The sequence below is a fragment of the Myxocyprinus asiaticus genome, chromosome 37 (assembly GCF_019703515.2).
Source record: "Myxocyprinus asiaticus isolate MX2 ecotype Aquarium Trade chromosome 37, UBuf_Myxa_2, whole genome shotgun sequence".
Taxonomy (NCBI): domain Eukaryota; kingdom Metazoa; phylum Chordata; class Actinopteri; order Cypriniformes; family Catostomidae; genus Myxocyprinus; species Myxocyprinus asiaticus.
Window position 1 is genome coordinate 18625631 of NC_059380.1, and position 144179 is coordinate 18769809.

Here is a 144179-nt window from a genome sequence, read left to right on the forward strand (position 1 = left end):
GTGTTTAAATGAATTCATTAAAACTTTAGTCGTAATAAAATATAACAATTAATTTTCAACATAATATTGTATTAACTATTTAAATAAGTACACCGATCAGCCATAATATTAAAACCACCTGCCTAATATTGTGTAGGTCCCCCTCGTGCCACCAAAAACAGCACCAACCCGCATCTTAGAATAGCATTCTGAGATGATATTCTTCTCACCACAATTGTACAGAGCGGTTATCTGAATTACCATAGACTTTTTCAGAGTTTGTCTGTCAAACCAGTCTGGCCATTCTCTGTTGAACTCTCTCATCAACAAGGCATTTCCATCTGCTCACTGAATGTTTTTTGTTTTTGGCACCATTCTGAGTAATTCTAGAGACTGTTGTGTGTGAAAATCTCAGGAGATCAGCAGTTACAGAAATACATAAACCAGCCAGTCTGGCACCAACAATCATGCCACAGTCGAAATCACTGAGATCACATTTTTTCCCCATTATGATGGTTGATGTAAACATTAACTGAAGCTCCTGACCATATCTGTATGATTTTATGCACTGCACTGCCACACGATTGGCTGATTAGATAATCGCATGGATGATTGTATGTACTTCACGCTACAATGTGAATTTGCATTCTGTTTACTGTCATTTGCTACAAACTGAGCGCACGATGCTCATGAAGGTGTTTTCCCTGTATGAGCCAAGGATCTCTAAAAAGTATGAGCAGCCGGCATCAGCACTATGCAACACTGTCTCCACACATTCACAAGCGCTTACATTTGAATTACATGTAATCTATATATCTATTTAATTAAATCACACCTTTTGAGGTTAAATAATCTCACAAGGACATAACTTGATTTTAATTTGCGGGCTGAATGTTTATGTAATGACATTCGTACGTCAGATGGTATAGTTTTTTGGTATCGGAGCATTTTTACGAGTACCAAAACATGAGCGTGGTATCGGACCCGATATCGATACCAATATAGATACCAGTACCAGTAACGGTATCGGGACATCCCTACTAAATATGCATAACACATACACATTTGGGGTAAAATAGTCAGTTTATAATTTTAAACATTTCTGACCTATACTTTTCGGTATCAAGTGGATTATGAGTATATTTATAATAAAAATGTATCTCGCTTCTTCCACCATCTTGGATACATACGATGCTACCTTATTTGAGACAGGGGTCTCTGCACCCCAGAGTAGTAGGAGTGTTGAACGGTGGGGGCATGTCGACAGGTTATTGATCCAGTTGGCCGAGAGTTCTGTAGGTTACACTAACAGGCAGGCAGTATGAAAATTAAAGCGCCATGCTATTGGTCTACAACTTAAGTAACAAATTAAGCTGAGGTTTGAGTATTACTTTGGAGAATTTTGGTACTTACTTTATTTATACAAACATATTTTTCAGTTTTAGTTTGTGTATCAAAATAATTGAGCAGTGTATTATCGTGGCAGTTTGTTAACAGAGGAATCCAACTCTGTCCTCAGTTCCCAATGTGCCAGCAGTGGATTTGGAATGTTTTTGCAGTTGAGATTTGCATCTCATCATATCATTCAATAACAAGTTGTTTATGACACCAAGGAATACAATGGTAGTGTTGCACTAGCTGTTCTTACAGTCAATAAAACAACAAATGTTTTTTTATTTAAATGCCAATTACCATGGTACTGTCTAAACTTTTAGACCAACAACTTAAGAGATGCTGTTGTTGCATGTACTGTATGACTCTTCTCTTACAAAAATTAACCAACATTTTAATATAGAAATATTGTGGAAACCATGACTGTAATCATTATTATTATTATTATTATTTTTTATTTATTTATTTTTTATTTTTTTGTGGAAACCATGGTTTTACTATGGTAATACAGTAGTATCCATAAGGTAAACATGGTTGCACTATAGTAATATTGTAGTAAATATGACTATAGTAAGCAATGGTCAAATTTGTGGCTACTATGGTTTTACTACAAATACCATGGTTAAATTGTCGTTACTGTAGTAAAACCATGGTTTATTTTCACCCACGCGATAGGGATTTTACCACTGAAGTCATATGGATCACTTTTATGCTCCCTTTATGTGCTTTTTGGACCTTCAGAGTTCTGGTCAGCATTTACTTGCATTGTATGGACCTACAGAGCTGAGATATTCTTTTAAAAATCTTTCTTTGTATTTAGCAGAAGACAGACAGTCATACACATCTGGGATGGCATGAGGGTGAGTAAATGATGAGAGAATTGTTATTCTTGGGTGTACTATTCCTTTAAGATACCTACCTTTTGGAACAGCCTTTGAATCTAGAGCATGTCTATGAAGCCTTAGAGTGCTGCCTCTGGAGACATCTCACTAGGTTTTGGAACAGACCCTCATTCTGCCCAACATACTGAACCTGAGAAAAATGGCTTCAAAGTCTTCTTGATTGTCCAGCCAAATGTGGATTATAAAATAGTCTCACTCCGTTTCCTCAGAATCTAATCATTGTTGAGCCAAACCCACAGGACAGATAAGATAATAAAAGAGCCCCGATTTCAGTCATAACTCAATTTTTACAAAATGTGGGCTAGTGACAGCATTTTGCCTGTGAATGGTTGCATTGATTAAAGTCATTAGTGAAGTTTGCATACACAATATACATTTTATGGCAAAAGAAGGATTGTTTAGAAATATTTAGTTGTTCTTTCAAAGTTATTTGAGACTCCACACATGGTTTCTTACCACAGTCTCCCTTTGTTTCTCTTGATCCATTAAATGTCAGTTCTTTTCAACGGGTATGTATTTTCTCGTTGAAAAGGTCTTGTTTTGCCTGTCTGGATTCTTTGTCTTTTGATGGTGACTGTACAGTTCCACTAAAGTCACACACATTTTCACACTGTCCTCTCACAACTACCTGCCTGCCCTCTGAATGCCAGACGAGACAGAACTTACAGTTCATAAATAGTAAATTAACAGGCGGTAAACTGTCGAAAGTGGTTGTCGAAAAAGGTCAATAACAACCCTAAACCTTCTTGTGATCCACAAATCTGATCAGTTCCAGCTGTGCAGTGACAGACACAAACACATGGCAGCATGCATGATGTCATAAATTTCCATGATCCTGCTGGATATCTTGCTAGTACCTGCCTGTTCTGAGTATTAAGTATATGTGTATTTACGTATATGTGTCCACACACTAGAGGTTGAATTCGGAGATAGTGGAGGGTTCAAATCAATTGGACTGGCTGCAGTAAACCTTGATGTCTCCATTGTGACCAAAGAGAGTTCGTAAACAACTTCACAGAAATGTCCTGAAAGGATTAGTGTGAAAAACCACAAGGAGACGACAAAATGTATTTGTAACCCTGAGCAGAATACTGTTTGGATTATTACTTTTCACAGCTACTGAATAGTAGAGTGTCAGTATGATTAATGTTTCCAATTTACAGTTGCATCCTTTTCTTGCAAGACATTTTCTTAACAAAAAAAGAAGCTTATAATCCATCTATTGTGTTTTGACAAATAAATCTATGACACCAATATGAGCAGGTTAATACAACTTCATAAAACCAAACTATTGATTTATTACCATGAAATATATTCTTAATTTGATATATGGTTAGTTGACATGACATTTCAAGCTGTGGCAGCAGTGTCCTGTGGTGCGAAATGCTATAATTCATCTAAAACTATTTGAAACAACATTTTTCTAATTCTTTTATAATTATCAATTAGCATACATTCCGTTTTTATGACCTCATCTTATTTGATAGTCTACTTGTTTTTACTTTAAAAAAATCATTTGTCACACTGCAGGACTATTTAAGTGAATAAAAATACCCACTTTTCCTTATACATAAAAAAAAAAAATTTAAACTAAAATCTAAAAGAAAAACAAAATTAATAATAAATAAAACAATTAAAATAAAAGCCCTTAACAAAAGTTTATGTGCTCAATATATATATATATATATATATATATTTAAGATATAAACATATGAGCATTTCAATATCATAGTAAAATTCCATCAAATTCAGTTGAGTAATCTTTAATAAAACCAAATAAAAAAAAACTATATTTTAAGTTGTATTAATTTAATTTTGTTAAACATATTTCTTATTCTTATTGTTATGAAATCGAAATGTGTAAATCTTAAAAAGTAGAATTCTTTTTTTATATATGTGTGAGGAGGGATCCAATTTTTTTGTAAGAGATAACTTGCCATATTTGCATGATTTTCATTATTTATATTTGTGGATGGTAAAGTGTTGGATTCAAATCTGGCTCTGGCCTCTGTAACTGTTTTTCCTGACTCTGTGTTGCCAAAACTATTAGTGAAGTTCTGGCCTGTAGTGAGCCTCTAGGGGCCAAGAAAATGAGATTCAGGAGCTGTCAAAAAATACCAAGAGGCCCTCAAAGAAAGCTGTGTTTGCAGTTATATGTGTCCTCACTGAATTAGTATTCCAGACATGGGTGGTGATAATATTCTCCTACCCAAATGATGATAGCCAACTTTTCAATATAGTAAGATTATATTTTATTGTTTCATCCATCTGTGCCTGCTTTCTTGTTTTTGCCTTTGGGATGAACTATAATTAGTTTTGATACACATCTGAATATTTCTTGATGAACAGAAGATGCATAAAGGATGCTTTGCAAAAGAAAAGAAAAAAAATCACTTTCTCTTGGGATTTATTTTTAAATGAAGCACTATATATGGTATAAACTTAATCTCTTTCTATGTCAAACTGTTCCAGTACAAGCAATTTTGCACACAAAGTGATTTATTAACTGTCACTTGTCATTTAGAAAACACTTTTATCCAAAGTGGCATATCACAAGAAGTAAAATCTATGTTACAATGTTATGTTTTGTGTATAGTCAAATGTGTCTAACACCTGTACGCCAGCTGTCTGTATGACAGACCTACAGTATGATCTCCACATGAACACATAGGCAGAGGAATTTATACAATCATTTCCCATAGAGTGTCTCACTGCTACTCTAATTTTAGGACACAGCAATTATGAAACCCTTTTAAGCGCAGCCAAGCACCCTGGCTATTTGAAATGTACTCTTATTTGTTGAAGGTTTGTGGTTCATTGGAAAACAGATGTTGTAGGAACCACATGGTTAATACTAATGGTTCCAGATGAAAAATAGTCTAAATAAATTAATACATAGAACAAAATAATCTCTTAGACATCTTATTATTTAAGTCCGTTATCCCAGGAAAAGTTCAAAGTAGTAATCCAGAAATCACTTTCTTTTCTGCATAGACACCCAGTACAGATGCGATGAAAACTCAAACTGTGTCTCCCGTTGAAGTCACGCAACAACTCCGCTCACCCCTCGAACAATCATAATATGTTAAAAAAGAAAAGAAAAGAAAAAGGTGATACTCTTTGGATACTTTGTTGATTTTATGTTATTCCTGTTAAGGGAACTGAAAAATGTGCGCAATTCTCTGAGTAACAAGCTAGCAGCTTCAAGCTTGTTTCCTCTTCTCCCAAAGAAGTACCTACCCTGAAGTAGGAGCTAAAAAGTCCCTCTAAAGTCCTTCTAAACGGCTAAGAGTTCCTCATGTATGAAAACGACGAAAAATACTAGTTCAGGGGAAAAGTAACTAAAATGGGATTTAGCTCTTGCAGTGGGAAATGGCCTCTTGTTTTAGGTACATATTTGTACACTTAAGGAGACAAGAAGGAACTTTATTTTTTTAAAACATATAAACATATAAATGTACCTTTAAAAGTACACAATAGGTCCATAGGTTACAATTATGTACCCAAAAAAATGTAAACATTTTAACTAGAGGTACAAAAAAAATGTCCCCTTGAGGGTACCACCCCAGTGATGGCTCTTTACGATACCTGACGGTTCATTTTTTTCTGAGTATCTATCACAACAAGAACACCTACTCTGAACACACAATCCAGGGAGCCGTGTGAGTGCTGGGTGGGTGTTTTCATATTCAGGATATGCACTGATAGCACATCCATATTAGTGTCCAAATGAAAATCAAAATGTGTTGTGTGATTTTGATGGTGAAACTATATAAATGCAAATGGGCGCTGGGCCTGATGGGTGTTTCCCTCTCCCTCAACATCACCATTCAGTGTGTCTGCCTGTCGCACTGTGATTCGTAAACAATTTGAATGGCCAAATTGATTCTTTTATTATTTCATTTCCTATTTCTTTTTAAAATCATTTGAATTGGAGTGAACTACTTTTTCAGAACAAGAAAAGTCTGATGTTTCAAGTTTCCAGAAATGACAGAATTCGGATGCTAGTTATTAGGTAAAAGTACAGAACATCTATCCAGATTTGATGCTTCTATTGAACGCTTGACATTTCAAACATCTGCCTCTTGAGGGCAGACTTCAACCTGTTTGACAACCAATAGAAGAGCCTCCTATAAGCTAACCAAAGTCTCTCTGGTTCAAATTAAGTGGAATAAATGTAGCAATAAATATAATATAAATATAGCTGTAAGTATAAGGAAAACCATATATATATATATACACACACACACACACACACACACACACACACACCTGTTCTATGCATCTGTAGGTGCATTCACTGAAAAGTGTAATAGTTATATATCAACGGACTTGACAATGAAATACAACCCCTTAAATGTGTCTTGGTGGTAGGAAATGACAATGTATTTCTATTACAGCCTGAGCGTCTGATTGCAGTCAACCTCAGGTGCCTGTGTTTACAGTTTTTCTGAATTGCTAAAACACTAAACCCCGTTCTCTGAACCAAATTCTCAGTGGCCTAAACCCATTTGTCGAATCAATCACTCTTTTTGCAAAACTCTAAACACATTCTCACTCACTAAAATACATTTCACACTGTGATGCACTTGTGTTGCAAAACAGTACACATGGGCAGCACAAGTTAAACACAACTACAACAAAGTTGTCATCGTTTACACACAATGAATCAAAATTGTTCACACTTGTTTCAAATGATGTGAAAACGCGATGTTGAGGCAGAATTAATCTCTCATTGACTTTGATTTTGCAGTTGCACAACACGTGTACTGTAATGTGTTTTTCATTTAGAGTGTTCTTTGTTCTTTGGGGTTTTGCAGTTGAACTATATTTTTACAGTATGCAAGCGCTGAATATACAGACATTCAATACTGTATTACTTGCAGTACTTATTTTATACAGTATATTCACTGTGCTTCTGTAATTTGTGATTACTTTTTTGACAGTTATTGCAAAATGCACTTACTATATACAATAAAAAAACTTTAAAAAAAACTGTAACTACATGCCCTGGATGCTGTGTTCTCCATTTTCTGATGTACTGTCTAATGAATGCTCTGTAGTGTTTATATATTGACTTGATGTGTGTATGATCTGAAAGCATTGTTTGATTTTGAGCACAGACAAAATGGTTTAGAGATGATTGTTTGATTTTGCCAGAAGAGTCAGGGGTTATGCAAATGTAGTTTGAAGATTTGGTTTTGTGTTTAAAGTTGTGAGAAATTGGGTAAAGGTTTCAAGAAATGTGTTTTAGCTATTCAGTAAATCTGAAATTTAGTTTACCACTCTGTATCTTTTTATTCTGCTCCCATAGCTGGAAGATTGATTTCCTTGCTTTGCACTGTTCATTATTCACCAGCCAATGAGTCTAAATGTGCTGAAATAAAACATGAATCACTTGTGGAGTTTACAGTAATTAGCAATCTTTGTCACTTGCACTCCTGTAGTGAGAGGAGAAGAGAGGAGAGGTCTCAGTGGCATGGTTGAAGTGTAATGTATGAAAATTAGTTCATAGCCCACAATCAAGGTTCAGTTTGTGAAATTAAGAGGATTTCTGTTGTATCACAAATGTCTATGAGAAGATTATACAAATTAAATGAAATATATATATATAAAGCATGCAAACATGGGCATTTGTAATTTGTGCATAGATTGTTTTAAAACTTTTGCAAACCTTTTTTAAACCTAAATTGCATTACATTGCATAGTATGTGTATAATATGCAGTTACACAGTAGCCCCAAAAAGTACTTGGATGCTTTAGCCACACTTAAAAATGTATGGATACCTTTGCATTAGAAAACAAAATATCAAACCAACCGGACCTCCACAGGAACATATAGCAAGAAAGTCCTAAGATTAAAATCAGTGTGACTCCCATACACAGCTGTGGTGAATCCCTTTAAATGTTTTCTAACAGGAGCAGTCATGTGGCATTGTTTTAGCTACAGTATTATGGTATGTACATTTAAAACCTTCTGGTGTGCATCCAGAAAAATGCACACAAATAAAAAATGTATTTAAATAGTAAATCTTGTAAACTGATACATTATTTTATAAAAATCCCCCTTTTGTAAGCAAAAGCTTATTGTGCATAACTATCAACAGGAGTATCGTGTGTTCTGTTTAAACATAGACTTCATCCATTCCAGTTCCATCAAAGCAAATAGACCGACATCAAAACAGCACCGCTTTAAAAGCTCAGAAAATAGCTACAGCTCTCCTCAAAGCACACATGAATCGCCTCTAATGGACCTCACACTCATTTACAAAGCTTGTAAAACCTCTGGGGGGATTTTCTGCATCAAATTAGCCCGCGCAATTTGAGGCACTTACAGTGGCCTGAAAATGTGGTCATTTACTTTGCCGAATCTCAAACAGATGAATTACCATGGGTTATAGGCCTTTAAAGGCAGTGAACTTACAGTGGATAATGTCTTTAATAACATACTGCAGCCATTTAAAGATCTTAGTATTTCCAGTCTGTCTTCAGGAAGCAGAAATCCTGTTAAGCAAAATATATTTGTAGGTGAAGGAGGAGTCTGTCGTAATTAAGACCAGGTCTCGCTCTCTCCTGGTCTGTGAGCAACAGTTTACTAGCAAAGTCCTCAACAGCTGCCAGTTAATGGATGGATTTTATAGACTTCCGTCTGTACCAAATGTAGTTGTTTATATTTTGGTTTTCAACTGTGAGAGGGTCAGTGGTTTGGTTAATTCAAAAGATTGTGTAACTTGGGGCATTTTTGCTTTATGATTTATTATGGTAGCTCATAAACACAGAAAATCTCCTGCATGTGGCTTCATGCAAACATGAGCATTTCATACAGCCCTCCAGAGTCTGAAATCAAAAAGCTTGCAATGTTTTTCCTTGTCTTAGTGTTTGCTTCCATCTAGTGGTTGATGTTCAATAATTTTCCATGAGGAATTTACTTTATAGAGGTCCAACTGTGTTTAGAGTCGTGCTGTGATTATGTAATAACATTTTTGCTTATAATTTTTCTATTTTCATGTATTGGATATCTGGGAGAGAAAAACTGAGATATTGCATTCTGGTTCATAATTATTTTTTATATTATAATTCACAATTCTAAAAGTTAAAAAGTTGACTTTTGCTGGATGACTTTTCAGCCACTGATACATTAATTTGCAAAATGTGATTGTTGTTTCAAGAAAATATGTCTATGCATTAAAAATTATGTGGACTTTAAATACATCTTATAATAATATTTAGAGTTAGACCTGACATTGCATGCTTTTTACAAATTAGAAGTTTGATTTGAAGGGTGATGTGTAAATGGAGCTGGTGAATAAGCACCTTGTTTGTTGATGACTGGAGGCAGATGAGGCTGTACATAATTGAACACACATTACTGACATAAGTCTGTTACCTGTAAACCATGTTGAGTTCAGACACAATTTGTGTAGACAGGAGAAGGAATAAGCACTGTTGGGTGTAATCTAATTACAAAGTAATGAATTACTGTAATATAATTACTTTTATAGTACAAAAAGTAGTGTTGCGCATGACATTTCAAATGCTTGTAATCAGATTACAGTTACTGACTTTTGATTGAGTTAATTACTTTTAAGTTACTTTACTTGGGTTACACACTTCAAAAAGTAATATTATAATGGGAATAAATCACATTCAGCGCTAGAGATCAATATTTCTCTCTAGAGCAGGAATAAAGCATGTCCAGAGCTTCCCTGGTTTTGAACGTGCTTTATTCCAGCTCCACGCGTTGCCTCTCTCCCCGCATTAGACATGAGGAGCTGCATAAAGCCTGATTTACTGTAGGTATGAGTTGCAGGTGAGATTATTTTAACAACAGTAGCGGAGACACTGCTACAAATATGGAGTGGTGGTGGTGTAGTGGACTAAAGCACTGAACTGGTAAGTGGAAGGTTGTTGGTTCAATCCCCACAGCCACAACCATTGTGTCCTTGAGCAAGGCACTTAACTCTGGGTTGCTCCAGGGGGATTGTCCCTGTAATCAGGGCACTGTAAATCACTTTGGATAAAAGCATCAGCCAAATGCATAAACATACAAATACTGGCATCTTTCACTTAAACATACTATATTTTCTAAATGTACCTTTATTAATCAGCATGTTATGATCCTTTCATTATAAACAAACAGATTTTTGTTCAAATTTTGTGAAAATTAATCAGAGATGTCATCATGGCATGATGGCAAGGAAAACCTATTTATACTTAAACTAAGCAAACAGCTATTTAATGCTTCACTGTTGTTATGCAGATTGTTTATTTATTGTTAGTAGATTCTCACTTTACGGAAACTATAAAAATGGTCCATCCAGACTTTTACATTTTTATAAATTCTCTCTCAGGGGACACCCCTGAACCACCATACAGTATTTTTATCTGCCAAAAGGCCTCCTATGTCCCATACATACTGTAGGTATAGATTCTGAACGTAAAAATATTATAACACAAAAACTGGACTGCTGTCATTCGCTTTAAAACAAACTGTTTATCTTATCTTTTCATATTCATATCCAAGTGCCCTCGACTGATGAAGTCTTTATGAATTATTTTAATCTTTTGGTAGAAAAGATCTCTCAGACCCCACTACTTTAGCTGTCTCTGAGCCTCCAATGGCATCCTGCCCAGTTTTGAAGAGACTATTTTGACTGTATTTTTTATTTTATTTTATTTTATATTTTATTTTATTTTTACAAAGTAGCCTACTATTGCTGCCAATGTGGCAAATTATTGTAGGGGGGGGGGCAATTGTGTTATACCATAAATGCCCCCTGTCAGATATAAAACATCATTTTTAATATTTGCAGACATGCCATTTTTTAAAGACAACCAAAGATTCACAAAATTTTTGTAAAAATTGTAAATTTAAAATATATAAACAAACAGGCATATGACAAATGTTTCAATTTGTCAATACACCCTAACATTTTGGTTTTACCCACAAACTTTAAGCCATGTTGCCATGCTGTTCTTTAGAATGACTAATGCAGTAAAATTCTTGGGTAAAATGAATGATAGATTTTAGGTTAGAATTTAATCAGTAGGCTATCATCAGCATGTACAGGTCTTGTAAATGGTCACCATTTCCTTTCAAATTCTTTTAAGAATTTTTAAGCATATTCTTTAACTCACTCTAGATCATTTTAAATGGTCCAGTGTAACAAGTGAATTTTTAAATGTACTGTATGTATCTATCTCAAATACTATGAGTTTTGTTTAAATATGTGTTTGGTCTATTTATTATGATGTGGGGTCACTGAACTCTCAGTATGATGGAAAATGAGAATACCACTCTTACCATTCTACCACTTCAGTCGACCACCCCATGCAGGGTGACACTTTTAAAGAAAAGGAGGGGTAAGTCAAAATACGTTTTTGTGGTAATCAGTATTATGCCACAAATGCTGTCGATTGAGCTTAACTTGTATTGAGCCCAGAATATTCCTTTAATAGGCAGGGCTGGCACTGGTAAATAGTAGGATAATGTGATTACTTTTTGGTTGAAGTTATCAGTAAAGTCAGTAATCTGATTACATTTTGAGAAGTAATTAGAAATTAGAAAGTATTTGTCATAAGCAAGTAATGTCATGCAACACTGATTAAATGTGCATTTGTTGCCATCTGCTTGACTTTTAAACAAAATAAAAAAATTATAAAATGATGCACACTAGCATGAGATGAAGATTAGTCATATCAGCCTCAGAGAATGTGCTGGGTGCACATTCATGAGCGCTGCCATGTTGAGATCACATGACCAGCCAAATTTTACCCGCTTTATCTCGATAATTCCCTGTAAATTTGATGCTTTCGGTCGCAAAATAAATGTATCATGGCGGACTGCAAATAGTGCATTTATAAAATGTCATTGGTAACTAAAATGTTTGCTGAAACCCAATGTTCTTGAGTGATAGTGAATCTAAGCTGCTAGGTGTCAGCGCAACTAAACAAATATATTAGGGGAAGACCAATAATAGACTAAGATGTCTGTTTGTTAATGGAGGATCATTGATGCCCCCCTTTGAAATGGGGCAGAAGGATCCTAATGGTGTGCTGTTGCTGGTGTTGTTATTATATAATTCAAGAATTATTCAAATGTATAGGGTTATTGTTTAATTATTCCATGTGTTAGATGTACTGTACATTTCAAAGTGGAATCATTCAATTTGAATTCATAGTACTGCTATTATGGCATCCCTTCAAGTAAATGATTGGGCATCTAAATACACTCAGTGACCACTTTATTAGATACATCTGTACACCTACTTATTCATGCGATTATCTAATCAGCCCGTCATTTGGCAACAGTGCAATGCATAAAATCATGCAGATACAGGCCATTTTCACACACAACAGTCTCTAGAGTTTACTCAGAATGGTGCCAAAAACAAAAAAACATTCAGTGAGTGGCAGTTCTGCAGACGGAAATGCCTTGTCGATGAGAGAGGTCAACAGAGAATGGCCAGACATTCTCATGTAGTGAGCAGAATCAGAATGCACAACATGTCATACCTTGAGGCGAATGAGCTATAACAGCAGAAGACCACGTCGAGTTCCACTTCTGTCAGCAAAGAACAGAAAGCTGAGGCTGTAGTGGGTCTACCATCTGTGTACCTCAGCAGAAATCGAGATTCATCAGACCAGGCTTTGTTTATCCAGTCTTTAACTGTCCAGTTTTGGTGAGCCTGTGCCCACTGCAGCCTCAACTTTCTGTTCTTGGCTGACAGAATTGGAACCCGACGTGGTCTTCTGCTGTTGTAGCCCATCCGCCTCAAGATTCGACATGTTGTGCATTCTGAGATGCTATTCTGCTCGCTACAATTGTACAAAGGGGTTATCTGAGTTACCATAGCCTTTCTGTCAACTCTAACCAGTCTGGTTACTAACCAGTCGTTTCCATCTGCAGAACTGCTGCTCACTGGATGTCTTTTGTTTTTGGCACCATTCTGAGTAAACTCTAGAGACTGTTGTGCATGAAAATCCCAGGAGATCAGCAGTTACAGAAATACTCAAACCAGCCCATCTGGCACCAAATATCATGCCACGGTCGAAAACACTGTGATCACATTTCCCCATTATGATAGTTGATGTGAACATTAACTGAAGCTCCTGACTCCTGCACTGCTGCCACCTGACTGGCTGATTAGATAATCGCATGAATTAAATAACATTTATACAACATTATATAACATTAAATAAAGAAAATATAAAAAAAAATTACATAAAGAGTTGTGTTAAAAATATATATACTTAAGAATTATATCAGATGTATTTTATACTTTCTGTAACAATCAAACGACACCTGGGATAAGTTTTTACCCTGGAGGGCTTCTTGCACCAGGATAGGGGTCATCTTAGACCAATATGGGCCCCTTCCAACAGAGTTATTATTATATGCTCTCTCGTTTTTTTTTTTTTCTTCTTCTTAACTGTATGCTCAGATGCAATAAATGTATGTCAATGAGATGGTGATCCGCACACAAATAATACTCTTCGATCTCTTTATTACATTGTTTAGGGAAACCACAGAAGTTTGGGCATTTGGGAGTTCCTCAGCATGTACAACAATCAACATCCCCACCCTCTTTTTATAAAGACAGCATCCCCACGATGTCATCGCGTATCTCTGCATTCGCGTAAGATGGCTTCTTTTCATAATTTTTCAGTTGTGTGCTATGACAACAAAACTAGCAAGTTGCTAAATTAGTTTCTAATTTTTCCCAATATATAGGATGATCCTTTATTAACCTGTACATGCTAAACTTATATTGAAATATGTTACAATTAAAAAGAAAATGCACATTGTTCTTAAGAAGGGGTATCTTCCCCATCTTCCCCAACTAAGTAGCCAGTTATTACTGTTTCTAAACAGGTTTCCCCCATTGTTCAGGAAAACAGGAAGACCCAGCCCAAATGCACACCATTGCTAGAACCAATATTGCTATGTCGGGCTAGACGGGTGTTGGAAATCCGAGTAGTTATGCTTTGATAGTGCCACAGATTCATTGTGTTTACACGATTTGGAGAAATAAACCAACAAATGGCTTACTTATAGCTGTCTTTGCATAAACTGGGATTGGAGAAAGTACATAAACATAGAAATAGACAGAGCAATAACTGGAAGCAACATAAGAGGGCAACAGAGAGAGAGAGAGTAGCACTGATTTGCCTGTCTGGTTGCACTATAAATCTTTGTTTTGCTATGCAAAATGGCATCAATGAATGGATTGAGCATTTTTTTAACAATCACCTGATGGGTAATCAGCATCTTTACAAGACAACCAAAATAGCAAAGTTGTGATATTCGACTCATGTTTATGTAACACCTGTTTTACCAGCCTCTCTTTCATCCTGATTTCACCACATGTGCTGACATGCGTTGACATGTATTGCTGAAAGTGTGTGCTAGGTTAATTTTTTTAATTGCTTTTTTCATAGTCGACTGAGATTTCACCCAACCAATACGGCGCATCACGTGCCTTCTGTCTCTGAAAACAACAGCAGTATCTCGTGACGCGCCTTCTGCCGCGTGTAAGCTGTCTATTCTATGGCTTCATGGATTTGGTTTATTTTAATCCTGGTATGATCACATCTGCGCACCTTACTTTACAGCTTTAGGTTTAGAAGTACGTCCAACACATGCAAATTCAAACATGGACATTTAAGCTGTATATAAAATTAAGCACAAGAGTTGTTGTTTTTAAGGTTGTTTTGAGATATGTTTACTGTACCAGCAAACTGAAATTTTGCAATGACGAAAAAAAACCTCTTCTTTCAAGAGAAATTATTATTTTCGACACAAATAGAGCTGTCCGAGGTGCTGAAACGAACCTCCGGCTGCGGGGCACTTAAACGCGATCAGCCATGCACCGGTTTACAACTACTGACTGGGAGATAACTTGCTGATATTCGATTATGTGTGAAGATTTCTTTTTAACGGTGAGATGTATAATGATTAAAACCTGCTACCATAAGCCCATTTTTTATTTTGATTGAACATTCCGGTTGCCAATTGCAGCCCGCTGTGACAACCAGGGATTGGGGGAGAAGCTGAGAGGGCGTGTATTTGTGTGTGGGTTGGTGTGTGACAGACCCTCCCTTTCTCCACCCTTCCACAGCAGTGTTATTTACATTTGAAACGACATTTACTTCATCTGTAACCTGCTAATTCAAAAACTGCTTTGAGAGGGATCTGAGATATTAAGAAGCAGATCTGTTGTTTTTCAGTTTGCCGAGGACCTGACAAGCAGGGAATCGTTCATTGTTGTCATTCTGTCGCTTGTGATTTCGGGATCTCTGGTTGTATTCGCAAAATTATATTTTCTTGAATGTTGTGTATCGTGGGAGGTTTTGGGATGGGGTCTGTCCTGACTCACCCCACGAGGCCCTTTGGAAGCTGAAGATCCACTTTGAAAACAGCTTTTTGATTATGGATTTGATCAATATTATTCTAGCAAAACGAGTGAATATCATATATACGATATATCTTCTGGTTAACGTAAGCTATAGGGAGATCAGTTGGGGAAAAAACACTTAGGTTTGGAGATCAACTCCAATCCGCAGTGATGCTTCAGTGGACTGACGTTTAATACGCGCACTCAGACGGAAATGGAAACCTGGACATTTTAAATCAGTGGCGATCACTTGGAACAGATTCATAAACATCAACACTCGCGAGCACATCACAGCTCAAGCTGATACCCAGATGTGAAAGTTGTCGTCTCTACTGGCTTTCCCTGACCTAAGGGATTAGTTGCATTTATTAAAACAACAGAACAGTTTTCGGAGGGTCCATCATGCCCACCTCTCGATCCGGCGCGTGCTCGGTGGAATACTGGGTCGATGGCTCGCGCCGAGAGGAGACAGTGGAGGATTTCTATAATATGGGCCCAGAATTAGGCAGGTACGTACATAATGTTGAGCGGTGATGCTGTCACCTGATATCAGTCTTGTCATCATGACTGTGTGGTGTGAAATTCGGCACTGGGAAGGAGGACACTCGTGTGATCGAGAGTCTGTTCATTTTCACAAACTTAAATGTATTTAACTAACTCAGACATTGCTGTTTGCATATACCTGCATATTATGTTGTGAGTGCTTTTAAGTCTATCCCTGATTATGTTAAAGACTGTATTTATTCAAGTGTTAAAGTTGGACAACAAGGTAGCAGATGGAGAGATGATGGCCTTCTCTTTGAGTGTTCGTGTCTGATTGAGTCATTCACTGACCATGGAAAACAAAGACCGGTTCTGAGAAACAGCACTAGGGGGACCATACAACGCACAACTACTGTATAACATAAAGTATCCGTAAAACACGCTTTTCTGCTAGAGACGTTTTTAATATTTTGGTGCTTAGGCGCTACAAATGTTGGTTCTATCTGTGGGTTATATGTTGTTTGCAGGTAGTCTTTCAAAAATGAATTATCAGTCGAGGCCTATTTTATTTGTGATCTTTATTATGGGGAAATAGGACTTCCTTTTAATCAGGTCGAAGTTTAATTTCATATGGCATCATGAGAGGTGTGTTTCCTTCTTCTGTAAGGTTTATGTGCCCTTATGGAAACTGATATCCTTAGACTTTTTGTTTAGACTCAGTTAACATGGAGTGGTGATGGGTAGAGTATAAGAAATAACTCCATGAATATGTCAATGATGGAGGTTACAGTCGTGAAATGCCAGCACTTTTCTTTGATCACATTGTAGGTTTCTTCAGTGCCTTTCAATATGTTAAGATGTTTACAAACTCAGGACTGTGTGTTTGTGTTTTGTGTTCCTATATGATCCAGGGTTTCCTATTTTATGGCACAAGACCCTTTTTTAATTGTGTGAGTTGTGGACAGTGTTAAATGAATATTCCAGGTTAATTACAAGTTAAGCTCAATCAACAGCATTCGTGGCATCATTTTAATTTACACAAAAATTTATTTTGACATGTCCCTCATTTTCTTTAATAAAAGCAAAATCTGGGGGGCCTGGGTAGCTCAGCGCATATTAACGCTGACTACCACTTTGAATTCAGGGCATGCTGAGTAACTCCAGCCAGGTCTCCTAAGCAACCAAATTGGCCTGGTTGCTAGGGAGAGTAGATTCACATGGGGTAACCTCGTCGTGGTTGCAATTAGGGGTTCTCGCTCTCAATGGGGCGTGTGGTAAGTTGTGCGTGGATCACGGAGAGTAGCATGATCCTCCACATGCTGTGAGTCTCCGCGGTGTCATGCACAATGAGCCACGTGATAAGATGCACGGATTGATGGTCTCAGATGAGGAGGCAACTGAGACTTGTCCTCCGCCACCCAGATTGAGGTGAGTAACCACGCCACCATGAGGACATACTAAGTGGTGGGAATTGGGCATTCCAAATTGGAAGAAAAAGGGGATCAAATTAAAAAATAAAATTAAAAATAAAAGCAAAATCTGGGTTACAGTGAGGCACTTACAATGGAAGTGAATGGGGCCAATGTGTAAATGTTAAAGTCCTCACTGTTTCAAAACTATAGACACCAGATGTGAACAAAATGCCTGTTAACATGATTTAAGTTGCTTAATAACCCTTATAACCTTTTAAACCCTAAAACAACCATAAAATGTTCATTTCAAAAACTTTAAAATTCAAATAATACACAAGTTTTAACAGAAGAATTAATGTAAGTGCTCTAGTAAAATTATAAACTTCACATTTCTGCCTTTAAACCCTCCAAAAATTGGCCACATTCACTTCTATTGTAAGTGCCTCACTGTAAACTGTAAAAAAATAAATAAATAAATAAAAAAGATTAGCTTTTTAAAAGAAAAGGAGGGATGAGTCAAAATATATATTTTTTTTTTGTTTGTTTGTTTGTTTTCATCAACATTATGCCTCAAATGCTGTCGATTGAACTTAACTTGTTATGGACCCGAAATATTCCTTTAAGTTTTTGTTTTTTATGTTTATTGCCAGGGGTGCCACGTCTGTTGTGTTTCGCTGTGAAGAGAAGCAAACAGAGAAACCTTATGCTGTCAAGGTGCTAAAGAAAACTGTGAGTCACTTGACTGTTTTATGGGATCAGATTTATACTCCCATTTCATGAAATCCCAGAATGATTATTTGATCTCATGTATCGTTGTCATCAACTCAGATTGACAAGAAAATAGTGAGGACAGAGATCGGAGTCCTGCTGCGTCTATCTCATCCAAATATTGTAAGATACTTATGTTCTTTGCAATGCAATGTAAACTGGCTTTCACACTGTTATAAAATGTTTCATGTTAACATTGTTTTCTGTGTAATCTGAAGCAGAAAATACGGACAGCGTTGCTCTGTTGGGACTGTTCTCACTCTCTTTTGTTTCAGATTCGTTTGAAGGAAATTTTTGAGACTGAAACAGAGATCTTTCTCCTTCTAGAGCTGGTCACAGGTGGAGAACTCTTTGACAGGTATGATATGCCTCATAAATGAGAGGTGACTGCAGGCAATTTATTTGTGACATTCATCTGTAGCTCAAGCTATGGTCTCATTGCAGTCTATTGCTTTAAGACCATCACAAGATGATCTACTGAATCTGAATCTGGAATCTGGAACACTAAATGAGAAGTTAGGCATGAATGTTAGGGACTGACAGGCTCAGTCACCATTTACTTTACTAATTTAATTACATAGAAAAAAGGATGCAATGAAAGTGGATGTTAACTGATGCTGAAATTCTGCATATCATTTCCTTTTGTGTTCCATGAAAATAAGAAAATCATAGTGGTTTGGAACAACAGGAGGTTGAGTACATAATGATAGAATTTTCATTTTTTGGTGAACTATCCCTTTAAACTTGTCTACTTAGATCCAAGTTAGTATTCAACACAAAAATCTCATTCTTTTTCATCAACATCTCACAGCTCAAGTTCTTAGAGCTTATTGGGCTCTACAGTATACAGGTATGTGTTCTTCTGCCCAGCAGTGAGACATAATTGAATAAAACAAGTTCCTGATAATTGGTTTAAATGGGTTTGGTGCAGGGCTGGAGCAGGAAGTGTTTGCTTACACACTGCTAAACAGAGTACTGAATGCTGCCAGGTCCACACACACACACCTAAACATCAGCTGTTCATGTTTAAAAACATACGATAGTCAATGTATGTGCTATGTTGTGTTTGAATGTGTGAAAATGTTTTGCCTAATTTGGCCCTGTCAATTTGGCCCCACATGTGATTTGTGTTGTTTCAGGATTGTTGAGAGGGGCTACTACAGCGAGAGAGATGCAGCTCATGTTTTCAAACAGATCCTGGAGGCTGTGGCGGTAAGTTAAAATACACATTTGGGGTTTGGAATGAAAACATTGGGGTTTGGAACGAGATGATGGAAGCATATTACAGGTTATTGCCCTACATCAGTAATTTATGTTGTAAATAAATATGGAATGAATAATCAAATTTGTTAACAAATTTTCTCTTTCTTAAAATAAAGTGTTGGATAGGAGGCTATCTAAAAATGTAGACCGTATATTAATTTGAAATTCTGTTTGTTGATTGGTTGGTCTCTGGGAATAAAAGTCACACAAATCTACGATTTTGCCATCTGGTACAAATTATTATGAGTTAACATGAGACTATGTTGGATATTTATATATACAGTATAAAAGCATTTTCTGTGATACACAGACTTACTATAATGTAAAGTAAAACTCCCTTCCCAGTTCACCTATATCATTTTTGAAAACTAAACTGTAAAAATGGGTCCTTTAGAATCCTGGTATTGACATCACAAGTATGCTAGGGATAATGTATGGCCAGCTGGTTGTTATCGCAAAAGAATCCCCGACAGGATGATCAGGACTTGTATCAGCCTGAAGGGGGTTATTTTGCAATAAAAACCAGCTGTACATTATCCTGATTATTACACAGCTACTAACCAAATAAATAAATACATGGACATAAAATATTGATTTGCATTGAAATTTTGTAATTACATTCTGTTGGCATTTATTCTGTCCAAATGACCATCTGACAGCTCATTATCCAGCCTGTTACAAGACCACTTGCCAAATAAATAAGCAAATGGACATAAAACATTGATTTACATTGAAATTATGCAATTATGTGAGAAGAAAGAAATCACTGAACAGCTAAAGTTCATCTCCAGTTTACATTGGAGTTCTGTTTGTAATTAATGAATGATCTTTATCCAGCTCATTAAAAGACTACTTGCCAAATGAATAAATAAATGCACATGAAACATTGAATTGAGTTGAAATTTTATTATCTTACTTGTTGAGATCGCACAGTAATCCGAGACGTAGTAAAGATGGCTTGCAATACCCAGATGTGGGGTCTGATATGTGGATGTGCAGTTGTTACTCAGAAATATCAGACTGCTAGATGGCGCCATTGACCAATCAGAATTGAGTATTCCGGAGAGCCGTATAATAAGAGCACATTAACGTATGACCACCCAGATTTACAGACCGACGCATATTTAGTATTTAGCTACTTTTCCACCTTGATGAACAACAGTGTAAACTATGCTGGTACGCAGAGGTTAGCCAATCATGACAGAGATCATTTACATTCAGAAGTGTTGGGCCTCATGTATTCAGATAGAAGACAAAGGCAGGCCTAACACAGTCGTAAAAACATAACTTAAGCCCCCACCTTCTAAGTCGTAAATCTTACTGATAAAAATCGCGCCAAAATCAAACAAAGGGAGTCCAAAACAGACTACAGAGCCATGAAGCCTTGCCCTCTAAAGGATCGAGCTCTCAACTCCTATTGGATGAGGCACACAACAGAACGTCCCTCAAACATGACATCATCAGGACTTCAAATAATTCTGAAATGCTTCCAAAGAAGCTTCCGGCGACTTCGTTCACCGAATACGGACGTAGCTTTTTGCTGCTCTCCGGTGTAACCTCGTGGCATAAGGAAGTAATGTCCGACTTGAAACTGTAGCCATACAATCTCCATCTCGCTGGACGAGTTGAGATTACTCTGTGTTCAACCGAACACTCTAATGGATCCGAAGGAGACCGCCGAGCAATTCGCATCTTCATCCGTTGGCCTACAGAAGTGAAGAGATTAAAGATTTCTCTTCAATCTTCAATCAAGTCGACATTTCTGAGTTCTCCGCCAGCCCGCCGAGAATCAACAGCCGTACCGCCCTCTGAGAATCAACAGCCGTACCGGCCGCCGACAGCGCAAGGAAACGACCTCTCGTCATCACACGAGCCTCAAGGAACAAGGTCAAAGTTAAAGGACGGAGGAAAACACATTCTACCTGTGTCCTCATGCGATTCAAGTAAGAGGTTTACGTCTGGGCAGAGATAGAATATTATAGCGTGTTATTCTTGTGTTTCAAGGTTTTTGCTTGTACAGTTTACGGATCGCCATGTCCGCTAATTATTAATACTCAGGGTATTAATTATCACAAATTTGTTTTGCTGTATTGTGGTCCAACCAAATTGGACTGTTGTGCATTTTCGCCATCGCGGGTGAGACAGCAACTGAGTTCATCCATTAAAGAGTCAAATAACAAGGGACTTTTATGAGCCCCGCTCGTAAAACCGCGTCTCTGAGTGATGAATGCGGCTGCTTTATCTCCAGCTATTGCGAAATCAGCTTTCGGGCTGTCACTGAATAATCTCTCTCTCTCTCTCTCTCTCACTAACCACACTGACACACACACACCTTATGTGTTATAGGATTATTTTATTTCCATATCTAATCATATCACTGTTTAGTCTGTAGTTGTAAGTCGGAAGTTTATTGACTGCATTGTATTAATTATTAATTGATATTACTGCATAAATAAACTTCGTTTATATTACAAAGAGAAGTGTTTTGGTTTGTTTTGCATACGCCTGTGTCATGCTGACGGGATGCCAGTGCTCGGATTCAAACCTTCATTCATTGTTTTTTTCCCCGAAAATCGATATTCTTCGGATGTCGATTTTCCTAAGAAAACAATCTAATATTGAGACTGTTTTAATATTCGGTTATTAGTCCCTGATTTCAGGGTGGTGCCCCGTCAATGTTAATCCTTATTAATATTCTATAGATTTTTGATAATTGATAATTATCTTTGATTGAATTAGATTGATCAATAAGCTAGTGTTAATTTTAATGTTTCATTGATGTTAACAATTGATAAGTGTTGATTTTAAAGGATTAAAAAAAAAAGCTAACATTGATTCTCATCAATGTTCTATTGATTTTAATAATTAATAATTATCTTTGATAATTATTAATTATTGCTAATAACCAAACTTGCTCCTAAACGTAGCACACTACATTTACTGGAGTCCTATATGAGGTTTTAATGAGTTAGATCCAATTAATTTAAATATTGATTAATAACTACAGAAATAATTATTAATTATTTCTGATAGTAACCCTGATCTAAACAACCAGTAAAGCCCTACAGAAGTCTTAAAGGTAGATTAGCAAACACAGCTACTCTTCATGAACAGAAAACAAACATATCCATGTAAAACTAACTTATGACTGTTTGTGGTCCTAAAAACTTCAAGAATTGTTTTTTTAACTAAAAGTGTTGTATGTCCCATTTAATATGATCAAATAGTAGGATGCGATGATACGTGTCATGGTGGACAGCGGTTGTTTTAATGCATTTTCAGCCGAAGGATTATTGTGTGTGCTGGTGTGGCTCTACACATGTCCAGTGCTGGGCTGACAGTGGAGGGTTTTGGAGATGTGGGTCAGTCTTGTCGTCACTCAAAAATGAACAGTAGAGTGGGGAGAGCTACTAGTGAAAAATAATCTTCTCAGGGAAAAAAAAAACTGAATTTTTTTCCCGACTTTTAATCTCCTTGAACAGGAGGAATGTGGGCTGGCGTTACATAACAGCTCAGCAACTGTGTGTCTATCTGACAATAAAGCAACAATGCGGAGGCCACATGTACTGATTAATGTTTAGAATATTTGTTTGTGTGTGTGTGTATGTGTGTGTGTGTGTATGTGTGTGTGTTTGTGAATTGTATCTGTTTAATCCATGTTTTATATGACATAATCTCAAATGCTTGTTTGTGTCATAGGGTTTAAGTATGTGCATGTGCATATGGCGTTAAAATTTAGAAAGTGTTTAAATTTGTCTCTTACCCATGCCGAACAGGACCATCCTGTTTTCCGGTAGCTTAGCTTTAACCTTCAGTGAAGCATTACTATATTTAGTGGTGTTTGCTAAGGCTCCATTACTCATTCCGTACTGTGCAATGGACATACGTGATACCTCAAATCGTGCTGCTTCTTGAGGAGCGGTATGATGTCTGACTTAAGATTTCCAGGCGGACAACAAAACAGGTGACAAAATCACATAAACTTACTCTAAAGACTAAGGCCTCATTTCCCAAAAGCATCGTAAGCTAAAGTAGATGTTAAATAAATCGTAAGATTTGTCTTAGTTTTGCAGACCATTTACCAAAGACATCGTAGCTTAAGTAGTACTTGAAAATCGTCGTAGATTTACAAGTGATTTGGAGTTATCGTAAAGTGCTAAGAGCATTGTTGATGGAATAGTTCACCCAAATATGTCCTTTTTGGAGCTTGGTCCCCATTGACTTGCATTGTATGGGTATATTCACATCATATCTCAATCAAAATATCTTGGTTTGTCTTTCGCAGAAGACAGAAAGTCATATGAGTTTGAGAAGGCATAATGGTGAGAAAAATGTAAGTAGATAAAACAGTGAGTAGAAGAAAGAGAATTATTATTTTTGGGTGAACTATTCCTTTAAGGAACAGACTTTTGCAGTTATCTGCTGGCCAATCGTGAAATTAAACATAATGCAATTTAAATACTACTGGTTGTGTTGTGATGCATAGCTACACTTTTTGCAGAGATTTTAATATCAGGATATGTATTTTTTATTTCTTTTTTTATTAATCGACAATGCTAAAAATAACAATAAGTAAATGCATAAAATATATACAGTACATAAATGGAAGGATAGATAAATGAATCAGTTAGCAAATAAAGTAAACTGATTTTTATGGATGGCCACGAAGTTGGTAACAACAAAGTGGTGGCATGATTGTTGCAGACAACCACCAAGCAACCTCCCAGAAAACCCTAACAACTGCCTACTTACACCTAGAAACCACCCAGAATACCATAACAACTGCTGCAACACCTTGGTAACCATCCACAACACCCTAGCATTGTGGTGTGCAAGTTGTGCACGGGAGCTATTTTCATTTTTTTAATTTCCCAAATATTTTTGACCTATTATTTTACAGTACGTTCACACACATTACTGAAACAGCAAATGAAAACAACACCAATTCGTCTTAACCTACTTACAAAGTATGTGTTATTAATTATTTACATCGTAATCAACTCTGGAACCTCAGCTTTTCTTTGTTAGGGCTCTGAGTGTTCATTTAAACCCCCAGACCTCACACTAGGTATGTGCTAAAACACAAGAGTGATTCCTACCGCCTTCAGTTAACACCATGTCATCTGCCAAACACTTCCTGTACTTCATTAGATTCATAACACACTACTTGGTTCGCATTTAAAAATAAACCTTTGTTTCCTCACCCGACATGATTCACTTTTATATTTTTGGAATTGTGTTAGAGGAACAACATCTGTCTTGTGCCAATGAACACAAAATTAATTAACACTGCATGAGTCATCTCACCGCACTTTAGCAGACTGTAGCTCACAGACGCCTGTGCCCCGATAATAGAGAACGACCCCATGATCTCAATAGAGTGCTAGAAAAACCTCTTCAGGCCAGACAGGAGGTTTAAAAGGTTCAGGCAAGGCCATCGATCCTCCCATCCCAGAGACAGTTGATAATATGCAGCACTGAAAACTCTGTCTGCAGACCAGAGATGATTTCTTAATTCGGGAACACAGCCAAAGTGAGAAGACAGTGAATACTGAGTCTGTCTTGGCATTCATGATGGCTGTTTTAGGTGGTTGAATACAGAGAACTGCAGCAGAACTGAATATGCAGTGTTTGGCACCAGTGCTTCAGTGAATCGTATCTATCTACACTCCATCAGGACTTCAGAGGACCGAGGCTGATATACAATCACACAAACAAACACACTCCTAGAGCAGTGTATTAAAGGGATAGTTCACCCAAAAATTATAATTCTCTCATCATTTTCTCACCCTCATGCCATCCCAGGTGTGTATGACTTTCTTCAGCAGAACACATTTGAAGAAAAATCGAAAATATCTCAGCTCAATGGTCCTAAAAATGCAAGTGATCAGACCTTTGAAGCTCCAAAAATCACAGACAGTCAGCATGAACTTCATCCATACTCCAGCATTTAAATTAATGTCTTCTAAAGTGATATGCTCACTTTTGGTGTGAAAAAGATCAATATTTAAGTATTTTTTAACTATAAAGCATTGCTTCCGATCAGCAACAGCATGCGTGTGTGATGTAATCGCATTGGCATTTGAAACACGCAAGAACTGACGCACGTGCGACACACCTGGAAGAGCAGTGCTGTTTGCAACTGAGTAGGAGGTATGCTGTACAGAAGCTTCTTTGGTTTTGGTTTAGATCTGTATTTGTATCTGTTTGTTTACTCACAATGGTGCATTTGTGTGCTTATCCTGGATGTCTCAACCGAGAGGAGAATGTGAGATTACGTCCGTAACATGCCAATGCAAATTCATCACACGAGAGACCGCGTGAAATCCACCCTCTCGTAGTATCTATTTAGAAGCCATTAATTTAACCGCTGGAGTTGTATGGATGACGTTTGTGCTGACTGTCTGTGATTTTTGGAGCTTCAAAGGTCTAATCACTATCCACTTGCATTTTTAGGACCTACTGAGCTGAGATATTTTTCTATTTTTCTTCAAATGTGTTCTGCTGAAGAAAGAAAGTAAAACATACAGTACCTGTGATGGCATGAGGGTGAACTATCCCTTTAAGGGCACTATTATAAGAGTGCTAGCACTTATTGCAGCGCTATGCTTTAGGTCATAAGCACAAAGTCAGAAGGCTTGGCCATGACGTTTTGGTGTGAAAGTCTAGGCACAAGTGGGTTTGGCGAAACTGGCTGGGTCAAGTGCAATTTAATTCATACACTGTTAAAGATTTTCTCGTCAAAAAACAGTAAATAACTGGCAGCAGGGTTGCCAGCATGTTACTGTAAAATTAACGGTGTCTTGCTGTTACTGAAATTAACTGCTAGATACTGTTTTTACAGCTACTGTATACAACTGTAATTTAGCAGCATATAGCTGTCAAATTGCATACTATCTACTGTTGTTGAAATTAACATCTATGTTCCCAGCATGCACTGCGGCATGAAGAAATTACTTCGATGTTTTACTATTTACTGGTTTATTTTGACTTTGTTTTTGTTGTAGTCTAAGTTACTTGTATTTTAATGTTCAGCTTTTACTTTTTTATGTAAAAGTATGTTTGTTAATTGTCACCATTGTTGCGTTTTGTATGCCGAGAGTTGATTTCTATGTGTGTCTTGATAACAACTCGAGTTATGCTGTAAGTTCATCAAAATATATGTTTCAAAATGTCACTATAGCTTTCACCAAGATGATATCATGATTTTAAATGTTCATTTTCCCCTAATGCCTTGCATAGAACAGCTATTTACCATAAAACTAGTCACTTCACAGTGAGACCGCTCTTGAGCTCCCAGAATGCAACATTATAACAGCAAACTACTCTATTTAAGAATCACAGTAGATTGCTGTAAGAATTTGGCCGTAAATTTACAGCAATTTTTTACAGTGTAGGTTCATATCACACCAGTGATATAAACAAAGACAGCACATTCATAAGAAATTGGTAGTGTAAATGGATTGTATGCAATTAGTTAGAAGAATGGAAATATTTATATGACAGTGACACGATCCTTGTACAACCTCAATTCCGAAAAAGTTGGGACAATATGAAAATCACTAATAAAAACAAAAATGAGTGATTTGTAAATTATATTCACCCTTTGCTATATTGAAAGCTCTACAACTACACATTATATAATGTTTTACCTTGTGAATTTAATTTTATTTTTTTTTATTTTTTTTTTTTATGTACAGTCATTTCAACTCAGATGATTGCAACATGCTCAAAAAGTTGGGGCAGTTGAATGTTTTCCACTGTGAAACATAACCATTTGTTCTAATAACACTTATTAAGCATTTGGGCACTGAAGACACAAGTTTGTTAAGTTTATAAAGTGGAATTTTCCCCATTCATGCATTATTTAGGTCTTTAGCTGCACAATTGTACAGGGTCTTCGTTGCCATATGGTGTACTTCATAATGCGCCACACATTCTCAATTGGAGATTGTCAGGACTGCTGGCAGGCCAATCTAGCACCCGCACTCTCTGCTCACACAGCAATGCACTTGTAACCAGGCAGTATGGGGTTTGAAGTTGTCCTGCTGGAAAATGCCGGGACATCCCTGGAAAAGATGGTGCTGGATGGCAGTATATGTTGCTCCAAAATTTTTACATATATGTCTGCATTCATGGTGTTCTCACAGATGTGTGAATTATGCCATGGGCACTGACACACCCCTGGCCCATACAGACACTGGCTTATGGATCTGATGCTAATAACAGCTTAGATGATCCTATTCCTCTTTGGCCCCGGAAAACACGACAGCTGTGTTTTTCAAAAGCTTTATGAAATGTGGACTCTTCGGACCAAAAAACACAGTTACACTGTTCTACTTTCCATCTAAGATGAGTCAGAGCCCAAAGAAGTTGGCAGTGCTTCTGGACAGTGTTAATGTAGGGCTTCTGCTTTGCATAGTAAAGTCTTAACTTGCATCTGTGGATGCAGTGGTGAGTGGTGTTGACTAACAAAGGTTTACTAAAGTTATCCCAAGCCCATGTTCATGATATTTATTACAGATGAATGTCATTTTTTAAGTCAGTGATGTCTGAGGGATCAGAGATCATGCACATTCAGAAGTGGTTTTTGTCTCGCCTTTTACGCACAGAGATTTGACCAGATTCCTTGAATCTTTTAACTATATTGTGCACTGTAGAGGACGAAATGGCCAAAATCCTTCCAATTTGTCTTTGGTGAGCATTGTTCTCAAAGCGCTGGATTATTTGCTGAAGCATCTCTTGGCAAATTGACAAGTCTTGAATGATCCTTGCTCTTGAAGGAGTAGGCTATTTTTGGAGGCTCCTTATACAGTATACAGTACTATGACACAATTGCCTCACCTATTTAACATCTGTTTCACATCGCCTTGTTGTTTCAACTTGTCAAATTGTTATTAGTCTTAAACTGCCCCTGTCTCAACTTTTTTGGAGCGTGTTGCAATCAATTGATTTGAAATTACTGTACATTTTCAAAAAAACAATGAAATTCACAAGGTAAAACATCATATAATGTGTAGTTGTAGTGCTTTCAATATATCAAAGGCTGAATATAATTTACAAATCACTCCTTTTTGTTTTTATTTGCATTTTTCATACTATCCTAACATTTTTGGAATTGGGGTTGTATAAGAATTGAAACTGTGATTCTTGTCTGGTTTTGGATGGACGTTCCTTTAAATTATAGAGAAGTATTACTCATAATTACTAAGTATTACTGATAATCTACTGACACAAATTATGGCTGGTATTAACAGTGATTGTATCGGCATGCACTTCACCTCACTTCTACCGCTCGATTTAGACGTTTGAAACACGAAAAAATTAATCCAAAAATATTTCTAAATTCAAATTACACTTAAAATTAAACGAAAATATAATCAAAATAACAAAGTGGGGAAAAAAAATCTAAACATTTACCCTTTCCAACTTCTTCCTTTTGCAGTGACTTAAAAATCACTCTAAGACAACAAGAGGAAAAATATCAATACAAATTTAATAATAAATACAATTTTAAAGAAACATAATAATAATAATAATAATAATTCAAAATTAAACCATGACCTATAGATAGTTTAACACAAATCTCATACATTTTTGTTTCATAAACGGCCATTGTCAAGGACATCATTTGATGTTCCACAATTTTTTTAGAGTTTGGACTTGAACTTTATTACCACCTGCTGGTGGAATCTCCAAACTGCAAATATAGGAGACTTTGTGCTGAAAACAGACCTGCTTTTAAAATGTCATAATGCAATTACCTATTTAGCCAGCAGCCATATCACCCTATAGCTCTAGACCAGTTAACCACTGAAGCCGAGCAGGGTTGAGCCTGGTCAGTACCTTGATGGGAGACCTCCTGGGGAAAACAAAGGTTGCTGCTGGAAGAGATGTTAGTGAGGCCAGCAAGGGGTGCTCACTCTGCGGTCTGTGTGGGTCCTAACACACCAGTATACTGATGGAGACACTATACTGTAAAAAGGTGCCATCCTCCTGAGATGTTAAACCGAGGTCCTGACTCTCAGTGGTCATTAAAATCCCAGGGCACTTCTCGTAATGAGTAGGGGTGTAACCCTGGTGTCCTGGCCAAATTCCCCCCATTGGCCCTTATCATGATGGCCTCCTAACAATCCCCTTCCTTGAATAGGCTGTATCACTCCACTTTCTCCTCTCCACCAACAGCTGGTGTGTGGTGAGCGTACTGGCGCACTATGGCTGCCGTCGCATTATCCAGGTGGATGCTGCACACTGGTGGTGGTAGAGGAGAATCCCCTGTTCACTATGTACAGTGCTTTGAGTGTAGTGCCAGAAAAGTATAAATGTTACGTTCATCCATTCATTCATTCATATTTCTCAAGAAAATAGCAAATTGCGCTTTGCGCCACTTCATTAACATACAATACACCCACGGTTTAGGTGCATACACCCACAGATAGCACAAACACTCCCACCCACGGCTACTCGCTCTTTGCGCTGGCAAAAAATTGCGCTTTTGAATTTGAATGCTCACAATAATTGGATAAGAAGTTGTGCACGGCCGTTGCGCGTAGCGCTGCGCTTTGCTCACTCATGAAAATAGAGCCTTAAGTCTTAATAAGAAATTAATCAACTAATGAATTAAATGAACATAGCGAATTGCCTAGATGGGAGACCTCCTGGGGCAAAAATGGGAGAAGGGGGAGAGGGATGCTGTCTTTGCGATGCAAAAAAAAAAAATAAATACTGTATCAATTAATTTATGATGCTGTTTCCTTGGATTAATTACTACAGGTTCAAAAACTCATCAATAAAAAAGAAAATAGGAGGCATCAGAGGCGTAGCAGCCATGTCCAACTAAATTAAAAAAATATTTTCTTGACAACCCCCTTGATTTGCTCTATAAAGTCGTTTATACTCCCCTGGGCATAATAGTGGTCCTAGTAAAGGCAGGTCAACAACAAGATTTTAAGTTAAAATCAATTTCTTTTAAGCTGTTTAACCATTTAAACTACCTTTTAGGAATTTTTTTTTTTTTTTTTTTTTTTTGCAATTCACTAAAAAAGTCACGAGGTGCGACGCAGCAAGAAATAAATGGTTTTGATGAAATATAGCATGTATTTCATGTCAACTCATATTTTTGCTGTCTCTGTTCTAGTATTTACATGAGAATGGAGTTGTTCACAGGGACCTCAAACCAGAAAATCTCCTCTATGCTGACTTGTCAATAGATGCACCTCTGAAGATAGGTAACAAAATGAATACTCAGATGTTTAATCAGTTTTCATCTTTTTAACACAGGACAAATTGACACTGAACAGTGAAATAAATGTATTTTCAGTTACAATGGCCAAAATTCTTTTAGTAATGAATGAGATTTATTGATTCTATTCTGCAATGTCCACAGCGGACTTCGGCCTCTCAAAAATAATTGATGAGCAAGTGACGATGAAGACAGTGTGTGGGACCCCTGGCTACTGCGGTGAGTCTGAATTACAGACCATTTGTGTGTTGATTTAAACACCCCATTATTGTTTTAATGTTGTTGTTATTATTATTTTTAGATTCCCAACCTACCTCCCAGTATACCTCTAAAATAAAACTAATTAAAACCTTTGCAAGCAAGCAAATTTTCGCAAGTTCTCAATGAATAATAAAGTTTCATCAGTCATCATTTTTGCATTAATTCGCCTGTATACCATATACACTTAGCTCCTGAGATCCTCAGAGGAAATGCTTATGGCCCAGAGGTTGACATGTGGTCGGTGGGAGTCATCCTTTACATTCTGTGAGTAATACGTTTATATTGGTGTTTATTCATTCAGCAGATGTTTTAGCCGACTTATAAATTAGAAGAAAAGCAAAAACACAAGCAATTAATCACAAAGGGCCAACAATATTAGCATTGCAGTATAATAATATATTAATTTATATTTGCAATATAAATTCCCAAATGTGGTGAGAATAAAGCCAGTCGTTATCGCAAAATAAACACGACAGGATGATCAGATCCTTGACACAAAGCAGAGAGATCTTGTTTCATCCTGAAGGGGTTTATGACAGGCTGACTGTACATTATCACGCTTGTTACGTGACTACTAATAAAGTCTATATAAAGTAAAACTGTATATAGACTTTAAATATATTCATTGATTTGAAATAATTTTAGCACAGTGTAAGTGATCGGTTGGCAGGGAGAATGGTCAAATATACAGTTTAGGGGTCATTATACAAATATATTGGACTGTAGTATGCTAATTCGAATTAATTATTCCATAGAGCTGTGTAATATTAAATATTTTAGTTCTTGAGGAAGTGCTGTGTCTTGTTTTTTTTTTTTTTATTATGATGGAAAACCAATAAAATAAACAGTGTCTAGTTTATATGATTAATTGATTTGATACAACAAAGAGAGATAATCTGGGATATCTGGAATGCTTGTTTGTTATGCAAATGCACTGAGTACTTAGTATGTTAGTGACATTCTGTATGTAATCAGTTCATCCTCATTAGTTAGTTTGTTTTTATTTGGTTCTCTTATTCTCCATGAAGAGCCTCCCCTCCAGGTCATTACCGAAGTTATTAACTGCATTTTCACTGCTATCTGCTTCTTTTCTGTCTCTATCCTCAGGCTGTGCGGGTTTGAACCATTTTTCGATCCAAGGGGGGACCAGTACATGTACAGTCGTATTCTTAACTGTGATTATGAGTTTGTCTCCCCCTGGTGGGATGAAGTCTCCCTTAATGCGAAGGATTTGGTGGGTTTCTCTTGCCTCCCCTCTGCTCAGACAGCATTAGGGGTTTTGCTTATTGTCCTGTTTGTAATACTGATGATGTTAATGCACTGCAGATTTCAAATGAAATGAAAAAGAGCAATATCTCCCATCCAGTAACAGCCTTTTCGGATACTGATTTGATAATTCAATCATGTGAGCTCACTTTTTGTATCTTCACCATTAACTGATGGTAATGTTTCTATAGGTTAGTAAGCTCATAGTGCTGGATCCTCATAAACGTCTCACAGTGAAACAGGCCCTAGAGCACCCATGGGTGCTCGGAAAAGCAGCTCGTTTCTCACACATGGACATCACTCAGAGGAAACTACAGGAATTTAATGCTCGCCGCAAATTAAAGGTGAGCTACTGATTGCAATCTTTTTCTTTTATTTATTTATTTATTTAACTTTTTTAATTTGATATACTAAGATCTAGGGATGCACCGATACCACTTTTTCTCTTCCAATCCGATTCAGTATCTCAGTATCGGCCGATCCCGATCCGATACCAGTGTTGTTTTTTTGAATATCTTTACATTATTGTGTGGAACTAATTGGGTGTGCTCTTTAATATGTAAAGAAACACAAACCTCTAACTACACATTATTTCAATATAAATGTATAGCTTATTAAGAAACACTTTATTATTAACTAGTATACTGGATAATGTAGCAGCAAAATTAACAGTAATTCCAGTATAAGTCATCAGTAGAAAAGAAGCTGTTTTGTATCTGGACTTTAAAGGATTCAGATCTCTTTTTTGTTCAATTTAGTAGTAAGATATCAGCTCACTTTTCATTCACACAGTTATTTTTTGGAACCCATAATTTGTAAACAAATTATAATAATAATATATTATAATAGTAATATGTATAGTAATATATCTCAGTCGTGCACCTTTTGTCACGGATCAACCGGTCTCTCTCTCTCTTTTTTCCTCACTGCCATCACAGCGCTCTCTCTCCCCTGAGTTCTGATTACACACACCTGCATATCATTAGTGGCTAATCAAGGACTGCATATATACCCCGCTTTCACACACACTCTTTGTCTGTTTTCATCGATAGTATTTCTGAGACTCCACAACTTTCTACTATGTCAAACATACCTGTGTCTTCATTATTGCCTGCAAGTATCATAAGACTGTTGTGCTTTATCTGTTCATCGTGTCTATACCCTGTCTGGATATTACTCCCCTACTGTTTGCCACTCTGCTCAACTGGATTTACTTGCAATGTTTACATCACTGTTTCAATCATCTGTTCAATAAACCCTGCTACTGAGTTCATATCCCTGCCTCCCGTGAGTCTCTCCATGACACCTTTAACTTTTAAATCCTCACGCTTTTATTTTGACATTCTGAACTCTCCAGGAAGTCCTGTATGTGTCTGTTTGTAGGAAAGTTCACAGTAGTTTAATTCTCTTCTTATTCAAATTCTGGTAAAAATGCACCTCCGGTGCCGTTCTAAATGCATATAAGTGAACCGAACTATTGAGCATCTACATCTGAGATGTTGTTCGTGAGTAGCGCTCAAATATTGCGCACCGCGTGAAGGCTAAAAATAGCCGTGGGTGTGTGTAAACAGAGCAGTGCCATTCAATAACGCGCTGGAGCTGCCTGTGCATTTTATATGTTTACTTACAAAACACAGCCTTTTGTGATTCACAGAGCTATCGCATGTCTTCAAGTGGCTTTGAATAAAATGCATGAGTCTTATGAACTACTTTAATTGTGTTTTAATGGTTCTGTTATGTCATTTTTTGAGCTTGACAGTAACGAACATGACTAACACACAGTATCAGATTTGGATCGGGCTCGTCAGACCGATATCCGATCCATTTAAAACGTCAGAATCGGAGCCGATAACGATCCAGGTATCGGATCAGTGCATCCCTACTAAGATCCCAAATGATGGGTATAAATTTGCTTGTGCAATCTATCAAATTGTGCGTAGGTGATGTACTAAGAAAAATGTGCAAATAACTACATAACCGAAAACCAAATATTTTGGACAAATCCTCAAAAAGAAGGCTTTTGCATGTGGCACCAAATGCGCGCTCACATACAGTATGGCTCTCACAAAATACCATTTTATTTTTATTCAATATGGCATTTATTCATATAAATATGTATATCTATAGGATTATATGATATCATCATAAAATCCCTGCTATTGAACAAGAGTAAGCGTAGCTGATGAAAATGTACATGACACTCTTCTCTTGAAATGTTTTAGAACAAAGTGGAGCGAATTCATAATTCTGTAAAGAAGAAAATTCTGTACAGTACACATTAAGCCATCGCACCAGTGGTATAGTCCTACCAAAAAAAGTGGTTTACTATTGCCCAGTCCCTGTTCGTGTGATCGGGGTCTGTTCCTATACACTGTACTGTTACTGTAGACTACGTAATCTGTGTATAGAGAGCGGCAAAACTGCAACTCTGAACATATCGTAAATGGGTCATTCCTACAATTCAGTGACATTCCGGCTTTGAAACTTTTGAAAAATAAAACATGCTTTTACAAGTTTCTTCATGTTTCATCATTACAGGGACATATTAAAGATTGTGTTAGTCATACTGGTCAAGCTAAATTACTAAAAAATTCAGATGTACATCCAGTTAAATGGGCAGCGTCAGGGTGGACAATAACAAGGTGGACATTCAGTGGATACATTAACCACTACATGGTCTGTGACTGATATCTAGGAAACATATTTGTAAACTAATTTATATGATTTTATTTCTGTTTACAAAAAAACTGTATATTGAAATTTTAAAATTATATTAATTTCCCATATATCTTCCCATAACAGGGTGGACATTAGTGGTCGACCGATATGGGTTTTGTAAAATAAATTATATTGTATTTTAAATGGTAGATAGCAGTACTTTGAAGTTGCACTCACGCGCTTGTGCAGATCCAATGCGAGCAGCAATCTTCTCCTGACAGTTTAAATGGCCTGGATCGCCTGTTTGGATTGTCATGGATTGACCATCCTGATTTGTGAATCAGAGGAACTTTAGATCCTGATCCTAAAGTTTTGATTCTGGCTGATAGAATACGCGATTCAGAGGAAGATATTAGATGAGCGCTCGATGGGAAGAAAACTCTGGATTTTCATGAGGTTTGTGAATTACACCTGTTTAAATGAGGTATCTGCATATTTGCAAATGGTATATAATAGAAGTTTTATTGATATTTACCTTTTATCATCAGAAAGGAAAGTTAAAAGTGACAGGGAATTGCTAAGGAGAGGCTGATAGAATACGTGCTTTAGAGTTAAATAAATGAGCGCTCCACAGGATGCTGGATCTGCTCAAGTTTTGGGAGGTTTGTTTATTACATCTGTTTAAATGAGATATGTGCATATTTGCAGATGGTATATGACATTAGTTTTATTGATATTTGCCTTTTTATCATTAGACATGACTGTTGAGGAGAGAGAGGGAGAATGAAACAAGCAAGCACTTTAACATTATGAGCTCAAATGCCTCTGATATGCGGACCGTTTAAATGAGACTGTATTGCACGCCATTCTATTATTGATGGCACGTAACAACAAAATGAACCTGACCAGTCGTTTACATGTCTCAGTCGCTTCATGTACAAGCAGGTGATTCTCAGTGCCCTCAAGAAACAAATCGGCCAAAGGGGAAAATGTATCTGCCGATGCCGATAATTTAAAAAGTCAGAATATATGGAGTTTTTCTTACCTCTCTCTCTCTCTTCCAGAGACATATGCAATAAAATGTAATGGCATGTCATGAATAGGTGCGTTTACTGGTGTTTTAAAATCCTAATGGTGGAAAACAATTAACATGCACTTGAATGCTATATGATTTTGACAAAATTATCTTGCTTCTGACAGAAAACACAACAGAAGGTGTGCGCTGATTGTCATTGATATTTCCCCCAGCCTTTTCTGTCAAGTTTAGCGTCCGTGTAAAGCAACAGCCGATATCTCATACAACTCACACAAAAGGTGTGTGTGTGTTTCAGGTCAATTTCTCTTGATTTGTGAAACATTCTCAGCAGTTTGAGTGTGTGACGCTAAAATACGGGACAAACGGCATCGCATTTGGATTTCATACGGACCGCAATTTTTTCCCTCAATTACGGGACGATTCCTTATTTTACAGGACATTTGGCATATTTTGTTAATTTTACCTGATACTGCTTCAGCAGTCTTTCCATCTCATCACAGTCGATGATGGTGGTAACAATTTGCTTCATTTGCATCGACACCGCCCTTTATTATCAAATTTGGAGGCACGTTTCTAAATTGCATATTCATTTGGGGGAAACACGCAATAATGGCTAAAACATGCTGTTTTGTGCATCTAAAAGACGCAATCCACTGACGACTACGTTAGTAGATCAGCTCAGACCTATTTTGCGTGTGCTATCAAGTTTGCATATGGTTTACACATGCAAACCTTTAGTAAATCAGAGCCAATGAGATCCTGCATGGTGATAAAGCAAAAAAAAAAGAAAGTGCACGTTTTTCTCAATAATACTTAAATCTAAGCGCAAACGTGACACTTCGAGCAGGCCACTCTGTTATTTTAGTGGAGTACTTGTTTTGACTGAGCTTCAGATTTGCATGCTCAATACATGCTGATATCAGGCACACAGAAGAAGTTTCGTGAAGTCTTGTGCATTGTTCTGGTGGTTTATAGGAATGAGAAATTTAAATTTGTTGTTCTTCAAGTAAACAATAAGGTACGAGAGGCCATGCTATATTTAGAATATAGTCATGGCAAAGGCATTGTTAGGCATGATGCAACAAAGTGCCTGCAACCCCTTCAGCGATGAATATATACACACTATATATAACCTCAAGTGTCTTTATTGCTTTTATAAAAAAAAAAAAATAAAAAAAAAAAAAGCTTAATTAAAATGTTCATGGCATAAATCTTTCATAGGCTGCTATGAAAGCTGTGGTTGCCACAAGCCGCATGCATGAGGGCTCGCGGCGGCGGACAGACAGCTGTGAGATGCCCAACTCTGAAAAGAACTGCCGCCAGAGCAGCTTACAGAAAGAAAACACCTTGGATTCTCAGAAAGAGCCCATTCCTATGAAAGAAAGTTCTGAGCAGGTTGAAAATGGGGCCTCACACATTCCATCATACCCAAGTCCACCCCTCCACCCTCCCCATAAATCCAAACATTCTGGCCAGCCTGGACCCATGCCCACCCGACCGCCTCTGATAGCAGAGGGACACAGGCAGACCTCTGTCATTACGAAGGCTCCTGTGGTGCGGCCCAGGGTGCCCAAGAAGAGCTGTTCTGTGAATCCTGGAGGCAAGCATGAGCCCTCGTCAGTGAGCACCACCCCATCCAGTCCAAAGAACCTCAGTAACGGTTTCACCATGGGGGTGGAGGCAGGCGGCAGTACAGCAGAATGTCAGTAAGACTGGAAAATTTAAAGATTTTTGTTTTTAAGGAAGAAGGAGTGACACAGTTTGAGTATGTGCTGGACAAAGGAGATGATGCTTTTAAAACATCCATTGAGAATGTATTCTTCTCCTCTTCCATTTTTGCTGTGGAATATTTTGATCCTGGATCAGCACATGATGAGCTATTTGTTTCCAAAAGCTCTTCACTCCTGGAGGCATGTGGCTTTCATGGCAGCTTTCATTTAGTGGCACAGCAAACATCGTTTTGTTTTTCCCCCTTGCACATGCATTTTGAATAAGATTGTCTCTCATCTGAACTGAAATTCATTTTGCTCTTTAGCTATCATATGCAAATGATCATACAATACTTTTCTCTCTCTAAAGGTAGTGAGGATCATGTCTCTGTGATGTTGTGATAGTATATATTTGTTTTAGGAATGAATGCTACAAGACCCTAAACTTTGTGTTGTATACACTATTCATAAAGGAATATATATAGATATATACAATATATAGATATAAAATGTATCTTTATATGTCTTTATCTTCATTTTAATGAACCCTTTTTGTATTTGCACACTACACCAGAGTAAATTGCTTCAAAGCTCGGACCAATGTTAAAAAAATAATAAAAAAATAACAAAATAAATAATTGGCATTAAGGATTAATTGTTCCCAGCATGTTTCTGACAATAGCCCATTAAATCGAATGTTATTCAGGGTTACCACATTGATGTCAGATTTAATCCTTCCCTTCTTACTTACTCGTATTGCTGTGTAAGGTAATGGTTGCCTCTAAAGTCTTGAGGAACTAAAACATACAGCTTCAACACATGGCAACATTTATTAAAAATCACACCTAAACTGCCACTGTACTATTAAAAATCTTCTATTTGAGGTGGAATGTGCATGACTAGTACGTTTCAGCCACACTGTCTACCTCTTCTACTGTACAGGGGCTTCCAACTCCTCAAATAGAAAATTATGTAAAAATCTACACTTAAGATAGACGGCATGTAAGAACCAATGTTGAATGTCAAAGGGCTGTTTTTTTTTTTTTTTTGTGAACCTGTTTATGTTGGCTGAATTGATCTGCCTCTATGAACATGTTACAGCAACGCAAAATGTGTCAATATATAGTAGTTTCTCGTCATTCTATTTTTTCTTTTATCTTTGCCAAACGAGACTGCTTTGTACATACTGCTTACATACACTGTAGCCAGTTTTAGACATCGCTGGAACATTTTGATCATGTATGAGTAATATGAAAATTTTGTAGTTAATCAAAATCACTTAATAATTCTGTGTTCAACTGTGGGCCAATGTTGATGCTGTTTATGTTTGAGCAGTTTCCATGTTTCCAAAATTAATAAAGTCTGCTTTCAAATACTTTCTATTTCGTTAAGTGAGTTTGTATGATTTTGAGTAGTCCATATTTACTTTCTATAATTAATACTACTGATTCAACCAAGGAGGGTTCAACCAGATGAAGAAGATTCATCAGTTTCTACTTTAAAGGTGCTGTAAGTTTTTTTTTTTTTTTTTTTTTTTTTAAGAAATATGCAGAAAACGCCTCAGATATCACTGAAATATGTGTCATGAAATATCACACCTGTCTCTGTAACAGCCCTAGGATGGGTAAACAGCTGGGGAAAAGATGTCCGCGGGCCATGGTCAGATTGTTTGTTTAGCCAACCTGAAGACTTTCTGCCTGTCACTCATTATGCGCTTTCACAGTGCAGCCCAGATATGCTTGTCATGTTCCTGCAAAATGCTCAGGGTCGGATGGCAAAATGCTCACAGGGATGCAGGCTGTTTAAACAGACAACAAATGGATTACAAAGTTATTAGGTATTAAGAAAAAAGCCTTGTGAAGCTTTGGGGTTCTGGAAAAGTATTAAAGCCTTGGGAGTGTTGAAAACAGTGCCTGGTTTTTACAATTTAAAGCAGCCATAAAACTGAGGATGCAGCTCTGGACCGTTGGATAAAACACCCACACACATAATTGATGTAGCTTTAATGATTAGAATGTGTTTTTAATTTATTCCAATGTGTTACCTTGTTCAGTTTCGGGGTTAGGAATGAGCAATAAAAAATAAAAAGTGGAGAGATTAGGAGAATTCCCCAGCAATACAATGCAATACAATGCAATACATTGTATACAATGCAATACAACGCAATTCTATACAATGTACGCAGCAATACAATACAATCCCCAGCAATACAATATCAACAGTCCTAACAAGTAAACTTATTTTATTCACAAAATTCGCAAGTTTACAGAATTTCAAACAAGTTTAAGTTTAAATCTTTCCAAGACATGTTTGGATGGATAAATTCAATGTAATATTTTTGATCGGGTACTTCTTTAACTTTGTTATTGATACAAAATGCAAAAAGAGCAAAGAGTATAATGACCTTATGGCAAAACTGATGTTATAAAACAGCAACATTAAGCCTATCAATTTAAATATGTTCACAAGTACCAACAATATTGCCTTCCACTTAACAGGAATTTCTTAAAAGTAATACCGCATCATCTGAAAATTGGAAAATGCTGACTTTTGAAGCTGTATAAGGAGGTAGGATGAAAATAAGATGCTTTTCAAACTGCTGTGAAAAGTTTAAAACTGTGCTCAGTGATGTCATACAATGGCAGTTTATGGTGACCACCTCTTCAAGCTTCAAAAGGACGCAAAAGTTCTTCAAAAGGACGCACCATGAAATACACCGAAAAATAACCTACCTTCTGCATCTCCTTTCTTATTCCATGATGTTTTTTAGGTGGACTTCATATTTGTTCTGTAGTTGTTTGTATTCCGAAAGAGCAAGCACAACAAAGGTTTGCCTGGATGTGTCCATCTTGGTTTTCCGACTTGTGTACTGGAACGCAGTCAACTCAGGTGTGATGTCATTCCCAGCTCCGACATCCGACTTCCGAGGTAAATGGAACGCACCATCAATCAAACAGAGAGCTAGAGGAGGTGGGAATGTCTGTCACCTCTTCTCAATTCTGAACCGGTGAGTATTTGTGATAGAGTGAGACCTCAGAGAAAACATTCAGTAGGTGTAACATTCTTGGCCAAAATCAAGTCGTTTTTAACCGACCGTTCTATTCTCTGGTTTGTTTGTTGTCACTATCGCAGTGGCAGACCTAGTTTTTAGATAAACAAAAGTTTTTACTTGAACACCCCATGCTGCGTGGGCTGCGTGAACTGTTGCTCTTGTGCAGTCTCACGATCGCACACAGGGAATCAACGGTTGGTCAACAGTTTCACTGAATAAAACATTAGATTTTGGTTTGTTTCTCACCAAACCTTACTGTATGCTTTCATAACAATCATGAGTCTCATGGAATAATTTATTAGACTTCTGAATTATACTTTTGCATCCTTTTGAAGTTTGAAGAGGTAGTCGCCATAAACTCCCACTGTATGACATCACTGAGCACAACATTTTTTTCTTTTTACTATTTCTCCCTTTGTGTTAAGAAAAAAGATAGAAAGTCATATGGGGTTATATAGCAACACAGAGGTGAGTAAACAATGACTGAATTTTCATTTTTGTGTGAACTATCCCTTTAACTGATTAGGCAGCGGGACAGCAATTCAGCTGCCTGCATTTATGGATTCAGTGATGCTTTTATTTGTTATCCATACGTAAAATCACTACGGTGGTACCTGCAGCCAGGCCAGCAGCATTTTCGCAGGTCAGCAGGAGGCGCGAATTGACATTCACGGTAGCGCCATCTTTGTACGGTAATGAAAACGAGGTAGTGAGGGATACACTTAGCATTTTTTCAATGGCACGAACGTTATGCTCCTACATCACATCTGATTTTCCACAACTCATGTTGTCTGGAGTTCTTTGTATTCTGGATGCACTTTGACAGATATTTGATCAATGTTTTGTCCGCGGAACGATCCAGAAACACTTTAAACTGTAGTACAGCCCATTGAAGAGAGCGTAAGTCTAGCCCACTGATCTATATATAGATCTGTGGTCTATCCCTCACAGCGTCGTTGTCATTCCCATTAAAAATCAAAGATGTCGCTAGCGTGAATAGGACCTATACACTTCCGCTTCCGCGCCCAGGCATGGAGGCACTTTTGCGGCTGCGCATAATTTTGTGTTCGGTGGAGATCGATGTGTGCGACGCAGATAGATTTGATCTGCGCTTTGTAACCGAAAATTCTGGTGATTTGCTCAAATTGAACGACACTCCAAGACGAAGTGACTTGAGGTATGTCTTTTGTTGGTTTGAAAATAATTACACGTGCCTGTCAGAATCAGAGCAAATGTCTGTTTATGAATGTGCGGGCCTCAAGCGCCCTAATAGCTCGTGCTGTTAGCAGGCCTCTTGTATTGTTTTGATTTTCGTTTGTAGTGTAGCAGCCGACGGTTAAATGTTTATTTGATTGTAAATACGGGATGAGGGAAGGTCTGTCCTCGCTTGTATTGGTTGTGTTCTTTGTTATAAAGGTTGATGTTGACTTTTTCTACATCGTCCTGCTTTTCAGACTTAAATCTTGAAACGTCTACATGGCCGTCAGAAGAGGACACATAAGGTATTTAAAAGTGAGTATTTACTTATGCCTATAATTAGTCCACTTGGACTATCAACCTTTGCTTGAATCATTCTTCAATAAAATGTTGAATTCCCATAAACATACCAATTTAATATTATGGTGTGATGAAACTTCATGCTGCCCATCAAATCAAATCAAATCAAATCACTTTATTGTCACACAGCCATATACACAAGTGCAATGGTGTGTGAAATTCTTGGGTGCAGTTCCGATCAACATAGCAGTCGTGACAGTGATGAGACATACGCCAATCTACAATAAACATCAAATTAACACAGCACAATTTAAACATCTGTTATACATAATTACACAACTTAAAACATCAAATTAACACAACACAATTTAAACATCTGTTATACACAATTACACTCAACAATATACAATAATAACATACATTGCACAGTATACAATATGCTGTTTTTGTTTTTTGTTTTTTTTTTTTTGTTTTTTACTATATAGATACTATATAGATACACATTATTCAATAAAAATTAAAATATATATGAAAAAAGTATATATATAGAATGTACAGTATTGTACTGTATTAACATTCAGGCTGTCGGTTGATAGTCAGTTGTTAAGAGAGACATAATATAATGACAGTAATATAATTTATGACAGTCCGGTGTGAGATAAAAGAGTAATAAAGTGCAGGGATGATGTATTTTGATCGTGGGAGATCAAGAGTTCAGAAGTCTGATTGCTTGGGGGAAGAAGCTATCATGGAGTCGGCTGGTGCGTGTCCTGATGCTGCGATACCGCCTACCTGATGGTAGCAGTGAGAACAGCCCATGGCTCGGGTGGCTGGAGTCTCTGATGATCCTCCGAGCTTTTTTCACACACCGCCTTGTATATATTTCCTGGAGGGAGGGAAGCTCACCTCCGATGATGTGTTTGGCAGTTCGCACCACCCTTTGCAGTGCTTTGCGGTTGTGGGCAGTGCTATTGCCGTACCAGGCGGAGATGCAGCCAGTCAGGATGCTCTCCACAGTGCAGGTGTAGAACCGTGTGAGGATGTAGCGGTTCATTCCAAACTTCCTCAGCCGTCTCAGGAAGAAAAGGCGCTGATGAGCCTTCTTCACAACGACTTAAGTGTGGACGGACCATGTGAGTTCCTCAGTGATGTGGACACCCAGGAACTTGAAGCTGCTGACTCTCTCCACTGGTGCTCCATTGATGGTGATTGGACTGTGTTCTCTGTCTTTTCTCCTGAAGTCCACCACAAGCTCCTTTGTCTTACTGACGTTGAGGGAGAGGTTGTGCTCCTGACACCAGTGTGTCAGAGTGTGCACCTCCTCTCTGTAGGCTGTTTCATCATTGTCAGTGATCAGACCTACCACCGTCGTGTCATCAGCAAACTTAATGATGGCATTGGAGTTATGTGTTGCCACACAGTCATGTGTGTACAGGGAATACAGTAGTGGGCTGAGAACACAGCCCTGCGGGGCTCCAGTGTTGAGGGTCAGTGATGAGGAGATGTTGCTGCCTATTCTAACCACCTGGCGTCTGCTTGACAGGAAGTCCAGGATCCAGCTGCACAGCGAGCTGTTTAAGCCCAGAGCCCGGAGTTTCTCATCTAGCTTGGAGGGCACTATGGTGTTGAATGCTGAGCTGTAGTCTACAAACAGCATTCTCACATAAGTGTTCTTTTTTTCCAGGTGGGAGAGAGCAGTGTGTATTGTAGATGCAATGGCATCATCAGTGGAGCGGTTGTTACGGTAAGCAAACTGCAGCGGGTCAAGATTGAGTGGTAATACAGAGCAGATGTAATCTCTGATTAGTCTCTCAAAACATTTGCTGATGATGGGGGTCAGAGCAACAGGACGCCAGTCATTTAAACAAGTTATTTTCGATTGTTTTGGAACAGGCACAATGGTGGATGTTTTGAAGCATGTGGGGACTACAGACAAAGAGAGGGAAAGGTTGAAAATGTCCGTAAAAACACCAGCCAGCTGGTTCGCGCACGCTCTGATGACGCGGCCCGGAATGCCGTCTGGACCCGCGGCTTTGCGGATATTCACCCGTCGGAATGATCGGGTTACATCCGCTACAGAGACAGAGAGTGAACTAACCTCTGTAGCTTCGGCCGTGAGAGCTCTCTCCGCGAGGGCGGTGTTATTTCCCTCGAAACGAGTATAAAAAGTATTTAGCTCATCCGGTAGAGAGGCAGCGGTGTTCATGGCGGAGTTTTTATTCCCTTTAAAGTCCGTGATGATGTTAATTCCCTGCCACATGCTTCTAGAGTTGGTGGTGTTAAACTGTCCTTCAATCTTACTCCTGTACTGGCGTTTTGCTGTTTTGATAGTTTTTCGGAGGGCATAACTGGCTTGTTTATGCTCCTCCGCGTTCCCGGAATTAAAAGCGGAGGTCCGCACATTAAGTGCTGCGCGAACATCGCTGTTGATCCACAGCTTCTGATTCGGATAGATTCGCACAGTTCTGGTCGGAATCACTTCCTCTACACACGTTCTGATGAAACACATTACGCTATCAGCGTAAAGCTCGATGTCGTCATCAGAGGCGGACCGGAACATCTCCCAGTCCGTGCGATCAAAACAGTCTTGTAGCGTAGAGTCTGATTGGTCCGACCAGCACTGGATCGTTCTGAGGGTGGGTGCTTCCTGTTTCAGTTTCTGCCTGTAAGCGGGCAGAAGCAGAATGGAAGAGTGGTCCGATTTTCCAAATGGTGGGCGGGGGAGGGATTTGTAGCCATCCCGGAACGGAGAGTAGCAATGGTCCAAAACCCGGTCCCCTCGTGTGTTGAAACTAATGTGCTGGTGATATTTTGGTGCGACTGATTTTAAACTGGCTTTATTAAAGTCCCCGGTCACAATGAACGCGGCCTCAGGGTGCGCGGTTTCCTGCTCACTTATACTCCCATACAGTTCCTTGAGTGCCCGGTCTGTGTCGGCTTGTGGGGGGATGTACACAGCAGTGATAATGACCGCTGTGAATTCCCTCGGTAGCCAGAATGGTCGACACAGAAGCATAAGAAATTCCAGATCAGGAGAACAGAAAGACTTGATAGAATGTATGTTCCTCTGATCACACCAGGATTTGTTGATCATAAAACATACACCACCTCCTCTAGTTTTACCTGAGAGGTCTTTCGCTCTGTCCGCTCGGAGCATGGAGAACCCCGCGGGTTCAATGGCTGAGTCTGGAATCTCCGCAGACATCCAAGTTTCCGTAAGGCAGATAATGCAGCAGTCCCTCGTCTCTCGTTGGAAAGAGATCCGCGCTTTCAGCTCGCAGAGCTTGTTATCCAGAGACTGAACATTTGCCAGTAGAATAGTGGGTAGCGGGGGTCGATTTGCGCGGCGTCTTACTCTGATGAGAACGCCGGCTCTGTTTCCCCTTTTCCTCCTGCGTTTCCGCGGCCGTGCTGCCCAGACAAAGGGCTCTGCTTGCGTGTTTGTAAACAGCGGGTCGGCATTGAGGAATGTGAAGTCCGGTTTACGGTGTGAGATCGCTGAGCCAATGTCCAAAAGTGTTTGTCTGTCGTAGACAATAAGGCAGGCAACATCCAAGACAAGAAACATAAGAATTGTAAACAAAACAAACAAACCATTGCTAAGTTGTGTCGGAGCTCGCAACGCAGCAGCCATACTCGGCGCCATCTTGATGTGAGATTAAATAAATTCTAGCAGTCTGTCACAGTATATTTGAATAAATGTTCTCCTGTGAGGTCCATAGCTTTAAGTCCATATTTACACCATGTTGTAACACTGTTTTGTTACTGCAGGTTTGTGAGGTTCAGTGCCAGGGTAATGAAAGAGACAAGGGTGCCAGCGCAGTAACGGTAAGACCAACCATTATTTTGATCAATGGCTCAGACTGGAGTGATGCTGCCTGATCATTTCATTTTAAATGGTTTTTTTTAACCATTCGCATTAATGGTTAAAATGTAAAATTCTGTAATCGGTTCTGTAGTTTGCTCACTTTGAATTATTTCCTGTGAAACAGGAGGTATACGACATGCCGAACGGTTATGAGGACCACATGGGCGATGAGCAGAGTGATGCAAAAACCAACCTGATCGTCAACTATCTGCCTCAGAACATGAGTCAAGAGGAGCTTCGAAGTCTGTTTAGCAGCATTGGCGAGGTGGAGTCGGCCAAACTCATCAGGGACAAAATGGCAGGTAAATCTTCCCAAACACAACAGAATAAGTTAGTGGCGTTCTCTCTTGTGATAGGTTCACATTAAGAGTCAGTTTCTTATCATTTATTGTGTGTATTATTGATCACCTAAGAGCTGTTTTTTTATGCTGTAAAAATTTTTTTGTCCACCAATGGGTGAATAACAAACATCTATAGGGAATGCACTTGTTTTTCAGTATTGTACAGTTGTTGTTTTTTTATTTTTATATATATCTATATATCTATATATATAGAGAGAGAGATCTTTTATTTTCCATTGACTAGTTTATTGAAGCATGTGTTAGTTTTTCACACTGTTGACAGTTGTCTCAAATGTTTTTTTGTTGTTGTTTTTTCTTCTCTTGGTTCACTTATTTAAATTGCATTTAATTTTTTTCCTATTAGACAAGGTATAAAGATGGTACTGGCCAGATTCAAAACCACAGACCTTATTCACTGTAACGCCGTGTTTGACATTTGATAGGAAATAAAAACAAAGTTGTGAGGGATAGACTTGAGCTTTGTTTAGATACGAACGCTAGGCATCTGCGTACAAGACGCATGGCGCAAGTTTCGTCATCATTTACAGTGCGATGGCATGCGCTGTATATATATATATATATATATATTATTTTCCTCAGCTCTTGTTTTCTGGAGTTTTTTTTTTTTTTTCTACTAAAATGTCTTGGAAAAAGAAGAAAAAAAAATGTGTTGGTGGAACGATCCAAAACGCTTTAACCAACAGTACAACCCATTGAAGAGACTGTAAAGCCCAAAGTATACTTCAGTTTTGATGTGAATGCTTGGGGTCCGCATACAGTCGAACGCTAGCATTTCAAAGTATTCTTTATATGACTCTGCGTGTGTACACAGCCGATTGGTGTATGCACTCTACTGCCATGATATGTTGGATTATTTATCTTAAGAAGTTTTGACCCATAAAGATGACTATATTCCCTCAGAATGCAGGTATCTCCTGACCTCTTCACACATGCATTCTTGATGTGCAAATTCACAGTTGTTGCTTCTACCTTCATCTCCTGTTGTTTAGCAGTAAATACATTTTCTAGTGCTTCGTGACCGCAGTGGCTCAAATGCGAGTGTTGCAACCTTAAGGGTGTAACGATTCACACATCTCACGGTTCAGTTCACAATTCTGAACTTGCTGTTTAGTTCACGATTCTTTAAACTAAATCAAGAAAAGTTAAGATTGAAAGTTTTTTTTTTATTATTACTTTGAAGACTTGCAAAGCAGTTCCTTTAAAATCAAGCTAAAAGTGCTGTCCTTAAAAGTGCTAAATGATCCAGCAGAGATGTACCGGGACTAAAAATCAGCCCAGAACAAGGCAATGGTGACATCGACTGGAAATATTAGCTAATAATTCTACTTAATGAAAATAAGGAATTATGTTAGAAACATATGCTGCTTACGTATTGTCACTGATTACATGCATTTAAAATATTTTAAACTAAAATAGTATTGTCTCTGATTACATCGAAATATTCTTTTCAGAAATATGTATTTAATGAAAGTGCATGCTTGTCTGGTTAAATAATAATAATTTACTGATTAAATCAAATCAAACATGATATTTACATAAGGATTATATTTCCCCTAGCGGTCGACCGATAAATCGCCAAGGCCGATAAATCGGCCAATATTCAGACTTTTTTTTTTTTTTTAAATTATCGGCATCGGCCGATAAATTGTCCCATTTGGCCAATTTGTTTCTTGAGGGCGTGTGAAGCGACTGTGACATGTAAACGACAATAATAGACCGGTGTGCAACACAGTCTCATTTAAATGGTCTGCATCAGAGCAGAGGCAGACACGTTTAAGCTCATAATGTTAAAGTGCTCACCTCTTTCATTCTCCCTCTCTCTCCTCAACAGTTCCCTGTAGCTTTTAATTGTCTTGTCTAATGATAAAAAGGCAAATATCAATAAAACTTATATGCACATGATATGTTTAAACAGATGTAATAAAAACCTCACAAAACTTGATCAGATCCAGCATCCTGTGGAACACTCATTTATTTACCTCTAAAGCACGTATACTACCAGCCTCTCCTCAGCAGTTCCCTGTCACTTTTAACTTTCTTTTCTAATGATAAAAGGCAAATATCAATACAATTTCTATTATATACCGTTTGCAAATATGCAGCTATCTTGTTTAAATAGGTGTCATTCACGAAAATCCAGCTTTTTTTTTTGTCGAGCGCTCCTCTGAAGTGCATATTCCATCAGCCAAAATCAAAACTTCAGGATCAAAAGTTCCTCTGATTTTCAGATCATGACAGTCAGTCCATGACAATCCAAGCAGGCGATCCAGGACGTTTAAACTGTCAGGAACGCATGAGTGCAACTTCAAAGTAATAGCGCTTCATGTGTGCTATAAATAAATGTATTCACTATGCACTGTATGTGCAGTTGGTTTGATACGGTATTTTTTGAGAAAATGCGATTGCTAATGTGGACATGTCATCCATGGTTACTGGACTACTGTGTGTACTGTTATTTCCTTCTTCCTAATATATTAACAATTTCTTCATGTGCAAATAAATTACTAAAATTTGATGACTAAACAGAAATCTGAAGAAACGGCTATCTACTAGAGATGAAACGGAATAAAAATTTAATATCATGATATAGTGACAAATTATTGCAGTTATCAGTATTATCGTGGTATTGTTAATGTGCTGGAAATGTTCAGAAAGTACTGATACACAAACTGAAATCATTTCACCAAGTTTTATATTGAAAACCAACAAACAGCAAATAAAATTAGCAGCACTATGCACTTTTTGTGTGCATAAACATTAAAATAATAACATTAAAGATGGCACCATGTGGCCATGAGAGGTAAAAATTTCCCTAGTGTAGGTTTTAATGAACACATCCTAAAGCAAATCAAATGTGCCTATAAAAGCATCACAAAGCAATGTGAATGTAAGAACAATACAACCATATGTTGCATTTGAGTGTATGCAATGACCCCATGAACAATTTACATGAATACAAATGAGTCTTAAGAAGACAGTGATAGTAACTGCAGTGAGCCCAACAGTTGACATCACTGCTGTTCAAAAGTTTGGGGTCACTTGACTGAAATGTTTCTCATGATCTTAAAAACCTTTTGATCTGAAGTCGAATTAAATGTTTCAAATTAGTTTTGTAGAAAAAAATATAATTGTGCCAACATATTAATTCATTACAAAACTAAAATTGTATTTTAAAAAATACTTTGACCGAATAATAAATAAAAGCAGCCAATAAGTGCCCAACATAGATGGGAACTCCTTTAATACTGTTTAAAAAGTATCCCAGGGTGATTCCTCAAGAAGTTGGTTAAGAAAATGTCAAGAGTACATTTCTGCAAATTCTAGGTAAAGGGTGACTACTTTGAAGATGCTAAAATATAACATAGTTTTGATTTATTTTGGATTTTTATAGTCACAACATAATTCCCAGTTCCATTTCTGCTATTACATAGTTTAGATGACTTCAATATTATTCTAAAATGTGAGAGAAATTAAAATAAAGAATAAGTGATCCTAAACTTCTGACCAGTAGTGTAAATATAGGAATCTATAGTGTTTCTCCTGTTGGAACACTTTTACAACCAAGTCAACGACTGCCAGATTTTAAATGAACAAAATAATGTTGGTTGGGTGACTAAACTACATAACGTGTTATCATGTGCAATAGTCGAATAGAGCAGACGCTCAACTTATACAGCAGCAGAACAACGTGTAGTGTTTTTACAAGAATAGGTCACACTGAAAGCTTCAATTTACTTGGGCTGCCCCCTAATAGTCAACCAAATGTTAGTCGATGAGAAGAGTCTTGGTCGACCAAGTTTTGATTGGTCGGTTGTTCGCAGAAAAAAAACTCCACAGGAAACCGACGAACACCGGTATTACCGCTGGTTGGACGCTAGGTGGTATTATGAGGTAATTTTCGTTAAGCAGGGTTAGGGTTAAACCTACACAATAAAGCAAGACACCTTGATTTCAAACTTTGAACTTTATTTTTTTTATTTATTTTAACTAAAAATTCAAATGAAACTGGAAAAAAATTAAGTGCAATTAAAATTGTGTTGTTAAATTTTTTTGAAAGATGGCTTTTCAACAGTTGTGAAGGACAACATCTCTCTGGCAAAGAACCTACTTCATCTGTGTATTCTCTACCGGTCGGGTATTTCGTTGTCCAGGAAAAGACATCGTGTGTGAATAAATTTTTGTTCCCTCCTTCACGATATATATATATATATATATATATCGCATTATCCAATTACATCGGAAACCCCGGGGCTGAGGGATCGGTGAATAGGCTATTCTTGCTTTAGTGATTTTGCATTGAAAATTAAATTATTTATTTTTTTGAAAAACTTTAATCAAATACATTTCTAAATTCAAATTGCACTCCAAATGAAATGAAAAACCAATTAAAATAATGAAGTGATCAAAAAAATAATATATATATTATATATATATATATATAAGTAACCACCTTTCCATTTACCACCAGGCAAGTATCCGTCTAGACATGCAGGTGGAAAATTACTTCCACAAATGAAGACATAAAAACAATTATAAATGTAAAAATAATAATTATAATGATGATAATCACTGAAATATAAATCATGGTTCGAGGTGAACGTGTTTTTGTATTATTTTATGTTTTAATCACAGATGTATAGGCTGAAGAGTTGTGGTCACAATGAACTGCTCTGTGGAAATAAAGCGAACTGAACTCAAAGCACCTCCTGAGCTGAGATGTCTGAGGTCATTTGCAGCACTCATAGATGATACTGTTCTTGCAAAAAAAAAAAAAAAATTCAGAAGACAGAAACGAACCTTTTACATACGTGTGTTCCACGAGACTGCACGCCTCCGAACAAACAGCGCCTAAGACATGCACATAGATGGCTTTTCTGTCATCTGTTCTTAATAATATAATAAAGTGTTTTTCTTCAAGCAGGTGTCTGTGTGTCTACGTATAAGGACTGCGTCTCTTATTTGTAATATTAATTTGATAATAATTGCCTAACAATAATAATAATAATTTAATACATTAATGGGAAAACGAGCCAAACATCGTCTTGACATTGTCAAAGGCATCAGCTATTGGCGATCACTTTGACCATCATCGATCCCCAAGATCATCATCTGTTGACACAACCCTAATGTGCATTTCTCTCTATAAATTAACAAAATGTTCAGACAGTGTCACACATTCAGAATCATTACTGCTTTTGTCGGTGTCGGTGTCGCTGTGGCACGCTTTGTGCGTGTGCTTGAAAATTTTGAAGTAATTAAATTAATATCATAAACGTGCGACAACTAGTCGACTAATGGCTTAAACTACGGCTTCTACGAAGACGCCTAGCATTCGCATCTGACCGAAGTATACCTTAGGCTTTAGTCTGTCCCTCACCACCGCATTGTCATTTCTGTCTAAAACTAAAGATGCCGCTACTTTGAATAAGGTCCTTAAAGATTTTGATTGAATTTGGATTTAAGTTCTCCCACAATGCATTGCAAAATTAGTTTTATTTAGGCTTTCAAATGAAGCACATTAGCTTTCCTTTAAATCAGTTTGTGTAAAGCTTTTGCAACTAGACAAATGCATTTGACATTTTGAAAGTGCTTCAGTTTTTTTACACACGGTATTATCCCGACTCGTGAGCTGTTGGGCATGCCAAGTGGAGAAGCCAATGCATATATTTTCTAATGCCCTGTCTACACCGGGCATGTCCGTTGATGTGACATGCCGCAATGGGTTGAAACCGTCTACACTGGATGCATCCAAGTAAACATTCTAAATGACATGCAGATAGCACGGACCAATCAGTCGTGAGCTTAAGTAGACTTCAGATACAGTTAAGTGAGAAAATCTGTATGCTACTTTATTTTCAACAGAAATGCACTGGTATAAACATTTGCTAATTATGTAATTATTTTAATGTTATTGTTGCTAAAACTGTGTGTAACAAAAGATTTAAATTATTAGACCAGAGACTGGAAACATCACTAGCTGGCTTTAATGTTGAAAGCAGAAGTTATTTATTTACATACGCAACAAACTAAATTCATGGCAAAAAGTTACAAAAGATGTGCTTTTGACGCAACGTTGCTCGTATTCGGTGTAGACAGGTGCTGCGTCTGAAAACGTGTACTGTCAGAGTATGTACTGTATTTGATGAAGAATACATTTATCTACTGCCAAAACAGTACGTTCTTGGGTATGCATTAGGGCTGGGCGATATGTCTTAAATTATATCTCGATATTTTTCAGCCGATTGACGATATTCAATATACATTTGCAATCAAAATTATTCATCCCCCCCAAGACAGTAAGGATTTACAAAGGTAAGCTTTTCTGATGACCCAGGATTTTTAAACATTACATCAAAATCTGTTGAGCGACACAGTCATAGTGTGAATATATAACCTAATATTTCTAAATAGCAGGACTTTTTAAAAATAAAGCCATGTCATAGTTATTCAACCCCTTTTGCATGTAGCTGTGTCTTAAATATGTAAGGCTACACAAGTAATTGCTTTAAAACAAAATTAAGCCATCACTCTACAATGGCACTTATTTAAGTTTTAAAATGTAAGTTTAGTGTTGTAAGCAAAAATGTATTTCTATGCAAAAAAATAAATAAATAAAAATAAGCTGTCACAAAACCTAATAGAGGAGATCAAGACCATGGCTAAAAGTACATTTCCAAGGCACTTCAATTTCCAATAGACAAAGCTGGCAGCACCATTCATACATTTTTTTTTAAATATGATGCAACAGCAACCTTCTTGGGTGTGGAAGAAAGCAAAACTTAAAGAGAAATGGAAATGTTGACTTGAATATTCAAGAAGGACTTTGTAAAGACCTGAGTCCTGGAAAAAGGTTTTATGGACGTATGACACTAAACTGAAAATTAGTTTTAGACCCATGGTTCAGCAGTACATCTGGAGTAAGAAAGGCAATGTAATGGCAAGAACTACACCATCTCCACAGTCAAGCATGGAGGTGGGTCAGTCCTGTTATGGGGGTGTTTTGCGGCTGCAGGAAATGGCTATCCTGACTGTGTGACTGATGCCATGGATTCTTTCAGGTATCAGGCCATTTTGGCAAAAATGTGATGCCTTCAGTGTGTAAATTGAAGCTCTGTGATCACTGGATTTCCAGCAAGACAATAACACCAATGATACAACCAAGTTGTCTAAAATGTGGCTCAGGGATAGGTCGTGGAATGTCCTTAAATGGCCCTTTCAGTCTATCATTAAAATCCCATTGCAAACCTTTGTTGGGATTTCAAGGTAGCAGTGGCAGCACAGAAACCAAAGAATGTCAATGAGCTGGAAGCGTTTGCTCATGAGAAATGTGTAAAAATTCTAATAGAGAGGTGTCCAAATCCTGAGAACACTTACCTGAAACATTTATGTTATTAAGGGTAAAGGATGCTCCACAAATGATTGACTTTGGGAGTTGAATATTTTTGACATTTGTGGAGAGAATGTTATTTTAAACTCGCCATTTTTATGTTATTTTGATTAATTGTGCAGCCCTGAAGGATCGTGAAATTAGTCTACTGATGCGCTCTTTATGAAACTTAACAGGCCAAATTAAAGCACAAAATCATTGCGATATTCACGATATTGGTCAATTTTACATCGCCAGCGTAATTATCTCAATTGTATTATTAATATTCGATATATCGCCCAGCCCTAGTATGCATGCGAGTAATATGAATAGATTTCGGACAAGCTTCATCCGGGGACATGGGCATTGACCCGTGACCCGAATATATGACGTTAGAACAACTGTGAAAATTATCTGCTCTGGTTTTGTTAAACAAGCACCATTTAAGCACAAGGAACAATTATCTTGGTATATGTATCACTTAGAGTTGAGGAGCCGTCTGATTTGCAGTTCACCATGTTTTGAACATGTCGTCACCTCAGCTCCCGAGGGATTATGGGATCGTAAGCGTCCAGTCGATCCGCACTTTAGAATCTAGCCTGAAATAGTAGGTCATCCGGGTATTTCTCAGTTACTGCTTCATGAATACTGTGGATTTGGACATACAGTGGTGTGAAAAAGTGTTTGCCCCCTTCCTGATTTCTTATTTTTTTGCATGTTTGTCACACTTAAATGTTTCAGATCATCAAACAAGTTTAAATATTAGTCAAAGATAACACAAGTAAACACAAAATGCAGTTTGTTATTATTAAGGGAAAACAAAATCCAAACCTACATGGCCCTGTGTGAAAAAGTGTTTGCCCCACCTGTTAAAACATAACTGTGGTTTATCACACCTGAGTTCAATTTCTCTAGCCACACCCAGGCCTGATTACTGCCACACCTGTTCTCAATCAAGAAATCACTTAAATAGGACCTGCCTGACAAAGTGAAGTAGACCAAAAGATCTTCAAACGCTAGACATCATGCCGAGATCCAAAGAAATTCAGGAACAAATGAGAAAGAAAGTAATTGAGATCTATCAGTCTGGAAAAGGTTATAAAGCCATTTCTAAAGCTTTGGGACTCCAGAGAACCACAGTGAGAGCCATTATCCACAAATAGCGAAAACATGGAACAGTGGTGAACCTTCCCAGGAGTGGCCGGCCGACCAAAATTACCCCAAGAGCGAAGCAACGACTCATCCAAGAGGTCACAAAAGACCACACAACAACATCCAAAGAACTGCAGGCCTCACTTGCCTCAGTTAAGGTCAGTGTTCATGACTCCACCATAAGAAAGAGACTGGGCAAAAATGGCCTGCATGGCAGAGTTCCAAGACGAAAACCACTGCTGAGCAAAAAGAACATTAAGACTCGTCTCATTTTTGCCAGAAAACATCTTGATGATCCCCAAGACTTTTGGGAAAATACTCTGTGGACTGACGAGACAAAAGTTGAACTTTTTGGAAGGTGTGTGTCCCATTACATCTGGCGTAAAAGTAACACCGCATTTCAGAAAAAGAACATCATACCAACAGTACAATATGGTGGTGGTAGTGTGATGGTCTGGGGCTGTTTTGCTGCTTCAGGACCTGGAAGACTTGCTGTGATAAATGGAACCATGAATTCTGCTGTCTACCAAAAAGTCCTGAAGGAGAATGTCCGGCCATCTGTTCGTGACCTCAAGCTGAAGCGAACTTGGGTTCTGCAGCAGGACAATGATCCAAAACACACCAGCAAGTCCACCTCTGAATGGCTGAAGAAAAACAAAATGAAGACTTTGGAGTGGCCTAGTCAAAGTCCTGACCTGAATCCTATTGAGATGCTGTGGGATGACCTTAAAAAGGCAGTTCATGCTCGAAAACCCTCCAATGTGGCTGAATTACAACAATTCTGCAAAGATGAGTGGGCCAAAATTCCTCCACAGCGCTGTAAAAGACTCATTGCAAGTTATCGCAAACGCTTGATTGCAGTTGTTGCTGCTAAGGGTGGCCCAACCGGTTATTAGGTTTAGGGGGCAATCACTTTTTCACACAGGGCCATGTAGGTTTGGATTTTGTTTTCCCTTAATAATAACAACCTTAATTTAAAAACTGCATTTTGTGTTTACTTGTGTTATCTTTGACTAATATTTAAACTTGTTTGATGATCTGAAACATTTAAGTGTGACAAACATGCAAAAAAATAAGAAATCAGGAAGGGGGCAAACACTTTTTCACACCACTGTACTACTCCAATGGCATACTGTTTTGGCATTCTGTATAGTAGAAAGTATGGCTATTTGGACACAGCGAGAGTGTTATACGAGTGTTTTTTTTAGGGCAAGTAGCAGTTTCCAGTGCAAGTGTGGAGTTCTTGGAGTGGCCAAATTATGTCAGTCTGGTGCCATCTTCATGCATCTGTGCCATTTTATTTTAATTTTTTGGGTTTTTGGTTTGTCCCCGCCCCCAGCATCCCACTTTCCAAGGTTTTTATATACTTTGAAATGTGATGTATGGTTGATATAAAGATATGAATGTGAATTCTGTATTATATTTGTTTAGAAATGCCTACTAATGTTTTTTGTTTTTATTTTTAAGGAGGTGATGGAAGGTATTTGTTTTTTTTCCTAGAAGCTGTACTATAAAGTCTGTATTTGATGTTTTGTTCTAATACTGGATCCTAATAGTTTTCTTTCCTGGTGTCAAATGATGATTTTTTTGTTATTTATTTATTTATTTATTTTTATTTATTTTATTTTTTTTATGACCTTGTGACTTTTTTTCTTTTACAATTGTCATTCATTTTTAAGATTATCTTGTATTGTTATGTTTCTTTTGTGCAGAGAGACTAGTCGGCAGGATGTGGACAATCGTTTGTTGTTTTTATTTTGTTTTTTTTCCCCTTTTGTTTTCTCTAGGCCACAGTTTAGGGTACGGATTTGTTAACTATGTTAACCCTAGTGATGCAGAAAGGGCAATCAATACACTCAATGGCCTGAGACTACAGTCTAAAACTATCAAGGTAATGTGCAAAGAGGTGTTTTTGTTTCCATGTGTAAAATTGTAGATGTGCCTGCCATGTTGTTAAAGAAGACACAAAGCAGTAAAGGGCAGTGCTCCAGTCCTGCCTGCTTTCTGTAAGGAATATGCTTTGAGTAATCTTGATACAATTGTTGTTGTTTCCTTTGCTTTCAGTTTCATGAATTTTATTTTTCTTGATGTTTGAAGTCACTAGACTTTGTCACTTAAAATCTGTATGATTGGCATTCCTTGACTTGGCGTGTTAAATTTTGATACAGGATCATACTGAAGTTGGTGACTTCTTTTTCTTCTCTTTTTGTTTTTTTTTTTTTTACTTCACTTTATAAAAATCTATTATTCCATTGTTTTTATCTGGCAACATTCTTGTTTTGGTACAAAAATGGAGGGGTTGTGTTAGTGGCCATTTTGCTCGCTTGTGGCAAGCAGAAGTTTTAATTCAATTTAAAAGTTGTCCCTGTTTCCTCTTCTTCTCCCCCCCCCCCCCACAATTTCTTTTTGTTTTTATTTTTAGTTGAAGGTGTAGATTAAAGAACTGTTTTTGCCTTTATGAAATGCAGAATGTCATTGTGGATTTTTTTATTTTATTTATTGTTTTTATTTCCAATTTCATACATGAAACTCACAGATGTGAGGTTGCACTTTGGCTACACAATGGAACCACACTATTTCCATCTGTAATTGGAGCGAATATGATGTGTCTTATTATTTTTACTTGATACATTTTTATTTTATAATGCATCAAAAGAGTGGTCTTTCATGAGGTTTTATCTCCATTAAATCAGGTCTCATATGCTCGACCAAGCTCTGACAGCATCAAAGATGCCAATCTGTACATCAGTGGTTTGCCCAAGACCATGACACAGAAGGATGTGGAGGACATGTTTGCCCACTATGGGCGCATCATAAACTCTCGTGTGCTGGTCGATCAGGCCTCGGGTAATGATGTTTCTACACAATTCTTCACCTTTAACCAGGGGCGTAGCAGTCATTTTAAAAGTTGTAATATTTGAAAGATTGAAGTGTTGCAAAGTACGTGCTGCAAAGATAAAGGGCACTTGTGAAGCACCTGCTTCTGTTTCACACATGACAATAAAAGACTGAGCACAAGCTGGTCTTTGAATAAATTATTTAATTAATTACAATAATGACAATTGTGCATGTGCACAATTTTATGTTTTACTCTGTGCTTGTGCATTGTGGGATTTAAATGTATCCAAGTGGCTCGAGTGTTTTGATTATGTTCACAAAAATTTGTTCAGATCCATTTGATTCGTTCAGTGACTATTTTTGGTAATGCCACCTGGTGATGTCTTGTGTGAAATGAGTTAGTCAATCAATGATCAAAAGACAAAAAAGACTTAAAAGAAGGATTGTCCTTCAAGAATGATATGCCGATAATGAACTCTCGTTTGTGTGTTCCTCATCTCTACATTATTAATTTAGATCAACATCAATGCCGATAAAAAGACATTGATAAATGAGCACTGTTGAAAGCAACTTTGTAGAAATGAATAGAGCTGTGTTGATTAGACTGTCTGACTGACGACCTATTACGTTAGGGTTGTTTCAGCTCATGAAACTCACCTGTGTTTGGCTGGATGGTCGCTCAGTCAGCCCAAAGTAACAAAAAGCAAAGAATAGTGTATACAAATCCACCATTTGAACTCAGTATGGGTTTAGCTTGGAAAAGTGTGGGGGACTGAATCGCCTTTTTTTTATTTTTTTATTTTTTTTATAAAAGAGTGCGGGGGATGTGTCCCCCACGTCCCCCTGGCTGCTACACCCTTGCCTTTAACCGATCATTGAATTTTGTCTGGGTCTTAACTTTGTTTCTTAACTGTTTCAGGCCTGTCACGTGGTGTTGCTTTTATTCGGTTTGATAAGAGGTCAGAAGCAGAGGAAGCCATCAAAGATCTCAATGGCTCCAATCCACCTGGTGCCTCTGAACCCATCACAGTGAAGTTTGCTGCCAGTCCAAACCAGACCAAGAATTCCCAGCTGCTCTCTCAGCTGTACCATACTCAATCTCGTCGGTTCGGAGGACCTGTTCACCACCAAGCACAGCGCTTCAGGTGAGAAAACGGCATGTTTCCTTAAGTTTAAATGGATAGTTCACCCAAAAATTACAATTCTATCATTTACTTACTCTAATGCTGTCCCTGGTATGTATGACATTCTTTCTTCAGCAGAACACAAACAAAGTTTTTTAGAAGATTATCTCCGCTCTGTAGGCCCATACAATGCAAGTAAATGGTGATCAGACCTTTGTAGCTCCAAAGATAACATAAAGGAAACATATAAGTAAACCACATGATTCCTGTATTTAAATCCATATTTACAGAAGCAATATAATAGGTGTGGTTGAGAAACAGTTCAAAATGTAAGTCCTTTTTTTACTCTAAATCTCCTCTTTCACTTGCATTGTATGGACATACAGAGTTTAGATATTTTTCAAAAAATATTTGTGTTCAGCAGAAGAAAAAGTCATACACATCTGGAATGGAACGAGGGTGAGTAAATGATAAGATAATTTTCATTTTTGGGTGAACTAACCCTTTAAATGTTCAAATAGCTAATTACGATGATGTTCAATAAGAATACAGCCATTGATGTCAAGTAGACTCTAAATGATTAATGCAAGAAGGAAAATACAGTTTAAAAAAAATCTAGTTGATAGCAATCAAGGTATGTTTTCCACTGGTTTTTATTTATTTTTTTTATTATTACATTTAATCAAATCATTAAATGAAGATCAGGAATATTATCTCCCAGCCCTAATTGGTATTTTGCTATTTGTGAAGAAAGTCTTCATAGTTTGTTGTTTCCCTTACCTGTCATAAAGTTGCTCTTCTGATTAATCTCTCTTGTGCTCTTACAGGTTTTCACCTATGAGTGTTGACCACATGAGCAGTGTCTCTAGTATGAATGTGGCTGGTAGCTCTTCCTCTGGCTGGTGTATCTTTGTCTATAATTTAGGTCAAGATGCAGATGAAGGCATCCTTTGGCAGATGTTTGGTCCCTTTGGTGCCGTCACCAATGTCAAGGTCATCCGTGACTTCAATAGCAACAAGTGCAAAGGGTTTGGTTTTGTTACCATGACAAATTACGAGGAGGCAGCAATGGCCATCGCTAGCCTCAACGGATACCGCCTGGGGGATAAAGTCCTACAAGTGTCATTTAAATCCAGCAAGTCTCATAAGTAAAGCAAATAAGTAGGTTTTTATAGTTGTTGTTGTAAAAAGCTTAAAGTTCATTGAGGTTTGTTCTAAAAATTTCAGTTCTTGTTGACTGTTTTTGAGGGTGAATAAGTGTGCTAGTGTTATACTCTGGAGTTGAGCAAAACTGTAAAAATGTAGAATTTTTGTAAGGTGATGAGATATCCCTGATGATTGTTTTGCCTGGCATTGTGAAACCTTGGACAATTTAAAAGTCACACATCGAGCACTGTTATAATGCCTTAGATATCATGGCATTTTTGCTCTTTTCTTCCAACCTCTCTTCTGTTAATTACACTGGATTCATTGGTCACTTTTGATTTTCTGAAGGAGTGTCATTGCAAACCACACATCTTCATCTCTTCTAGACCTTTGTAAATAGTGACAACCACCCATCTAGTACTCCACCTAACCCATTTGTAAGGTGAAAGGAAGTTTGCAGGACCAAAGAACTCTAGAGTGGAAAGTATTGTCACACATATGATGTCAATGAATGAATACATTGTTTTTGTTTTGACTTTTTTTCAATTTCAACCAATTTTGTGTAGACATTAAAATGTTTTGCATTTAACAGTATCTTCATTTTTCACCATTGTTTGATTTTGTTTGGAAGGTGGTTGAAAGGAGCAATTTTTATTTATTTATTTTTTTAAATTGGCTTATATTTATTAGCAGCATTGAATGAAAGGTGCACCCCCACTCAAGTTTTACAGTGTTTTTCTCTAAATGGAGTCGGTCTGATACAAGGTTGTAGGCACATGACTGCAACTAAATCTAGTTTTTAGATCCGTATTAAAGGATGCATTTGCAGCATAAATATTAATGCATTTTTAGTTAATGCTTTTACTCTTTTGATGTACCATGGCAAACCCCAAATGTAGCTTTTACATTGAAATTTGAATTAGCTTTTTGTGGATTTGTCAGAAGTCATAAGGGCAATGCATAGGAGAACAATTGTATTTCAGTGTACCAAGATCTCACACAGTACTTTCATAATATAGTGCATTGCAGGGCAGCACTATGCCTGTGTGCATGTTTAGATCTGTTGATAGGTTTGGCATCAGTTTAGTTGTACAATGTGCTTCTGGTCTTTATTGATAGTGACCTAAATTCCTGTAGCATGTATTTCCTTCCAATAAATGCCATTGTTTTGTTGTGAAAATGTATGGATTTGTTTTAATGTTTCTAAATGCATCTTGAGAGTAAAATATTTCAAATAAGCTGAATTTTCAGTTCATGACTTTTAGAATGAATCATGCATTGATTTCTGTGTCTTGTCATCTGGGCATATTTGTATGGAGTGTTTTACAGTACAGTTGTGGTTGTAGACAGATGACATGAAAGACTAACATTGACTAACTGTTTTTTATTAATAATGACAGCTCTTTTTAAAATTCAGAAACATAATTTACATGATTTATGTGGATTCAAAGAGGCTTGTTTTCATTTGGGGGATTGTCTTATTGCACATTTATATTTATTCATTTAGCAGACACATTACAAATGTCAAGGAAATATCTGTTTTCTCTCTCTTGTCCATGTGTCCAACTTACTGGAAGCCCTAATAAGTTCATTGCACTCATCTGAGTAAACTTATTCCCTCAATTCCATTGAATAATGGGGTCTCACAAAACTACCCTCATCTTTCTTTATTTTGGCAACCTTTGTGCTTTTTCATGTTTTGGCACCTTATTTTTTCTTTTCTCCCTATGAGCGTCAAATCTTGGTGTTCAAGAAGAGTTAACTATTTAAGTTTATTAAATAGTTATGTTTAACTCAGACTTGCCATTTAAATGTTTCTATTAATCATTTAAATTTATTTAATTTTAGATCAAACAATAGCACAGCTCAAACAAAGATAACTGATTCTAGGTCAGTTATTAAATAAACTTAATTCCCCTCAGAAATGCATATATACCTGCACTTCAGCTGCACATGTACAAGGAGAACTGATGAGATAGTGTTAACAGGGTCCAACTTGACCAAATGGGACACAGTTCAACTATTTAAATGCCCCAGTATGTTCCCTCTGACCAAGAAAACAATTAATTCAAGTATTAAGGGATTGTGGGTATCCCCTATAGCCTCAATTTTGTACTCAATAGTTTGAATTAACACTTGAAAGTCTATTGGTTTTTAAGATAAATAAGATCAATGAACTTGAGTTATGAGTCCAAAACTTGATATTTCCAGTAATGACAACTTCAGGGTTTACAGTGGGTTGCCACTCATCCAGGAATTTCTGAGACCATCCTGTGTTTTGGTCATCTGTCGTGGGGGAAAAGATGTATTTCATTTTCAGATGGAAGCTCTCATTACTCATAAGGTGTAAAAATATGGCACACAATATGGATTTTTTTGTGTGTGTGTGTGTGTGTGTGTGTGTGTGTGTGTGAACTGTGACTTGCCAGGTTTGAATGGGTAAACAAGATTTGAGAGCTATGGAAATATCTCCCAACTTTACAATTGGTTCCTTAGACAATGCTATCATGGTTTTTGAAGACTTGGAATACAGTACAATACATTTTAACCCCATTATTAAAAATTCTATTCTTTAAAGATTCAGGCATTGGCTTTCCAAAAATAGCTTAAAAGTAAACAAATTAGTTAGCCGAACGTTTAAAGGCGAGCTAGAGGGATCAGTAATTTGATCAGACATTTGTCTGCACATGAACCTTCCTAATCGAAAGTATATGCTTTGGTCCCAGCATGGTCAGGTCTCTGTATTGACCATGCTGCCACTCTTATTACTCCACGTTTCAGTGGTCATCAGCTCTGAATGGCTAATTTGTCATTAATGTTCTTTGGGATGATCATCCTGAGCTTTTAAACCTAAGGCAAGCTGCTCTGACTAATTAGGCGTAAGCTCTGCTTGTTTGCTCATTTTCCCCGAAATCAAATCCGATGCTAACACTCTAACCATTTATCCTCACGTGCATACAAACTATCACACACAGCTGTGCAAACACATCAATTTTTTTCTCAATAATGGTTGTTTTATTACAAACATTTATTAGAAGTTCATGACACAAAAGTACAATCATTTAGATGTAAAAAATAAATAGTTTTTTATAAATTATTCACCCTGTTTTCATTGCACGTGACGGTAGATAATTGGCTTTTGAATGAGCATTTTAAACTGTCTCTCAGTAAACGTTTCCCTCCCTCTTTAAGATCGTTCAAGTGATGTGACCTGGTTCCTGTTCTGACTGTTAACCCCAGTCTGTACAATCACTGAACAACAAAATTCCTAAATGCATGCCGGCATGCATTCACTTATGGACTTCCAGCAGAAGAGGCTACAAAAGTGGGCACAAATCAGAGCCTATTCTTGTAGATAGAAGTATGTCCCTTGTAGAGGGAAAATGACAAATGTAATCAGCTGTACAAAACAGCCAATATAAGTTAATATAATCAATAACCTAGAGATTGATTAACCAAAGTGTTCATTCAGTACATCTTCATGGCACAATAGTAGAAATGTAGCTGCAAAGGATGGGCTTGGATATCTGTAAGGCCACTGTCTGATGACTCAGACTTGACATATATTGTAGTAGACTGTGGGTCGTTCAAAAACAGTGTCCCCAACCACCTCGAATATGCAGTCTTTGCCGGCCAGCAGTGGTACTTCAGTCAAAGGCACATTCTCCATGTTACGAGCAGTCTGAATGTCCTGGAAAGCTCCATTCGCTTTGGCCTAAAGAAAGGAAAAAGTCACGTTGGATTCATAATCTTGTGATATTTCAACATTTTGGGTTAACCACACAGTTGATCTACATCTGCGTAAGACCAGACAATTAAACATGAGCTCCAAAAAGTCATTTACCCATATAGCATGGCTATGTAAATAATGCTGTAAAAAAAAAAAAAAATGGACGAAACTCACTGTTCTGTCAGGTGGGAAGTCTTTCCGACACAAGTGGCCAATGATTCCAGCTGCCAGAGCATCTCCTAGTACGTTGATCATTGTTCGAAACCGATCTCTTTAAAACAGAAATGTTGGAAGATTTAACTTTTTATCCTATCATCTTTCAAAGCACTATGTTTGCCTCATGCTTTGTGTATTACAGGATGGCTAATTACAACCTCTATTACTAGCATCTGTTGCCTTCTGTCAATGACCACAGAAAATAGTTTTGTACAATACTGTGTTGAAATTATTTTCTGTGGTAAATATTTTTTGATAGTAACTTGAGCCCAGAATATTTATTTACTACAGTATTTACTCTTTATTATCAAGACTCTTTTGATTCAATTAACTATTTTAATACAATATTCCGTGATGGCAGTGATTAGAGGTTATCATGAACTATATAGAAACAGTATATGGCAGTCATCTCAAACTTACAATATCCAATCAATGGCCACAATCAGCGTGATGTCATCTGGTGGCAACCCTACGGATGTCAATACTATCACCATGGTTACAAGACCTGCCTGAGGGATTCCAGCAGCACCTATGCTGGCAGCGGTGGCTGTTATACTGGAGGAAACCAAAATGGTAACATTACTGTGATTGTCCTTTCTTTCCCATAACTGATAAGATCAGATAGAGCTGCCAATGTCATAATGCATAACTGCAGATCATAAATCTGTAAATGTAGATTTCTGTGACTATTGCAATCAACTGAATATTTAGATTAGCTTTAGATCACCTAGATCACTATCTATTGTATTGGAAAGTATCTGCTAATCTTGTTTCAGTTAATCATTAAATCAGGTAGACTTAGCCTAAATAGTTTTTCTGTAAGTACCTGATGGTGACCAGCTGTCCAAAATCCAGCTCGTACTCATTGACCTGGGCGATGAAAATAGCAGCCACTGCTTCATAAAGGGCAGTTCCATCCATATTAATGGTGGCACCCACCGGCAGTACAAACCGGGCAATCTGCCTGTCCACATGGCAGTTCTCCAGCAAACATTTCATTGTAATGGGCAGCGTTGCTGAACTGTGACAATGAGGTCATGGGGTCAATGCATGTTTTAATTTAACTATGTTTGGAAAAGGCATTTGCAAATGTTTTGAGTTTGATGAGAAGCTGCTCATACCTAGACGATGTGGCCAGGGCGATGACCATGGCTTGCAGAAGCCCTCTGATGTATGTGAAAGGATTCTTCCATGTCAGAATGTAATAAAAGAAGGGAAGCAAAATGAGGCCATGCACAAACAAGCCTGCCAGAACTGTTATCCCGTACCAGCCCAGCTTCTTCCCAAGTGTGGATGGATCACTCATGTCCAGGATTTTCCCGGCCACAAGAAAAATTATCCCAAAAGGAAAATACCTGTAGGAAAGGAAGAGATTAATAATTTATAGTGTCTTTCTGGAAGGTGAAGATATTAGTAGAATTATTTTTTCTGAATTCTTAACTGAGCAAAGACTTGTTTACATTTTTTGGCCTGCTTTGCTGTACGTGGTTATGAGGAATAGAGCGTCTGGTTCCAGAAGTAAAAATCTCATTCATTTTTTTCATTGATTTTTAACGTTAAATATGAACCTTTAAATATAGACCTACCGTGAGCTTTTAAGGTTGTTAATTGCTGGTGTATGCTTCTGCTAAAGCCATCAGTCTGCATTAGGCCTAAATCAGCTCTTTTTATTATTTATTTTTTATTGTGTTTAATAGAGAATTTTCTGGCTAAAAACTGCACTACCCATGATCCTGAAGAGAAAATATCCACCAAAATCAGTGAATTGGCAAACAAACCGCAGCAAAAGAGCTATGCAGCGACAGCCCACACCCATGATGCACTATGAATGACTCAATCAAGTCGGTATCCCTAGACTCTCAAACTACTTATATACAGTGCCTTGCAAAAGACCCCTGACCAATTATCTCATATTACTGAATTACAAATGGTGCATTGAAATGTCATGCTGTTTGATATTTTATTTTAAAACACTGGAACTCAAGATCAATTATTATTAGGTGACATTGGTTTCATGTTGAAAAAAAAAAAAAAAAAAATGAAATATCTTGCTTGCATAAGTATTAAACCCCTGTGCTGTGGAAGCTGCCAGGTTACACTGATGAAAAATTGCCCTAACAAGGACACAGTTACTTTACCATTGACATCCACCTGTGAATCATTAAAGTTGCAATCACATTTTCTGGATAAAAAACCCATTGTTGAAGGATCATTGGTCAGGCTGTGAATCTGAAGGAAAATGAAGGCCAAAGAGCATTCCACAGAAGTTAGAGATAATGTAATAAAATGCATAGATTAGGGAAAGGGTACAAAATAATATCCAAATATCTGGATATCCCAGTGAGCACAGTTGGATCAATAATCAGGAAGTGGAAGCTGCACCACACCACCCAGGCACTGCCAAGAAAAGGCCGTCCCTCAAAACTCAGCGCTCTAACAAAAAGGAGACTTGTGAGAGAAGCCACAGAGAGGCCAACAATCACTTTGAATGAGCTACAGAGTTCAGTGGCCGGGAGTGGAGTAATGGTGCATCAGTCAACCATATCAAGAGCACAGCATAACGCTGGCCTGTATGGGAGGGTGGCAAGAAAGAAGCCGTTACTCAAAAAGTACCATCTGAAAGCACGTCTGGAGTTTGTCAGAAAGCATGTGAGTGACCCAGCTGCGATGTGGGAGAAGGTTTTGTGGTCAGATGATACCAAGACAGAGCATTTTGGCCAAAACTCAAAGCACTATGTGAGGCGCAAACCTAACACTTCCTATGCCTCAAGAAACACCATCCCTACAGTGAAGTATGGTGGTGGCAGCATCATGGGGATGCTTCTCATCAGCAGGGACTGGGCATCTTGTTAGAATTGAAGGAAGAATGGATGGAGCAAAATATAGGGAAATACTGCAAGAGAACCTGCTTCAGCCTGCTAAAGAAACTGAAGCTTAGGAGGAAATTCACCTTTCAGCAGGACAATGATCCAAGCACAAGGCCAAAGCAACACTGGAGTGGTTCAAGAACAAAAAGATAAATGTCCTACAGTGGCCCAGTCAAAGCCCTGATCTCAGTCCTATTGAGAATCTGTGGCAATATTTGAAAATTGCAGTCCACAAGAATCACCCAACCAACCTGAACAACCTGGAGTAAATCTGCTGAGAAGAATGGGCCAAAATTACTTCATCACTGTGTGCAAAGCTGGTACATATGTACCCCAAAAGACTTAAAGCAGTTATTGCAGCAAAAGGTGGCTCGACCAAATATTAATGAGTGGGGGTTGAATACTTATGCAAGCAAGGTATTTCAGTTTTTTTATTTTTCATAAAAATATTTCCCAACAAAAAAAACAATGTCACCTTACAATAATTTATTTTGAGATTCAATGTTTTAAAATAAAATATCAATCAGAATGAAATTTCAGTGTACCATTTGTAATTCGGTAATATGAGAGAATTGGTCAGGGGTCTGAATATTTTTGCAAGGCACTGTATATATTTGAATATAACATATTGTTTACATACTTTTAATAAACAACAATTTTTCTTCATTTTACATTGTTTTTTATTCGATTACATCATTCGCAATGCTTTGTGGGACTGTAGTTCATGCCCTGATGAAAGACTTTAAGTACTTGCTTCAAATCAAAGTTTGTAATGTTGTGATTCACCCTGGAGCTGGCTGGTTAGGTTCTTGGCTTAGAACTCTTTTATGAAGGATTTTACAAAATCCATATGGAAAAATATTATTGGGAAAAATACTTCTGGAACTAAGATAGCTGAAACAGTGGCCACTGCTGTGCTCTATTGTTGTCACTTTATTAATAATTATATATACAGTACATATATAAGCTTTAGAGTCAACATGAAACAGTGTTCGCAACCCATTTTACTTCAGTAATGTAATGTATTTCTGAGTAAAATACAGCTGGAATTTATTGGATTGTGAAAGTGGTCTCTCTATGATGGGGGGGGGGGGGGTCTAACCACAAATTCAGAGGTGGAGCAAGTTATTACAGTTTAATAGTAGATTGTGAAGACAAATTTTTTTTCTTTGGAATAGTGTGCACTGATGAATCATTCACAATAAGGCAAGGAATGTGTACTAAGAAAGTAAACAGTCAAATCTGATTTCATGTTGAATTCAATCAAAGATTGTGTGAAGCCAAATAGAGAAATTCCCAGTAATACCCTGATAAATTTATTGACAAAATTGTTAGCCCTACTCTACCCAGCAGCGTGGAGAAGTGTGTGAGAGCTCTTAAGTACAGATGATCCATAATCCCTGCATGTGTCGCATGACTGCGTGGCTTTAACACACCTCCATGCTGTCAGCCGTGTCTCACGTGCCATCTGCATGCTTAAAACTTCCTCTCAGATCCTCAAGCTAATGGTATCTGAGAACTTCTCAATGGCCAGTCCTGGCCAAGTATTTAGTAAATACAACTTTTTGACCTCAATTTCAATGGAATTTGTTCTGTGACCCTTTTAAAAATCCAAATGAATTGTTAAAAGATTATAGCTCTGATGTAATTTCCCAAAAACATAATGAAACATCACAGATGACTTAGCATATTTTTGAATGAGTTTACACCAGCGTCTTTCTCTTACCATACAGCTGCATTAATGATCTTCATCACACACTCATTGATGCACTGGCAAACGTTCACCAGGGGAGCTCCCCGTTCGCCCATTTTACCTAGCAGGAGACCTAAAGAAAAAATCCTTTATTACACACACGAATGAAAATGAAAATCTTTCATTAGGTGGAGGCTGCACCTAATGGAGTTTGAAGTGAGCAGATGCTTTACCCATTGTGGCTGAGAAAATGACGATGCCGAGTACGTTCATCTGCTGGCTGCTGCCTGGACGAGTCTTATACTCAATGTCTGGAGGTGGCGTGAGCTCCAACAGCACATTTCGACCCTTTGGATTGTCGTCATCAGGCATCAGGTACACAAAATTTGGGCGTCCCGTGTTCACTGGAGGTTTTACAATAGGAATAAGGTCTGTCTTATACTGAAAAGAGATAAAAATACAAAAATATCACTGAAGGTGATGAGAGAAGAGGATCGTTTTTTCTGCATTTTACATTTTAATTGATATGTTAAAATGTCCATTTACTCACCTGCTGAAATGTGGCTTCAATGAGATTGGAAGGGATCATATTTCTGTGAATGGAAATAGTAGAGAATAAATGGCCATGTGTCTTTAGCATTTGAAGCACAATTGTATCTTTATAAATATACTGTAAAGCACAATCCATCTATCCCGTCATCCACGCTGTGGACCCGAGCAGTGACACCTGGAATATTAAGCGTAGTGGCACGAGACTGACAGCAGCTTGCTGTGACCTGCACGAGCAAAGGGGGTTGGGAGAGTCCTCCACTTCTTACATGGCCCTTTGTATGGATTACTAAAAATATCCTAATCACCCCTTTGCTTTAATAGGATTGCAATGTAACAGCCTAAACTCCCCAGACATGGGCAACTCTTTCCCATGAATGGCGGTGACAGGGTGTCTCTGAGATGTATTTTCACTCCTTTTTTTGGAAAGTTTGGAAAGATGGAGAGGATGGATTAATCTGGCTTCCCCAGATTAAAAGAATGAGGTGAAATGTATCCCAAAAGCCTTCCATCTTTTCTGTAGCAGGAGAAGCAGATATTTATAGATATATAGAGTTTGCAGAGTAGGACACATTCCCAGACCGACATCTTTTGTTGGTCCTGAAACAACATTACTGAAACAAACATAGCCCTAACCCTAAACCTATCCAAACACTTACCATTAACTACCACTAAAATCACAGGGAAATTATTGGTGTGAATATATGATGTTGTTCAAACTCCTACTTTCAGCCCTAAGCCAAATCCTAAACCATACCCTTAAATCTGATTTAGTTTATGGGAATATTGCTACAGGACCAACAAGGATGTTGATCCAGGAACATGTCCTATGAGTTTCATAGAGTTCATTCTCGACAGTCACACCTGACCAGATCCAGCAGTGCATCTGCAGATGTGATGACCTGTCCACCCCCTAGCCTATGGCTCTCCATGTCTGTTCCACAGCCAGGCTTGATGATCAGAACAAGTATAATGCCGACCACTACAGCGATGAATGTGGTCCAAAGGTAATAGGTGACAGTCAGTACCCCCATCCTGCAGCAGGCCTTTGACTCCATAGATGATAGTCCAGACATCAAACTACAGGTAGACAGTAAGAGCTGATATGAGGAAATTTCTTCAGAGTATTTATTTAGAGGGGGAAAAAAGCTTTTTATATGATATTGAATTTATAAAATATGCAGAGTGAGTAAAAGTGTCACCTGGAGGTGATTAGAGGGAGAATCAGCATTTTAAGTATTCGCATGAGCAACTCTCCAGGGAAGGAAAAATAGATTTTTGCCTGGTTAGAAAAACAAAAATCTTTATTTTAGAGGTTTCAAATACTTGATTAAAACTGCTTTATCAGTTTATAGATTAAAAGGAATGAAGGTTAAGGATGTAACAGGTTGAAGAGGTACAATATTTTACGCTCACTGCCAGAGGTGTTATATTGTCATTTCTTTTTGATAAAATATGTCTACCTGTGTTATTGTAACTACAATATGTACAGTTAATGATTAATTTTTCATATTAAATGGCTCTCTGGAATGCTTGATTCTAATTGGTTAAATGAGTTGTCAAATGTTTTTGTATAATAAACCTAAACCATATTTGACTGTTGTCCCAGTTCACTGATTTGAACTGGGACAACACTCACAGCCCCTCTGTGCTAATCCCCCTTCATGTTTCTCCTGACTGTTGACATTAACAGGCTCATGCGTCATGCTCGGTGTGACTGTCTCTCACACGACAACCTCCATTTGTCTCGGCACTTGGCAGACTGTTCTCTGTCTGGGATTAAGTTAATTGAGCATAGAATGGCCTTAAGTACTTCCTAACATTCACCCCCACATGCCTTCACCCAAAACAACAAAGATCAACAATACTGTTATCATTTCATGTTTGAAGTTATGTCATATATAGTGAAGAATGACAAACAAAACTGATACATTAAAATCTGATTAAGTGAATGCTTGCTGGTCTAAAATCACTATAATAGACCTTACTATAGTTTTTAAAGATCTAAAAGATTGAGTAGGATATAGAAACTAAATATCCCCTTGTTAAAGACACATGTAGACTGTTAGAGCAAACCCTTCCACTAAAAATTCCCACTATGAAATTGGTTTGAAGCATGATAACAGTTAAAGGCTGGAGAGGTAAGCTGCAACAAATGTGTCTGTGAGAACATGCAATGCTTATTAAACTTATTTCAAGTATTCCCCTAACTACATCATTATAAATTTGCTCCATTCAAATCTGAGTGAAATACCTGTGTGGAGAGGGCCAGACTCCTCAGCATGAAGCCCAGGATGCATCCTGTGATCACAGCCAGCACTGAGAGTGTCAGCAGCCCGTTTCGTCTGATGTACTCCTTCACATACTCCCTGACATTGACTGAGAAGGTGCTTTTCATGCAGTCCTTCATTCTCTCCAGCGGGGTTTTAGCAGGTCCAGCTGGAGAGAAGCTGGCAGGCTCAGGGGGCGCCTCCTCGGCATCTGTGGGTATCAGTAGCTCCTCCATGGCAAGACGTTGTGAGTAACGCAGGGAGCCAAAGTGGTGGTAACCTTTTCTAACGAGGGATTAAGCCATCATGCATCCATCAAGCAACTCAAGACCATGGAGGAATTAGGAGGCTAAGAGGATTACGACACAGTAATAAAATCTAACACTTCTCTGTTGACAGTGACCCGGTGCCATACTGTTGGATTTCTGGCACGAAGTGAACTGATGTCAAATAACCCCAGTTTCTGCGTATTTACTATCGTTGGCAGAGGCTCAAATGGAAGGGACAGACATTGTGTTGTATATGAACCTAATCCATAGTGAGGAAAGGTATATGACCTGTGTGTCTCTAAAGCCGCAGGGAAAGTCAGCACGTGCCTCAACATGATCTCGTTACGACTGGTGCCCATAATGCTCAAATCTCAGTTAAATAAATTTGCTTCAGTCACTGAAATTCAACATGAAGTTAAACTTTGCTCTTGATATAGCTCCTGTCCTGTCATGGTTTAAAGAGATTTCAACACTGTAAAAAAAAATTCCGTAACATTTATGGTAAATTACCGGCAGCTGTGATTGCCAGAGATTTACAGTGAAAAATACGGTAACCACGTTTCAGGCTTTACGAGATGTAATTTTGATGCCTGTATATTTTACGGTGCATTACCGTTTATATTATTAAATGATAAACTTGATATATTAACCTTCTGAAACTGTAAAAATCTGCTTTTCACTTTATAATGTATTGTTAATCACCGTAGAAATTACAGAAGGGCACATGATGGCATGAAGTTCATCAATAGTGGCCATTCTAAGAGCAATAACCAATAAACATGTAGAGACAGTGCACAGTGTCACTCACACAAGCACTATACACCATCAGGGTAACACATGTGAAATTAAAATAATGCAATAAACAAACTAAACTACATCAAATATAACACAGAACACCCTAAAGTACATAACTGATATTAAAAATAAGAAACATAACTATTCCCATAAAATATAATGAAATGTAAATGGGACATGCAGGGAATTCTGTGAATGCCCGATTATTGTTTTTTTTTTACCATACTAACTATAAATTACCGTAAAAAGTACATGTACAATCTTATTAAACATATACATTTTTACTGTTAATTATATGGGAAAATCATACTTTTTACAGCTAAACAATTTAACTACCCAGTAACCAATTTACTGTAGCATTTTTACAGTCTTTTACTGTTAAAATTACGGATATTTTGTACAGTGCACAGTATCTCCAGCGTGACTAACATTTGCCATGATCACCTTTGTGATGTTAAAAAAGTTCTGTAAAATGTATGGAAAAGTATGGGCAGCTGTGGCTGCCAGAAGTTCACCATAAAAAATACCATGTTTCAGGCATTACTGGATGACCTATTTTACAGTGCACAGTGTTACCCACACTAGCAGGGTAACACATGTAACACCAAAATAACACCAAAATAATGCAATAGACATTTACTAAACTACATAAAATATTACATAGAACACCCTAATGGATATTGCTGATATAAAAAAATAAGAAATATTTATATTTATAAGAAATAACTATTTTCATCAATTATAATGAAATATGTTTGGTCACACAGAGACTTCTGGGAATGGCAGATTAATTGTTTTCACCTTAAATTTAACAATAATTTACCATATAAATTACCAATAAAGTACATAATTCCTCTTGTTAAACAATCTACATTTTTACTGTTAATTATATGGTAAAATCATACTTTTTACATCGAAATTGTTTTTTTTTTTCATAATACAAAAAAGTATGGTCTTGTTCAATATATTGTCACGTTTACTGTATATATTATGTTAAGAGATATCACGTTACTTGTAAATTATTATTTTTTTTACTGAAACATTTTCACATTCTTTTTCCATTAAAAATACGTACATTTTTTTACAGTGACCCCAAAAGATATTTGGAGTATAAGCCTCACTTCAACATGTGTAAATGTCATAGCCCCCAAATAGCATTTATTTTAAAGATAGCATAAGCACACTTTTAAGTTTTAAAAGATAGAACAGTAGACATAGGCGTACTGTTCAAATTAAGACAAAAAGTTTTGGCACACTTTCTGATTGTCAAATGTGAGCGGACCATGTCTAAAGTTAAGAGAAATGTGAAGTCAGTTCTGAGAAAAGGTAAAGCATCAATATTATTTTTTTTAAAGCCACTTTATTTTAGTCACATATTTTGCTATCCAATGCAATGACATAGCCTACATTTTAAGTGTGGCTTAATTGTGCAAATATTTTTATGGGGCCACTGTACATCAACAAGGAGGGCAGCTGTCCCTACCATGAGCAATCTCATTATTTTTATTTTGAGTATCTTGTAATGTTTTTTTGCATGTGTTTTTTTTATGTTGTGAGCTAGTTAAAGAAACCATGGATATCACTGTAATCCAGTCAAACCTTAATCTTATCATGACTAATGGCAGTTTGATTTGAGAATCGTGTGTAATCGGTCTGTGTTGAGTCTGATTGGTCAGGAACTCGGTGCGTCAGATTTGGGCTTTGTGGCACAATGTGGGGTAAAGTTTACAACTGGTGACATCTGGTCCAGGTGATAATCTAGATCAACGCTTATAAAATAGTTTTACTTCAGGACCCAGATTTTTACAATGGACAGCAAGTGGCGACTCAACACAGTAACAAAACTGTTTAACAAAAATGTCCTTAAAATAAGAAATTGAAATGTATTAATATTACCATGAAAGCCCACCAATAGACCTTTTCACAGACTGTTATGAAGCGTTTCCGCCTTATATATCAGCGTAAATCTTGTAAAAAAAAATTTTATATTATACATTTTTAAAATATTGAGTGTAAGTTTATAACATTATGCTTTGTGTTATTTTACCTTGGTATTAGTTTTAAAAAACAAATTATCACAGCTGTGAGGGGGTTTCTATTACAGTTGCTGAGAGGGTGACAGTAAATTTGGCATCTTACCCCATTTTACTGTCTTAATCCACTGCTCTCTATTCTTTTCCTCTTCTGGAAAGCCATTCAAACATAATAGTGGATTTTTTCTTTTGGTCTTGGAGCAAATGAGTAAGTGAAAATTATATTTGCTGTGATCTTCCATTCACTGCAGTCGAAGTTTACCCTGCAAACATTTACTTCAGCGTTCCAAAACCCAGAGAGTGAAAAAGGTCTATATTCAAATTAATCAGGCTAAATAGGAAAATGTATTATTTTGTAAATGCATAAACAGCAGAAGTGTGATTTACCAGCCTAATATATGGAACAAACACTGTATTATTATATAAAACAATATTGTATTATTTGGCCCATTAGCAGGCCCAAATTAAACCAGTTGACTTTTACATATTTTTCCCATTCATTTTAAGGAAAATCTGCCAAAAGGATTTAAACATTGTAAAATGTGTTTAATGGAGCTAGGAGTACTACACTCTCATTGGTAGCTGAAAGCATACCCAAATAAGCCAAAATATTGAATAAACTAACATTCAAGTGGTGTGGGATCAGATGATGCAATTCTGCAGTTCTGGGCGTGCAGATTCTGTCTGGGCCTTAGCCATATTACCAAGTGACAGATGAACTTGAGCCAAAATACAGAATTGTTTAATTGGAAGCACAGCATATGATGACAACTATATGGGAAGCTTTTTCTTCTCCCTTGTAAAAGTTGATAAGCCTGTCGAAGTCCTACAATCACATGGTTAGTAGCATTTTACAGTATTGTTTTTTCCACAGTACAAATGCATACCAACCCGTATAATGGTCTAGATTAACATTTTAATGCCAACAGGAACTTGACGATAGATTTGATCAACATGATTGATAAACACCATCCATTTGCACAACCCCCCCCCCCCCCCGCTAATTTGCTCTCAGTGCCCCCTGGCAACCCCCATTGAGAACCCCTGGCTTAAAGGAATGTTCGGGTTCACTACAAGTTCAGCTCATTCGACACCATTTGTGGCATAATGTTGATTACCACAATCAACAATACACACAATCGTTCCTCCTTTTCTTTAAATAAAGCAAAAATCGCTTTTACAGTGAGGCACTTACAATGGAAGTGAATGGGGAAAATGAAAGTGAATGGGGCCAATTTTTGGAGGGTTTAAACAAAAATTTGAAGCTTATAATTTTATAAAAGCACTTACATTAATTCTTCTGTTCAAATGTATTATTTGAGTTGTTAAGTTGTTTAAATTATTATGTTTACAGTCGTTTTAGGGTTTGTTGACATTACATTGTCATGGTAACAAAGTTATCAAATTAGCTATAACTTTACACAGAAAAGGTTTGTGATTATCAACACACATTCTTTATGTCTTGTGTCTATACTTTTGAAATGGTGAGTATTTAATGATCAAAAATTGGCCACACTCACTTCCATAGTACAATAAGTGCCTCACTGTCACCTCAATTTTTGCTTTTTATAAAGAAAAGGAGGAATGAGTCAAAATATATTCTTTTGGTAATCAATACTATGCCACAAATACTGTCGCTTGAGCTTAATTTGTTTTGAACCCGGAATATTCCTTTAAAAAGTTAGCTATGTCTAATTTCATTTCTTTTTTTTCCCCCACAGTACACTATTCTGTGTCAAGTAACTCCTATCTCTGGCAGTTGGACTGAATTCTGAGGACTTATCCAAACTGAACTCAATGTAAAAAAAACTGGCCAACTTCAACACAAAGTTCTCAACAACATTTACCCAATCTGGCTGCATGATTTTTTTTAGATTCTTGCTTACTCTCATAATACATTTACATTCAGTTAACGGTATCTAAAAGCAAATAATTAAAAATAAAACATTTACATAAAAGATGGGTAAAAAAAATTACCGGAGTGGCAACAAGTTCTGGGTACATCTGGGTCTCATACCATTAAATTCATAAGACACACAGATGATGTTTATACAGTGGTTATTCATAAACAATGAGCGGCATTTTGTTAAACGTAATAAATAAGTTAATGTTTATCAAAAAGGCATTTTCAATCTGTTAAAATAATACAGCAGTTTTATCCAATGTAAAACATAGAGTTTTGCAATAGAGAATATTAGTAATTTTACAGTAAACTTACTGAACCTGTTGTTTATAATGGTTGGCATGTTTAACTCTGAAATTCTGAACCCCTTCACCATTTGATAAAGATAAGACCTGCTAGTATACCGTAGCCCACAATAAGAAATAGCACCTTCAGTAGCCTATCATGTTTATCTTCTAGCTCTTGTGAAAGGATCTCAAAGAACGTTATGAAGAGGAATGTGCCGGCTGCCAGACCCTGGAGCACAACAGAGATAATACTTCCTGCCAAGTTCTGGGCTGTCTCAATACCCATGCCAATACCGATGCCCAGAGGGATCATTAGGCTTACTGTTATGCCCAGCTTACTGGCATCCCGTAGGGGCACTCCTGCCTTTGCTACATTAACCCCTAGTGCCACGGCTGCCAGCGTCTCATGGATGGCCACTCCAATGAAGAGGCTTCCAAGCTTAGCTCCATCTTCCTGAAGGCCCAGAGCGAGACCCTCAAAAACAGAATGAGCGGAAAGCGCCAGCACCAGGCTAGCCAACCTCAACGGCCCAGCACGAGTCAGTTCTGTAGGGCTAAAGTGCCCATGGTTATGAGAATGGTGCTGGTGGGCTCCAGCTGTACCACGAGGGGTGGCAATGAAAGGAGTATCGTATTCAGAGTCGCTCCCTGCCTCCGAGCCACCGGCGTTAAATGTCTCCAAGTCAATAAATGAGGGCTTCTCTTTGCGGAAAGTCAGTACGGCCTGTTCGACGAATACTGTGAGGAAAAACCCAAGCATCATCATCGTCTCTGCCAATGGGTAGTCCGTGGAGACGTTTACCATTTTCAGGACTTCCTCAACCTGAAAGCAAACAAAGAATAAAACTTGAGTCAGAGAAGGTCACATGCATAGGAAGTAATTTGACTCCTTAAGTAATTCTTGTCATATAACTAATCTCAGTTGTATTAAAAAAATACCTTTCCTGCACAGTGGTAAACTAAATATGCAATATACAGGATTAAGTATATATAAACAGAATACTTACTGTTTGTAAGAACCAAATTCGAGTTTCATAACGTACCTTATCTCTAACCGTTGGTAGAAGGGCATTGAAGCAGGTAGCCAGGAATACACCTCCTCCAAAAGAATTGCTGAATGCAACCACTTTTCTGTACCTTGTGACTTTATCAAACGGTGTCTGCATCATCCGTACAGGGATAAGGATCCCCCCCAACATGAGGGCGAAGACCCCCAGCAGGCAGAAGATTTTGGCTACAGCTATCCCCATGCTGAGGAAACGGGCTGTGATCCCAGGTCAGTTCAGCACACCATGTATATCTGAAATAATCAGTGAAGCATGGCTTGAATCCAGACCTCCTTCCTTTTTACTGAAGCACAGGCAGTCTGAGATAACGTTATGGACAGCATCCCTAGCAGAGCCTGTAAGAATTGTATAAATGTAAGTACATTCATGGTTTAAACCTACAGTACCACACATATAAGTGGCTAAAAAGTGCAATCATTTATATCTAGGAAGTTATATGTTTATGCTAAGTAAGCAAAAAGGGCATCAAACATTATGAAATACACCAAAACATCCAAAGAGCAAGGAAACAAACAAACACTAACATGACATCTGTTGTCATGCATGTACAGTACATTAAATTGCACCCTGATAACTATTTAATTTCCGTGACGTTATATTGCTCATATTTTGGTTATATAAACAATAGGTGTCACTGGAGTGGTCAGCGTTCACATTAGCATGCTAACTCTAATAAGCAGTAGATAAAACCCCTTGTATGGTGCATAGATAAAAAAACAACAACACATTTGTCAACCACAAAACGTCAAATTTAACAAAAATACGTTAAGACTGAAATATGACGACTGGCGTCGTTTGCTAAAAATATATTTCTAGGCTCAAATGCTAAGCTATCCAACAGTTCACTCGCATTATGCACGCGTTCACAACTGACTCAGTTTAAAAACGCGTTTTCGAAGCTTTAACACAGACTAAAATGTAAGCATATAGTAATTCGGACAGGTTTGCATGAAAAGACGCGTTTTACCCGAATTTGTGTCGAGACTTCCTGCAGATAAAGGCTGAAGCACCCAGTGTTGCCAGCTGTGTCTCATTTCGAAGGATGCGTCCTCCGGAGGTCGCAGTTCTCGGCCGCATACGTCATCGAGGCTGTCTCGTTTCATAAAAGCGAGTAGAACACTTCAAATGAGACCTTCTTTCACGGGAATTCGGAGGATACATGAGGTGTATCCTTCGTGGGCACTCACACAACCCACAATTCTTTGCTTCAACGGAAATGTCTAAAAAAAACATTAACGCCAATTTGCCCGTAAATATGATGTTCAAACGCAAGTAATGTTAATTCCCAAGTTGAAGTACCTCAGTAGATGGGTGCAGAGTATATAATATGTATAATTATATTAATATATAATTAAAATAAAGTATTAGACAAAATGTACACCTGTAAAAATCTATTTTCTTTTCTCTTTATATCTTTATAACTCTCCTAAAATTTACCTCATACATTCCCTTCTAAAGGGACTTTGTTACCGTCTCACTCAAAGCGCTCACACTTGTTAAAGAGTGGCGTGCTGTCATAGCAACCATGTTACGTTCAGTTTCCATTTGTCCTACGAATGCCGTCTCGTTTAAACGAAGCTTGTTTAAAGCAGGACACTCGGTATACTGCAGCCTTCAAAGGACGCGTCCTACCTAGCATGTAGCCTTCCAAACGAGACACACAAGTCATGGGAAGTTTTGGTTTACCATTCCGAATGCAATTTTTCAAAAGATGGGTGGAATTGATTTTGTATTGCGTTGTGACTATGAGTTATACAAACTACCTGTAAAATTATCTGATTTCCATCAGCAGGTTCTTCTGTACTGGAACCTAATGTTTAAACATAATTTTACACCACATAATACACCCCTGTGGAACAACAGGTATATTCTGAGTAATAGAAAATCTTTGTTTTTAGGGACTTGGATGGAAAAAGGAATATGGGCAGTAACACATTTGATGGATAATTTTGGTAATGTGTTGTACTACGGAGATTTTTGTGATAAATTTAATTTCCAGTGCCCAGTTAGAGAATACAACAGAGTGATAAAGACCATCCCAGCACCCCTGAAAGCAATGATTCAACAGTTTGTAATGTACTCTAACACTCTATCAGAAATGAGACCACTCTGTATTGAAGGTATTAATTTAAATAGCAAACAGTTTAAAAAGAAGTTTATTAGAAATGTGTTATCTAAACAGTATTACCCTACTCAACTGAAAAGAAAATATGTTCTTCAAGATTTTAGTGATGAAGAGGCAAAAAAAATAAATAAATAAGGAAGCGGTATTTATCTTACCCAGTCTTTCCTAAGGCCAAAGAAGTGACATTTAAAATCTTGAACGACATTTATCCATCCAATTGTTTTTGAGAGAAAAAAAAAGTTGGAGTGTTTTTGAATGATAAGAACCTAGAATTTTTTATAAATAACCTGATTGTTTTAGGTAAACATCCACAGATGTAAATATTTAAAATTTAAACCCAATTTTAACGGATGGAAGAATGATCTGAAGCTATTTGCTAAATCTCTTCAATGGATGACAGACAGAAATGCCCTGAAACTTCTTTCTGCTTTGAACTTGTTAATGTTACTAGATTAAGACCCTCACCTTTTTTTTTTTTTTCCTTCAAATGCTGTATCAACACGAAAAACATATGATCGTTGAAGTATGCCATAAATGTTTGTACTTGGGGAAAAAAAAAAAAAGTCATGGGGAAGTCGCCAAAAGGCTCGCTGAAATGTCGCTAAATCACGTGATGACGTAATTTATTACTTAAAGACGTCAAATTTACATATATCAGTGAGTTGGTGTAAAGCGCTGTGGCAATTCTTTAAAACTGTAGAACCATGTTTTTTTTTTTTTTTTACTGAACTAATGATTTAATTAGTATTTTCCTACTAATCATTTAGTGGGGGATTTCTATGTATTTATTTTGTAATTAAACTGCATTGTTGAACAATGTCAAAAATTATTTGTCCAAAATTATCTTAGCAATAGCAACCATGGGTAGGCAACGGTGTAATGTTGGGGATTTTTTTTTTTTTTTTTTAAACATGGATCTATATGCCTTATAATGCCTCATGTGGAGCTGTTTTGGAGATATGTAATATCTTTTTTTTTTAACATCTGTTGTGTGATGCTGAACTATCAGTGTGTATTACTTGTGCCAGTGTTACTGAGTCACAATGACTTTTTGGCAGTGACACCTCATCTGTTCATATCATTTATCTCTTCTATCGCTGTAGGATGACTTTTCTTTTCTAAACGGAGAGCATGCACATGAACTTAGGTTGAGATTGTCGCGACAAATACCAACACGTCAGCTCATCATTCATTCGATTTATAGCACCTCGTTATGCACATAAATTCAACAGCAGATGGCATGCAGGTCAGTCATATTACTTGAAACAACAGAGGTAATTTGACTAACTTCTATTTGCTAATGTTTGATGCCCGTCTGCGCTATTTTTAATAGTTGTTATGCGTAAATATCCATCATTGGACGTTACAGTGTGAGCGTTGTGTTTTCAAGATGACCAACTTTTAAATAGATTCTCGAGATCCCCGCGTTGTTCCCTTCAGTCGCGCCGATGCCAACAATGCTGACTTGGTAGGTAGTTTGGGACAATTCGTTGTGTCCGATGATCTGCCAGAATACAATCCCTCTGATACCTCGACACACGTACAACACAGTCCTCTAAACCAACACTAACATATACTGGAAAAACATTCTCTTCCTTTAATCCAATTCATCACAACATAATATGATTCACGGTTACAAACAAGTTATAAATGACAATTTTAACATATTTCGTTGGTTTTATAGATGAAAGCATGACAGGGGAGCAGTTCTAAAACTTCAGCTGCAAATAAAATAAGAACATAAATACTATTTGAAATCTGATATTAAATTTTCATGTTGAGATTGAACATTCGTTTGTCAACCCCAATCAGTTCTGACAGAAACTTGTTGTTGGACAGGTGAATCACTGAGATGTTAACAGCAAATCTGCATTATGTCCATGTGGCAGTTATTTGTTTACAATCACAATCCAGTAAAGTGGATTATTACAAGGGAATATAGTGTTAATCCAGTTCGATGTTTTAGTACAATTGAACAAACAGTTGTTTGAGTCCAGTGCTTATTTATGTTGTGTACATTTGCACTGAAGACCTTTCCAAACAGGTTGAGCAATGTGGGGCAGTTGGCACACATGCAGTTTTTATTGTGATGAATAAACTTGGTCTCATCCCTGGAATTGTAGGAATGAGGTGCATCTTAAAAAATAGAAACATAGCCCATCTTCCATACGTCCACAAGGTAATAGTTAAATTCTACAGCAAAAGAGAGAAGGAAAACGAGATGCAAGTTAAAAACATACCAGCATAGTATGCATTTGTAAATGGGTAAACTGACGGACCCTGCAAACCTAAACCACACTTATTTTGAGTGCATTTAAAAAGTAAAAACACTATTTCTCCTTAAATTAAGTCTTTTAATTATGTACCAGATATTCTAATTCAGATAGATATTTTAACTGGATAATGTGTGCAGTACCACAGGAAGTGTCAGGGTTCCTCGTTGCCAGCACTACTTGGAGGTCGACTGCGCATTTGACTCCTTAGCTGCTCAATAAGCTCTGGGTTCTGCTGCTGCATTTGCTGTGCAAACTGTTGACCACTGTCACAGAAAAACACAAGATAAACATTGATAATCCCCCTCTCGCAAATATACTTGAAAGACTTAGTTAGTGACTAGTTACAGGAGGATAGTGGTGTTGAAAGTGTGTGAACTTACGCCTGTATGAGGCCAGAAAGGTCATTGGCACCTCCTCCCGCTCCAGCTGGTGCTCCTGGGGAGGTGGCAGCTCCCATAGGACTATATGCTCCAGACATCATACCTGACATCCTACAAGGACACAGAAAAATTTGATCAATGTCTGCTGCTGCTAAGTATAACCTGCTTTAACCTTCCAATTCTGTTTGGTCATTTTTGACCAAAATAAATTTTCAGATGTAATAAAAATAGTTTTGTTTATCTGAGCAGTATAAGACTTAGTGACTTTTCCTCCACTTGCCATCTGAACACACAAAAAAATCTGGACTTGATTCAAGTAGTCTAAATGGTCGTAAAAAAAAAATAATAATAATAATAATAATAAAAAAAAGACACCTTTGCTGTTTGTGGTCAAAATTGACCGTCCATGGGAAATTAATAGGAAGGACTAAAAACTGAGTTTTTTTTTATTTTTATTATTTGCCAAATTCAACATATAAATCAGCCACAATGCAGAAAAAACAGAAATAAAGGAGGGAGACTATAAACCATGCAGAGTGCAAAACATACACACATACCCACACGAATTTGAACAAGCACACAAATTACACTGTAACAGAGAGCATTTTTTATTTTGTAAAACAAAATCTATAAATCAGCCAAAATGCAGAACACACACAAACACAAATGAGGGGGTAAGACCATGACACACCCACAATGCAGCACACACAAAAAGAAATATATGGGCGAGACTAACACAGACATAAGGCAGAACGCAGAACACATCACACACAAACACGCACACACATGCATAAACAGAAAGTCTGAGTCTCCTGTTTTATACACTAATTTAATTTTCACAGTCCATTGCTCTTCATTTCAGTTGATTAATGTTCATTTTCTTGACATTATTATTAATTTTACTTTAAGCTATTACATTTTTATGTTTAAAAATTAAATGATGAAATACAATTTTATGTCTTCTCTTTGTAACACCATTTTCAGCAGGTTTCACTATAAGCATAATGTAACATTACTTAAAAACTGACACTTCAAAACTAATAATAGTCTGATAATGTATAAATATATATCTAAGTGCATACGTGTGATAAAATTTAGAACTACTACACAGCCATCTACTGGCTATTTTGAGAAGGGTATAGCTGCAGGCATTGCTCCAAAAAAGGGTGGTCGCTCCAAATCGCCATTGAAGATATAGGGAGCCCCTTACCTAACCATTTCCCTAACATTAACCATGAGTGGACGTGAAAACCCCTTTTGGAGCTGGCGCAACCCCATTTGGGAGTATCCATGCCATTTGGAGGTCTCCGGCCTGCAGCTATACCTACTTGGCCTTTTTAGTCATAACAATTTTCAAGTCATGTTATTTTTCTTTTTTCACCAGATGGCAGAAATCTGCCCCCAATACGTGACACATTTTCTCTTTATGTTTCAACTTATAGAAGTGTAGGTTTTTACTGTTTTGAAGAGGTTAACCGATATATCGGTTTTGCCAATTAATCGGCACTGATAACAGATTTCTAGAGCTATCAGCAAAAATCCACACCGATAGTTTCCCCCATTGCATCTGGTGCTGGAGCGGCCTCTAGAGGCGAAATAAAAACTATCACTTCACTGATGCCTTGTTGTGTTTGTTTGACATGTGAGACTACACTCTGCATGGAGCGGAACACTTCAGATTTAAAACATCAACAATGAAAAGGTATGTATACAGTACACTACAGTACATATTCTCATATCATTATAAAGTAATTAATTTGTTGACTAGATGCTGCATTAGTGGAAAACAGCAGTATGTTTGCCTACAAGGCTGAGAGGACGCTAACATTAAAGCTAACCTCAAGCGGTTAGAACAATGTGACAAAAATACATGCAAGTACTACCCAAATGTTTAAATGTCATGATTGTTACCATCTATCCGTATTAGTTTATATCCAGCTGGTCATGTTTATGCATTCGTTAGCCAGCTAAGTTGCATATTTAAAGCTAGTGAAGTGAGAAAGCAAATTAATATCTTCATGCAGCCGAGAGAAACGTATAAACAAATCAGAAATGCATCTGATTTCAATTAAAAAATTGTATCCTCACTTTAATATGATGACTTCAGATCAATCACATTCTTGTGCTACAAAAGGCTAAACACAGCGCAACAAATACAGTTTAACAGAAAGCAGGTGTCTCAATATGCTTTTAAAGTTCTTTTTAATTAGACACATCATCTACAAAACAGCACTTCTGCATGAGATGCTGAATAAACAAAAAAGGAAACTAAGACGTTCATCTAGTGCGTGTTTACATACAAATGGAAAAACAAATGGATGGTTACAAAAGCGTTCGGTGTGAACAGCCCCTCATAGCCTAAGCCGCTTCACCACCGAGTTCAGCCGAATACCACTGCTATCTGTGAATATTGCTACTCTACATACAACTTTACTGAATAAAAAATTATGTGGTGTTTCGCTGTTATTATGAAGCTGGAGTCTGGAGTAGTCGGAATCAGTGCAAGAGTAACGCCATGAGAACTGTCTATTTCACAGTCATTTTACTTTTGACTTAACATTTGAGAATATGGACTGACTAAATCTTATTTATTTTATGCACATTAGTTGAAAATGAAATGCTCTTTTTAACAGCCAGGATAGGAATGTTCTATGCAATAATATAACGGTGCTGAATGGTTTATGTATTTATTGCGCCCTCTTGTGGACTAAGGAAACAACGTCAATTTAAAAATCAGCTGACTTTAAAATATGAATATTAGTTCATATATATTAATATTTATATATTTATTTTATTTTAAAAAGTACAATACATTTTTATGGTTCAGACAGTACTGTTTATTTTTGTAATAAATGTCAGCACTATTTTACTTTGAGTGTTATTTTTTTCATTCAGAATCAATTTTAAAAACTATCGGTTGATTAATCAATTATTGGTAGGTAACCCCAAAAGTGCATCACTTTATCGTTTTTACTTCAGGGAAGAAAAAAAGTTACACCTGTACTGTGTCCGGTCAAAAATGACCACTAACAGCAAAGCAAGCAGCCCTACATGATCAGAATATGAGGGTTAAAGAGCTACATGTCAAAACAGAGATTACGCAGTGATCCATTAAAAGGGTTTTATGGTAAAAATATATATATTAAAACTGTGCTTTATTAAATTGAGCAATTACACCTCAAAACATATGTAACAAACAAACAGGTTTATTATATGTATAGGTGTGCAATAAATGCTGTGTTTAAACCACGTCTACTCACAGTTGCTGCACTTGTGGGTTGTTCATTAAATTAGATGCCTAAAGAGAGTGACAGTAAGTTGGAACTGTAGATATATGTCATGACTGAATGTATGACGAGGATCTTTGGTTTATTTCTTGCTCTCTCACTCACCATATTCATGAAACCAGGATTACTCAGCAAACCGGCCAAGTCAACTCCACCCATACCCCCTACCTGAAAAGATAAACAGAAGAGTCTCAACACTACACATTTTTATTTTATTTTCATAATGACAATAAACAAACAAAAAAAACTGACTGTTATCAGGGAAGTGCTGTGCACTCACTGGGCTGGACTGCGTCTCCATCTTCTGTTCTGCTATTTGCAAGTTGGTTTTGTAAGTGTCGTTGTCGGGGTCCAACTCCAATGCTTTGTTGTAGTAGCTCACAGCCTCAGTGTATTTGTTCAAACTTGCAAGAGCAAGCCTTGTTTGTAAGTAAAACAAAATTGTAAAAAGTCAATGTTTAGTCAACACCACTTTTAAACGACAGGAAGATAATCAATGAGGTGGAAAGAACTCTGAATTTCCACTGACATGACCTTGACTTAAAAGTTAATTTAATGCAACTGGCTTTAAAGGAATATTCCGGGTTCAATACAAGTTAAACTCAATCAACAGCATTTGTGGCACAATATTGATTACCACAAAAATTAATTTTGACTTGTCCCTCCTTTTCTTTAAAAAAAAAAAAGAAGCAATAATCGAGGTTTGTTTGTTTGGTGTTTATTGCCATATCAGCTACAATGGCTATTTCATGGCAAATACAGGTGGCAATCAAACAATTAACATAAATACAGCACACCTTGCAAAAACAATACATAGATAAAAGGAAGAATACAGTACAGTAAATCAATTCTATAAAAGATCCTTTAGTTCAAAATCGAGGTTACAGTGAAACACTTAAAATGGAAGTGAATGGGGTCAATTTTTGGAGGGATTTAAAGGCAGAAATGTTTATCATTTTATAAAAGCACTTGCATTAATTCTTCTGTTAAAACTCATGTATTATTTGAGCTGTAAAGTTGTTTAAATTGCCATTTTTACAGGTGTTTTAGGGTTTTCTGACATTACATCGCCATGGCAACAAAGCTGTAAAATTGGCTATAACTTTAGTCGAAAAGGTAAGCAATTTTATCACACTAATCAATCACGTTTACATGCATATTGTTTGTCTTTTGAAAAAAATTTCAATGTTCAAAAATTGCCCCCTCATTCACTTCCATTCTAAGTGCCTCACTGTAACCCAGAGTGTTGCCTTTTTCCCTTTTTTTTTTTTTTTTTTTTTTTTTTTTAAGAAAAGGAGGGACAAGTCAAAACTAATTTTTTTGGTAATCAATATAATGCTGCAAATGCTGTCGATTGAGCCTAACTTATATTGAACCCAAAATATTCCTTTAAACCATTTTTTCCTGACACTGTAAAAACTACAGTGACATTGTAACTGATAAATCCTTTATTATGTATTTTAATAGATTTACCAGGGTAAAAATAAAGCATGAGATTCACCTGAAAAACATTATGCTTAACTTGCACTCAGGACACACATTATTATCATGGTTGGTGTTAAATTTACCCCATCCGTCCATATGCTTTACTGTAGTTTGGATCAATTCCAATGGCACATTCACAGTCTTGAACAGCTCCAGCATAGTTACCAAGTTTGCTGTAAGCTGCAGCTCTAAAAGCAATAAAGCAATATGGTTTTTAACCATGAAATAAAACAGAGCCTTCAGCCATTACTGATTCTAATAACTCTAAAAAGAATAGTGCTTTCCACACTTGGCTGGGTTTAAGATGTTTTCAAGTCAGTGAGATTGTATAATTACCTGTTGCAATAGTAGACTGCATTTTGAGGATTAAGTTGGATTGCTTTAGAGTAGAACTCCACGGCTGCACTAAAGTTCTCTACCTTCATCTGATCATTGCCTGTGGAAACACATATGCACATCTATGATCAAGAGGATCATGTGAACTCCACTGAATGTCAAATGTGCTGAGGTGCCATAGTCATACCATCGGTTTTAAGACGTTCTGCCTCTGCCAACTGCTCCTCTGTCAGTGAACCACTAGATGAGTTGGTCTTTTCTTGTGGTGCACCTTCCTGTTACACATAACAATGCCATCATTAAAACTTACTCAACGCTGTGAAAAATGTTTGAAAGACAACATTAAATACAGGTTGACGAAAGAAATGAGGACAAACGTTTGTGCAACCATAATGTGTTTTATCCTGTGTATTACTGGTTGCGGAGAGCATGAAACCATTGAAATTCAAGAGACATTTAGAAACCAAACATAAAAAACAAAGTAAAACTATAAAGTAAATGTTCCTAATCAGCTTATGTCATGTTAATAATTTTGTATACTGTTGGGCCTTAGCAGTTCATGGTAATATTAATTAATTTTGATGACATTTTTATTTACTTATATATGACACACAATCTTAATACTGTGTTGTGTCACCAACACAGTACTGGGTCCTGGGGCCGGTTGCACCAGCTATATGCAAGTTAAAACTTAGCCTAGTTGTGGCGTAAATGGGCACCAAGTCACAATTTACACACTACTAAATATTTGAGCGTTGCACCATTAAACGTATGTAGAACGTATCCCTACGCATAAACTAAATATTTACGGAAGCCTCTGACCAGGAGTAACGGTTGGAATAAAAAAGCAGACTGATATTTTATGACATCAATGAGCTCATGTTTTACGTGACAGGCTTCAATCCTTTCAACATACAGTATGATATTGACATTTACATTTATGATATACTTTTAAGTGGCTCTTCAGCATGAAACCGATCTAGCGGTGCAGTTTTCACGGTGTGATGCCCAGTGTCAAGTTTCAACACTTTCAAAATATATATAGGATATTAAAATTAATAAATGTCTATTTTTCCAGCCTGTTGTATTAGTATTTATTTATCACCCCTTATTTATTTTAGATACAGTTCCTATATATTGTTATATACACAGGGCAAATATACCATTGATCAAATCTACTTTTATTATGTACTGTATTTTAATGGGGATATAATTTATTACAGCTGAACAAACAAGGTTTGAACATCAACTGTAACAAGATCAAATTGAAATTCACAGCTTTTTAACACTTCTGTGTACAAATTTGAAGGCTGCTTATTGGATCAATACAGGTAAACGTCATATTATGCAACTACGCATTACTTTACGGAGAGCTTACGACCCACTAGTTAAGTCTTGCCTTAAGGACAGGTGGTGCAACCAAATTAAGCACTCACTTAGTTACAAACTAACTAGTAGTTACTAAGCCCTTAGTGTGAACTTTACGTCCCAACTTACGTGAGAACTTACGCACAGCTGGTGCAACCCTACCCTGAAGAGAAAAAACAAACAAACACTTAAACCACTGATTTAGGGGTCCAACCTGGACAAAGAGACACCTGAAAAAGAAAAGAAAAAAGAAACTGTATTTACCAGCTTTGTTGCAGATGCAAATATTTCTGGCAGAGTCTGACTGATTTCTAAGCTCTTGTTCCCCATAGACACGCCAAATGCTGTCTCCAGACACTGGATGGCAACTAGAAAAAGGGTTAGGTTACGACCTATTATTAACTACAAATCAATAATGCAATAGTGCCCAGCAATGATTCTAGCACAACGGCCTTACCTTCTAAACTTTCTTGAGCGTCTGTTGACAGACCCCCAGAGGAGAGCTGTTCATGGAGAAACTGGACGATGGAGAACGCAAGACGCTTTGTGTCTGCCATTTTGACTTGAGGCTTAAACCTCACCAAATTAATGTCAAGGAAACCTAAGAGACAGACATGAGCCATGTTATTATTATCCAATCCAGCATTATTATAGCTAAAAGCATAACAATAGTTTGCAAATCCAAAAATAGAAACCTCACTTTGACAAGTTAGAGAATTAGATTCATTAAGCTATTTTTTACTGTACAAAACACATTTCCCATATGTTATCTGCAAAACGTCCTCTATTTATTTACCAACTCTTGACACAGACGAGCTTTAAGAGCTACATTGTTAGCCACTGTAACAAATATGTTTCCTCTAGCAATGTAAGCAGTGTTGTGGGCTAGTCAGAAAACTGTGTGCAAGAAATGTGCTTACAGTTGTATATGCTCAAAGCCACAGAGTCAGAAGAAAGTTACTCAAGAGTGACGGAATATTCTAGCACGAACTAGCTGTTAGCTCATGCTAACAGTCTCCATTGGTTTACAGTGTGCTAATTCAGTTAGCACTAGGTTCAGTTCGCTCATTTGATTTAACATCAAAACAAAACAAAAAAACGACTGAAAGCGGACTAGCTGTCATTCAGTAATGCTATTTGGATGTACAGAATCAATAAAAGTGTGCTTTCCCTTCACACTCACCAGTTGTCTTCCTCAGTGATCTCTAGCCAGCATAGTGTGGCGATTCATGTGCGCGTTCACGCGCGTGACGTAAAGGACTTGACGTCACGAGTTGAGTAAACTCGGTCAAAATACATTGGACACTGGGTCTGGGCCTCGTTTCCCAATAGCATCGTAAGCCTACGTAGATCGAAGAATCTATCTTACGATTCGTCTTAGTTTTGCGGCCCGTTTCCCAAAAGCATCGTAACTTAAAAGAGCAATATGTACCATTGACATCAAGCGTTTAAAATGGGTACTGCAGTATATTGGAGAACCAATATTGCCAATATATAAAAATGCGGTCCTAGGACTACGATCCTGAAAATGCAGCCTCCGGTATTGTAGGATCATGCTTCTCAATATTGGAGAGAGTTATCTCCCCTGCCCCCTCCTCCCCAGACTCGAAGCTCACGCGGGTTGCCAGGCTGAGGACACGCAACAGGAATGAGCAAACTGACAATGACAAGCAAGGAGCCTTACATTGTAAGTCAAAAGTTTTCAACCAGGGGGTACTGCAGGGGGTCCGCCAATTTATGTTTGATCACAAATAATGTTTTGTTAAAAAATTAAAATATGGGTACAAAAAACAACCTAAAGTTAATTTTAAATATAATATTTGATTTAAAAAGATTATTACATTGACAGCATTAATAAAACCCATGCATCTACCTGCTGTCACGTGCAGTCATGTGGATGTATGATATCGTCAATGTGATGTGATCGTAACTGAAGACTATGAGCACTACAGCTTGCAAACACTACTGGCTAATAATTTATACAATTTAGCATGACAGAATGGATCGCTTTGTAATATCTACGCCCCGAGCACACGACTCCTCCACCTCTTCAGAAACAACTGGTGCAAATCCAGATGTGGAGGCTAATAGACCCACTGCAGCAGCAGCTCATGCCAAACGCAAACGAGATAAGTCCTGAAAGTATTCAGAAACATATTTAAAGTTTGGATTTACATATTAGGACACAGATGGCATTGAATTGCTAATGTGTGTCGTTTGTTCAGCTGTACTGTCAAATGAAAGCATGAAGCCATCAAAGCTGCAGTGTCATTTAGAGACAAACCATGGTCACCTGCGTGACAAACCACTGGAATAATTTCAGGCTACCACAGATCTTTCAAAGGCTAACAGACAATAATGAGAAAATCAGCTAAAGTTGGTGAGCTTGCAGGGCTGTAATACACATGCCATTCAGCTCTATGACAAGATGGATGGTCTACTGAAGAAAATGAAAAGATGGAGAGAGCGACTCAAGGAGGGAATTTTTTCCATGTTTCCATCAGTGGATGACTTGGGTGATTCTGCGGTGCTTTCGCCTCAATTGATGCATTTAATTATAGCGCACTTGGAGGCACTCGAGGGGCCATTTGGAAAGTACTTTTCTGAAGCTGAGCCCTGGCGAAGAGACAAGACATGGATACAGTTTCCATTTAAAGGCAATACATCGGATGGCTCAAACTTGACAGTGACAGAGGAGGATCAGCTGATCGACTTAAGCACTGACAGCATATCCAAGACAAGACCTCTCATCCAATTCTGGATCTCTTGCCAGAAATCTTTACCCCAGCTGGCAACAAAGGCCGTGATGAGTCTTTTGCCTTTTGCAACAACATATCTTTGCAAGAGTGCATTCTCCTCCCTCTCCTACATGAAAAGTAATTACCGTTCAAAACTGCAGCCTGAGTCTGATATGATGCTCTGCCTAACAACCTCCATCTCCCCCAGAATAGACAGCCTTTGTGCCATTCACCAGGGTCAGTCATCTCATTAAAGAAGTCTCTGTATTCCTAAAGCTAACGTTCAGGGAAATGTTTAATTGTCCATCTCACAGTAAAATTAAAATGTATGACTCTGCAAATCCATTAAAATATTTGTGATTAAAACAACTGTGACTAATGAATTGTGATTTTTATTGCAACATGTAGTATGTAAAATCTTTATGATGCTTAATTTCCATTTTAATAATGAAAATTATTATACAGACAATGATGCATGTACAACAACAACATGCATATAGTTCTAATCTGCTGTCATAATATGGTTGGTTTCTATTAATATCAGAGGCCATGCTTAATATTCAGCATTGTTTTGTACAGTTTGTATCAGGGGGTCCCTGCTCCATTTCTCTATCGCCTAAGGTGACTTTGGCCTGAAAAACATTGAAGACCCCTGCTGTAAATTGATCAGCTTATGTATACATTTGTAATGGTTATTATTGTTTGCAAATTTTAAACCAGCTCATGTGGATTTTTATAACTCTGCCAATGTTAGCTAGATTTATTTCTTGCTTCCATGGCTGCAGTGCGCTGTAACTTGTTTCAAATCTGGCAACCCGGGGTGTCGAAATACTATTGGGAAATGGGCAATGGGCGGGATCACACCACATGAGCCAAAACACAAACAGAAATTCTGTAACGGACATTTCAATGTAGAATATACTGGCTGTAGCATTGTTTTCGGAGAAGCCAGTATTTCAACATTTCAGCATGTTTCCTAAATCTCTGATAACATATTATGATAATTTTACGCTTTAGTACAGTAAATATATTACATATTGCACCTTTAAGTAGTACTTGAAAATGCTCGTAGATTAACGAGTGCCCTGGAGTAACTCATACAGCATTAAGAACACCATAAGCACACAGACTTATGCAGACACCTGCAGGACAAACGCGAAATTACACCTGATACCATTTAAACACCTATAGCTACATTTTATGCTCATTTAATAGGCCTATCAGTAAACATGCGTTTTATTTTATTTATTTTTTTAACCTAAATGTCTAGTAAAAATAATAATAACAAATGTATAAAATGGTTAGTCAATACTGAATGAACAGATAAATTAGTAAGTAAACAAATAAACGTTATTTGTGGACTAGTTGGTAACAACAATGTGGTGGCATGATTGTTGCAGAGAACTGTAAACATTACAGTCAGAGAGAGAAGTAAAAAAGTTAATAACTTGCTGTCCTGCATGAAAATTGTCCGTACAGTATATTGGCTCCTCATCCTCGTCTCCTCTTCCTCTCTGACACATAAGGGCTCTCTCGCCCCCACCACGTGTTGTGTAGTACTATAACCGTTATCACTTTTGGGAGTAAAGAGCAGATCTCAATTTGATTGGTGAATGTACCTAAAGCGCAGCTTCCACGTCTCCTTATTTTGCGCATGCGTGATAACACCGTGAACCTTGTTACATTCATTAGCAGGACCATACGCAGGGTCTCCGCTGTCTTTACTGATCCTAGAAGCTTTAATCTCGACCAACAGAGCAATTTCACATTTAACAAAATGAAATATTAAAATGCACATCTGATGAACGAAGCTGTGATTGTGTAAAATATATCATTCTGCACTAAACGATTGCAAAACAAAATGCAATTATGTGGTGAATTAAGTTATAAATTTAGGAAAATATTTTTAAATATTTCCAGCAAGGTAAATTACAAACGTTTTTAAAGTTATGCAACAAACATAATGACGTTGCAATGATGAGCAGCAATATATGGTCACATTTCAGCACTTGACCTTTATGGACAGTCTCTCTGAAGTAGCACTTAAAGTGCATCCCCGCACCTTCATGTTAAGTGCAGTTTTTGGAAACACACATAAAGAAAGTTAGTAAAATCGCTCGTAGAAAACGCTCTTAACCGCTAAGATCAATGGTCATTGAGAAATAAGGCCCTGGCCAAGAGACGGATTTGTTAGTACTTACTAACAAATCCGGGTAAAAATAACTTTTCGGGTATTTCTCACAAATCTTAAAGGATGCAAGTCACAGTTGCAATAGAATGTGTTGATCTTTTGGACAGACATACAGTGAATTATCAGTTCTGGGGTGAAGTTTAACGTTCAAACAGAAGAGATTGAAAACTTCATTGCCCAAAACAATCATTATGGATTCATCAGCCCCTAAAGCGATGGACACTGAAACCCAAAAAACGAAAAGACTTATCAGCGAAACACACTCACACACTTGTCAAAGCAAAAAGGGTGTGTAAATGTGAATCATCTCATCTCCAAATACTCCATCCAAAACATTACCCCCACCAAGAAGCTGAAATGGAAGATCTAACGTTAAGTCAGGTACAGCAAAGCATCATCCAAATTATAAGACACTGACGAGATGAAAGATATGGTGAAAGAAAATTCGACCAGCATCAACCTGTTGAAAGAAGCTCTGGAAGTGGTGCATTCTGCGATATTTGACATTCGGAAGGAGAACAAAGTTTTTAAAATTAAGCGATGGTGAAGTGAGTTTCTGAATTTGAGGACAGAATAAACTATCAAGATCGGAACTATCAAGGAATCTTCGCTTGGAGGGGCTGTCCGAGTGTACGGAGGATAATGTGAAGACTCGGTGATGGAGATCTGTAAAGTGGTGGTTACCGAGAGAGAATGTAACTTCGTTGCACACAATGTGGATACTGCTCATCTCATTGGAAGACACAGCTCAGAAAGCAGTGAAGGAAAGAAACCAAGACCAGTGATAAGATTCGCCTCTAGAACAGCACGGGATCTTACATGGAAAGGAGCCAAGGGAAATTACTTCCTTAAGAAAAACAAGATGTACTTCAAAGAAGACCTCTCAGTGAAAGACAGAGCTACATCCCCCTAGTCTTTTGTGGCAAGCGGTTGACAAAGCAATAAGAGAGGGAAAGATATGGAGTTGGAATTGTTTCTAATTCAGAGACAAATGGAAAGAGATTCACAAATAGAAAGCTGGTTCACAAACAAATTGAAGGAGATCCACAAATAAATGTAAGGTTTCACAAAAATGAAATGAATTCACAAATAAAAAGAATATATGTTAGGAGTTTCACAAAAATAAAGTGAATTCACAAATAAATAAAATGAGATTTGCAAATAAAAAAAATATATTTACAAATATATTTTTTAACTTAGAAACACAACTCGGTCTAGCATTCATTTGAGAATCACGTGCATTTATTTGTGGATCGCTTGCTGTGCATTTGTGGGTGGCAGCTCACATTTGTGAATTCTGAAACATTTCTTGTGCCAGAACTGCAGGCAGTCCACAAATAGGTGGACTTCACCCATCGTCTACTGAAGCCAATCAGATAACGGCCACATTAATCAGACGAATCATAGCATGTTCTATCTTTAACCAATCATGCTTCGTTTTACTATCAGGACGGGACCAGAGTCACAGCTCTCATGAGCATGGAATCAAGCACATACAGATAAATTCCAAGGCTGCAAACTTTTAATGAAACGGACACAATCAGAGGAATACTGTGACTTAAGGTTTGTATCATTTCCTCTGTTATAATCATGTGCAGTGTCTTGTTAAATGTCGACAGCTGAAAATTGCCCATTTGTAGAGTGTCCTGATCATTAGCTTTATAGATAACATGGCTGACTGTATGAGTCTGCTAGTTTATTTTAACCAAGTGTCTTGACTGAAATGTGTCATTAAAACCTTTACTCTTAATGTTACATGGCAGATTCAAACAGACACACTACTGGACACTACAAAAGATCAGTAGTACAGATAGTGCCTTTATAAAACACGAATCATATTAGATGATCTTAGCAGCACAAACCATAAATTAATACCCTATATTATACAATGTATAAGATCTGCTATGCCAATAATTTGGTTTCAAATTATGTTATATATATATATATATATATATATATATATATATATATATATATATATATATATATATATATATATAAAATTGAAGTAATATTTCAAAGGATTTATATTTTTAGCACTTATGGCAGACCAGCCCAATATTACTCACAAGAAATAATAATGTTAACCCTGTAAAACATTGCATGTTTCACTTATTTACTCAGGAAGTATATGGGCTGTGAGATACAGGAGTACAATAATAATAATAATAATAATAATAAAAGAATTGCGAGGATACTGGAGAACTGGTGCTCTCCGCTCCACATCACAAAAAGATGGAAACAACAGGTTTGTGTAACATGTTCTTTACTATACAGTAACGGACTTGTTTTTAACGTGTAACTGTTATTTTTTCCAATCATTTGTGCAGAATGCTCTTACCCTGACTAGGAGTATCCATCCCAGACAACTGATACAACACCATTACGTGGTAATGAGGATGGTCGAGCAAAATGCAAGCACTCCAGTTGTAATGTTCAGTTCCAGTGTTTGTGTGTGTACTCAAATGTATTGTCTTTTGTATTTACATGCATGTTAACCTGTAATTTGTAACCAAAAAAATCATACCTTTTAGCCAACAGACTGGCTTTAAAGACACTCTTTAAAACCTGTTTACCTCAAAATGCCTTGATAGAACTAAAAAGATTTGTCAACTAAATGACAAAAAAATATTTTGTCAAATGAGATGAGTCATCATTTATACTCATATTCATGTTGTTCCAAACCCAAACGACTGACTTTCTTCTGTGGGAGGATCTCAAAAGGAGACGTCAGGAATTATGATAGGGACTGACAGCCTCGCTTTCATTTCAGCCTCATTAGCAGCATCTACATTTTACAATGTATTCTCATATTCCACAGAAGAAACTAAATGGTACAGGTTTTAAAAAAACACATGAGGGTGAGTAAATGACAGAATTTTCATTTTTAAGTAAGTCAACCCAAAGACAATGTTACAGTTGATTTATTTATGCATTTCACTTTCATTTCAAGACATGACATTGTAACTTAAAAGAAATCTGACATAATAGAAAAATAAAGAATCTCATATTACACATTTTAAAAGGTGTCTTTTATTGGAGCTGGAACCACTGGGTTTTGGAGCAGGTGAGTCAAGTGCTCAAAGTTGATGGGCAGTACACAGGGGAAACACCTGAAAAAGATGGCAATAACCAATGAGTCAATTATCACTGTCAGAACATGATACCGCAGGCCCGGTTCCAGATCAAAATCACTGAGGGTGCTTCTGAAAATAGTGGGGGTGCTCTGTATAAAGTGGAGATGTATCGTAATTACACATTTTAAAAATATATTAAATCATGTTTAAATGCTACTAAAACAATGTAAATAACAGTTTTTTATGTACAAAACATTTATTGCTTCATTTTTTTTTTTCACATGATCTGTCGCTGAAAATTACAGAAAAATGCTGCACCTGCAGATTAGGACATACTGATTTGCACAATCATACATGTTTATAAATTCTGATGCAGCAATTGTGTGTTCACAAACTGCAGGGATTTTTATTTTGTGTGTGTGTGTGTGTGTTTGATGGGATTCAAGGAAATCTGCTTGGCAATTTACAGTATTAGACTTACATATTCAATTGAGCAGAGGTGTGCAATTGTTTTGGAACACGGGCCACATCAGCCGTTAAGTAGAACGTGAAAAATGTATGCATAGTTGTATGTTTTAATCCCAGAAGTAGGAGTGCACTCATGCACTCAATGAATGATGCACAATTTTCTGAAGTGTATAGAGACTGATGGGACCATTCTGCGATTGCTTGAAATTTTGCTGCTACATTTCTATCATGTGTTTGTAAAACTGAATTAAGACTGAGTATAATTATTACTTGCTTATTTGACCATACTTCATTGCAGTGGTAATTTAGTATTCAATTTAACATTCTACATCAGGAGTCTGGTTTAATAGTAAAATTATAGATTCTAAAGGCATATTTTAAAGTTGGTCGCAAAGTGGACACATTTGGTTTATTCTCAGAACATTATCAACCTGTTCACACGCGTATGGGCCATGATGTGGGTCTTGTCAATGGTTTATTTGGCATCCCATTCAGCACACAACTGAATAAAACAGGTTGCATGACACTGATAAATGATTACTGCCAGAGTAACATTCACATACAGATATGAGGGACTTCAGCATTTTACAAATAACACAAAGAACAAACATTCTCCTCTCTCACTTGGTTTTGCTCGCGTGTCCCCTCCACGTGCGAATGATGCTAAGATCTATTGGGATTTTAATAAAGTTCATTGCTGAAAAGGTTTGCTCGCAGATTTGGCACTAAACAGCACACACAGCATCACAAATGGACACGGAGTGGCTGCATCACACTTTTCTTTGAGCATAATATTGCACTATTGAGCACTTTAAGGTTTTTTTTTTTTCAAAGAGGAGAGAGAGAGAGCGCATGCACTTGCATGCATGGTAGCCAGATTGCATAAATTAAGTATGATATAAGGCAAAATATTTCCTATTTGTGCAAGTATACATCTCTGCTTGGGGTGTTGCCTCTATTATCTGGCAACCCTGAGCATATTAAAAGCTTATGGATGCATGAAAAGTCCCAAATCCAGATAAATGAAAGATCTAATAAAAAACATTCATGATAAATCTACCCGTGGGCAGTAGTTTGCCCTGGTCTGCAACTGAGGGTGCTCTAAGGTTCGTTTGAGGGTGCTTAGTAATAGTACCTCCTAAAACATTCACACAAAAGTGCTAAAATGGGAAATTCTAATAAATCTTACCTTACATCTGCTTTTATTAAATACATTAACATAATGTGAAACCAAATTATTGGCATAGAAGATCTTATACTGTGTAATATAGGGTATTAATTTGTGGTTTGTGCTCCTAAGATCATCTAATATGATTCATGTTTTATAAAGACACTACCTGTACTACTGATTTTTGTAGTGTCTGTTTGGATCTGCCATGTAACATTAAGAGTAAAGGTTTTGACAACACATACATACATTTTTCATTATGTAGCTAGGAGTTTCAGTCAAGAAACTTGGTTAAAATTAAACAAGCAGACTCATACATTCAGCCAGGTTAGCTATAAAGCTAATGATCAAGATAATCTGTAAATGGGCAATTTTCAGCTGTCAACATTTAACAAGACACTACACATGTTTATAACTGAGAGAAAATGATATGAACCTTAAGTCACAGTATTCCTCTGATAGTGTCTGTTTCATTAAAAGTTTGCGGCCTTGGAATTTATCTGTATGTGCTTGATTCCATGCTCATGAGAGCTGTGACTCTGGTCCCGTCCTGATAGTAAAACAAAGCATGATTGGTTAAAGATAGAACGTGCTATGATTGTATTGTGGCCGTTATCTGATTAGCTTGAGAAGACGATGGGTGGAGCCCACCTATTTGTGGATTGTCCGCAGCTCTGGCACAAGAAATGTTTCAGAATTCACAGATGTGAGCTGCCATCCAAAAATTCACAGGAAACGATCCACAAAGAAATGCGCGTGTTTCACAAATGAATGCTGGACAGAGTTGTGTTTGTGAGTTAAAATATTATTATTATTTTTTTTTTAATTATTATTTGCAAATCTCATTTAATTTATTTGTGAATTCACTTTATTTTTGTGAAACTCCTAACATATATTTGTAAATCACATTCTTTTTATTTGTTAATTCATTTCATTTTTGTGAAACTCCTTACATTTATTTGTGGATCTCATTCAATTTATTTGCGAAACAACTTTCTAATTGTAAATCTCTTTCCATTTGTATGTTAATATGCAACAATTCTATCTCCATGGTTACGTCTTTCTGTAACAGGATTGCATGGGCGTAATTTTAGATAGGGATGATATGGACATGTCCCTATCAACTTTCAGGAAATTTTAAATGTCCCGAACAACATTTGGGCAATTTTACCACACAGAAAATACTTTAACTTTATACTATGTTTTTATTCAAATTTTAACAACCAATAAATGTCCTTAGTATAATTATTAATGTGTAAATTATTTCCCGACCTCTTCTGAAGCAGCGAATAAACGGTATTGTCACATGGCATCTGTTACTTTTCTCAACGCTGGACAGGATGCATCAATACCAGTCGTTTTCTGGAGATTAAGCGGGTGGATTTCCATTGGTATCTTACGTCCATACTTTTCGCGTACAAAATGTTTCCTGCAAAAAAGTCAAAAACGGCCTGAGTCTTGCATGCAGCCCAGTGGAGGATACTGCTTTTTCATCCGGTAAGCGCCTTCTTGAAGAAGACACTTTAAAATTTGAACGATTGTGTCAGAGGTGCAGGATTTTAAGATGCTGGTATAACTCCCAGTAAATGTTTTATTTTGCACATTGGAGAAGAGCATCAGGATTATAAAGTAATGTTTTGTCAATAAAATAAGGAATTTGTGATAAAGTCATTAATTGTAGGCTAAGCCTAAAGCCTGCTTTGTTCAGGAGGCCTACTTTTTTTTTTTTTTTAGATATAAAAATATAAGTACGTATAAATAAGCAATATGAGAAAAGATTATGTGGGAGTGAGAGTTGGAAAGCAGAAAGTGGGGTAAAATATCAATGCTCTTCTCATCATTTTGTGATGTCATTTTGCACATGTAAATTGTTAATTTACCCATTGTTTAGATTTCAATTTGTTTAATATATTTTACAAAATGTCACTTTGTCCAAAAAAAAAAAAAAAAAAAAAATAAAATAAAAAAAAATAAAGTTACGTCCCTTGGAAATTATTTTCTCGAGGTAAATCTTCTTGAAAAAGAAAACATTTTATTTTGACCCATTAATCTTAGGTTTATCGCATCGCATATCACTGCATATTATCCAAGTTTATCGCACATCACCATGCAGTCCTAGTGCTCAGATTGTTCTTTAGAAATTCTTTAAAAAATGGCTCATTTTTAATATGGTGGGCCAGATAAATAAGAAATGAGACTTTTTATATGAGGTAATAATGTTTTTTTTTTTTTTTTTTTTTTTTTGTCTACAAGCACCCTGTCAAGAGCAACTCAAAAGTGTGCGAGAGATTTCAATGCAGTGAAGGCAGCGGCAAATGGCAATTGAATGGAGGATGATGAGAGCCAGGCCCTTGTGGAAGTCTCCTTTCTCCAGAAAAGAGGGCAAAAAATGTTAATGCCAAGTGAGTCAGATGGTGATAAAACATTCTCAGATGCAGAGTATGCTTTCAATATTGTGGTGCACAATGTAATCCTTGAAACAATCACAGATAGTCTCAATCTTTATTTTTGGGAAAATGGAACACTTTTCACTTGTTTTACCTGTCTCGACCCCTGACGCTTACCAGAGATTCATAGCAAAGGATTGGATCCATCCGCTCTTTGAGAATTGAAGACTGTTGCCGTTTGACAGCACGACTACTACTGACATTTGCAATTAGAATTGACTAATTTAGCGACTAACTGAGACAAGTAAAATCCACAGCTCTAGAGGAACATCACATGACGTGGTCAGTGACTGAAGAAGGAAACAGAGAGTGGAAAATAACTTGACCTGATTCACAAAAGTTGCAAATCATGCAGGGAATGCACGTTGTGTTGTTACGAGCTCTCCAGAAATAAACCAACTCAGGGATGTGTATAATGTCATTGGCCTTGCCTACAAGTTTGTCCTAACTCTGCCAGTTGAGGCATGCGAGAAGAGCTTTTCAACTCTTAAATTCTTGAAAAATAGACTGAGGTGTACATTGTCACAGAATAATCTGGAGCCGTTTATGTTAATGTCAACCGAAAAGGACATTCTCTCCAAACTCAACACCGGCTCGCAGAGAAGATCTCTTAAGAAAACAGTTGATTACTTGAAGGTAAGACAGGTTTTTTAACATGCCTGCCATGGCATTAGTTGTGAGTGGTCTTGTGTATTAGATTTATAACTGCACTATGCAATCTTGGTCTCAATGTCAGCATGATGTCATATAATGTGAGGAGTTGCTTAAAACATGCAATGCGGATTTTTTCTTGCTTTACTGAAATTAATGAGCTTGATCTTCTCCATAAAATATGTAAAAAAAATATATTGCAAATGTTGCCAATCTTAAACTCAATTTAAACAAATTTTTAACAATTTAACAATCACAAATAATTTAAATGGATCATCTGTTACATAAGTCAGTGTGTCATGACGCACGGACTGGTCAGTTTTATTTATGCGCATTGTAGCCCAAATCGACGTCCAGTGGGCTGTAACAATCCTGGAATTCACATTAAAATTTAGTCTCCCAATCCAACCATGGTCTAAAATGTCATGTTCCAAAAACAAATTGTCCATAATTGACCTATTAGGAACACAATATGTTTGATCTTTTTGTACAGTTAAATGTATGTACTTTTTAAGCCTATTAGAAAGCCATTTTGAAAATATTTTGTTTTCTGTGGTCAATAATGCAACTGGCCTCCAGTTCTTTAACAAAGATAAATCTCCCTTTTCAGGTTGTAGAGATAGAACAGAACTTCGACAAGTCCCAGGCAGATATTTTAAATTTACATTTATGCATTTGGCAGATGCTTTTATCCACAAACTAAAAAAAAAAATAAAAAAATAAAAACTCATAAAGGTCAGTATCAATATGGTCCCAAAAGTGCTTGTAGAATTCAGACAGCAAATCGTCAATGCCAGGGGAATGGCCTGAACAGAGCCACCTAACTGCAGTAGTAAGTTCATCAAAGGATCTAGGAGCATCAAGAACAGTCTTTGCTTCAGAGTTCAGCTTGGAGAGATCTCCATAAAGTTGTGCAGCACAATCTGAATCACAACCCCCTGCAGTGTAAAGACTTGAATCAAAATATATTGCATAGACACACATCTCTGTGGGACTAGTCACCCTCCCTTCAGGCAGACGAAGGCAGGCATTTGTTTCTGCTACGCAACTGAATGCTCTTGGTTAAAGAAAAATAAACTTTGAGATCTTCTTTGATAACTGGTCTTGAGACTTTTTCAAATGAAGACATTCCTTCTGGAGTCATCTTGAATAAAGCAGTCAGATTTGGCAGGCATACAATTGGCAATGGTTCCCAAGGTACAATGTTTAATACAAAGACAGTTGGGATGAGACCCAAGATGAGACTCTAACTTGTGCCTTCTGCTCAGGAGAGGGGCCTCCAGTGCCATTGTCTGAGATGCCAGCCAGTTGTGATTTCTCGGTGAAGCGGGTACGCAGAGATGTCTCATTTGTTGCTCCATACCGTGGCTTTAATGTCCAACAACAGGTGAGTGAGTAGGTGGCTAAGGCACACCATAGCTTGACTCCGACTATGTTTTGCAAATTGGTCTTGCATGAAGTTGTTCTCAAGGACACCTCCCAATCTCTGACAGGGTGTTTGTTCTGCCACTGATTATAATGGGGGCACCAGTGCAGATGTTTTGCCCTGTGTCTCCACCCCTCCCTACAGTTTCTTGCTTTCCCACTGGCATGGTTATCTCTCTTGGCGCAAGGGCAAATACTGTTCAAATTAAAGGTAAGACACTTGGTCCTTGAGTGAGTTCACTGTAGTTTATTAAAGTCCATCGTCAACCTCTTTTTCCACTTTAGTTGATGGATCATGGCAGCCTCTGCTTCTGACATACTCTAAATGTGGGTTCACTTTGGACACTACTGGTGGTGCACTGGTTGTCACCGCACCGTTCACAGGAAGCTGTTGGGAAATTAAGGTACCCTCACTCAATTGAGAGCCCTCTGTCAACATTCCTGAATTCAGTTGCATCATGTAATATTATGCTTTGTTAAGGCTACATTATGCAAGCCTCATTTCAATTTTCATGTCTTCCTCCAGGATGCTGACAGGCACCTCCCTATACGGTATGGTGTTGAGGAATCAACTCTTTCTTATCCTATGACATCACCAACAACTGCTCCTACTATTCCTGCACCTCTTCCCACCACAAATGCTGTTGCCCCTTCAGCCCCAGTTACAGAACAAAACCCAGTTGGCACCCCTGAATCCCCATATTACCCTTTCCCACATGGAAAACCATGGTGGCATTTTCCACCTTACCATCCAGAACCTGCAACTGCTGCCCCTACAGCCCCAGCACCTGTCCAAGATCCAGTTGGCACCCCTGAATCCCCATATTACCCTTTCCCACATGGAAAACCATGGTGGCATTTTCCACCTTACCATCTAGAACCTGCAACTACTGCCCCAGTAACTGTCCAAGACCCAGTTGGCACCCCTGAATCACCATATTACCCTTTCTCACATGGAAAACCATTGTGGCATTTTCCACCTTACCATCCAGAACCTGCAACTGCTGCCCCTACAGCCCCAGTAACTGTCCAAGACCCAATTGGCACCCCTGAATCACCATTTTACCCTTTCCCACATGGAAAACCATAGTGGCATTTCCCACCTTACCATCCAGAATCTGTGTACATAGGTTTACTTCATTGATCCCTGAGGAGAATCTTGTGTAAACCTAATAAAGCTTCATGAAACTTCATTACGGCATTTGTGTCTTCTGTTGACCTGCAATAGCTGAGCACCACTTGACTTGTTTATTGGTAGTCTTAAAGGGGTCATGTCATGCTTTTTTTTTTTTTTTTTCTAATGCCAATTTCCCTGATGTCTTCTTAAGTCTTTCTTTAAATGTGATTTTTAAACCCTGTGTCTGGCCCTTGAACTATACTAGGGTTTTTGTCTCTTTCCCTTTAAGACCTCAATGTAAAAATCCACTTATGATTGGCCAGCATTGTACAACTCTCTCAAATGCAGCCATCTGTTTTGAAACCCATTCAGAAGAGCATGAACCAGCTCCACAAACTATTTCAGGGTCTGGGCATCCAATATGAAAGAACAATAGCAGCAAATTCAGTGAAATCCACTGTATCAAACAGTCATCAGCTGAAACGTTCATGAATGAAACTGGTTGCTTGTGGTTTTGCGGTTGGGTCAGAACAGTAGTTTTTAACTGCCCTTAATGTTTAAACTGTTCCTTTTGTTCACAAGCAATCCACGCATGCATATAATCCACTTTAAAACGTGCCACACACATTGTATGATACTGCACAAAGGCGATCAGGTCAGGAACTGTCTGAAGAAACTTCAGATGCCCTTTCCTGATGTTTGGGTGCTTCAACAGAGGCTAAAGAAAAGCTGGTCTTCACACCCACAACATCTTATACTTTCCATGTCTGTTTATCCACAGAACGAGACCTGGTTCTCTCCGCCAGCAGTGGAATGGAGCAGAGCAAGATGCGTTTTAAGATGAACTTGCTCCGCTTTTAAAATGTGCCAGACATTGCCGGAAATGCATCAATGATCAAAGACATCCATCTAGTGCATGTTTACAAAGACCATCAATTAAAAATAGCGCAGATGAGCACAAGAACATGTCCAGGATGCGTTTATACTCAGAACAGCAAGATGCAGAACAGCTGAATGAAACCAAATGGGGTCTCCTTTTTAAAAGTTATAACTTGACACAGTCTTTAAAAAGTGGTGCTAGACACATAGCAATGGTCAAAGAGGTCAGTCTAGTGCATTTATATGCAAAAATACTTAGTCCAGACAGGCACAAGAAGGTGTCCTGTGTAAGTCCCATTTGGTGTGCAGGAATAGCAGGCCAATCTGTCCTACTCCCTTCTCTTCAGCCCTCTGAGCTCCAGTGGGTGGGAAAAGGGTGCAATAATATAAAAGTAGGCATTGATTTTGCCATCGCAGCAGTCATGAATTAATGAGCCACAGTGTGATGTAGAAAATTTGCAGAAGTAGAGAACAAGGCATTTTTGCAGCTTGGTTGAATAAATGCTTTGCTTGCAGTGGGGAGGAAGTTTTGAGTTCTAAAACTTACAGTATGTTTTTAAAGTACAATCAAGGCCATAACCATGTCTTGAACATTGGGTGGGACAAAACATTTAGGAGGGTGGGGGGTCATAGGTTTTGAGGTCACAAATATAATGGTCCAATTTGGTTCTTTAAAATAGTTAAGGTGCTGAATGGAATACTTTTCTGAATAAATAAAAGGCCCAAAATGTGATCATTTGATTATTTTTTATTTTTTTTAAGTTTAATGTTAAGTTCAAGACAAACACTGTGTCTTCATTGCTAGCAATTTGCCTGATTCAGTCATCTTTTATTCATTTTTTGTGCTATCTCAATGAAAAGATTAATATAATTTGAATTTACTTTCATCATTAATATATCTGTAAAAAGACCTGACTGTGTCAGCTGGCTGGCAAAATAAAGTACACAAAATTATTTACTGCCCTCAAGTTGTCCCACTTTGTGCTTTTTCCCCCAGTAGAATCTTAACACAATCTCTTCTTCAAGAGTCCCAACGCTGCTCTTTTCCATACAAAAACAGTTAATATTGATCACTCCTGTCAAGATCCAAAGAGAAGAAAAAAATCATTTAAATACCATAAAAGTAGTCCACACAACACAAGGCTGTTGTAAGGCCCCAGAAAGCTTGGAATAAAGTGCACAAGTCATGTGGACTACTGGTATGATGTCTTTATAGTGAACCTTTAATTGCGTTTTATAGTATTTGTCCTTTATGAAGCTTGACAGGTTCTGCTCACTATAAACTGTTATTCTATGGAATAGAGCTGCTTAAAATTTTTATGTTCCAAGAAAAAGTAACAGCATATGAGTTTGTCCTGTTAGGTCATTCTTTGCCTATATGTCTCGCAGACACCATCTCAACTCAAGATACTGTAAGTAAGTGTGGATGTGTGTGTGCTTTATTGATTGCTGATGGGGGACAAACACTTTTTGTTGTTTCTCTTTCAAGTTCATTTGTTAGCCTAATAACAAAGCTTCAGGAGACTTCATTACTGTGTTTTGTGTCTTACATTGGTGTTTACAATGGCTGAGCACAAGGATGTAGATTTGAACATTTGGGGGCGGAGGGGGTTGAAGTGGTGTGTATGTGTGTGGTTGTAGTGTGTGGGTGCCTTTTTTTGGGGGGGGGGAAGAAACTTTGTGCCATCTGCAGTTATTTGCGTTATTACCCTCTGCTTTTATCTCTTGGTTGATACTATTACAATTATAATTCCCTAGATAGCTTAAGATGGTTTTCAAGTTTAAGATTTTTTTTTAGTTTAAAGGTGCACTAACTATGTAGTCTTGGACATCGAAACCAATGGGTATGGATGCCATGCTGCTACTTTCCAAGAAGTCTTTAAATGTGGATGACATTGTTGAAATTAAATTCAGTCAGTCATGGTTCTAATCCATGTGTAAAAGTGTCCAATAATAGGGTGGTTGCTGAAATTTAGTATGTGGCTGGTCATGTGCTCCTAATATGGCAGTCCCCATGAGGGGACTCCCCAAGTAGAATAAAACTGATTTTATAAGGTAACTTTAATGGAGTCTTGTGTGAGTTGTCATGATTTCATTTGTTTAAATTTATTGCAAAACTTCCATTGGGGGAAAAAGTGCAACTTTTAATCTGGTCCTCCAGCCTGACCAACTAAAAAGTGTCCCCTAAAACCAGCCAACAGGCTAGCCTAAAAAATTTAAACATTTACAATCATACATCTGTGGAATTGCAAGACATTTGTGTGCTTTATAGAAATGTTAAATGACAGAACAAGAGAAATGTATACATAAGTTACAAAGACAAAATATGGCTGCAAGTGGTCGTTATTGGGGTCAAAACACTGGAAAATGCAGGAAAATTACAACTACAAATTTGAATAGTGTGAATGCTGTGGATACAGTTTCAATGGCAAACTTCATCCTTGATTAGTTCCTTGCACAGTTTGAAGGATTTCTGTTATAGCACACCCTTTGCATCAGAAACTGAAAATTTGGTGTCCTCATGGTGTTCATGTGTTCAAACTTTTGGATACTGATCAAAATACAGGTCAATTTGGTATTATGGGCCACACTGAAACATGTATTGGCTCATATCTGCCAAATCAAACTTCTTTTCATACATTTTTGTCAGGAGCGTTTCTAGATGATACACAGTAATTTTGATCAAGAAAGAGTTATCACCCTGTATGTACTAAATATATGTGACAATTATAATTAGCTGTATTGTACTATATAAAAAGGATAAACATTTCATTAAATATAGGTGTATATGTAGTAATCTTTGTGAATGTGAATGTATACTGAGTTGGCTCAGCAAACCGTTTTAAATCTGTTTAATGTATGTGTTTTAAAACAATTAAAACAAATATATATATATTATGTTGGTGTTTTGAATATAAGTACCAAATGTAAAACATTAAAAAGAGAAATATACAATGTTGAATTCTATCATGAAGACACAAAAATTCTTCTTCTTAAATAGCCATTCACTCCTAGGGTGTAATACTGCCACCTACTGTACAATATACATCCTGCATGGGTGATGCATCTGCAATGATTTTTGTTTGGAGGCAACAGTCCACCCCCTCCCCCTTTTAGGGCAAAGCATCACCAGCCACACACACCATATTCGACACCCTAATACTGTATCATGTAAAAATGAAAAAAGTACCCTATATAACTGTGAATCCCTCACACCATTTCCCTAAATATCCACAGCCCTTACTAGTCTACTTTTTATGCTACTACTAAACAAACTACTTTGATGTACATTATACTTACAACAAACAAAAAACATGCTCTACAGTTCTGGAACACCACACTCATCAAACAACCAATATTGATGCTTACACATAATTCACAAAAGTTTATGCCATTTGGCACCACTCCTGTAGACTCCTAGCCTAATGATACACAGGTGAAAACAAAAAGCTGAATGATGAACTTACATTCGATTGGTCAAACAACATATTTAACCAATTCAAATGTGAGTATAAGTAATGCAGCACATGTATCAACAAGTTCATAGACCTTTGTGGTTTAGTTTTTCCATAATAGTTGTGATTTTATGCTTGCGTGAATATAACAACTCCACTTGCCATGCAGTGGGGGAGAGACATTGTACTCTTCACAGTGGTGTTGACAACTTTAAGCTCTTCTTTGATAACTGGTCTTGAAACTTTTTCAAATGGAGACGTTCCTTCTGGAGTCATCTTGAATAAAGCAGTCAGATTTGGCAGGCTTAAAATTGGCAATGGTTCTCAAGGTACAATGTTTAATACAAAGACAGTTGGGAAGAGACCTAACAGAAGTATCATTTGGGTATTGGTTTTATTAAACTGCTCAATTTGAGATGCAATCTTAATGTTTACTAAATGGGTGATTTTGTTTAACTTCTGTTTTTAAAGCACGATTCCACCTTGCTGAGACAAAGTTGAAACAAATGGCTCCCTCTGTGCACTGTGGTGATGATGCTATGACCTTGCGTGTTCCGGGACCAAGAACGCCACACTTGATGGTTGATGGAGGTGAAAACATTCAGCTTATTAATGCTGAACTTCCTCCTCGGACAACCGAGCAATATTTAAAAATGTGACATTGCTCTAACTTGTGCCTTCTGCTCAGGAGAGGGGCCTCCAGTGCCATTGTCTGAGATGCCAGCCAGTTGTGGTTTCTCGGTGAAGCGGGTACGCAGAGATGTCTCATTTGTTGCTCCATACCATGGTTGTAATGTCCAACAACAGGTAAGTAGGTGGCTAAAGCACACTGTAGCTTGACTCCGACTATGTTTTGCAAATCGGTCTTGCATGAAGTTGTTCTCAAGGACACCTCCCAATCTCTGACAGGGTGGAAGTTTTGTTCTGCCACTGATTATAATGGGGGCACCAGTGCAGATGTCTTGCCCTGTGACTCCAACCCTCCCTACAGTTTCTTGCTTTCCCACTGGCATGGTTATCTCACTTGGCGCAAGGGCAGATACTGTTCAAATTAAAGGTAAGACGCTTGGTCCTTGAGTGAGTTCACTGTAGTTTATGAAAGTCCATCGTCAACCTCTTTCCACTTTAGTTGATGGATCATGGCAGCCTCTGCTTCTGACATACTCTAAATGTGGGTTCACTTTGGACACTACTGGTGGCGCACTGGTTGTCACCGCACCGTTCACAGGAAGCTGTTGGGAAATTAAGGTACCCTCACTCAATTGAGAGCCCTCTGTCAACATTCCTGAATTCAATTGCATCATGCAATATTATGCTTTAAGGCTACATTATGCAAGCCTCACTTCAATTTTCATGTCTTCCAGGATGCTGACAGGCATCTCCCTATACGGTATGGTGATGAGGAATCAACTCTTTCTTGTCCTTTGACATCACCAACAACTGCTCCTATTCCTGCACCTCTTCCCACCACAACTGCTGTTGCCCCTACATCCCCAGTTACAGGCCAAGACCCAGTTGGCACCCCTGAATCCCCATACTACCCCTTCCCACATGGAAAACAATGGTGGCATTTTCCACCTTGGCGTCCTGCAACTGCTGCCCCTACATCCCCAGTTACAGGCCAAGACCCAGTTGGCACCCCTGAATCCCCATACTACCCCTTCCCACATGGAAAACAATGGTGGCATTTTCCACCTTGGCGTCCTGCAACTGCTGCCCCTACATCCCCAGTTACAGGCCAAGACCCAGTTGGCACCCCTGAATCCCCATACTACCCCTTCCCACATGGAAAACAATGGTGGCATTTTCCACCTTGGCGTCCTGCAACTGCTGCCCCTACATCCCCAGTTACAGGCCAAGACCCAGTTGGCACCCCTGAATCCCCATACTACCCCTTCCCACATGGAAAACAATGGTGGCATTTTCCACCTTGGCGTCCTGCAACTGCTGCCCCTACATCCCCAGTTACAGGCCAAGACCCAGTTGGCACCCCTGAATCCCCATACTACCCCTTCCCACATGGAAAACAATGGTGGCATTTTCCACCTTGGCGTCCTGCAACTGCTGCCCCTACATCCCCAGTTACAGGCCAAGACCCAGTTGGCACCCCTGAATCCCCATACTACCCCTTCCCACATGGAAAACAATGGTGGCATTTTCCACCTTGGCGTCCTGCAACTGCTGCCCCTACATCCCCAGTTACAGGCCAAGACCCAGTTGGCACCCCTGAATCCCCATACTACCCCTTCCCACATGGAAAACAATGGTGGCATTTTCCACCTTGGCGTCCTGCAACTGCTGCCCCTACATCCCCAGTTACAGGCCAAGACCCAGTTGGCACCCCTGAATCCCCATACTACCCCTTCCCACATGGAAAACAATGGTGGCATTTTCCACCTTGGCGTCCTGCAACTGCTGCCCCTACATCCCCAGTTACAGGCCAAGACCCAGTTGGCACCCCTGAATCCCCATACTACCCCTTCCCACATGGAAAACAATGGTGGCATTTTCCACCTTGGCATCCAGAATCTGTGCCTACTAAAGCCCCTCCCACAACTACCACTACAACTGCTCTTTATGACCTTCTACCCCAGCAGCCCATGTTTGATCCCTATTACTTCCATCTTGGTCATCACAGTGGTGCACAACAGCCAGGCTGGCACCCAATGTTTCCTTTTAACTGGAGCCCAACTGCTACTACTCCTGTTCCCACAAATACCCCCGTCACAATGACTACCATGGCTGCTCTGCCTGAGTTGTACTCTGGTTATCCCCAAATATACCAGTTGCCTGTGTTTCATGGCCCTAAACCCCCCAAACCATTTATGCTGTTTGTTAAATACCCCTTTATGTACCAGTTTGGTCCACGCAGCCCCAAGTCTTTGCCTGGTCCTACAGGTCTCCCAGACATCAGCTTAACTCCGGAGTAGGTGTGACTGTGTGTACAAAGGTTTGCTTCATTGATCCCGGAGGAGAATCTTGTGTAGGCCTAATAAAGCTTCATTAGACTTCATTACGGCATTTGTGTCTTTTGTTGGCTTGCAGTAGCTGAGCACCACTTGACCTGTTTATTGGTAGTCTGATGTCTTAAAGTGGGGGGGTGTTAAAACCCCTGTGTCTGGCCCTTGAACTATACAATGTTTTGTCTCTTTCCCTTAAGACCTCAATGTAAAAATCCACTGTTTTGATTGTCCAGCATTATACAACTCAAATGTAGCCATCTGTTTTGAAACCCATTCAGATGTGCATGAACCAACTCTACAAACCATTTCGGGGTCTGGGCATCCAACATGAAAGTGACTTCTGCAAAAGAAATGTCCCTTTTTCAGGACTCTGTATTTAAAGAACTGTAAGAATCAAAGTAACTTTACACATCTTTATTGTAAAGGGGTTTAAACAGTTTCCATGCTTGTTCAATGAACATGCCCCTGTGGAACGGTCATTAAGACACTAACAGCTTACAGATGGTAGGCAATTAAGGTCACAGTTATAAAAACTTAGGACACTAGAGACCTTTCTACTGACTCAAAGATGCCCAGAGTCCCCACTCATCTGCGTGAATGTGCCTTGAGCCATGAGGACTGCAGATGTGGCCAGGGCAATAAATTGCAATGTCTGTGCTGTGAGATGCCTAAGATGGCGGGAACAGCTGATCATCCATGTGTCTCCTTATTTTGTGCTTGCGTGAAAACACTGAACCTCATTCAACTAATGCTGCTTGTCATTAGCAGGACCATACACAGGGTCTCCGCTGTCTTTACTGATCCTAGAAGCTTTAATCTTGACCCACAGAGCAATTTTTTTTTAAAAACGAAATATAAAAATGCACATCTGATGAACAAAGCTGTGATTGTGTAAAATATATCATTCTGCACTAAACGATTGCAAAACAAAATGCAATTATGTGGTGAATTAAGTTGTAAATTTAGGAAAATATTTTTAAATATTTCCAGCGTGGTAAAGTACAAATGTTTTTAAAGTTACGCAACATAATGATGTTGCAATGACGAGCAGCAATACATGGTCACATTTCAGCACTTCAAATTTATGTACAGTCTCTCTAATGTAGCACTTAAAGTGCTTCTCTGTACGTTCATGTTAAGTGCAGTTTTGGGAAATGCACGTAAAAAATAACGAACTTTCGTAAAATTGCTCCTAGAAAACGCTCTCAACCGCTAAGATTAATCGTTATTTGGGAAACAAGGCCCTGACCAAGAGACGGATTTGTTAGTACTTACGCTAACTTTTCGGGTATTTCTTACTAATCTTAAACCAATCATGCTTCGTTTTACTATCAGGACAGGGACCAGAGTCACAGCTCTCATGGGTATGGAATCAAGCATTTACAGATAAGCTCCAAGGCTATGCAAACTTTTAATGAAACGGATGCCATCAGAAGAATACTGTGACTTAAGGTTTGTATCATTTTCTCTCGGTTATAAACGTGTAGTGTCTTGTTAAATGTCGACAGCTGAAAATTGCCCAAGACACTACACATGTTTATAACTGAGAGAAAATAATACGAACCTTAAATCACAGTATTCCTCTGATAGTGTCCGTTTCATTAAAAGTTTGCGGCCTTGGAATTTATCTGTATGTGCTTGATTCCATGCTCATGAGAGCTGTGACTCTGGTCCCGTCCTGATAGTAAAACAAAGCATGATTGGTTAAAGATAGAACGTGCTATGATTGTATTGTGGCCGTTATCTGATTAGCTTGAGAAGACGATGGGTGGAGCCCACCTATTTGTGGATTGTCCGCAGCTCTGGCACAAGAAATGTTTCAGAATTCACAGATGTGAGCTGCCATCCAAAAATTCACAGGAAACGATCCACAAAGAAATGCGCGTGTTTCACAAATGAATGCTGGACAGAGTTGTGTTTGTGAGTTAAAATATTATTATTATTTTTTTTTAATTATTATTTGCAAATCTCATTTAATTTATTTGTGAATTCACTTTATTTTTGTGAAACTCCTAACATATATTTGTAAATCACATTCTTTTTATTTGTTAATTCATTTCATTTTTGTGAAACTCCTTACATTTATTTGTGGATCTCATTCAATTTATTTGCGAAACAACTTTCTAATTGTAAATCTCTTTCCATTTGTATGTTAATATGCAACAATTCTATCTCCATGGTTACGTCTTTCTGTAACAGGATTGCATGGGCGTAATTTTAGATAGGGATGATATGGACATGTCCCTATCAACTTTCAGGAAATTTTAAATGTCCCGAACAACATTTGGGCAATTTTACCACACAGAAAATACTTTAACTTTATACTATGTTTTTATTCAAATTTTAACAACCAATAAATGTCCTTAGTATAATTATTAATGTGTAAATTATTTCCCGACCTCTTCTGAAGCAGCGAATAAACGGTATTGTCACATGGCATCTGTTACTTTTCTCAACGCTGGACAGGATGCATCAATACCAGTCGTTTTCTGGAGATTAAGCGGGTGGATTTCCATTGGTATCTTACGTCCATACTTTTCGCGTACAAAATGTTTCCTGCAAAAAAGTCAAAAACGGCCTGAGTCTTGCATGCAGCCCAGTGGAGGATACTGCTTTTTCATCCGGTAAGCGCCTTCTTGAAGAAGACACTTTAAAATTTGAACGATTGTGTCAGAGGTGCAGGATTTTAAGATGCTGGTATAACTCCCAGTAAATGTTTTATTTTGCACATTGGAGAAGAGCATCAGGATTATAAAGTAATGTTTTGTCAATAAAATAAGGAATTTGTGATAAAGTCATTAATTGTAGGCTAAGCCTAAAGCCTGCTTTGTTCAGGAGGCCTACTTTTTTTTTTTTTTTTAGATATAAAAATATAAGTACGTATAAATAAGCAATATGAGAAAAGATTATGTGGGAGTGAGAGGAGTTGGAAAGCAGAAAGTGGGGTAAAATATCAATGCTCTTCTCATCATTTTGTGATGTCATTTTGCACATGTAAATTGTTAATTTACCCATTGTTTAGATTTCAATTTTTTTAATGTATTTTACAGAATGTCACTGTCCAAAAAAAAAAAAAAAAAAAAAAAAAGTTATGTCCCTTGGAAATTATTTTCTCGAGGTAAATCTTCTTGAAAAAGAAAACATTTTATTTTGACCCATTAATCTTAGGTTTATCGCATCGCATATCACTGCATATTATCCAAGTTTATCGCACATCACCATGCAGTCCTAGTGCTCAGATTGTTCTTTAGAAATTCTTTAAAAAATTGCTCATTTTTAATATGGTGGGCCAGATAAATAAGAAATGAGACTTTTTATATGAGGTAATAATGTTTTTTTTTTTTTTTTTTTTTGTCTACAAGCACCCTGTCAAGAGCAACTCAAAAGTGTGCGAGAGATTTCAATGCAGTGAAGGCAGCGGCAAATGGCAATTGAATGGAGGATGATGAGAGCCAGGCCCTTGTGGAAGTCTCCTTTCTCCAGAAAAGAGGGCAAAAAATGTTAATGCCAAGTGAGTCAGATGGTGATAAAACATTCTCAGATGCAGAGTATGCTTTCAATATTGTGGTGCACAATGTAATCCTTGAAACAATCACAGATAGTCTCAATCTTTATTTTTGGGAAAATGGAACACTTTTCACTTGTTTTACCTGTCTCGACCCCTGACGCTTACCAGAGATTCATAGCAAAGGATTGGATCCATCCGCTCTTTGAGAATTGAAGACTGTTGCCGTTTGACAGCACGACTACTACTGACATTTGCAATTAGAATTGACTAATTTTGCGATTAACTGAGACAAGTAAAATCCACAGCTCTAGAGGAACATCACATGACGTGGTCAGTGACTGAAGAGGAAACGGAGAGTGGAAAATAACTTGACCTGATTCACAAAAGTTGCAAATCATGCAGGGAATGCACGTTGTGTTGTTACTGAGCTTTCCTGAAATAAACCAACTCAGGGATGTGTATAATGTCATTGGCCTTGCCTTCAAATTTGTCCTAACTCTGCCAGTTGAGGCATGCGAGAGGAGTTTTTCAACTCTTAAATTCTTGAAAAATAGACTGAGGTGTACATTGTCACAGAATAATCTGGAGCCGTTTATGTTAATGTCAACCGAAAAGGACATTCTCTCCAAACTCAACACCGGCTCGCAGAGAAGATCTCTTAAGAAAACAGTTGATTACTTGAAGGTAAGACAGATTTTTTAACATTCCTGACATGGCATTAGCTGTGTGTGGTCTTGTGTATTAGATTTATAACTGCACTATGCAATCTTGGTCTCAATGGCAGCAGTTGTGTGTCATATAATGTGAGGAGTTGCTTAAAACATGCAAGGCGGATTTTTTTCTTGCTTTGCTGAAATTAATGAGCTTGATCTTCTCCATAAATTTGTGAAAAAAATTATTTCAAATGTTGCCAAACTTAAACTCAATTTAAACAAATTTTAACAATCACAAATAACAATTTAAATGGATCATCTGTTACATAAGTCAGTGTGTCATGACGCACGGACTGGTCAGTTTTATTTATGCGCATTGTAGCCCAAATCGACGTCCAGTGGGCTGTAACAATCCTGGAATTCACATTAAAATTTAGTCTCCCAATCCAACCATGGTCTAAAATGTCATGTTCCAAAAACAAATTGTCCATAATTGACCTATTAGGAACACAATATGTTTGATCTTTTTGTACAGTTAAATGTATGTACTTTTTAAGCCTATTAGAAAGCCATTTTGAAAATATTTTGTTTTCTGTGGTCAATAATGCAACTGGCCTCCAGTTCTTTAACAAAGATAAATCTCCCTTTTCAGGTTGTAGAGATAGAACAGAACTTCGACAAGTCCCAGGCAGATATTTTAAATTTACATTTATGCATTTGGCAGATGCTTTTATCACAAAAAAAAAAAATAAAAAATAAAAACTCATAAAGGTCAGTATCAATATGGTCCCAAAAGTGCTTGTAGAATTCAGACAGCAAATCGTCAATGCCAGGGGAATGGCCTGAACAGAGCCACCTAACTGCAGTAGTAAGTTCATCAAAGGATCTAGGAGCATCAAGAACAGTCTTTGCTTCAGAGTTCAGCTTGGAGAGATCTCCATAAAGTTGTGCAGCACAATCTGAATCACAACCCCCTGCAGTGTAAAGACTTGAATCAAAATATATTGCATAGACACACATCTCTGTGGGACTAGTCACCCTCCCTTCAGGCAGACGAAGGCAGGCATTTGTTTCTGCTACGCAACTGAATGCTCTTGGTTAAAGAAAAATAAACTTTGAGATCTTCTTTGATAACTGGTCTTGAGACTTTTTCAAATGAAGACATTCCTTCTGGAGTCATCTTGAATAAAGCAGTCAGATTTGGCAGGCATACAATTGGCAATGGTTCCCAAGGTACAATGTTTAATACAAAGACAGTTGGGATGAGACCCAAGATGAGACTCTAACTTGTGCCTTCTGCTCAGGAGAGGGGCCTCCAGTGCCATTGTCTGAGATGCCAGCCAGTTGTGATTTCTCGGTGAAGCGGGTACGCAGAGATGTCTCATTTGTTGCTCCATACCGTGGCTTTAATGTCCAACAACAGGTGAGTGAGTAGGTGGCTAAGGCACACCATAGCTTGACTCCGACTATGTTTTGCAAATTGGTCTTGCATGAAGTTGTTCTCAAGGACACCTCCCAATCTCTGACAGGGTGTTTGTTCTGCCACTGATTATAATGGGGGCACCAGTGCAGATGTTTTGCCCTGTGTCTCCACCCCTCCCTACAGTTTCTTGCTTTCCCACTGGCATGGTTATCTCTCTTGGCGCAAGGGCAAATACTGTTCAAATTAAAGGTAAGACACTTGGTCCTTGAGTGAGTTCACTGTAGTTTATTAAAGTCCATCGTCAACCTCTTTTTCCACTTTAGTTGATGGATCATGGCAGCCTCTGCTTCTGACATACTCTAAATGTGGGTTCACTTTGGACACTACTGGTGGTGCACTGGTTGTCACCGCACCGTTCACAGGAAGCTGTTGGGAAATTAAGGTACCCTCACTCAATTGAGAGCCCTCTGTCAACATTCCTGAATTCAGTTGCATCATGTAATATTATGCTTTGTTAAGGCTACATTATGCAAGCCTCATTTCAATTTTCATGTCTTCCTCCAGGATGCTGACAGGCACCTCCCTATACGGTATGGTGTTGAGGAATCAACTCTTTCTTATCCTATGACATCACCAACAACTGCTCCTACTATTCCTGCACCTCTTCCCACCACAAATGCTGTTGCCCCTTCAGCCCCAGTTACAGAACAAAACCCAGTTGGCACCCCTGAATCCCCATATTACCCTTTCCCACATGGAAAACCATGGTGGCATTTTCCACCTTACCATCCAGAACCTGCAACTGCTGCCCCTACAGCCCCAGCACCTGTCCAAGATCCAGTTGGCACCCCTGAATCCCCATATTACCCTTTCCCACATGGAAAACCATGGTGGCATTTTCCACCTTACCATCTAGAACCTGCAACTACTGCCCCAGTAACTGTCCAAGACCCAGTTGGCACCCCTGAATCACCATATTACCCTTTCTCACATGGAAAACCATTGTGGCATTTTCCACCTTACCATCCAGAACCTGCAACTGCTGCCCCTACAGCCCCAGTAACTGTCCAAGACCCAATTGGCACCCCTGAATCACCATTTTACCCTTTCCCACATGGAAAACCATAGTGGCATTTCCCACCTTACCATCCAGAATCTGTGTACATAGGTTTACTTCATTGATCCCTGAGGAGAATCTTGTGTAAACCTAATAAAGCTTCATGAAACTTCATTACGGCATTTGTGTCTTCTGTTGACCTGCAATAGCTGAGCACCACTTGACTTGTTTATTGGTAGTCTTAAAGGGGTCATGTCATGCTTTTTTTTTTTTTTTTTCTAATGCCAATTTCCCTGATGTCTTCTTAAGTCTTTCTTTAAATGTGATTTTTAAACCCTGTGTCTGGCCCTTGAACTATACTAGGGTTTTTGTCTCTTTCCCTTTAAGACCTCAATGTAAAAATCCACTTATGATTGGCCAGCATTGTACAACTCTCTCAAATGCAGCCATCTGTTTTGAAACCCATTCAGAAGAGCATGAACCAGCTCCACAAACTATTTCAGGGTCTGGGCATCCAATATGAAAGAACAATAGCAGCAAATTCAGTGAAATCCACTGTATCAAACAGTCATCAGCTGAAACGTTCATGAATGAAACTGGTTGCTTGTGGTTTTGCGGTTGGGTCAGAACAGTAGTTTTTAACTGCCCTTAATGTTTAAACTGTTCCTTTTGTTCACAAGCAATCCACGCATGCATATAATCCACTTTAAAACGTGCCACACACATTGTATGATACTGCACAAAGGCGATCAGGTCAGGAACTGTCTGAAGAAACTTCAGATGCCCTTTCCTGATGTTTGGGTGCTTCAACAGAGGCTAAAGAAAAGCTGGTCTTCACACCCACAACATCTTATACTTTCCATGTCTGTTTATCCACAGAACGAGACCTGGTTCTCTCCGCCAGCAGTGGAATGGAGCAGAGCAAGATGCGTTTTAAGATGAACTTGCTCCGCTTTTAAAATGTGCCAGACATTGCCGGAAATGCATCAATGATCAAAGACATCCATCTAGTGCATGTTTACAAAGACCATCAATTAAAAATAGCGCAGATGAGCACAAGAACATGTCCAGGATGCGTTTATACTCAGAACAGCAAGATGCAGAACAGCTGAATGAAACCAAATGGGGTCTCCTTTTTAAAAGTTATAACTTGACACAGTCTTTAAAAAGTGGTGCTAGACACATAGCAATGGTCAAAGAGGTCAGTCTAGTGCATTTATATGCAAAAATACTTAGTCCAGACAGGCACAAGAAGGTGTCCTGTGTAAGTCCCATTTGGTGTGCAGGAATAGCAGGCCAATCTGTCCTACTCCCTTCTCTTCAGCCCTCTGAGCTCCAGTGGGTGGGAAAAGGGTGCAATAATATAAAAGTAGGCATTGATTTTGCCATCGCAGCAGTCATGAATTAATGAGCCACAGTGTGATGTAGAAAATTTGCAGAAGTAGAGAACAAGGCATTTTTGCAGCTTGGTTGAATAAATGCTTTGCTTGCAGTGGGGAGGAAGTTTTGAGTTCTAAAACTTACAGTATGTTTTTAAAGTACAATCAAGGCCATAACCATGTCTTGAACATTGGGTGGGACAAAACATTTAGGAGGGTGGGGGGTCATAGGTTTTGAGGTCACAAATATAATGGTCCAATTTGGTTCTTTAAAATAGTTAAGGTGCTGAATGGAATACTTTTCTGAATAAATAAAAGGCCCAAAATGTGATCATTTGATTATTTTTTATTTTTTTTAAGTTTAATGTTAAGTTCAAGACAAACACTGTGTCTTCATTGCTAGCAATTTGCCTGATTCAGTCATCTTTTATTCATTTTTTGTGCTATCTCAATGAAAAGATTAATATAATTTGAATTTACTTTCATCATTAATATATCTGTAAAAAGACCTGACTGTGTCAGCTGGCTGGCAAAATAAAGTACACAAAATTATTTACTGCCCTCAAGTTGTCCCACTTTGTGCTTTTTCCCCCAGTAGAATCTTAACACAATCTCTTCTTCAAGAGTCCCAACGCTGCTCTTTTCCATACAAAAACAGTTAATATTGATCACTCCTGTCAAGATCCAAAGAGAAGAAAAAAATCATTTAAATACCATAAAAGTAGTCCACACAACACAAGGCTGTTGTAAGGCCCCAGAAAGCTTGGAATAAAGTGCACAAGTCATGTGGACTACTGGTATGATGTCTTTATAGTGAACCTTTAATTGCGTTTTATAGTATTTGTCCTTTATGAAGCTTGACAGGTTCTGCTCACTATAAACTGTTATTCTATGGAATAGAGCTGCTTAAAATTTTTATGTTCCAAGAAAAAGTAACAGCATATGAGTTTGTCCTGTTAGGTCATTCTTTGCCTATATGTCTCGCAGACACCATCTCAACTCAAGATACTGTAAGTAAGTGTGGATGTGTGTGTGCTTTATTGATTGCTGATGGGGGACAAACACTTTTTGTTGTTTCTCTTTCAAGTTCATTTGTTAGCCTAATAACAAAGCTTCAGGAGACTTCATTACTGTGTTTTGTGTCTTACATTGGTGTTTACAATGGCTGAGCACAAGGATGTAGATTTGAACATTTGGGGGCGGAGGGGGTTGAAGTGGTGTGTATGTGTGTGGTTGTAGTGTGTGGGTGCCTTTTTTTGGGGGGGGGAAGAAACTTTGTGCCATCTGCAGTTATTTGCGTTATTACCCTCTGCTTTTATCTCTTGGTTGATACTATTACAATTATAATTCCCTAGATAGCTTAAGATGGTTTTCAAGTTTAAGATTTTTTTTTAGTTTAAAGGTGCACTAACTATGTAGTCTTGGACATCGAAACCAATGGGTATGGATGCCATGCTGCTACTTTCCAAGAAGTCTTTAAATGTGGATGACATTGTTGAAATTAAATTCAGTCAGTCATGGTTCTAATCCATGTGTAAAAGTGTCCAATAATAGGGTGGTTGCTGAAATTTAGTATGTGGCTGGTCATGTGCTCCTAATATGGCAGTCCCCATGAGGGGACTCCCCAAGTAGAATAAAACTGATTTTATAAGGTAACTTTAATGGAGTCTTGTGTGAGTTGTCATGATTTCATTTGTTTAAATTTATTGCAAAACTTCCATTGGGGGAAAAAGTGCAACTTTTAATCTGGTCCTCCAGCCTGACCAACTAAAAAGTGTCCCCTAAAACCAGCCAACAGGCTAGCCTAAAAAATTTAAACATTTACAATCATACATCTGTGGAATTGCAAGACATTTGTGTGCTTTATAGAAATGTTAAATGACAGAACAAGAGAAATGTATACATAAGTTACAAAGACAAAATATGGCTGCAAGTGGTCGTTATTGGGGTCAAAACACTGGAAAATGCAGGAAAATTACAACTACAAATTTGAATAGTGTGAATGCTGTGGATACAGTTTCAATGGCAAACTTCATCCTTGATTAGTTCCTTGCACAGTTTGAAGGATTTCTGTTATAGCACACCCTTTGCATCAGAAACTGAAAATTTGGTGTCCTCATGGTGTTCATGTGTTCAAACTTTTGGATACTGATCAAAATACAGGTCAATTTGGTATTATGGGCCACACTGAAACATGTATTGGCTCATATCTGCCAAATCAAACTTCTTTTCATACATTTTTGTCAGGAGCGTTTCTAGATGATACACAGTAATTTTGATCAAGAAAGAGTTATCACCCTGTATGTACTAAATATATGTGACAATTATAATTAGCTGTATTGTACTATATAAAAAGGATAAACATTTCATTAAATATAGGTGTATATGTAGTAATCTTTGTGAATGTGAATGTATACTGAGTTGGCTCAGCAAACCGTTTTAAATCTGTTTAATGTATGTGTTTTAAAACAATTAAAACAAATATATATATATTATGTTGGTGTTTTGAATATAAGTACCAAATGTAAAACATTAAAAAGAGAAATATACAATGTTGAATTCTATCATGAAGACACAAAAATTCTTCTTCTTAAATAGCCATTCACTCCTAGGGTGTAATACTGCCACCTACTGTACAATATACATCCTGCATGGGTGATGCATCTGCAATGATTTTTGTTTGGAGGCAACAGTCCACCCCCTCCCCTTTTAGGGCAAAGCATCACCAGCCACACACACCATATTCGACACCCTAATACTGTATCATGTAAAAATGAAAAAAGTACCCTATATAACTGTGAATCCCTCACACCATTTCCCTAAATATCCACAGCCCTTACTAGTCTACTTTTTATGCTACTACTAAACAAACTACTTTGATGTACATTATACTTACAACAAACAAAAAACATGCTCTACAGTTCTGGAACACCACACTCATCAAACAACCAATATTGATGCTTACACATAATTCACAAAAGTTTATGCCATTTGGCACCACTCCTGTAGACTCCTAGCCTAATGATACACAGGTGAAAACAAAAAGCTGAATGATGAACTTACATTCGATTGGTCAAACAACATATTTAACCAATTCAAATGTGAGTATAAGTAATGCAGCACATGTATCAACAAGTTCATAGACCTTTGTGGTTTAGTTTTTCCATAATAGTTGTGATTTTATGCTTGCGTGAATATAACAACTCCACTTGCCATGCAGTGGGGGAGAGACATTGTACTCTTCACAGTGGTGTTGACAACTTTAAGCTCTTCTTTGATAACTGGTCTTGAAACTTTTTCAAATGGAGACGTTCCTTCTGGAGTCATCTTGAATAAAGCAGTCAGATTTGGCAGGCTTAAAATTGGCAATGGTTCTCAAGGTACAATGTTTAATACAAAGACAGTTGGGAAGAGACCTAACAGAAGTATCATTTGGGTATTGGTTTTATTAAACTGCTCAATTTGAGATGCAATCTTAATGTTTACTAAATGGGTGATTTTGTTTAACTTCTGTTTTTAAAGCACGATTCCACCTTGCTGAGACAAAGTTGAAACAAATGGCTCCCTCTGTGCACTGTGGTGATGATGCTATGACCTTGCGTGTTCCGGGACCAAGAACGCCACACTTGATGGTTGATGGAGGTGAAAACATTCAGCTTATTAATGCTGAACTTCCTCCTCGGACAACCGAGCAATATTTAAAAATGTGACATTGCTCTAACTTGTGCCTTCTGCTCAGGAGAGGGGCCTCCAGTGCCATTGTCTGAGATGCCAGCCAGTTGTGGTTTCTCGGTGAAGCGGGTACGCAGAGATGTCTCATTTGTTGCTCCATACCATGGTTGTAATGTCCAACAACAGGTAAGTAGGTGGCTAAAGCACACTGTAGCTTGACTCCGACTATGTTTTGCAAATCGGTCTTGCATGAAGTTGTTCTCAAGGACACCTCCCAATCTCTGACAGGGTGGAAGTTTTGTTCTGCCACTGATTATAATGGGGGCACCAGTGCAGATGTCTTGCCCTGTGACTCCAACCCTCCCTACAGTTTCTTGCTTTCCCACTGGCATGGTTATCTCACTTGGCGCAAGGGCAGATACTGTTCAAATTAAAGGTAAGACGCTTGGTCCTTGAGTGAGTTCACTGTAGTTTATGAAAGTCCATCGTCAACCTCTTTCCACTTTAGTTGATGGATCATGGCAGCCTCTGCTTCTGACATACTCTAAATGTGGGTTCACTTTGGACACTACTGGTGGCGCACTGGTTGTCACCGCACCGTTCACAGGAAGCTGTTGGGAAATTAAGGTACCCTCACTCAATTGAGAGCCCTCTGTCAACATTCCTGAATTCAATTGCATCATGCAATATTATGCTTTAAGGCTACATTATGCAAGCCTCACTTCAATTTTCATGTCTTCCAGGATGCTGACAGGCATCTCCCTATACGGTATGGTGATGAGGAATCAACTCTTTCTTGTCCTTTGACATCACCAACAACTGCTCCTATTCCTGCACCTCTTCCCACCACAACTGCTGTTGCCCCTACATCCCCAGTTACAGGCCAAGACCCAGTTGGCACCCCTGAATCCCCATACTACCCCTTCCCACATGGAAAACAATGGTGGCATTTTCCACCTTGGCGTCCTGCAACTGCTGCCCCTACATCCCCAGTTACAGGCCAAGACCCAGTTGGCACCCCTGAATCCCCATACTACCCCTTCCCACATGGAAAACAATGGTGGCATTTTCCACCTTGGCGTCCTGCAACTGCTGCCCCTACATCCCCAGTTACAGGCCAAGACCCAGTTGGCACCCCTGAATCCCCATACTACCCCTTCCCACATGGAAAACAATGGTGGCATTTTCCACCTTGGCGTCCTGCAACTGCTGCCCCTACATCCCCAGTTACAGGCCAAGACCCAGTTGGCACCCCTGAATCCCCATACTACCCCTTCCCACATGGAAAACAATGGTGGCATTTTCCACCTTGGCGTCCTGCAACTGCTGCCCCTACATCCCCAGTTACAGGCCAAGACCCAGTTGGCACCCCTGAATCCCCATACTACCCCTTCCCACATGGAAAACAATGGTGGCATTTTCCACCTTGGCGTCCTGCAACTGCTGCCCCTACATCCCCAGTTACAGGCCAAGACCCAGTTGGCACCCCTGAATCCCCATACTACCCCTTCCCACATGGAAAACAATGGTGGCATTTTCCACCTTGGCGTCCTGCAACTGCTGCCCCTACATCCCCAGTTACAGGCCAAGACCCAGTTGGCACCCCTGAATCCCCATACTACCCCTTCCCACATGGAAAACAATGGTGGCATTTTCCACCTTGGCGTCCTGCAACTGCTGCCCCTACATCCCCAGTTACAGGCCAAGACCCAGTTGGCACCCCTGAATCCCCATACTACCCCTTCCCACATGGAAAACAATGGTGGCATTTTCCACCTTGGCGTCCTGCAACTGCTGCCCCTACATCCCCAGTTACAGGCCAAGACCCAGTTGGCACCCCTGAATCCCCATACTACCCCTTCCCACATGGAAAACAATGGTGGCATTTTCCACCTTGGCATCCAGAATCTGTGCCTACTAAAGCCCCTCCCACAACTACCACTACAACTGCTCTTTATGACCTTCTACCCCAGCAGCCCATGTTTGATCCCTATTACTTCCATCTTGGTCATCACAGTGGTGCACAACAGCCAGGCTGGCACCCAATGTTTCCTTTTAACTGGAGCCCAACTGCTACTACTCCTGTTCCCACAAATACCCCCGTCACAATGACTACCATGGCTGCTCTGCCTGAGTTGTACTCTGGTTATCCCCAAATATACCAGTTGCCTGTGTTTCATGGCCCTAAACCCCCCAAACCATTTATGCTGTTTGTTAAATACCCCTTTATGTACCAGTTTGGTCCACGCAGCCCCAAGTCTTTGCCTGGTCCTACAGGTCTCCCAGACATCAGCTTAACTCCGGAGTAGGTGTGACTGTGTGTACAAAGGTTTGCTTCATTGATCCCGGAGGAGAATCTTGTGTAGGCCTAATAAAGCTTCATTAGACTTCATTACGGCATTTGTGTCTTCTGTTGGCTTGCAGTAGCTGAGCACCACTTGACCTGTTTATTGGTAGTCTGATGTCTTAAAGTGGGGGGGGGGTGTTAAAACCCCTGTGTCTGGCCCTTGAACTATACAATGTTTTGTCTCTTTCCCTTAAGACCTCAATGTAAAAATCCACTGTTTTGATTGTCCAGCATTATACAACTCAAATGTAGCCATCTGTTTTGAAACCCATTCAGATGTGCATGAACCAACTCTACAAACCATTTCGGGGTCTGGGCATCCAACATGAAAGTGACTTCTGCAAAAGAAATGTCCCTTTTTCAGGACTCTGTATTTAAAGAACTGTAAGAATCAAAGTAACTTTACACATCTTTATTGTAAAGGGGTTTAAACAGTTTCCATGCTTGTTCAATGAACATGCCCCTGTGGAACGGTCATTAAGACACTAACAGCTTACAGATGGTAGGCAATTAAGGTCACAGTTATAAAAACTTAGGACACTAGAGACCTTTCTACTGACTCAAAGATGCCCAGAGTCCCCACTCATCTGCGTGAATGTGCCTTGAGCCATGAGGACTGCAGATGTGGCCAGGGCAATAAATTGCAATGTCTGTGCTGTGAGATGCCTAAGATGGCGGGAACAGCTGATCATCCATGTGTCTCCTTATTTTGTGCTTGCGTGAAAACACTGAACCTCATTCAACTAATGCTGCTTGTCATTAGCAGGACCATACACAGGGTCTCCGCTGTCTTTACTGATCCTAGAAGCTTTAATCTTGACCCACAGAGCAATTTTTTTTTAAAAACGAAATATAAAAATGCACATCTGATGAACAAAGCTGTGATTGTGTAAAATATATCATTCTGCACTAAACGATTGCAAAACAAAATGCAATTATGTGGTGAATTAAGTTGTAAATTTAGGAAAATATTTTTAAATATTTCCAGCGTGGTAAAGTACAAATGTTTTTAAAGTTACGCAACATAATGATGTTGCAATGACGAGCAGCAATACATGGTCACATTTCAGCACTTCAAATTTATGTACAGTCTCTCTAATGTAGCACTTAAAGTGCTTCTCTGTACGTTCATGTTAAGTGCAGTTTTGGGAAATGCACGTAAAAAATAACGAACTTTCGTAAAATTGCTCCTAGAAAACGCTCTCAACCGCTAAGATTAATCGTTATTTGGGAAACAAGGCCCTGACCAAGAGACGGATTTGTTAGTACTTACGCTAACTTTTCGGGTATTTCTTACTAATCTTAAACCAATCATGCTTCGTTTTACTATCAGGACAGGGACCAGAGTCACAGCTCTCATGGGTATGGAATCAAGCATTTACAGATAAGCTCCAAGGCTATGCAAACTTTTAATGAAACGGATGCCATCAGAAGAATACTGTGACTTAAGGTTTGTATCATTTTCTCTCGGTTATAAACGTGTAGTGTCTTGTTAAATGTCGACAGCTGAAAATTGCCCAAGACACTACACATGTTTATAACTGAGAGAAAATAATACGAACCTTAAATCACAGTATTCCTCTGATAGTGTCCGTTTCATTAAAAGTTTGCGGCCTTGGAATTTATCTGTATGTGCTTGATTCCATGCTCATGAGAGCTGTGACTCTGGTCCCGTCCTGATAGTAAAACAAAGCATGATTGGTTAAAGATAGAACGTGCTATGATTGTATTGTGGCCGTTATCTGATTAGCTTGAGAAGACGATGGGTGGAGCCCACCTATTTGTGGATTGTCCGCAGCTCTGGCACAAGAAATGTTTCAGAATTCACAGATGTGAGCTGCCATCCAAAAATTCACAGGAAACGATCCACAAAGAAATGCGCGTGTTTCACAAATGAATGCTGGACAGAGTTGTGTTTGTGAGTTAAAATATTATTATTATTTTTTTTTTAATTATTATTTGCAAATCTCATTTAATTTATTTGTGAATTCACTTTATTTTTGTGAAACTCCTAACATATATTTGTAAATCACATTCTTTTTATTTGTTAATTCATTTCATTTTTGTGAAACTCCTTACATTTATTTGTGGATCTCATTCAATTTATTTGCGAAACAACTTTCTAATTGTAAATCTCTTTCCATTTGTATGTTAATATGCAACAATTCTATCTCCATGGTTACGTCTTTCTGTAACAGGATTGCATGGGCGTAATTTTAGATAGGGATGATATGGACATGTCCCTATCAACTTTCAGGAAATTTTAAATGTCCCGAACAACATTTGGGCAATTTTACCACACAGAAAATACTTTAACTTTATACTATGTTTTTATTCAAATTTTAACAACCAATAAATGTCCTTAGTATAATTATTAATGTGTAAATTATTTCCCGACCTCTTCTGAAGCAGCGAATAAACGGTATTGTCACATGGCATCTGTTACTTTTCTCAACGCTGGACAGGATGCATCAATACCAGTCGTTTTCTGGAGATTAAGCGGGTGGATTTCCATTGGTATCTTACGTCCATACTTTTCGCGTACAAAATGTTTCCTGCAAAAAAGTCAAAAACGGCCTGAGTCTTGCATGCAGCCCAGTGGAGGATACTGCTTTTTCATCCGGTAAGCGCCTTCTTGAAGAAGACACTTTAAAATTTGAACGATTGTGTCAGAGGTGCAGGATTTTAAGATGCTGGTATAACTCCCAGTAAATGTTTTATTTTGCACATTGGAGAAGAGCATCAGGATTATAAAGTAATGTTTTGTCAATAAAATAAGGAATTTGTGATAAAGTCATTAATTGTAGGCTAAGCCTAAAGCCTGCTTTGTTCAGGAGGCCTACTTTTTTTTTTTTTTTTAGATATAAAAATATAAGTACGTATAAATAAGCAATATGAGAAAAGATTATGTGGGAGTGAGAGGAGTTGGAAAGCAGAAAGTGGGGTAAAATATCAATGCTCTTCTCATCATTTTGTGATGTCATTTTGCACATGTAAATTGTTCATTTACCCATTGTTTAGATTTCAATTTTTTTAATGTATTTTACAGAATGTCACTGTCCAAAAAAAAAAAAAAAAAAAAAAAGTTATGTCCCTTGGAAATTATTTTCTCGAGGTAAATCTTCTTGAAAAAGAAAACATTTTATTTTGACCCATTAATCTTAGGTTTATCGCATCGCATATCACTGCATATTATCCAAGTTTATCGCACATCACCATGCAGTCCTAGTGCTCAGATTGTTCTTTAGAAATTCTTTAAAAAATTGCTCATTTTTAATATGGTGGGCCAGATAAATAAGAAATGAGACTTTTTATATGAGGTAATAATGTTTTTTTTTTTTTTTTTTTTTTGTCTACAAGCACCCTGTCAAGAGCAACTCAAAAGTGTGCGAGAGATTTCAATGCAGTGAAGGCAGCGGCAAATGGCAATTGAATGGAGGATGATGAGAGCCAGGCCCTTGTGGAAGTCTCCTTTCTCCAGAAAAGAGGGCAAAAAATGTTAATGCCAAGTGAGTCAGATGGTGATAAAACATTCTCAGATGCAGAGTATGCTTTCAATATTGTGGTGCACAATGTAATCCTTGAAACAATCACAGATAGTCTCAATCTTTATTTTTGGGAAAATGGAACACTTTTCACTTGTTTTACCTGTCTCGACCCCTGACGCTTACCAGAGATTCATAGCAAAGGATTGGATCCATCCGCTCTTTGAGAATTGAAGACTGTTGCCGTTTGACAGCACGACTACTACTGACATTTGCAATTAGAATTGACTAATTTTGCGATTAACTGAGACAAGTAAAATCCACAGCTCTAGAGGAACATCACATGACGTGGTCAGTGACTGAAGAGGAAACGGAGAGTGGAAAATAACTTGACCTGATTCACAAAAGTTGCAAATCATGCAGGGAATGCACGTTGTGTTGTTACTGAGCTTTCCTGAAATAAACCAACTCAGGGATGTGTATAATGTCATTGGCCTTGCCTTCAAATTTGTCCTAACTCTGCCAGTTGAGGCATGCGAGAGGAGTTTTTCAACTCTTAAATTCTTGAAAAATAGACTGAGGTGTACATTGTCACAGAATAATCTGGAGCCGTTTATGTTAATGTCAACCGAAAAGGACATTCTCTCCAAACTCAACACCGGCTCGCAGAGAAGATCTCTTAAGAAAACAGTTGATTACTTGAAGGTAAGACAGATTTTTTAACATTCCTGACATGGCATTAGCTGTGTGTGGTCTTGTGTATTAGATTTATAACTGCACTATGCAATCTTGGTCTCAATGGCAGCAGTTGTGTGTCATATAATGTGAGGAGTTGCTTAAAACATGCAAGGCGGATTTTTTTCTTGCTTTGCTGAAATTAATGAGCTTGATCTTCTCCATAAATTTGTGAAAAAAATTATTTCAAATGTTGCCAAACTTAAACTCAATTTAAACAAATTTTAACAATCACAAATAACAATTTAAATGGATCATCTGTTACATAAGTCAGTGTGTCATGACGCACGGACTGGTCAGTTTTATTTATGCGCATTGTAGCCCAAATCGACGTCCAGTGGGCTGTAACAATCCTGGAATTCACATTAAAATTTAGTCTCCCAATCCAACCATGGTCTAAAATGTCATGTTCCAAAAACAAATTGTCCATAATTGACCTATTAGGAACACAATATGTTTGATCTTTTTGTACAGTTAAATGTATGTACTTTTTAAGCCTATTAGAAAGCCATTTTGAAAATATTTTGTTTTCTGTGGTCAATAATGCAACTGGCCTCCAGTTCTTTAACAAAGATAAATCTCCCTTTTCAGGTTGTAGAGATAGAACAGAACTTCGACAAGTCCCAGGCAGATATTTTAAATTTACATTTATGCATTTGGCAGATGCTTTTATCACAAAAAAAAAAAATAAAAAATAAAAACTCATAAAGGTCAGTATCAATATGGTCCCAAAAGTGCTTGTAGAATTCAGACAGCAAATCGTCAATGCCAGGGGAATGGCCTGAACAGAGCCACCTAACTGCAGTAGTAAGTTCATCAAAGGATCTAGGAGCATCAAGAACAGTCTTTGCTTCAGAGTTCAGCTTGGAGAGATCTCCATAAAGTTGTGCAGCACAATCTGAATCACAACCCCCTGCAGTGTAAAGACTTGAATCAAAATATATTGCATAGACACACATCTCTGTGGGACTAGTCACCCTCCCTTCAGGCAGACGAAGGCAGGCATTTGTTTCTGCTACGCAACTGAATGCTCTTGGTTAAAGAAAAATAAACATTGAGATCTTCTTTGATAACTGGTCTTGAGACTTTTTCAAATGAAGACATTCCTTCTGGAGTCATCTTGAATAAAGCAGTCAGATTTGGCAGGCATACAATTGGCAATGGTTCCCAAGGTACAATGTTTAATACAAAGACAGTTGGGATGAGACCCAAGATGAGACTCTAACTTGTGCCTTCTGCTCAGGAGAGGGGCCTCCAGTGCCATTGTCTGAGATGCCAGCCAGTTGTGATTTCTCGGTGAAGCGGGTACGCAGAGATGTCTCATTTGTTGCTCCATACCGTGGCTTTAATGTCCAACAACAGGTGAGTGAGTAGGTGGCTAAGGCACACCATAGCTTGACTCCGACTATGTTTTGCAAATTGGTCTTGCATGAAGTTGTTCTCAAGGACACCTCCCAATCTCTGACAGGGTGTTTGTTCTGCCACTGATTATAATGGGGGCACCAGTGCAGATGTTTTGCCCTGTGTCTCCACCCCTCCCTACAGTTTCTTGCTTTCCCACTGGCATGGTTATCTCTCTTGGCGCAAGGGCAAATACTGTTCAAATTAAAGGTAAGACACTTGGTCCTTGAGTGAGTTCACTGTAGTTTATTAAAGTCCATCGTCAACCTCTTTTTCCACTTTAGTTGATGGATCATGGCAGCCTCTGCTTCTGACATACTCTAAATGTGGGTTCACTTTGGACACTACTGGTGGTGCACTGGTTGTCACCGCACCGTTCACAGGAAGCTGTTGGGAAATTAAGGTACCCTCACTCAATTGAGAGCCCTCTGTCAACATTCCTGAATTCAGTTGCATCATGTAATATTATGCTTTGTTAAGGCTACATTATGCAAGCCTCATTTCAATTTTCATGTCTTCCTCCAGGATGCTGACAGGCACCTCCCTATACGGTATGGTGATGAGGAATCAACTCTTTCTTATCCTATGACATCACCAACAACTGCTCCTACTATTCCTGCACCTCTTCCCACCACAAATGCTGTTGCCCCTTCAGCCCCAGTTACAGTCCAAAACCCAGTTGGCACCCCTGAATCCCCATATTACCCTTTCCCACATGGAAAACCATGGTGGCATTTTCCACCTTACCATCCAGAACCTGCAACTGCTGCCCCTACAGCCCCAGTACCTGTCCAAGATCCAGTTGGCACCCCTGAATCCCCATATTACCCTTTCCCACATGGAAAACCATGGTGGCATTTTCCACCTTACCATCTAGAACCTGCAACTACTGCCCCAGTAACTGTCCAAGACCCAGTTGGCACCCCTGAATCACCATATTACCCTTTCTCACATGGAAAACCATTGTGGCATTTTCCACCTTACCATCCAGAACCTGCAACTGCTGCCCCTACAGCCCCAGTAACTGTCCAAGACCCAATTGGCACCCCTGAATCACCATTTTACCCTTTCCCACATGGAAAACCATAGTGGCATTTCCCACCTTACCATCCAGAATCTGTGTACATAGGTTTACTTCATTGATCCCTGAGGAGAATCTTGTGTAAACCTAATAAAGCTTCATGAAACTTCATTACGGCATTTGTGTCTTCTGTTGACCTGCAATAGCTGAGCACCACTTGACTTGTTTATTGGTAGTCTTAAAGGGGTCATGTCATGCTTTTTTTTTTTTTTTTTTCTAATGCCAATTTCCCTGATGTCTTCTTAAGTCTTTCTTTAAATGTGATTTTTAAACCCTGTGTCTGGCCCTTGAACTATACTAGGGTTTTTGTCTCTTTCCCTTTAAGACCTCAATGTAAAAATCCACTTATGATTGGCCAGCATTGTACAACTCTCTCAAATGCAGCCATCTGTTTTGAAACCCATTCAGAAGAGCATGAACCAGCTCCACAAACTATTTCAGGGTCTGGGCATCCAATATGAAAGAACAATAGCAGCAAATTCAGTGAAATCCACTGTATCAAACAGTCATCAGCTGAAACGTTCATGAATGAAACTGGTTGCTTGTGGTTTTGCGGTTGGGTCAGAACAGTAGTTTTTAACTGCCCTTAATGTTTAAACTGTTCCTTTTGTTCACAAGCAATCCACGCATGCATATAATCCACTTTAAAACGTGCCACACACATTGTATGATACTGCACAAAGGCGATCAGGTCAGGAACTGTCTGAAGAAACTTCAGATGCCCTTTCCTGATGTTTGGGTGCTTCAACAGAGGCTAAAGAAAAGCTGGTCTTCACACCCACAACATCTTATACTTTCCATGTCTGTTTATCCACAGAACGAGACCTGGTTCTCTCCGCCAGCAGTGGAATGGAGCAGAGCAAGATGCGTTTTAAGATGAACTTGCTCCGCTTTTAAAATGTGCCAGACATTGCCGGAAATGCATCAATGATCAAAGACATCCATCTAGTGCATGTTTACAAAGACCATCAATTAAAAATAGCGCAGATGAGCACAAGAACATGTCCAGGATGCGTTTATACTCAGAACAGCAAGATGCAGAACAGCTGAATGAAACCAAATGGGGTCTCCTTTTTAAAAGTTATAACTTGACACAGTCTTTAAAAAGTGGTGCTAGACACATAGCAATGGTCAAAGAGGTCAGTCTAGTGCATTTATATGCAAAAATACTTAGTCCAGACAGGCACAAGAAGGTGTCCTGTGTAAGTCCCATTTGGTGTGCAGGAATAGCAGGCCAATCTGTCCTACTCCCTTCTCTTCAGCCCTCTGAGCTCCAGTGGGTGGGAAAAGGGTGCAATAATATAAAAGTAGGCATTGATTTTGCCATCGCAGCAGTCATGAATTAATGAGCCACAGTGTGATGTAGAAAATTTGCAGAAGTAGAGAACAAGGCATTTTTGCAGCTTGGTTGAATAAATGCTTTGCTTGCAGTGGGGAGGAAGTTTTGAGTTCTAAAACTTACAGTATGTTTTTAAAGTACAATCAAGGCCATAACCATGTCTTGAACATTGGGTGGGACAAAACATTTAGGAGGGTGGGGGGTCATAGGTTTTGAGGTCACAAATATAATGGTCCAATTTGGTTCTTTAAAATAGTTAAGGTGCTGAATGGAATACTTTTCTGAATAAATAAAAGGCCCAAAATGTGATCATTTGATTATTTTTTATTTTTTTTAAGTTTAATGTTAAGTTCAAGACAAACACTGTGTCTTCATTGCTAGCAATTTGCCTGATTCAGTCATCTTTTATTCATTTTTTGTGCTATCTCAATGAAAAGATTAATATAATTTGAATTTACTTTCATCATTAATATATCTGTAAAAAGACCTGACTGTGTCAGCTGGCTGGCAAAATAAAGTACACAAAATTATTTACTGCCCTCAAGTTGTCCCACTTTGTGCTTTTTCCCCCAGTAGAATCTTAACACAATCTCTTCTTCAAGAGTCCCAACGCTGCTCTTTTCCATACAAAAACAGTTAATATTGATCACTCCTGTCAAGATCCAAAGAGAAGAAAAAAATCATTTAAATACCATAAAAGTAGTCCACACAACACAAGGCTGTTGTAAGGCCCCAGAAAGCTTGGAATAAAGTGCACAAGTCATGTGGACTACTGGTATGATGTCTTTATAGTGAACCTTTAATTGCGTTTTATAGTATTTGTCCTTTATGAAGCTTGACAGGTTCTGCTCACTATAAACTGTTATTCTATGGAATAGAGCTGCTTAAAATTTTTATGTTCCAAGAAAAAGTAACAGCATATGAGTTTGTCCTGTTAGGTCATTCTTTGCCTATATGTCTCGCAGACACCATCTCAACTCAAGATACTGTAAGTAAGTGTGGATGTGTGTGTGCTTTATTGATTGCTGATGGGGGACAAACACTTTTTGTTGTTTCTCTTTCAAGTTCATTTGTTAGCCTAATAACAAAGCTTCAGGAGACTTCATTACTGTGTTTTGTGTCTTACATTGGTGTTTACAATGGCTGAGCACAAGGATGTAGATTTGAACATTTGGGGGCGGAGGGGGGTTGAAGTGGTGTGTATGTGTGTGGTTGTAGTGTGTGGGTGCCTTTTTTTGGGGGGGGGGGAAGAAACTTTGTGCCATCTGCAGTTATTTGCGTTATTACCCTCTGCTTTTATCTCTTGGTTGATACTATTACAATTATAATTCCCTAGATAGCTTAAGATGGTTTTCAAGTTTAAGATTTTTTTTTTAGTTTAAAGGTGCACTAACTATGTAGTCTTGGACATCGAAACCAATGGGTATGGATGCCATGCTGCTACTTTCCAAGAAGTCTTTAAATGTGGATGACATTGTTGAAATTAAATTCAGTCAGTCATGGTTCTAATCCATGTGTAAAAGTGTCCAATAATAGGGTGGTTGCTGAAATTTAGTATGTGGCTGGTCATGTGCTCCTAATATGGCAGTCCCCATGAGGGGACTCCCCAAGTAGAATAAAACTGATTTTATAAGGTAACTTTAATGGAGTCTTGTGTGAGTTGTCATGATTTCATTTGTTTAAATTTATTGCAAAACTTCCATTGGGGGGAAAAGGTGCAACTTTTAATCTGGTCCTCCAGCCTGACCAACTAAAAAGTGTCCCCTAAAACCAGCCAACAGGCTAGCCTAAAAAATTTAAACATTTACAATCATACATCTGTGGAATTGCAAGACATTTGTGTGCTTTATAGAAATGTTAAATGACAGAACAAGAGAAATGTATACATAAGTTACAAAGACAAAATATGGCTGCAAGTGGTCGTTATTGGGGTCAAAACACTGGAAAATGCAGGAAAATTACAACTACAAATTTGAATAGTGTGAATGCTGTGGATACAGTTTCAATGGCAAACTTCATCCTTGATTAGTTCCTTGCACAGTTTGAAGGATTTCTGTTATAGCACACCCTTTGCATCAGAAACTGAAAATTTGGTGTCCTCATGGTGTTCATGTGTTCAAACTTTTGGATACTGATCAAAATACAGGTCAATTTGGTATTATGGGCCACACTGAAACATGTATTGGCTCATATCTGCCAAATCAAACTTCTTTTCATACATTTTTGTCAGGAGCGTTTCTAGATGATACACAGTAATTTTGATCAAGAAAGAGTTATCACCCTGTATGTACTAAATATATGTGACAATTATAATTAGCTGTATTGTACTATATAAAAAGGATAAACATTTCATTAAATATAGGTGTATATGTAGTAATCTTTGTGAATGTGAATGTATACTGAGTTGGCTCAGCAAACCGTTTTAAATCTGTTTAATGTATGTGTTTTAAAACAATTAAAACAAATATATATATATTATGTTGGTGTTTTGAATATAAGTACCAAATGTAAAACATTAAAAAGAGAAATATACAATGTTGAATTCTATCATGAAGACACAAAAATTCTTCTTCTTAAATAGCCATTCACTCCTAGGGTGTAATACTGCCACCTACTGTACAATATACATCCTGCATGGGTGATGCATCTGCAATGATTTTTGTTTGGAGGCAACAGTCCACCCCCTCCCCTTTTAGGGCAAAGCATCACCAGCCACACACACCATATTCGACACCCTAATACTGTATCATGTAAAAATGAAAAAAGTACCCTATATAACTGTGAATCCCTCACACCATTTCCCTAAATATCCACAGCCCTTACTAGTCTACTTTTTATGCTACTACTAAACAAACTACTTTGATGTACATTATACTTACAACAAACAAAAAACATGCTCTACAGTTCTGGAACACCACACTCATCAAACAACCAATATTGATGCTTACACATAATTCACAAAAGTTTATGCCATTTGGCACCACTCCTGTAGACTCCTAGCCTAATGATACACAGGTGAAAACAAAAAGCTGAATGATGAACTTACATTCGATTGGTCAAACAACATATTTAACCAATTCAAATGTGAGTATAAGTAATGCAGCACATGTATCAACAAGTTCATAGACCTTTGTGGTTTAGTTTTTCCATAATAGTTGTGATTTTATGCTTGCGTGAATATAACAACTCCACTTGCCATGCAGTGGGGGAGAGACATTGTACTCTTCACAGTGGTGTTGACAACTTTAAGCTCTTCTTTGATAACTGGTCTTGAAACTTTTTCAAATGGAGACGTTCCTTCTGGAGTCATCTTGAATAAAGCAGTCAGATTTGGCAGGCTTAAAATTGGCAATGGTTCTCAAGGTACAATGTTTAATACAAAGACAGTTGGGAAGAGACCTAACAGAAGTATCATTTGGGTATTGGTTTTATTAAACTGCTCAATTTGAGATGCAATCTTAATGTTTACTAAATGGGTGATTTTGTTTAACTTCTGTTTTTAAAGCACGATTCCACCTTGCTGAGACAAAGTTGAAACAAATGGCTCCCTCTGTGCACTGTGGTGATGATGCTATGACCTTGCGTGTTCCGGGACCAAGAACGCCACACTTGATGGTTGATGGAGGTGAAAACATTCAGCTTATTAATGCTGAACTTCCTCCTCGGACAACCGAGCAATATTTAAAAATGTGACATTGCTCTAACTTGTGCCTTCTGCTCAGGAGAGGGGCCTCCAGTGCCATTGTCTGAGATGCCAGCCAGTTGTGGTTTCTCGGTGAAGCGGGTACGCAGAGATGTCTCATTTGTTGCTCCATACCATGGTTGTAATGTCCAACAACAGGTAAGTAGGTGGCTAAAGCACACTGTAGCTTGACTCCGACTATGTTTTGCAAATCGGTCTTGCATGAAGTTGTTCTCAAGGACACCTCCCAATCTCTGACAGGGTGGAAGTTTTGTTCTGCCACTGATTATAATGGGGGCACCAGTGCAGATGTCTTGCCCTGTGACTCCAACCCTCCCTACAGTTTCTTGCTTTCCCACTGGCATGGTTATCTCACTTGGCGCAAGGGCAGATACTGTTCAAATTAAAGGTAAGACGCTTGGTCCTTGAGTGAGTTCACTGTAGTTTATGAAAGTCCATCGTCAACCTCTTTCCACTTTAGTTGATGGATCATGGCAGCCTCTGCTTCTGACATACTCTAAATGTGGGTTCACTTTGGACACTACTGGTGGCGCACTGGTTGTCACCGCACCGTTCACAGGAAGCTGTTGGGAAATTAAGGTACCCTCACTCAATTGAGAGCCCTCTGTCAACATTCCTGAATTCAATTGCATCATGCAATATTATGCTTTAAGGCTACATTATGCAAGCCTCACTTCAATTTTCATGTCTTCCAGGATGCTGACAGGCATCTCCCTATACGGTATGGTGATGAGGAATCAACTCTTTCTTGTCCTTTGACATCACCAACAACTGCTCCTATTCCTGCACCTCTTCCCACCACAACTGCTGTTGCCCCTACATCCCCAGTTACAGGCCAAGACCCAGTTGGCACCCCTGAATCCCCATACTACCCCTTCCCACATGGAAAACAATGGTGGCATTTTCCACCTTGGCGTCCTGCAACTGCTGCCCCTACATCCCCAGTTACAGGCCAAGACCCAGTTGGCACCCCTGAATCCCCATACTACCCCTTCCCACATGGAAAACAATGGTGGCATTTTCCACCTTGGCGTCCTGCAACTGCTGCCCCTACATCCCCAGTTACAGGCCAAGACCCAGTTGGCACCCCTGAATCCCCATACTACCCCTTCCCACATGGAAAACAATGGTGGCATTTTCCACCTTGGCGTCCTGCAACTGCTGCCCCTACATCCCCAGTTACAGGCCAAGACCCAGTTGGCACCCCTGAATCCCCATACTACCCCTTCCCACATGGAAAACAATGGTGGCATTTTCCACCTTGGCGTCCTGCAACTGCTGCCCCTACATCCCCAGTTACAGGCCAAGACCCAGTTGGCACCCCTGAATCCCCATACTACCCCTTCCCACATGGAAAACAATGGTGGCATTTTCCACCTTGGCGTCCTGCAACTGCTGCCCCTACATCCCCAGTTACAGGCCAAGACCCAGTTGGCACCCCTGAATCCCCATACTACCCCTTCCCACATGGAAAACAATGGTGGCATTTTCCACCTTGGCGTCCTGCAACTGCTGCCCCTACATCCCCAGTTACAGGCCAAGACCCAGTTGGCACCCCTGAATCCCCATACTACCCCTTCCCACATGGAAAACAATGGTGGCATTTTCCACCTTGGCGTCCTGCAACTGCTGCCCCTACATCCCCAGTTACAGGCCAAGACCCAGTTGGCACCCCTGAATCCCCATACTACCCCTTCCCACATGGAAAACAATGGTGGCATTTTCCACCTTGGCGTCCTGCAACTGCTGCCCCTACATCCCCAGTTACAGGCCAAGACCCAGTTGGCACCCCTGAATCCCCATACTACCCCTTCCCACATGGAAAACAATGGTGGCATTTTCCACCTTGGCATCCAGAATCTGTGCCTACTAAAGCCCCTCCCACAACTACCACTACAACTGCTCTTTATGACCTTCTACCCCAGCAGCCCATGTTTGATCCCTATTACTTCCATCTTGGTCATCACAGTGGTGCACAACAGCCAGGCTGGCACCCAATGTTTCCTTTTAACTGGAGCCCAACTGCTACTACTCCTGTTCCCACAAATACCCCCGTCACAATGACTACCATGGCTGCTCTGCCTGAGTTGTACTCTGGTTATCCCCAAATATACCAGTTGCCTGTGTTTCATGGCCCTAAACCCCCCAAACCATTTATGCTGTTTGTTAAATACCCCTTTATGTACCAGTTTGGTCCACGCAGCCCCAAGTCTTTGCCTGGTCCTACAGGTCTCCCAGACATCAGCTTAACTCCGGAGTAGGTGTGACTGTGTGTACAAAGGTTTGCTTCATTGATCCCGGAGGAGAATCTTGTGTAGGCCTAATAAAGCTTCATTAGACTTCATTACGGCATTTGTGTCTTTTGTTGGCTTGCAGTAGCTGAGCACCACTTGACCTGTTTATTGGTAGTCTGATGTCTTAAAGTGGGGGGGGGGTGTTAAAACCCCTGTGTCTGGCCCTTGAACTATACAATGTTTTGTCTCTTTCCCTTAAGACCTCAATGTAAAAATCCACTGTTTTGATTGTCCAGCATTATACAACTCAAATGCAGCCATCTGTTTTGAAACCCATTCAGATGTGCATGAACCAACTCTACAAACCATTTCGGGGTCTGGGCATCCAACATGAAAGTGACTTCTGCAAAAGAAATGTCCCTTTTTCAGGACTCTGTATTTAAAGAACTGTAAGAATCAAAGTAACTTTACACATCTTTATTGTAAAGGGGTTTAAACAGTTTCCATGCTTGTTCAATGAACATGCCCCTGTGGAACGGTCATTAAGACACTAACAGCTTACAGATGGTAGGCAATTAAGGTCACAGTTATAAAAACTTAGGACACTAGAGACCTTTCTACTGACTCAAAGATGCCCAGAGTCCCCACTCATCTGCGTGAATGTGCCTTGAGCCATGAGGACTGCAGATGTGGCCAGGGCAATAAATTGCAATGTCTGTGCTGTGAGATGCCTAAGATGGCGGGAACAGCTGATCATCCATGTGTCTCCTTATTTTGTGCTTGCGTGAAAACACTGAACCTCATTCAACTAATGCTGCTTGTCATTAGCAGGACCATACACAGGGTCTCCGCTGTCTTTACTGATCCTAGAAGCTTTAATCTTGACCCACAGAGCAATTTTTTTTTAAAAACGAAATATAAAAATGCACATCTGATGAACAAAGCTGTGATTGTGTAAAATATATCATTCTGCACTAAACGATTGCAAAACAAAATGCAATTATGTGGTGAATTAAGTTGTAAATTTAGGAAAATATTTTTAAATATTTCCAGCGTGGTAAAGTACAAATGTTTTTAAAGTTACGCAACATAATGATGTTGCAATGACGAGCAGCAATACATGGTCACATTTCAGCACTTCAAATTTATGTACAGTCTCTCTAATGTAGCACTTAAAGTGCTTCTCTGTACGTTCATGTTAAGTGCAGTTTTGGGAAATGCACGTAAAAAATAACGAACTTTCGTAAAATTGCTCCTAGAAAACGCTCTCAACCGCTAAGATTAATCGTTATTTGGGAAACAAGGCCCTGACCAAGAGACGGATTTGTTAGTACTTACGCTAACTTTTCGGGTATTTCTTACTAATCTTAAACCAATCATGCTTCGTTTTACTATCAGGACAGGGACCAGAGTCACAGCTCTCATGGGTATGGAATCAAGCATTTACAGATAAGCTCCAAGGCTATGCAAACTTTTAATGAAACGGATGCCATCAGAAGAATACTGTGACTTAAGGTTTGTATCATTTTCTCTCGGTTATAAACGTGTAGTGTCTTGTTAAATGTCGACAGCTGAAAATTGCCCAAGACACTACACATGTTTATAACTGAGAGAAAATAATACGAACCTTAAATCACAGTATTCCTCTGATAGTGTCCGTTTCATTAAAAGTTTGCGGCCTTGGAATTTATCTGTATGTGCTTGATTCCATGCTCATGAGAGCTGTGACTCTGGTCCCGTCCTGATAGTAAAACAAAGCATGATTGGTTAAAGATAGAACGTGCTATGATTGTATTGTGGCCGTTATCTGATTAGCTTGAGAAGACGATGGGTGGAGCCCACCTATTTGTGGATTGTCCGCAGCTCTGGCACAAGAAATGTTTCAGAATTCACAGATGTGAGCTGCCATCCAAAAATTCACAGGAAACGATCCACAAAGAAATGCGCGTGTTTCACAAATGAATGCTGGACAGAGTTGTGTTTGTGAGTTAAAATATTATTATTATTTTTTTTTTAATTATTATTTGCAAATCTCATTTAATTTATTTGTGAATTCACTTTATTTTTGTGAAACTCCTAACATATATTTGTAAATCACATTCTTTTTATTTGTTAATTCATTTCATTTTTGTGAAACTCCTTACATTTATTTGTGGATCTCATTCAATTTATTTGCGAAACAACTTTCTAATTGTAAATCTCTTTCCATTTGTATGTTAATATGCAACAATTCTATCTCCATGGTTACGTCTTTCTGTAACAGGATTGCATGGGCGTAATTTTAGATAGGGATGATATGGACATGTCCCTATCAACTTTCAGGAAATTTTAAATGTCCCGAACAACATTTGGGCAATTTTACCACACAGAAAATACTTTAACTTTATACTATGTTTTTATTCAAATTTTAACAACCAATAAATGTCCTTAGTATAATTATTAATGTGTAAATTATTTCCCGACCTCTTCTGAAGCAGCGAATAAACGGTATTGTCACATGGCATCTGTTACTTTTCTCAACGCTGGACAGGATGCATCAATACCAGTCGTTTTCTGGAGATTAAGCGGGTGGATTTCCATTGGTATCTTACGTCCATACTTTTCGCGTACAAAATGTTTCCTGCAAAAAAGTCAAAAACGGCCTGAGTCTTGCATGCAGCCCAGTGGAGGATACTGCTTTTTCATCCGGTAAGCGCCTTCTTGAAGAAGACACTTTAAAATTTGAACGATTGTGTCAGAGGTGCAGGATTTTAAGATGCTGGTATAACTCCCAGTAAATGTTTTATTTTGCACATTGGAGAAGAGCATCAGGATTATAAAGTAATGTTTTGTCAATAAAATAAGGAATTTGTGATAAAGTCATTAATTGTAGGCTAAGCCTAAAGCCTGCTTTGTTCAGGAGGCCTACTTTTTTTTTTTTTTTTAGATATAAAAATATAAGTACGTATAAATAAGCAATATGAGAAAAGATTATGTGGGAGTGAGAGGAGTTGGAAAGCAGAAAGTGGGGTAAAATATCAATGCTCTTCTCATCATTTTGTGATGTCATTTTGCACATGTAAATTGTTCATTTACCCATTGTTTAGATTTCAATTTTTTTAATGTATTTTACAGAATGTCACTGTCCAAAAAAAAAAAAAAAAAAAAAAAAGTTATGTCCCTTGGAAATTATTTTCTCGAGGTAAATCTTCTTGAAAAAGAAAACATTTTATTTTGACCCATTAATCTTAGGTTTATCGCATCGCATATCACTGCATATTATCCAAGTTTATCGCACATCACCATGCAGTCCTAGTGCTCAGATTGTTCTTTAGAAATTCTTTAAAAAATTGCTCATTTTTAATATGGTGGGCCAGATAAATAAGAAATGAGTCTTTTTATATGAGGTAATAATGTTTTTTTTTTTTTTTTTTTTTTTTGTCTACAAGCACCCTGTCAAGAGCAACTCAAAAGTGTGCCAGAGATTTCAATGCAGTGAAGGCAGCGGCAAATGGCAATTGAATGGAGGATGATGAGAGCCAGGCCCTTGTGGAAGTCTCCTTTCTCCAGAAAAGAGGGCAAAAAATGTTAATGCCAAGTGAGTCAGATGGTGATAAAACATTCTCAGATGCAGAGTATGCTTTCAATATTGTGGTGCACAATGTAATCCTTGAAACAATCACAGATAGTCTCAATCTTTATTTTTGGGAAAATGGAACACTTTTCACTTGTTTTACCTGTCTCGACCCCTGACGCTTACCAGAGATTCATAGCAAAGGATTGGATCCATCCGCTCTTTGAGAATTGAAGACTGTTGCCGTTTGACAGCACGACTACTACTGACATTTGCAATTAGAATTGACTAATTTTGCGATTAACTGAGACAAGTAAAATCCACAGCTCTAGAGGAACATCACATGACGTGGTCAGTGACTGAAGAGGAAACGGAGAGTGGAAAATAACTTGACCTGATTCACAAAAGTTGCAAATCATGCAGGGAATGCACGTTGTGTTGTTACTGAGCTTTCCTGAAATAAACCAACTCAGGGATGTGTATAATGTCATTGGCCTTGCCTTCAAATTTGTCCTAACTCTGCCAGTTGAGGCATGCGAGAGGAGTTTTTCAACTCTTAAATTCTTGAAAAATAGACTGAGGTGTACATTGTCACAGAATAATCTGGAGCCGTTTATGTTAATGTCAACCGAAAAGGACATTCTCTCCAAACTCAACACCGGCTCGCAGAGAAGATCTCTTAAGAAAACAGTTGATTACTTGAAGGTAAGACAGATTTTTTAACATTCCTGACATGGCATTAGCTGTGTGTGGTCTTGTGTATTAGATTTATAACTGCACTATGCAATCTTGGTCTCAATGGCAGCAGTTGTGTGTCATATAATGTGAGGAGTTGCTTAAAACATGCAAGGCGGATTTTTTTCTTGCTTTGCTGAAATTAATGAGCTTGATCTTCTCCATAAATTTGTGAAAAAAATTATT

At 38.2% G+C, this 144179-nt stretch overlaps 7 protein-coding genes across 22 annotated transcripts in view; 4 read left to right on the top strand and 3 right to left on the bottom strand.

Annotated features, from left to right (window-relative positions):
* The first annotated feature begins 15409 nt into the window (after positions 1 to 15409).
* si:ch73-60h1.1 (calcium/calmodulin-dependent protein kinase type IV) lies at positions 15410 to 39135 on the top strand. Its single transcript, XM_051676563.1, has 11 exons — positions 15410 to 16179; positions 18216 to 18294; positions 18394 to 18456; positions 18609 to 18691; positions 19473 to 19545; positions 30734 to 30824; positions 30983 to 31057; positions 31288 to 31363; positions 32207 to 32333; positions 32557 to 32709; positions 37281 to 39135. The coding sequence occupies exons 1-11, from the start codon at positions 16073 to 16075 to the stop codon at positions 37767 to 37769; spliced, it is 1416 nt and encodes a 471-aa protein (XP_051532523.1). The 5' UTR covers positions 15410 to 16072; the 3' UTR covers positions 37770 to 39135.
* A 2352-nt stretch (positions 39136 to 41487) lies between these two features.
* On the top strand, positions 41488 to 61824 carry elavl1b (ELAV like RNA binding protein 1b). The gene is made up of 8 exons (XM_051676038.1): positions 41488 to 41997; positions 42275 to 42332; positions 46089 to 46145; positions 46310 to 46487; positions 56853 to 56956; positions 57759 to 57912; positions 58823 to 59048; positions 59855 to 61824. The coding sequence occupies exons 2-8, from the start codon at positions 42297 to 42299 to the stop codon at positions 60177 to 60179; spliced, it is 1080 nt and encodes a 359-aa protein (XP_051531998.1). The 5' UTR covers positions 41488 to 41997; positions 42275 to 42296; the 3' UTR covers positions 60180 to 61824.
* A 1454-nt stretch (positions 61825 to 63278) lies between these two features.
* On the bottom strand, positions 63279 to 71740 carry slc1a8a (solute carrier family 1 member 8a). Its single transcript, XM_051676006.1, has 11 exons — positions 71483 to 71740; positions 70431 to 70510; positions 70093 to 70308; positions 69230 to 69272; positions 68913 to 69120; positions 68713 to 68812; positions 65241 to 65474; positions 64946 to 65140; positions 64540 to 64674; positions 64078 to 64174; positions 63279 to 63888 (listed from the first exon to the last, which is right to left on the bottom strand). The coding sequence occupies exons 1-11, from the start codon at positions 71732 to 71734 to the stop codon at positions 63724 to 63726; spliced, it is 1725 nt and encodes a 574-aa protein (XP_051531966.1). The 5' UTR covers positions 71735 to 71740; the 3' UTR covers positions 63279 to 63723.
* A 3575-nt stretch (positions 71741 to 75315) lies between these two features.
* On the bottom strand, positions 75316 to 79022 carry LOC127428253 (zinc transporter ZIP3-like). The gene is made up of 3 exons (XM_051676471.1): positions 78820 to 79022; positions 77829 to 78187; positions 75316 to 77608 (listed from the first exon to the last, which is right to left on the bottom strand). The coding sequence occupies exons 2-3, from the start codon at positions 78033 to 78035 to the stop codon at positions 76868 to 76870; spliced, it is 948 nt and encodes a 315-aa protein (XP_051532431.1). The 5' UTR covers positions 78036 to 78187; positions 78820 to 79022; the 3' UTR covers positions 75316 to 76867.
* Positions 79023 to 81551: 2529 nt separating this feature from the next.
* On the bottom strand, positions 81552 to 93385 carry LOC127428053 (small glutamine-rich tetratricopeptide repeat-containing protein alpha-like). 3 transcript variants are annotated; one of them, XM_051676082.1, is made up of 12 exons: positions 93325 to 93385; positions 89567 to 89710; positions 89374 to 89477; positions 87929 to 88016; positions 87742 to 87841; positions 87489 to 87593; positions 86201 to 86339; positions 86026 to 86088; positions 85894 to 85931; positions 82634 to 82744; positions 82394 to 82516; positions 81552 to 82170 (listed from the first exon to the last, which is right to left on the bottom strand). In XM_051676082.1, the coding sequence occupies exons 1-11, from the start codon at positions 93368 to 93370 to the stop codon at positions 82405 to 82407; spliced, it is 1050 nt and encodes a 349-aa protein (XP_051532042.1). In that variant the 5' UTR covers positions 93371 to 93385; the 3' UTR covers positions 81552 to 82170; positions 82394 to 82404. The 3 variants fall into 3 exon arrangements, with proteins under 3 accessions (XP_051532042.1, XP_051532043.1, XP_051532046.1); XM_051676083.1 differs by lacking the exon at positions 93325 to 93385 and adding an exon at positions 90293 to 90436; XM_051676086.1 differs by lacking the exon at positions 93325 to 93385 and adding an exon at positions 90030 to 90172.
* Positions 93386 to 100067: 6682 nt separating this feature from the next.
* LOC127428259 (uncharacterized) lies at positions 100068 to 132534 on the top strand. 14 transcript variants are annotated; one of them, XM_051676481.1, is made up of 7 exons: positions 114025 to 114312; positions 115051 to 115880; positions 123231 to 123350; positions 123448 to 123566; positions 123669 to 123816; positions 123889 to 124007; positions 131874 to 132534. In XM_051676481.1, the coding sequence occupies exons 3-7, from the start codon at positions 123266 to 123268 to the stop codon at positions 132435 to 132437; spliced, it is 1035 nt and encodes a 344-aa protein (XP_051532441.1). In that variant the 5' UTR covers positions 114025 to 114312; positions 115051 to 115880; positions 123231 to 123265; the 3' UTR covers positions 132438 to 132534. The 14 variants fall into 14 exon arrangements, 11 of the variants coding, with proteins under 11 accessions (XP_051532442.1, XP_051532449.1, XP_051532447.1 ...); XM_051676485.1 differs by lacking the exons at positions 123231 to 123350; positions 123448 to 123566; positions 123669 to 123816; positions 123889 to 124007; positions 131874 to 132534 and adding exons at positions 117154 to 117272; positions 117379 to 117521; positions 117596 to 117714; positions 117837 to 118400 and having other exon boundaries at positions 114103 to 114312; XM_051676486.1 differs by lacking the exons at positions 114025 to 114312; positions 115051 to 115880; positions 123231 to 123350; ... (1 more) ...; positions 123669 to 123816; positions 123889 to 124007 and adding exons at positions 128139 to 128350; positions 129088 to 129917; positions 131191 to 131309; positions 131416 to 131558; positions 131633 to 131751.
* Positions 132535 to 137308: 4774 nt separating this feature from the next.
* The window catches only part of LOC127427782 (uncharacterized), a 9271-nt gene continuing 2400 nt past the window's right edge, over positions 137309 to 144179 (top strand). The window contains exons 1-3 of the mRNA XM_051675558.1: positions 137309 to 137393; positions 137491 to 137609; positions 137712 to 137859. Of these exons, the coding sequence (XP_051531518.1) occupies positions 137309 to 137393; positions 137491 to 137609; positions 137712 to 137859 (352 nt within the window). The remainder of the gene's footprint in view (positions 137394 to 137490; positions 137610 to 137711; positions 137860 to 144179) is intronic.

Excerpts from the sequence above, each read along its gene's own strand:
- si:ch73-60h1.1 (XM_051676563.1), top strand. The coding sequence starts at position 16,073 with ATGCCCACCTCTCGATCCGGCGCGTGCTCGGTGGAATACTGGGTCGAT. Across the intron at positions 16,180-18,215 it reads ATGGGCCCAGAATTAGGCAG|GGGTGCCACGTCTGTTGTGT; the intron begins GTACGTACATAA and ends GTTTATTGCCAG. Across the intron at positions 31,364-32,206 it reads GGAGTCATCCTTTACATTCT|GCTGTGCGGGTTTGAACCAT; the intron begins GTGAGTAATACG and ends CTCTATCCTCAG.
- LOC127428253 (XM_051676471.1), bottom strand. The coding sequence starts at position 78,035 with ATGGGGATAGCTGTAGCCAAAATCTTCTGCCTGCTGGGGGTCTTCGCC. Across the intron at positions 77,609-77,828 it reads TACCAACGGTTAGAGATAAG|GTTGAGGAAGTCCTGAAAAT; the intron begins GTACGTTATGAA and ends GTTTGCTTTCAG.
- elavl1b (XM_051676038.1), top strand. The coding sequence starts at position 42,297 with ATGGCCGTCAGAAGAGGACACATAAGGTATTTAAAA. Across the intron at positions 46,146-46,309 it reads AGGGTGCCAGCGCAGTAACG|GAGGTATACGACATGCCGAA; the intron begins GTAAGACCAACC and ends CCTGTGAAACAG. Across the intron at positions 56,957-57,758 it reads TACAGTCTAAAACTATCAAG|GTCTCATATGCTCGACCAAG; the intron begins GTAATGTGCAAA and ends CCATTAAATCAG.
- LOC127428053 (XM_051676082.1), bottom strand. The coding sequence starts at position 93,370 with ATGTGTCAGAGAGGAAGAGGAGACGAGGATGAGGAGCCAATATACT. Across the intron at positions 87,842-87,928 it reads AGAACGTCTTAAAACCGATG|GCAATGATCAGATGAAGGTA; the intron begins GTATGACTATGG and ends GTGTTTCCACAG. Across the intron at positions 86,340-87,488 it reads AAAGCATATGGACGGATGGG|GCTTGCTCTTGCAAGTTTGA; the intron begins GTAAATTTAACA and ends CTTACAAACAAG.
- LOC127428259 (XM_051676481.1), top strand. The coding sequence starts at position 123,266 with ATGGCTCCCTCTGTGCACTGTGGTGATGATGCTATGACCTTGCGTGTT. Across the intron at positions 123,351-123,447 it reads ACACTTGATGGTTGATGGAG|GAGAGGGGCCTCCAGTGCCA; the intron begins GTGAAAACATTC and ends CCTTCTGCTCAG. Across the intron at positions 123,567-123,668 it reads GTTGTAATGTCCAACAACAG|GGTGGAAGTTTTGTTCTGCC; the intron begins GTAAGTAGGTGG and ends AATCTCTGACAG.
- slc1a8a (XM_051676006.1), bottom strand. The coding sequence starts at position 71,734 with ATGGAGGAGCTACTGATACCCACAGATGCCGAGGAGGCGCCCCCTGAG. Across the intron at positions 69,121-69,229 it reads TTGAAGCCACATTTCAGCAG|TATAAGACAGACCTTATTCC; the intron begins GTGAGTAAATGG and ends ATCTCTTTTCAG. Across the intron at positions 64,675-64,945 it reads GGACAGCTGGTCACCATCAG|TATAACAGCCACCGCTGCCA; the intron begins GTACTTACAGAA and ends GGTTTCCTCCAG.